The 121,896-nt window shown below is 43.1% G+C and overlaps 2 protein-coding genes across 7 annotated transcripts in view; one reads left to right on the top strand and one right to left on the bottom strand.

The window, feature by feature from the left end:
- Positions 1-1,127: 1,127 nt before the first annotated feature.
- On the top strand, positions 1,128-83,504 carry MTMR1 (myotubularin related protein 1). Of its 6 annotated transcripts, none has more exons than XM_088478839.1 (17): positions 1,128-1,550; positions 8,521-8,626; positions 11,466-11,489; positions 20,437-20,487; positions 27,904-27,979; positions 30,539-30,633; positions 32,350-32,457; positions 34,782-34,883; positions 39,527-39,610; positions 47,510-47,659; positions 48,676-48,864; positions 54,518-54,703; positions 63,382-63,588; positions 63,913-64,005; positions 76,128-76,241; positions 77,238-77,414; positions 82,532-83,504. In XM_088478839.1, the coding sequence occupies exons 1-17, from the start codon at positions 1,402-1,404 to the stop codon at positions 82,694-82,696; spliced, it is 2,076 nt and encodes a 691-aa protein (XP_088334965.1). In that variant the 5' UTR covers positions 1,128-1,401; the 3' UTR covers positions 82,697-83,504. The 6 variants fall into 6 exon arrangements, with proteins under 6 accessions (XP_088334965.1, XP_088334964.1, XP_088334967.1 ...); XM_088478838.1 differs by having other exon boundaries at positions 20,437-20,490; XM_088478841.1 differs by lacking the exon at positions 11,466-11,489.
- Positions 83,505-115,498: 31,994 nt separating this feature from the next.
- CD99L2 (CD99 molecule like 2) overlaps positions 115,499-121,896 on the bottom strand; it is an 89,197-nt gene continuing 82,799 nt past the window's right edge. The window contains exon 11 of the mRNA XM_088478853.1: positions 115,499-121,896. This exon is cut by the window's right edge and continues 1,158 nt beyond it. The gene's annotated coding sequence lies outside the window, so the exon portion shown is untranslated.

Genomic DNA, 121,896 nt, shown 5'->3' with positions numbered 1-121,896 from the left:
CCTGCCCTGTGTGTGTATGGCTGTGTTACACACTGATAGCCCTGCCCTGTGTATGTTTATGTGTGTGTAGATGTGTTATACACTGACAGCCCTGCACTGTGTTTATGTGTGTGTAGGTGTGTTATACACTGGCAGCCGAGCCCTTCCCTGTGTGTGTGACTGTGTGTATGCTGCATGGACAGCCCTGGCCTCTGTGTCCGGGATGTAGTCAGAATACCGGACGCCGAGATGCCGGCCATCGGAATCCAGACAGTGGAAGCCTGACCCGGGACTAAACATAGGCGTCGAAATCCTGACGCTGATCTTTAGCCCCACGCCAAAATCTCAACAGCTGGCATCTCAAATGAAGGTAAGCATGGACAGGTTAGTTGATAGCTGCGGGGGGGTGGGGGGTTATATTTAGGCACCCCTGAGGGGACTTAGAGTACCCCAACCCCCAGGGAGGGCTATACACCACCGAGGGGGGTTAGGCACCCCCTCCCAGGAGGGTTAGGTTAAGGGTGCAGGAAGGGAGGTATAGGGTTACGCATCACCAGGGGGAGGTTAGGGTTAGGCACTAGGGGGAGGTTAGGCACCACTAAGGGAGGGTTCAGGTTAGGGGGGTGGGGGAAGAGGGGTAGGGATGGTATACTTACCACCCCTGTTGGGATCTTCAGTTATCGGGATGCTGCTGTCTGTATTTGAACCGGCGGCTATTGAGCCACCGGTATTTCATACCGATTCCCTGTGTACGTAGGTGTGTTATACACTGAAATCCCTGCCCTGTGTGTGTAGTACTGTCAGCCTTGCCTTATGTGTGTAGCACTAACAGTCCTACCTGTGTGTGTTACACACTGACAGCCCTGCCATGTGTGTGTGTGTGTGTGTGTGTGTGTGTGTGTGTGTGTGTGTGTTATACACTGACAGTACTGCCCCTGTAAGTGTGTCACTGTGTATATGTGTGATGCACTAACAGCCTTCTCTGTGTGTTATACACTAATAGCACTGTCCTTTATGTGTGTGTGATGCACTGATAGTTCTGCCCTGTGTGTGAGAGAGACTGTGTGCATGATGCACTGCCCTGTATATGTTACACACTGCTAGCCCTGCCCTGTGCGTGTGTGACTGTATGTATAATGCACTAAGCTGTGTGTGTGTATGTGTATGATGCAGTGTCAGCACTACCCTGTATGTGTTTGCGTGTGTGTTACACACTGACAGCCCTGCCCTATGTGTGTACAGCGGTGCATGCCGGTCCTCGCAGGGTGACAGGGGGGGTACGTCAGCGTCTCTCTCTCCCCCGCAAGTCCCAGCAGGAAGCCGGCAGGAAAAGAGGCCTCCAATCCGGCCCTTCCTGAGCGATAAGCGGCTCAGCTGCATCCTGAGCATCCGGGGAGGAGGTGGAGGAGGAAGGGACGAGTTATGGACAAGCTGACTGGGCCGGAGACAGCGGTTGCAGGGGGAGTAGGCGGCGGCACCGCTGGAGCATCTGCTGCTAGGAAACCGCCCCGACCCTCCGCGCCCCCCTCACTGCCCAGCTCCCGCCAGCCCAGCGTGGAGACTCTGGACAGGTACAGCCGGCTCCCGTGTCACTACAGCCCCGGGGGAGGCAAGCCTAGCACTGGTGTAGAGTGTAAGCTCTGTGGGCCACTGATGATAATCACACAGGCCTTTGTGTAAGGGGTGCCACAGGCCGTGTTGTGCAGGGAGACAGTAGTGTATGTAACAGCATGTGGGACATTGTGGCTGCAGCATGTTGCTGATATTTCCTGTGATGTGTTACTGTATGCTGTAGGTCAGACGTGGCTCTCTAGATGTTTGGGAACTACGAGTGTGGCTGGCAGGGCTTGCTGGGACTTATAGTTTCACAACAGCTGGAGATCCACAGGTTACTCACACCTATATAAAGTTTATCTCTTTGGGAAGGACAGTTATCAGTGACTGGATAAATCCAAAATAGAATGTAACAATTATATTATTATGTAAGTTATGTGCTTGGCAGAGTTGTGTTGTTTATTATTATTATTACTAGTTTGCAATGCAGATTACACTATCAATGGTCTAACACACAAACAATAAGCACAGGACTCAGTATCCACAGAGGGCAATTTAAAGTATGATTTTTGGACTGTGTGATGTAACTGGAGCAAACAGAGAAAATCCACATGGACAAACAAACTTTGCACAGCTAGCACAGAATAATAGTCATAATAATAATAATAATAATAATAATAATAATAGAACCCATGGTCCCAATGCTGTGGGACATGGATACTAATCACCCAATATTCATGTATTTCTCCTTATGCGATAGAATAGACTCCATGCCTGCCAGTATAATGTTTGGGGGTAGCTCTGCTCCCAGCTAAGCAGAATTGTTTTGAGTTTGAACTTGCATTTGACAGCCTGCACAATTAATAATGCCCACTGTAACTGCTGACATGCTTACAGGTGCCCACAGACATAGCGATGTGATCACAATCCCACGATGTGTACGATTTCCCCTGAACTCTTCCCCAGCAGTCGTTGTCACGATTTGGAGTAAAAAATGTCCAATCTGACTTGAGATCTATCGTGCATCCAGTGCATTGTGTCCCTGATTAGCAAATCTGCTCTACAGCACGGCAGATCTGAAGATGCGATGTACGACGAGCGGGGACGCGCATTGGCATCGTGATCGTGAGTAGAAACTCACGATTTGGGCATGTTTTACACGATTTGTCTTCACGATTCGTCGAAATCGGGTAAAAAAACCTGTCTGTGGGCAGGTTCAGAATTATAGTTGTTAGTGGGGGTATGCAGAAAAGCATTACTAACTAAATGTTACTGAAAATGGGCTATTCGGCACAGGGTGACCCAAAAAGATGTTTTGTATTTAGAAAAGACATACAGTACTTCACAGACTTAAATGAGTCCCAAATACACAAAACTCCAAGTAGCTATATCAAACAGACAACTGTGTGATATACAGACAGAAAGTTAAACTGTGGACTAACCCAGCGGGTAATTTTTACTGAAGCTATAAACAGTCCATTATCAAAAGAACATTTTCAAACTTAACAATTATAGTGAAAGCAGTAATCTGCAGAGATGATGTCCTGTATCTTCTAAACCTTCTTGTAGTCTAGCCACCGGTCACACTTCTCAAAATAGTCTATCTATTGGACCCACAAAACACTATTTTTATGTCTTTATGTAATCTGCTCTAGTGATTTCACTGATTATGTTCCTATATTGTCACAGTTCACATTGCTTATGTCTACTTGTTTTAATTGTTCTATAACTAAGGGGGGAAATTAGCATTTATGGTATGGCAGGACATGCCGAACTTGCACCTATGTGATCCTAGTTTAAATATGTTCGTCTTTTTAATGCTTCCTGTCTGCTTTTTTTTCTTCATTTTGTGGTTTTGACATCTCACAAGCTTTACAGCAATATGAGATAATATTGTAGTCACACATTTGGCCTTCCTATTTTATCATCTGATAGCTATTTATCATATGTAAACTAAACAATATATTGGGCAACATATACTGTACTATACATTCTAGGGATATTAGAAGTCACCATGCACTTCTGTGCCTTTTATACTGATCACAGAAATTAGTAATAATTGCTAATAATTTTAGTAATTTGTTAGACAGTGTCTGTGTTCCTTTTAATACACAGGTTTTTATAATGAATACTTAGGGGTCTATGTACTAATAATTGCGGAACTGCCACGATTATTATTATGTATCTAACTCACGGGATATTTTCATTTTTAATAATAATATGCCCGCTATGTACAAAGAGGAACTCGCAATGACAGCGATAGCGGTAAGTGTGTTATAACCCCATAAAATTGTGAAGTGAAAGACTTCTCCGGGGGAAGCTGACACTGCTCATTCGCACAGTGATTCAGACCCGGTCGCTAAGCTGCAAATGCTCGTTATGGGCGATTATCGTAAATCTGCTCATGCATATACGTCAAAGTACGCATGCGCGAACCAGTCAATGCGGCCGGGAAACGTGCACCCGTAGTACACAGACTGGCCGCTACTTTGAGTGACCGCGCCTTTTGTGGGTGGTGACAGGGGAACATGCTTGTGAACGGGGGAGAGGATGTGCGAACGCAGGCGTGTCTGAGCATCAAAACGGAGTTTAATGGGTGTGCATAATTAGCAAAGTAGCGTCATGAACACGTCACTTGGTTGTATTTTAGCCGGAACTGACCGCAGTGCTTGCGGTGGGGTAGGGGCTACCTCAAGTCTTGCGTGCAGCTCCGATGGGTCTCGATGTTCCCGATTAATCATTCACTTCCTGGAGATGACGTGTGCTAAGAGAGAAAGGTGGGCGGCTTTATACTCCTGCGTACACTCACTGCCGTCGCTATCTAAGACATAGAGGGCGTCCTTAAGCCAGACAGTGCGATCGCGGGATTTACATACCCGGCACCTTTTGGCAGCAAGTGAGCGCAGCTTAGCGACCAGGTCTGAATCAGGCCCAGTGTCAACTTCTGGAGCCGGCCAGGGGCTGCAGGGGAGAGATCAAAAGGTCTCTCTCCTGCCCCTGGAGCCTCCATAGCCTTACAGTAGTTTACACCATCTGAAGATGGTGTAAACTACCGGGACTAAGCTCTGAAAAGCTTCGCTTTTTGGAGTTTAGTACATAGGGGTCAGATCATAGGCCCTGATTCAGAGCCGGACGCTCTGACAGAGCGCTCACTCTGAATCAGGGCTGGCCTTCTTGTTTTTTAGAGCGGCCTCCTGGCCGCTCGCATAGCTGTGTGTGACCACCCACAGCTATAGCGAGCGGCCAGGAAGATGGTCGCGATGGTCAAGACCATCGCAACCATTTGGCTTGCAACAAGACCCTTGCGGTAGGGTCTCTTTGCCGCAAGCCCCAGAGAGATTTCGTCTCTCACAGAGCCGAAATCTCTCCCACTGACAGCACTGGTGATGTCACTGGGGCCGCCCCCAAACGGAGGCGTTCACATGGGAACGCCTCCGTTCGGGCAGCCACTTCCCCCGGCCCGCCCACCAAAGGGGGCGTGCTGTCACTCAACATTGACAGCATGCCCCCTTTGGTACGAGACCCCGGAGCGACGATTTGCCCGTCGCTCTCCGGGTCTCGCGCATGCGCACGAAGGAGCCGGCTCCGTCGTGCGCATGCGCACTGGGCCACCATCGACCTGCTTGCGAGCGCATAGCGCTCGCGAGCGGGTCTGAATCAGGCCCATAGTCCCCATTGATAATGCTGGGGACTGCAATCTGCAGCACTGATTAGCACTTTGCCAGAGATTGCATTGTGCTTTTAGTACATAGCTACACTACATAAAATTACTTTTATGTAACAAACAGATTGATACATAGGCCCCTTATACCCCTTTTCCACTGCCCAAAATACCCGGGTTATTGCCGTGTCAACCCGTCTAGCGGCTAAGTGGAAAAGGCTCCTAGGAAAAAATCCTGCATCTCTTCCCGGATCTCAAACAGGGTTTGACACAGGTAAACCCCTGGTCAAGCTCAGTGAAAACGGGTTATCTGGGTCTTCCGACCCGGGACTCGTTTACAGCATGCTGTTTGGGTGCTATTCGGAAGCTGTCTGTGACAGCTGTCACTGGGGAGGGAGAGATTACAGTCTCCCCGTATGGTCCGGACTGTTCTGGTCTTTATCCCATCCCTGCTTCATACGGTGAGGCTGTAATCTCGGAATGGGTATGAAATCCCGGCAGTCGGGATGCCTGCTGTCAATATACCAACAGCAGCATCCTGATGCTCAGGATCCCGACAAGGGACGGGTAAGTATAGTAATCCTCCCCCCTTCTCCCCCTAACCCTCTGTTCCTACATTCTAACACTAACCCTCCCCCCACGCCATCCTAACCCTCCCCGTTAGTGTCCAAACCTAACCCCCCCCCCATGGTGCCTAAACCTAACCCTCCCCCTTAGTGCCTAAACCTAACCCCCCCCCAGTGGTCCCTAACCCGCTCTTTGAATGCTAAACCTAACCCTTCCCCACGGATAAGACCTAACAAGTCCACTATACTTACGTTCGGCATCCCGGCTGTTGGGATCCTGGCGTCAGCATGTCATCTGTCTCTATTCCGGCGCTGGGCTTCTGGCCGTATAGTGGCATTCTTCAGCCGGAATGCCGCATCTCTCCCTGATGGTCTTCCCGGTGACAGCTGTGACATCAGTCTCCTGAAAGGACACTCTTTTGACTTTGATAAAAGATGCATTATATGGATTAATCACTGTCATGTTTAAGTGTAATATTGTGGCTCTCAATAAGGTAGTTTTCTGCATCCTTAGTAGTGGCCATCTATATTTTATCATCCTCTCTGTCTGCTTCATTATTTGGCATAGTAGACTTTTTTTTGTTTTTACCATGTTTTCTCAGCATTTCCCATTATCTCATGCGGCTATGGGATCTCGTAATTCTGACATTATAATTCCTTCCTTTACGTCTTTTCTTTCAAAACATTGCCTGAGAACCGAGCACAATTGAACATGAAATACTTCTTTCTCAGATCCCTCTTGGATTGCCCTTGCCTAAGGAAACTTTTTGTATTTCAATTGGTCCTCTGTTTGTTTAAGCAATTAAAGATGTTACACTGGCCAACCACACTTTCACCACATAAAGAGTAAACTATCTTCCTTAAAATGTTTGTTGAGCTGCTAAAGTTTTCCATGAGCTAGTAAATCTGGGCTTACAAACCGAGGGAACTTTGGCAAGAACTTTGGACCTCATCAAAAGGAAAATGTTATGATGTAACATATAGATAAAATAAGACACACAAATTGATTGGAAGGTCATGGAATTTGTAATTGAAATGTGCTGTCTACTGATAAAAGTAAAACGTGTATTAAAGAAAATGGTAATAGTTAATGGAAAATTACTGAAGAGATTTAGGATTCCTTTAGGAATCAAGTAGGATATTGTGGGCGGCTAGATTACATACATTGTACCCACACAAACCTTCATGTCAAAATTTCTAGATCGCACCATAATTATTTGTTTGTAATGAAAAGGGTATACAATCTTTAGATCTACAAGAAAAAAGTAGACACCACAAGTTAGACAGGCAATAGGTCGACAGGGTCAATAGGTAGACACACTAAAGGTTGACAGATACAAATGGTCGACATGGATAAAAGGTGGACACAAAAACAGGGTTGCATAAAAATCGGATTTAAAAAAAAATAAATTAAAAAAGTCGTATTTATTTGATTTAAATAAGATTTTTTTGGATTTAAATAGGATTTTTTTATTAACATTTTTTTTTTTTAAAGTAAACGGTTTAATTTTAGATGTTTACACCTTGTTTTAGTAATGCAAGAAGATTTTTTGAGGTAAAAACAGTAACAAAATTAACACAGAAATAGAATAAATTCACACTAAACAGTTGCATCAAGAAGTTCAATTAGGCTCTGAATTTCACTCAAATCAGTTGTCGAGTCAAACATGTACATGTCTTTGTCCACGTCCTCATGTTTGTCCTCAAAAGGTTCTGTAGCATGCAACCAGTTTAGCTGCTTTTTAATTTCCTAATCTATTGTGTGTTTTGGATTGTATAAAACCATACATTGAAAAAATCCTTTCAATTCCTGCACTTGATGAAACTACGGTGAACATCTGTTTTAGAAGATTTACTACAGAAGTGTCTAACTGAAGTTGAGCTGCGTAGGACATCCACCAGGCTAGAGGAGACACTTGGCGTAAAGTGTCCACTTTAAACATGTATGGTGCAAATGGATTCATGGATGCACGAAAGTTGATGATGACCAGCATAATTTGATGATTATTGGCATGAGCAAACTCTATAGCAGTCTCAATTTCAGCAGGACTAAGATTTTTTTCCCTGTACCTAGGATCAAGTAGATTAGCCAGCAAGTGGGCATCTGTGAGTGCAATTTTAACTCTTGCCTTTGCCATCTTTACTACATTGCTGTGGTGTCCAATCTCTTCAAGATCATCTAACCGCTTCTTCCACACTTGTACGACCTCACTGATTGTGCAGTTGCATCTTTGTGCACGATACAGGGCTACAGCTACATCATTTGATTTAAATCGTGCAACCCTGCACAAAAATGGTCGACACATGGTTTTTTTTTTAAATTATTGTTAGGGTTCGGCACTTACCGGAGGGTTAGACACTAGAAGAGATGGTTAGGGTCAGACACCTACCCCGACGGTTAGGGTTAGGCACCAAGGGGAGGGTTAGGGTGAAGATTAGGGCTAGAATAAAAAAAAACACGTGACGAACATTTTTTGTGTCGACCATTTGTACCTGTCGACCTATTGCTTGTCTAACTTGTGATGTCTATCTAAACATTTTCTACCTTTTTACTGTAGACCTTTTGATCCACACCCATGAAAAGTCTGAGAGCTAACAGCTCACGTCATAGGCCTAGGGGGACATTTATGAAGGCCTCTTCTCTGCATAAAGTTGCAACCAAGACCAACCATCCAAGGGCAGAGTAATGGCTCCTCTATCAGCGGAGTCTGTTTTCCAGAGCTGGAAGGGAATCACCTGTGTGTTTGTCTTCTCTTGCAGCCCCACTGGCTTACATGTTGAATGGTGCAAGCAGCTGATTGCAGCCACAATATCCAGTCAGATTTCTGGTTCTGTGGGCACGGAAAATGTTTCCCGAGATTACAGGGTAAGTGGTACTGTGGTGGAAAGATGTTTTGTAGCAATTGTTAGGTGAACCTGGGAAAACGTTATGGTTGTTAGTCTGCGAAATTAATTAGAATCGCAATGGGGGGAATACAATTGGAAGCGAGGGGATGTAGCTCCTGGGATGAGTGCCAGGAGCTATTCAATAGACTACATTGCACCCGGCACTTATGTTGGGAGATGCAGTTTACCATGACTAATGCCTGGGGCTTATTCACAGTAAACTGCATTTTCCAACTTAAATAAAGGGTGCAATGCTACCGCACGCGACAAGCCCAGAGGCTATAGTTGGCATGGATTTCGCATCTCAGGAGGGTGTGAGCAGAAATCCGCTAATGCTGAGATTACAGCGCAGGCAATTGAATAGTTCTGGGCACTCATCTGAGGAGCTATAGCCCCTCGCTTGAATTCCCCCCAAAGTTTACATATATTTAGAGTGTTCAGTTTATTTTTATTCAACAGATTCTAGAATCTGAAAATAGAGCTTTGTGAAATATACTACTATAGAAATTGTATAGTAGTAACATGGCAAAACCTATTTCTGGATATGTTCAGTATTTTCCGAATAGCTATGATTTGTGGTTGGTGTTAGGCAGTACAGTGCTTCCAGCTGCAGACTGAAGAGAAATCAGAGCATGATAATGTGTTCTGTGACTGACTGCTGCTGCTGCTGACATAGGGAAATGTTATTAATATAGGAAACACGTCAGTGAGTGACGTTACACTGATAGGTTTTCATTCTGATGAGCGAGAATATAACGCTATATAAATCCCTTTGGTGTCAGTACTACGTAATGTCCTAATTGGTGAGTTGTAATGACAGAGCTCACAATTTATAGATTGAATACATAAGTTACCTCCATCATTGCACAGCTGTTGATATCATACTCCTCTCTAATTAAATGTTGCTATAGGACAGGTGTACATTCTATGGAAGTGCACTGATTCAGAAGTAAGAAGTATTATTGTTTATGTGGCATATTACACAGTGCTTTACAGCCACTAATTGGTAGCAGCAATGCTAACCAATCTGTCACATTCTCATACCTCCCAACGTGACCCTCTCCAGGAGGGACACAATGCTCTGGTCCTGGACTTCCCTTGTAAGAGGCAGAGCTGCTGCGCAGTCCAAAATTCAAATAGGGAAGCCACACCAACTGTCATTTCACACGCTGCCAAACACCACTGGCTGGGACTCACTGGCAGTTGGTGTGACTCCCCTATTTGAATATTGGACTGTGCTGCAGCCCCACCTCTGGAGCCGCCACCAATCTTAACTTACCAGGGAAGTCCAGGACCAGAGCATTGTGTCCCTCCTGGAAAGGGTCATGTTGGGAGGTATGCATTCTAGCTGTAATTAATAACAAATAACACTCTCTCTCCTTACTGACTTTGGGCCTGAACCAGAGGTGCACGGAAATTCCATCATGACTGCGATTCCGTACACAGCGGTTCTGCGAAAATATGCAAATGCCGCAGCCGCCGGATTTGTACAAAGACACCCAAGGTCGCACCATTGATCCTCTAAGCAATCCTGTAGTTGCTCAGAATGTCCGTTGGAAGTCAGCCGTTGGAGCCATTGTAACTGCGTACATGGTCTCGTGACACGTATGTGTTTGACTCTAAAACCCCCCCCTCACCCCCCAGAATTACCTCCCACAAGCGATCATTGACTGTCAATCACTCTGCGTCCACATCCTCAGTACGACCACAGTCCGTAATCCATCGGGATATATGAGCAGTGTGACTCCTATGCATGCGCAGTACAAAAATAATCGCTCAACCCCGCAAACATCGGCATTGCGTCCATCTTGGAATCAGGCCCATTGTCCCTCCAGTGCTTTGTCCCAACTAATGCAGTAAGAGCCACAGACACGGGGCCATTCAGACCCGCTCGCAAGCGGGTCGATGTTGGGCGCATGCGCGAGACCCGGCGAGCGACGAGGAATACGTCGCTCGGGGTCTCGCACCAAAGGGGGCGTGCTGTCGATGGTGACTGACAGCATGCCCCCTTTGGTGGGCGTGCCGGGGGCGTGGCTGCCAAACGGAGGCGTTCCCATGAGCCGGCCCCACTGACATCAGTAATGATGTCAGTGGGAGTGATTTTGGCTCTGATAGAACCTAAATCACTCCTGGGCTTGCGGCAGCGAGACCCTTCCGCAGGGTCTCGTCGCAAGCCCGATGGTCGCGATGGTCTTGACCATCGCGACCATCTTTTTGGCCGCTCGCATATGCTGTGGGTGGTCACCCACAGCTATGCGAGCTGCCAGGAGGCCGCTCCATTTTCAGGTAGGAGGGCACTGATTCAGAGCGAGCGCTCTGGTCAGAGCGTCCGGCTCTGAATCAGGCCCATAATCCGATTAAAGCAAAAGGACTCCCTACTGTACTTGTGACTTAAAATGGTCATCAGATACATTTCCCCCACACCTTCTATTTAGCCTTGCACCATTTCTTCTTATCACATTTTATGTATATATATATTCCAAGTACTTTAAAAATACAGTTTAATGTATTAATTTATGTTTACATTTTAAGGATAGCTAGATGCTAACTCATAGTTCCACAACCTGGATAAAGGGTCATATAAAGAAACACATCAGTGACTTTATTGTTTATTCATATAGCACCCCCATATTACACAGTGCTGTACAGAAAATACATAATTCCCATCCATCCCTGCCACCACTGGCGCTCCTAATGTCCTAATATATACAGGACCGGTGCATTACTTATAGTGTTCTAAAGAAAAGGACCGAGTTGTTTATTTAATGGAAGCCATTAAGTAAATGTTTTATCTTTGACATTATTGTGCATTTTAACAGGTTTACAAGAGGCCCAACATAAGGGTAAGCTATGTCTGGTGTTCAGCAAGTCCGGCCTCTTGCCTTACTTGTCCACTGTGCCTTGTGTTGAAAATCCTTATCTGGTAATTTGAGTATCAAAATCTCTGTCTGTAGTAAAAAGGTTTATGATGTGTGCCTGCACATTTAATCCTAAAATTCAATACAGTATTTAAATTGGACCAAATTCAAATAATTACAGATATGTTTATGTCCCCTCTTAGAGATTTTGATATTCACCCTCCAGTGTGTCTTCTCTTTGTGACGTGAAAATACATGGCAGGTTTTTCCAGCCTGTGTTTTGCTTACTATGATTGTGCTTTATTTGGTTGTTTTGTCGTTTGAGAGGATTTGCATTCATGTTTATCTCTACATTGGCTGTCCAGGATGAATATCTTTCTGTGACATTTGTTGGACAGTTTGTGGCGTATACAGTCTGTGTTTTACGCTTGTCTGTAGAGTGATCTAAAATGTGGATTATCATGACACTAGTGTGGGGCATGATATGCTTGTTAAGTTGATGTTGATTTTAAATTGTACCCTTCAGCCACATTCAGCAGTTGCAGTAATTTCCATATTCAAGACAATCAAACCTCTAAGAACTATATTGAGACTTTAGGATCTGTGTGTCTTATGCCTAATGGTGCGTACACACTGGGCGATAAAGTGGACGACTGAACGATAACGATATCGTTATCGTTCAGTCGTCCACTTTATCGTCCATTTTTAACACCAAAAAGATGAACGATGACGACGACGCGCGTTCCCTTGGGTCGTTCGTCATCATCGTTCATCGGGCTGACATGCAGGCCAACCTGACGATCTCGTCAGGTTGCTGCATGTCAGGGAATGGGGGAGAGAGCCCGGCGCTGAACGATATCGTTAATGATATCGTTCAGCGGCTGTGCTCAATGTCATGAACGACATTGAGCACAGCCTGCCGGGGACAACACTACACGATATCGCTCAGGGAGCATATCGTGTAGTGTGTACCCACCATTAGTCATGACAATAGTTCCTATTAGTAGGTTGAATATTGATTTATCCTACTAATTGTTTGTTCCACAGTGTGTGTGGAAATTGGGTACACTTTAAAGATTAGGGATGGGCTGATCCCCCCCTAAATGGAGCTGTCTATTAATGATTGAGATTAAACCAACAGTTTTTTTGTTTCGTTTTTACGTGTAACACACACTTGTGAGACTAAGGTTAGGGTTAGGTTAAATTATCAAAAGTTTAAACTAATATTCCATAATTACGAATTTCCTGTTTAGTGTAACCATGTTCAATGGATATTTCTCAACGAGCTCTGTCATTCAGGGCCGGATTATGGTTTGTGGGGGCCCCAGGGCAGCTAAGTGTGAAGTCCCCCTTTAAGCCACATGGAGCTTACCCGCCCCCCCCTTCCTTACCCCAAGCCATACGGAGCCCACTGCTCCATCCCCGCCCCAGCGCATATTACTCACCTAACCTTCCGGCAAAGCTGCTCCCTAGTCCCCTGATCAGCATCATGGGGTGATGTTGTGATGCCTATGAGGGGACTCGGAAGCCGCTCTGCGCTGTATGCAGCAGCTCTGACTGTGCTGCTGCAGGCAGTAGTCACGCAGAGCTGTAGCTGCTGATTCCCCACCGAGAACAGCACACCTGTTCTCAGCAGGGTCACACTGACCCTGTGTGGGGGCCCCAGGGTGACCGCCCCCCCCCCCCCTTAATCCAGCCCTGCTGTCATTTAGATATCACTTGGTTTAGATGGAACATAAGTATACTTGTATACTAATTATGTTGCATATGGGGATTATAAAAAATTGGGTTTAATTTTATGAAGGACAGTATGTAGGAAAAGAGGCGGAAGATTTGCACCTATGTTGAATCAGGAAATGCACTTTGTATCAAAATGATCATCTTGTTTAAGATTTTATATTACTTTGTTTTTTAACTAAACAGTGCTGATACCACTGGGTGAAGCTATTATTTACAAATTGAAGGATATTTCCCCTCCATAATTACCACTAGAGAGCGCTGTGTAGTGCAATTGTTCCCACACTGCACAGTTTGACAGATCTTCTATGCCCGCAGACTGCAGAGATGTATAGCTGGTCCCTGGACCTGTAAATACAAGACATTTGTTAAAATCCTTTTGGATGCAGGGCAGCCATAAATATAGTATAGAAAATACTGAGACTGTGGCTAAATTGTAGCCGTGGACTCATTCGTGACAGTTCTCCCAGACGGGAAGATCTGTGAGACAGGTTTTCAGATTGTGAACAAATAAACTGCATACAGTAGCTCTCTGGTGGTTATGGAGACAAAACATTCCCTTTAATTTGTAAATAATAGCTCCACAAAGTGCTCTCGGCCGGTATTAAAGCTAAATGACTTGAAAATATCTACAAATCCATCCGATTGTCATGGTACAAGGCTTATTCCTGTTTGGTTAAAAATAGGTGTTCTGTAAATGATGATAAATAATATGTAAATGTATTTGAAGACTTATTGTTGCTTCACTGCTCCATTAAAAAGGCTATATAAAGTGAATGTGTTACCTGCAGCTATGATGCTTTGCTTTACTGTTGATCTCTTGCACCAGGTATAGGTCTGGTGCGAGCGTGTGCTGACCATGATGACAGCTATTAGAAAACGCGTGTGGATGGGGGTGGTCTGTATAGATGCGTACAGGCAAATATCCGCATTTAGGGCCTGATTCACTACGGAATGCAACTGTGAATGCAATGGTGATTACGCACGCAGTTCAACTGCAATAGCATGCTTAATTCATTGCGATCGCAATGCCGCTGCTGCACTACGTAAGGACCCCAACTTTTCCTTACACACACCCATAATGTTTAGCAAGACTGTGAAACCATCGGTACAATCGAGTACCATCGCAGCCTCACACAAGCCCTGACCTTACTCAGAAATTGCTAACTTCCACACAAGCTATGAGGCCTCAGGCTGCATAGGGCATCGCAGTGGATAATTTATGCACGCCACTGCAACGGCGTTGAGACGCACTGGCGTGCCTGCATTCGGCCGACCACCCCCCGTTACCACCGACAAATGGCACTTCCTGTCAGTCGCTCTGCTCTGGGTCCGCAGTCTGCCGGTTCGCCCTCTGCAATCCATATGCATGCACAGTACGCAACCATCGGCCAATTGTGTGCGTATTAGTAACTGCGTTCCTTGCTGAATCAGGCCCTTAGTTCCCAGCAAGCAAAACGAATATTCTTGCGGTCAACTTGCTTGCAGTTTTGAATCAACCCTTAATCTCTAATTTTTTATATGTGATCTGCAGACAATGGGCCTGATTCAGACCCACTCGCAAGCGGCTGTCCGCTCGCAAGTGGGTCGATGTTGTGCTCTGCGCATGCGCACGACGGCGGGAGCTCCGTCGTGCGCATGCGCCAGACGCGGCGAGCGAAGGACTTTCCTTCGCTCGTTGTGTCTGATCAAAGGGGGCGTGCTGTCGATGTTGATTGACAGCATGCCCCCTTTGTTGGGCGTGCCGGGGGCGTGCCTCCCTGACGGGGGCGTTCCCACGGGAATGCCTCCCGTCAGAAGCCGACCCACTGACATCACTAGTGATGTCAGTGGGAGTGATTTTGGCTCTGATAGAGCCAAAATCACTCCGGGGCTTGCGGTTGAAAACCTCAACCGCAGGCTCCGGCTCGCAGTTTCGATGGTCGCGATGGTCACGACCATCGCCGCCATCAAACTGCACGCTAGTATAGGCTGTGGGTGGTGACCCACAGCTATACGAGCGTCCAGGAGGACGCTCCATTTTTATGGAGGGCGGCCCTCATTCAGAGCGTGCGCTCTGCTCAGAGCGTACGGCTCTGAATGAGGGCCAATGTTTTGTGTAAACTATTTGAATAAAGTTGTGGTTTGTTACTGGTGTGTAAGAGTGACAACTTCATGTATCTGTTACTTGGGGCAGTCTGCTCAATATCATTGGATGGCCCAATTCACATTGCGGCTCCGACACGGGTTATTCCAAGGTCGGCCCGTTTACACTGCACATGGTTGCAGTGTTAAGTTGTCTGCCGGTACTTGGAGATGACATAATCTCCAAGCGCCGGTGAGTAGACTGTTCCTATGCTGTAAACAAGACCCGGGTCACCCGTTTTAAATTGCCCTATAACCCGTGTACAACTGTGCTTGCTACCCGGGTTTGATTGCCAAGTCACTGGACCCGTGTTATTTTCCGAGATCCTTTTACACGGAACGGCAACCCAGGTTGACACGGCAATAACCCGGGTTGTTTGGCCAATGTAAAAGGCGTATAAGTATACACTGTGTTCCTGCTACTTTAGTGTCTGCCTTCGGTGGCTGACAACACAGCATCATCACTCTGCACTGAGCTGACTGGTGCTCGGTTGAACTTCCTCTTGTGTGTTATTTTGTATGCCAAACTAGTCTGTCAGCTTTAACTTGTCTGTCTGTAATGTTGCTCAGCATATTAGTCGTAGGTGTTGCTTTCCTTCCTTGATATCTCTTAAAGGGGATATCCATGTAGCGATATTTGCAGGCGATTGCACGATAACGAAGTAGTTATCGTTATCGCTTGCAAATCGTGCATGTATCAGGCACTTTTAGGTCGGAAAGACCAGCAATGCGCGCGCCCACTGGTCGTTTCTGACATCTATCATCGCTTGTCAGGGCCGGCCCTAGCCCAAATTTTTTGGTAAGCGAGTATATTTTTTGGCGCCCCTTTTACAGTTCCCCCTGTGCAGTGTCCCTTATATAGTGCCCTCAGTAGTGGTCCCCCCTGTGCAGTGCCCTCAGTAGTAAGCCCTATATATAGTGCCCCCAGTAGTTTGTACCCCCTATGCAGTGCCCCCCATATAGTGCCCCCAGTAGTAGTCCTCCCCCCCCATGCAGTGCCCCCAATAGTGGTACCCCTTTTTTTTTTTTTTTTTTTTTTTTTTTTTAGTTAATTGAAGGTTTCTGTTTTTACAAGATGTGTGAGGGCTGATCTCCATGTATCATCTGAATAATAGATTCTAAGTATAAAAATGTAGCAACCAATCTTGTTTGATACTATGGGCGGTACTTTTCACAGGCGAAAACTTTTCGGACCCATTGCACGAATTTGCCGCTTAACGCATGTTTGCGCACTCCCGTTTATTGTGCAATCCAATTTACAAAACCGGCAATAACACATTTGCGTGATAATTCTTGCAGGGATGACAGGTGAAAAGTACAGGTGAAAATGGGGAAATCAGCCTGCACCCCAATAAAGGTAAACTAATTTTGGGTAACAGTATACAAGTCTTTTATTGGCCATAATCAAAGGGTTTGGAGTTCTTAAATAGTGACAAATGGCTGTTATATGCATTTTTCTATAACAGTAAAAAAAAAAGATAGAAATATTTTTTTTTTGGCAAAGGTAATGCTTTAGTTAAATTAGGGGTACATAAAATGGGGGTAAGTATATTTTTGAGTAATTTTAGGGCACTTTTCAAATTTTTCTAAAAATACACCTGCTGCAATGCAATGTTTACAACACCAGCCCCATCCATACAGCCCCCCAAAATACCTGACCCACTACTTTGAATCCATTTTCCTGCACTTTTTACTTTTTCACCCCAAAAATTACATGTCATTATTGGCCCAAATAAGCTAATTAACAAAATATTTTTGTCTAATTAGTCATTAAGGGGGGGTGTCCCAGGGGTTCTGCACAAAGTCATGACATTTTAGACCAAAAATGGGGATTTTGCACAACTTTTCACTTACTCGGAGATGGTGAAAACTTTTCGTAGAAAAATGGGTTATTGCGGCTAATTGGATACCGCCCCAAAAAGGAGAATGGGCACCATACACGGTGCAATTATGCACCTTGCGATGCGACGGCCGATCCGATGGCCGACATATCGGGCGGTCCCCACACACGGGGCGATATGCCGGCACCCCCCTCCCCCACCCGCATCGTGCTGCTTGGTATAGTACATTGCTCCCACAGATCATCTGAACATGCAGAAAGATCTGGAGGAACGATGAACGATCCCACGGGAGCGCGCACTGGCCGATATCATACCCACACACAGAACAATACAGCAGCGATATCGTTCCAATCCGTCGGATCGGCTGCTATATCGCACCGTGTATGGGGGCCTTAAGTCTTATTTGTCTCAATTTGTGTGTGTATATGTCTGTGTCGCTCTCGCTCTCTCTCTCTCGCTCTCTTTTTCAGAGAGAATCCGGCACTCAGGTATGTCCACAACCCAGTCAGGTGCCTTTCCTATAGTAAATGTATCCAAAGGAAAGTGGATGGCACTCTGGCATATATCAACCCAAAAAAACCCGCTAGTGACACAGCTCTTGTGGTCGACGTTTCGGAGTTCTACTCCTTTATCAAGACATACAAAAAGACAATACAAACACAAACCTTGTATTACTTCACCCCGTGTTCACGCGTCTCTCTCAGTTCAGCCCATGTCGGAGACCGGATGACGTCACCAAGTGCGCATAGCGCCGACGTCCCGACCATCTCACAGGGGCGTGGTTAAAAAAGTGTATACCTTCACCATGACAACAGGGTAAACGGACCAAGTACTGGATGACAAACTGAAAAAAAACAATACTGGATGTAATACATCCAAACTTACGAATCAAATATCATATTGGAGACATAACGGGTCATAGTCAGAACAAAAGGAAAAATTATAGTACTTTGAAAATACACATACTGCAGCAATACATATCTTTATAATTTTACCAGCAGAATGGATAGAATCCTGAATGACCATTTAACAACTGTGAACATGCCCATACCGAACCTCTCTGTAAATGAAAATAAAGCTTTAAAAGATTTGGGTAACTATAAAGATGTGGTCATTCGCCCACGCCCCTGTGAGATGGTTGGGACGTTGGCACTATGCGCACTTGGTGACGTCATCCGGTCTCCGACGTGGGCTGAACTGAGAGAGACGCGTGAACACGGGGTGAAATAATATAAGCTTTGTGTTCGTATTGTCTTTTTGTATGTCTTGATAAAGGAGTAGAACTCCGAAACGTCGACCACAAGGGCTGTGTCACTAGCGGTTTTTTGGGGTATATATATGCCAGAGTGCCATCCACTTTGCTTTGGATATATATATATATATAATGTGCATGCGGCACTCTGGACTTAACAAATTACACCACAGGCTGGATAGCTTTAAAGACGTTTCAGTTTATCACTGTCTTCAGAGTCCAGAGTGCTGTGTATTTTCATTCTTTATATGCAGCTGCTCCTAACTATCTCTTTACACTGCACTTTTCTTACTATGCTGGTGCCCTGGGGCGGCTTGGCTTTGGCAGTTTTGGGGGGTCCTGCGCTCTGGATTTGAACCCTAGTATGTTAGGGACCTACCCGAAAGAGGTTACCTGGATATGGTGGGTGGGCCCATAACCTTGGCCATGATTATGCTAAAAACCTCTATTGATTGCAAAATTTTATTGCATTTATATATATTTAGGGATTCTACACTTAATTGAAATATTATTACTTTAACTAAACAGAACACCAAAGTCTTATTATTAAATGCTTGCATTTGTATATTCTCTTATATAAACATTTCAGCTAATTTAATCAAACTGCCTAAGTCTATGTTGTTTTGTCAGCCCTCTCTGGGGAGGAAAATAAATGGATTTCCACCTTTTTATTGGAGGACCGGTCCATATTATTCAGTCCATATTATTGCTGTTCTGTTGCCATTTGTTATATTTACTCTGAAATATATGAACAATGAAAGCTTTGTTTTGAGAGAGAGAGATTTTTTATTTTATAATATATATATTTTTCAAGCTAGTGTTCTTTATATACTCCACTGTATGTGCTAATACTTTTACAGTGTACGGTGTAATCACTTTGGGAGGAATTCAGTTGTTTTTTGGGGCAATTCAATTGTTCTGAACTGGCACGAATGCCGCTGGCGCCCACATTTCTTCTCGCAGCCTCTGAAGCGTTGCACCCATTAGTTTAAACGGGTTTAACCACAGTGCGTGTCTAAACCTGGTGCATTTGGGCGCAACAAGCACGATAATTTATGGGTGCCCAAGACAAGTGAATAGTTCTGTCGGGAACCCGTTAATTATCATTGCCCAAAAAGAAATTGAATTGCCCCGTTTATGCCACCATAACCATCTTCCTATATAATCTTACAAGATGTAGCAGGTCTGTTTTATGCCATCGTTACTGTAATTCTTGTTTTCGCTTATGGTTTTAAGCTGGCATCATAAAGAGGCAATATTTACGTTATATGATCGTATGCCCTTCAAAAACATTTATTATGCTGCAAATTGAACTGTGAGATTTGGTTGGTTTTTCCTTTTTTATATGTTGGTTACAGTGGTTAGAGATCTATAAACAGACTAGGGGTTCATCCTTCTTATTGTTATGGTCCTTGTCAGGAAATTATTTTGGTGCCCACCGTGAACTGCACCACTGAAGGGACTTTGCTGCACCAAGTAGACATTTATTTTCTTTCTCTCCTGTGCTGTTTTATAAAAGCAGCTCATGTAAAATGATATAAAGAGTGTACCGCTCTCCGATTATCTGGAAACTGTATATCCCATGATGCTTTGCCTGCAGCTGTTAGAATTATGGAAGTTGTAGGATGACGATTACAGGGTGCAAATGAGTGCAACAAAAAATCCTTAGCTGTGTTTTTAAGAAATAATGTCTTATATCTGGTGGTGGAGGAAACAGAGTTCTTTGAATGGTGTTTTTAAATAGTTGATATATTTTTGGCTTTAATTGTTTTTAACCTGTTTGCTTCTTTTACTTGTGCTTTGCCAATTGCATGCAATGCTTTGTACAGAACATAACATGATTTCTCTCTTTCCACTTATGGTCTAGTCTCTCTTGTCTTAACGTCTGTATGACCTGTCCCTTTACCTGTTGTTGTCTGCATGATTATTTCTCTCTTGTTGCCTCTGTTCTATCCATTGCTGCATCGTGCATACATAGGAGGTTCAAGACGAGCCCAATGGCTATCATTCAGAGACGGAGGTCGAACAGGTGGCAAGTTCTACCCCTTTTATTTTATATCCATGTAGTGCATGCCTGTAGGACTTAGACTTGTGTTAGTTGAACCCATCTTTTTATCTGTCCATGTAACTATCCTGTCCTGCACTGTGATTACTTTCCAGAAATGCACACTATGTCGTTTAATCCCGTTTGCACAGCATTTTACAAACACAAGGATTATTATGTATGTAATTAAGCAAAAATGTTATTCGCTAGTATTTTGGCAATGGAACACATGCTACACATTTGAAATAAAACATGTTGTTATATAAGAGTAACGCAAGGGGCTTGTACATCTGGTATATTTGTCTTAACTGATTTGCCAGTATATTGAATTACTTTGATATGAAATATTTACATTTTGCTGTAAGTGTAAGTGAAAATTCAATGCACTTATGATTGGTATTCCAGCAATTTACGTATATATGCTGACTGTGTCAGCACGCATTAGCAAATAAATGTAGATGCAAACAGCACAGAGCTTTTTATATTTCAGTAGTCCCTTTATTTCATTGGAAGTGTAGAGACCCAAGTTCCTGAATTGGAAAATACATAACAAATCTGAGCTGGTTCCCACTAAAACAGGGACAACAATTGTGATGTCCCCCTTCTTAAGTGGAATCTATTACCATACTGGCTAGAGTCTCCTTCCAGCTCCCAGAGGCTATGGCTAGTGGTGCCATAGATATGGTTCCTCTGGGTGGGTCCCAATGTAATTGGAATATGATCCCTAAAACTCCTGTCCAATATACAAATATGGTTACTTCATTTGTAAAGATAAAGTAAAATAATCCCCAATACTAATGTTCAGCACTTTTTTACACCACCAGAATCCTATACTAATTAGTTCTTCTTTTAAGCCAGTGATGTGGTATATAGTTTGAAGGGCCTTAAATTGTAAACCAAAATAGAAAGACAGACTTAATCATCTTCTCTTAATGCAGAGAGTAATCCTCTGAAAAATGTCCGGGGCTTACGGAATTTTTCATCCGGGTCCCGTTCACTGCATACGGAGAGCCGGCGCTTGGAGATGAGATCATCTCCAAGCGCCGGCTCAGCAGTGATGGCGGTGACGTCATCGACCTGGCATTAGAGCCGGGTCAGGCTGCCAGTCTGAAAGGGGTCTCAGGCGAGTCGCACCCTGAATCGACGCGTGCACAAATCCTCGGTGCGACCTGCCAAATGCAATGTGAAAGGGGTAATTTAATAGCCCAGGGCTTCCCTTAACCTTTCGGTCAACTAATAGTAGTTTCCCATGCTATCTACAATATGATTGTAGGAGACTCTACCAAGGCTCCCTGCTTTAGCCACACTTCACTAGAGGTGTTTTTGTTTTTAGAAGCATATGCATTGCTTTGTACTACATTACAAACAAAAGTCAGACACAGCGTTTGAATTACACCCTAAGGGATGAATGTGTAATGTACGTATTTGTCTGTAGGACTTTCTCTAGTTTCAGTGATGATCATAGTCTGTCTGTAGAGCTCATCATTTATGCTCATCTGAGCTCTTTTGTAAATTTTAAATAACATGATTATTTTGGGGTGTGCTGTCATGTTGCCAGTCTGTGCTGAGGTCTGGTCTGGGAATTGCTGAAAATATGACCAAGAAGTCAGAGTTCATAATAGTATTACAGAGGGATAACCTAAATCAATGTCCAGTGTACAGTACATCGTGTCCTTGTGCTTTGGTAATTAAATGAAGTTCATTTTTTATATGATTGATCTTAATGAGGTGTACAATTGGTTATTTTAGCTATCCATTATTTCAACTTTTCATGTTTTATTCATTAACATGTAATCACTATTATTATTATTATTATTATTATTATCATCGTCATCATCCTTTATATGGTGCCACAAGAGGTCCGTAGCACTTTAGAGTACAGAAACAGTGTGAACAAAACAAGAAAGAAGTGACTTGTAGTGCAGAACACTGCAGGACATGGACAAGGTTTATAATCACTTTTCTGTATCAGCAGCTATAATACCCAAATAAGCAACAGGCCACAGAACCCGAGGGTTTGGTGTCGTTGTTGGCAGTGGGGTGGAGATGATAGTATAAGTGAGGGAAAGCACATGAGGGAAGAGGGCCCTGCTTGTGATAGCTTACTGTCTAAAGGGTAGGGGCAGACAGATAGGGGTGACACAGAGGGAAGAGACATGGAGCAGTAGGTTAAGATAAGAGATGGAAGGGAGCAGCACGGGCTTGTAGGAGAAGCGAAGGTAGATGTAGTATGTTTGGACATGAAGATGAGCAACATTGACAGGTTGGAGTGGAGAGTGGTGGAAGACAGGAAGGTTAGAAAAGAGGAGGTTACAGTAGTTTAGTCTAGAGACAGCCAGTTAGTGGATGAGGGTCTTAGAGGCTTCCATTGTGAGAGAGGCTCTCTCTGTTCCTGGAGATATTTCTGAGATGTAAACGGCAGGACTTCGAAAGGTACCAAATGTGTATTTTTTTTAGGAGAGAGGAGTCAAGAATAACTCCAGGACAGTTCACATGCGGACTAGAGAAGATGGTGGTGTGGTCAGTAGATAATGAAATTGTGGGAAGTGAGGTTATTCGGGGGGGTGGGAAGATTATTAACTAATTAGACATGTTAAGAATAAGAAAGCGCTGGGAGATGCAGGTGGTAATAGTAGAGAGCTGACTAGAGACACGAGTGAGAGAGGGAAAGGTCTGGGAGGAGAGGTAGATCTGAGTCTCATCAACATAGAGATGATATTGGAGACCAAAAGAGCTGATAAGCTCACCTAAAGAGGATGTATAGAGGGGAGAATAGGAGAGGTCCAAGAGCAAAACCTTGGGGGACACCTACTGGTAGAGGAACTGGGGGAGAAATGGAGCCATGAGAAGAGTCAGAGAAAGAATGATCAGAGAGGTAAGCGGACAGCCAGAAGAAGGCAGTACCACGCAGACCGAAAGAGTGAAGGATTCTCAGGAGGAGAAGGTGGTCCAAAGTGTAAAAAGCAGCAGAGAGTAGCGGCCCTTAGATTTGGCAGCAATGGGTTCATTGCTGACTATAGTGCAGCAGTTTCAGTGGAGAGGACAGAAGTCAGATGGAAATGGGTCAAGCAGCGAGTGGGAGGAAAAAGGCAGTAAAGCAGTTGTAGACAATACGCTCAAGGAGTTTGGAGAAAAAAAGGAAGTAGGGAGATTGGGTGGTAATTCGAGAGTGTCAGGATCAAAGGTACGGTTTTTAAGAATGACGGTGAAAAGGACATGTTTGAATTCAGAAGGGACAGTGGGCCTGATTCAGGGATGTATGCTAACCCGATGATTAGTGCACATCTCCAATGTTTGGGGGTCTGCGCTTGCGTAAGACCCACTCTACGCATGTGCAGAACGGATACTGCGATCTTGCACACAGTTCTCCCAAACCTCTGACTGACAGGCAGAAGCATTTGGGGGTGGTGTGGGGACCGCCTGCGTGGCCCCTGTTTTCTGGGAGTGCCGAGGCCAGGGTCTGCGTCCATGGACGCAGACTTCCTGGCCTTGCAAGCAGCTGGAGCTGGCCAGTCTGCATAAGCTGAGGCTTATTCAGCTGGCTGATGCAAGGGAAAGTCACGACCATCGGTCGCCATGGTGATCCCAGGCTGCGGCGACCTCTGTTGCAGCATTGGGATCTCAGATGATGACCAGAGGCGCAGATCGCAGATGCTGACGGGAGGCGCCTCTTCTCTTCAGATGCCTCCTGCAGCATTAGCATTTTAGATGGACGGTATTGCATAGGCGCTTGTGTGCAACTGTGCAATGCTGTCCATCTCTGAATCAGGCCCAGTATCTGATGAGAGGGAGAGTTTGAACAGATGGGCAAGATGGGAACAGGCTACAGGAAAGAGGCAGTGTAGGAGGCATGGGTGGATAGGGTAAAGGGGGGAGGTGGTGGGGGTACCAGATTAGGGCCATGACTTCATCTCCTCATACTGGGGAGAATGAAGTCAGAGTTGTTAAAATAGATGGGGAGAGGCAGGCTGGAAAAAAAGGGGATGGTGTAACAAGGGTCTGGTGGGATGTGGGTTTTAGAGGTGAAGTGGGTGGTGAAGTCATGGGCAGAAAGTGAGGAGAGAAGGCAAAGGAGGGAGTTGAGCGAAGAGATGAGAGGGGTCGGAAAACTGGGAGGAGATAAGACCGTTTAACGAGAGAAAGGGCAGCAGTGTAGGGCAAGAGGATAAATTTGAAATGGCGAAGTCTGCATTGGAGCGAGATTTCCTCCACTTTGTGAATAGTTTTGCTGGTACAGATGTGTCCTCACTTGTCTTTGCTGCAGTTGTGCCAAGCGACTAGGACGTACCAGGAGACTGCACTAATTCATTTGATATGTGACACTTGTATATCTGTGTGTGACTGAGTCTCTGAATTAGTATAAATTGCTACGATGCAGTGGCTGCAGCTTTTTTCTATGCCAAGTTCAATTTATAGACTCGGTCGCACACAGATCTACAAGTGTCGAATGTCAAATGAATCAGCCCAGTTTCCTGGTGCGTCCTAGTCACATCACATGCGACTTAGATGTATTTTCAGTAGAATAAAGACCGCTAATGCTAGTAGAGTTGCATGGAATCTGGTGGCCCACTCACATCAGACATATCACGTTGCATGGTGTATTGAGGCTAGATGAGCAAGGACACATTTGTATATGGTACATTTGGAATGCCAAGGTATTACATAGCATTTGCTGGTACAATGTTTTCTTTTGTACTTTTGAATCAGCTGACTACAGCTTTCTCCTCCAAAAATGATCACTGAATATGGTTTATAGATTCTGAATTATTTATAACACAAACTGGGTTGTTTAGTTTTTTTTTGTACACAGTTTGCTGTAATTTGATTGTGCCTTATCCTGCTGTAACTGACCCTGTACCTTACTTATGGGAGAACTCGCTGCTATGCTGAGCGGCCTGTTCATCACAGTCTGTCTCCTGCACGTTACCAAGGTGGTAACCACCACCTTCTTCCTTTGCAGGTAACAGGCAGGGGTGCAGGCACCTGTAAGGTGATGTACAGTGATCCACCTTGTCTGGTGCTAATTACAGGGAATCTCTTTGGGCTCAATGGTGGTTAAAATAAAAAAAATAAAAATACATCTATAATATAATCTCCTACAGCATAATGAACAAAAACAATTTTAATTACTACTATTCCTGCCCTATTATACTAAGCCTGTGTAATTCTCCTGGAAATAAGTGTCATAAAGTGACGGCCTTCCTTCATCATTCATAATCTGGATGTAGTCAGCATCCTGGCAGACGGGATCCGACAGTCTACCAGCGTCAGAATCCAGACTCCAGAATCCCTACCGCTGGCCTCCCGAAGGTAAGTATCGGGGAGGGTTAGGGTTAGGCACTAGGGCGAGGGTTAGGTTTAGGCACTAAGGGTGGAGGGTTAGGTTTAGGCACTAAGGGTGGAGGGTTATGGTTAGGGTGCGGGGAGGGGGTGGTTAGGTTCAGGCACCAGGGAGAGAGGGTCAGGTGTAGGGAATTTACCTTCCAGTGTCGGGATTGTGACTGTCGGGATGCTGCTGTCTGTATTCTGACAGCCGAGATCCCATACCCAACCCTCCTAATCAAGCCAGCCCTTCAATATTTGCCAGTTATCTAGTGTTCCTTGCAAACTAAGACTTTATGCGCACATGTATGTTGTACCTATGTGCGGAAGATGTGTACCATGATGTGAGGATAGGAGATTTGAAATGATATGCTTTAGATTTTGGCGGCCAATAACTGTGCTAAACCATGTACAGAATTCATCTATTAGGTGGCCGTTTACCCAAGGGAACTTGATATGAATTGTCGTATTAATGCCAGTGTAATTTTGTGTGAAACCAGCTATGGGAAGGCTTGTATAAAGGGGAGTTTGGGTTTTTTTGGCAGCCTCTTCAGTTCTGAAAAATAAACTAATATTGACATTCACTTGTGTGGACTTAATATGTTATATCTCCAGCAACTAGTGTTGTTTGGTCTGGTCTTGAAGTGGTTAATAAGCAGCAATATAATTTTCATTTTTATATTTTTTTTAAATGTGTCATTGTAAATATTTATATGTTCTGCTTTATATTATGTTAAAGTTGACTGAAATAAAGAGAATTGTACCAATCTGTTTAGTTTGTCCTGACTTAATCTACATCTTCATTGCTAGTCATTCATTATCTAGCTTTATTAGCCTGTTGTAAATAAGCTTTGCCTGCTAAGCGATAGTCATTAATGTGAGATTTTCTAAATTATTTTCTAACTTTATTTGAAACCCAATTCAATTTTATTTTAAAGGCAAACTACAGTAATGTTTTTTTGTTAATATTGGACGTAATAATTTGCTTGTAAGAAACCTAGATTGTTCTAATTCTATAGAGAATGTTAGACTTCAGTGCCACTGACTTTGCAGCCTCAAACCCCAACATCCAACCGTAGAGGCAGTCGTTTATTTCTTGACCTGTCTTCTACAGACCATCTCAGTGGGAGGGAATGGTGCTCTGATGGAAATATATATATATACTTGGTCTTTGAGAAAAGATACCTTAATGGAAACCTTATGGGCCCCATACATCAGAGATGGATTGCCGCGATCCCGTGATGCTGCAACCCAGGATCGCAGAAATACAACATGTTGGATTTCTCGCGATTTGATGATCACTATCAAAATAATGTTCGCAGTTGTCAAATCGCGGACATTTAACATGTCAAATGTCTGTGATCCGGCGACTGATTGCAGAACATCGATGGTGGGCGATCGGAAATTTCCGATCGCAGCCCTGCATCGCGGCGATCCGTCGCAGATGTATGGGCACCTTAAATTAAACTTGTGTACACTATGTAAAGCACACTGCAATATTAAGAACGTTAGTTAATAAATCTCACTTTAATGATTTTGTTTTGTTTCGTGTTTTATTTTTTTTTTTAATGGGCGGCTTCATTCAGGCTACAATTCCAAGAGAACTGTTGGTTTACTTTCCTGTACTGTTCCCTTATATGAAATGGGTACATTGATTTATGCACCTAATAAGCCTAACCTCCTGGGGCATTTGTTAGAAATGCAAATGTATGCATTGCAAACTTGGTAGGCAAATGACAGACTATAAGAAATGTGTTACAGAGCAATGCATAAGTGTCAAAGTATGGCAGCAACTAATGTCTGTCATGAATACTTGGTCTTAACACTGGTAACATTTTTGCAAAAAAACATTGTGAAATATTGATTATACGTGAGATTATGCTTGTGGCAAGAGATGATGTAGACTGAATGGAGCCCACCATGTTTGTTGTTATTACTGCCTTATTCACTATTCACTAGTGGACAGATACCCTCAGTGGAGAGCTGAAGTACTTCTGGTACCCGAGAGAGGCTCTGAGAGCATGCCATTGGAGTACACATGGGAGGTGACTCCATTTATTGCTTTATTTATTTTGCCAGGCTCTGAGAGATGGGAACAAGCAGGCACAGATGGAAGAGGCACCACTGTTTCCTGGAGAGTCTATCAAGGCCATTGGTGAGTGGTAAAATACATATTGTATATGATGAAACCGAATTGTTCTCACGTTGTATCTTTATATGTGATGTGAATAGTATGATGTAGACACTCAGGGCCTGATTCAGAGCCGCTCGTAAGCGGCTGCTCGTTCGCTCCGAACGATGTTCGCACATCTGCGCATGCATATGGGTCGTAATTAGGGATGTGCAGGCTCGGATAGGTTCGAGTTTGCACGTGGAGTTCGGATTTTTCCCTCCAAAAAAACGGAACTCAGAACGAGGCAAAACGTCATCTTACATGGACAAACATCATCATTCCTGGTCTTTTGTCCAGGAATGATGATGTTCGTCCATGTAAGATGACGTTTTGCCTCGTTCTGAGTTCCGTTTTTTTGGAGGGAAAAATCCGAACTCCACGTGCAAACTCGAACCTATCCGAGCCTGCACATCCCTAGTCGTAATGCGCATGCGCCAACCAGTCAGTGTGGTCGGAAAACGTGTGTTCGCAAAATTGCGTGTGTCTGCTAATTTAAGTGACCGGATGAGGCGTTTGTGGGTGGTAACAGGGGAAGGTGCTTGAAAACGGGGAGTGGAGATCCGAACGCAGGCGTGCCAAACGGTCAAAACGGGCGTTTTAAGGGTGTGCATAATTAACAAAGCAGCGCCATCGACCACATCACTTGGTTGTTTCTTAGCCTGAACTGTTCGCATGATTGCGGTAGGAAAATCCAACCACAAGCACTGCGAGCAGTTCAGACGCCTTTCGATGTACTCGATTAATCTAATAAATAGCGGAGATGACGTATGATGCGAACGGCCAGGGGGTGTCTTTACAAAATAGCGAGCGCATGTTTCATTCGCTCGCTCAGACATAGAGGCGTCAACAGACCGCAAAGAGCGAGCGCTCAATTTAAATAGCCAGACCCTTTTTCTGAACGAGCGAGCGCAAATAGCGTCCGGCTCTGAATCAGGCCCTCAGTATGTGAGTATGTGTACAATGAGTGTGTCAACCACACAATGCTGGCGTTAAAATCCTGACACAGGTTTAATGCTCCTTTCCACATTTTACCCACTTTTATATATTCCGCTTATACTTGGTTACCATGGTATCTTTGCGATCCCTTAGTACACCCGGACTCTGCTGATATCTTTATTACACTATACCCCTTTCTTTTTACTATTCTTCCCCCCACCCTCTTTTTACTTTATTATTTTTCAGTTTTTAAAGGAATAATAAAAAATAAAACAGGGCGGGGGGGCCACCTCTTAGATTATCAATCTCCACACTATTTCAGGTGGTCTTTTTATAATATATTAGCATATTCTTTGGTAATGTTTTTTATATGTTAATATGTTTATTTTCTATATTTGCCGACAATTTTATGTATGATCTGACTACCCATCATTGCCATGTTATCTTACTGTTATGCTGTACAACACATATGTATCTTTTTGGTTGGTTACCCTCAATAAAAACTTTTTGTTTTCAAAAACATGCCGCTTATAACACCCACACGGGTAAAATACTGTAAGGCATCAGTAGCTCAGGTAGATGATGGGGAATAAGTAGTGCGGTTGGACCACGGAGAATCCATAGCGCGGTTGGGGGATGGCATGGAGTATTTGTAACGTGGTCGGGGGATGGCATGGAGAATTTGTAACGTGGTTGGATGATAGACATGAGGTTATTGCCTGAATAAGAGTACCACCTGTCCCCACTGACATCTGATGGCTGCTCATTAGAGGTTTATCAACAGTCTCTTTGGGCTCATGGTACAATTTGTAGGTCTAAATGGCTTAATTTCGTGCCAAAATCATAGCGTGTCTGGGCACCTTTAAAGGTGGATCAAGTGAGAGGATCAATGCCCATTATGTCCATGCACATAGGTGGTCATTCAACTCTTTGGGCTAAACAGCCAGCTCTCTTCTGGTTGACAAAATATCCAGGCCAATAGTGGTCATCTGCTGACTGGATATATCCACCTATCCAATTATGATTTTTTATCTGATATGTATTGAGCATTATGGTTGCTTTGTTACGAGGCCAGTTCCCTCATGTTGGTTGTGATAGGTCACTGTGTTTGGCCAGCTAAAGTAATCTGTAAGCTTTCTGGGTGCTTTGCCTTGATGCATTGTGCTACTACTTGGAACTAAGGGCCCCATATATCAATCAGAGAGCGATGCAGCCCCTATTACCGACAATGGGGAACCGGCAGAAGCCTTTCCGGCTTCAACAAAGCCTTCCAGGAACTGCCAAGAGCCCGCCGGGTTTTTATGTCATGCGCATGACACCGAAACCAGCCGCTGGCAGCGATACGCTGCCGGCAACAGACCTAAAGATGCTGAGGAGGGTGATCGTCGCTGGACCTCGCCGGACCTAAATTAAATATGCAGCTGGTATTAAGAATAGTTGATAAATTGGGCCCTAAATCTTAGAGAGATTTGGCTAATTTGAAAACAATAATTTCTATTTTGTACACCCCATAGTCTCTGATACAGCTTAGTGGGGGGTGGAATATATATTTGGTAAACCATGATGATTGTTTTTCTAAAAATAAATATGTATTTATTTCCTTAGCTAAGGATATTCTGTATATCTGTCCATTTTGGGGAGCAGTCAGTGGAACATTGACAGTGACAGACTTCAAAATGTACTTCAAAAATGTGGACAGGGTGAGTTATAACTGTTTATATCATGTATATGTAACAAATGCAGTGATGCAGACTGGATACTATGTTGTTTTGTGTTTTATAAAACTATTTTATTGACTAAAGCTGCATACACACGTAAATATTATCTGGCCAACTAGTTGATTGGTTGGAATGAAAATCTGGTAACGTATGGAAGTAAATGACAATCAGCAATTTGCTCCCAAACGCCGGAAAGTGGACAAAAACTGTTGTTTGAACAAATTGTTTAGATCAAACCTTTAACAAACTTGTCTGACGCCCATTTTCATCTGTTTTCTGGCATTTAGGAGCAAATTGCTGATCATCATATACTCCCATACATTACCAGATTTTCATTCCAACCAATCAACTAGTTGGATGGTTGGACAGAAAATCTTTACGTGTGTATGCAGCTTTAGAAATCGGTGTTGCCTTATGGTGCCAATTACCATTAGTCACCTCTGTGTTTTCTCCGCCAGCTCCTCTCATGTAAAGATGCTCAGTCTAACCCATGGGTATTGAACATTCGGCCCTTCTGCTGCTGTGGAACTACCTATTCTAGTTTGCCCTACCACAATTTTGCTACTAGGGTATGCTAAAACTGTGGCAAGGTATGCAAGTGATGTGTATTTCCACAGCAGCTGGAGGGCCGCATGTTGAAATGAGCTTTGAAGGGGCTGCATGTTCTGTCACTCATTCCCTCTCACCATGTGTCCTAATTCTGATACATTAGTCAGTCTTAATGATAAGGGGAATAAGGCTTGACCAGCTAAAGCTTCTGATATACTCTGCATTCTGTAAGAGTATCATTTTTACTGTAACATTGTTGTAATAGTATCCTGTTCACTGGAGAGGCTCCACTTTATGGCTACAGTGATTAAATAGTATAAGTATGTAAGTTAGCAGATAAATGCCTGCTTTTTGCCAAGATACAGTTTATTTAAATGAATGTTTGAGCATTCCAATCAGTTTGCACAAATTTGCACCCACAGTGTCCCTCTGTCCTTCCTATGTTTTCAATAACAATTTAGATGGATAAACTTCATTTCGTATAAAGGAGCCATTAGCTCTACAATCTTCCTACAGAATCTACTTTGTCTGTGTGTTTCCAGGTATAAAGAACCAAATGCAGTAGAGGCTGTGTTCCTGTTGGGTAACAGGTTGCTTCCATAATATAATAGCTTGTGACACTTGGTTATCTCACTTGATCACTTCTGCTGATATGTTACTACGGACTTATGTCTTTCTTTCATTCAATGTAACTTTTTTTTTTAACTCGCTTAGATAAAGGGTGTGCCTACTTGAAAGTTACAGGGCCACACATGCGTCTCCGGAAGTGTATTGGGTTGTCCATCAATGCCCTTGTTGGATGGACATTTAAAAGGCCTGCACTTGTGTCACATGACCTGTCATAACAAACTGTTCCAGCAGGTGGCAATGCTGGTTTCCTAGTCTTCAATAGACAACATACTGTATTCTAAAGAGGTGCAGTAATTAAACAAAACGCTAAACCAGCCTGTTTCTCTTATTTGTCTAGTGAAGTTTCGAAAAGACAAGCTCCTTTTTTTCTTTGCGCTATTTTTTTAATACATGTTGCCCATTATTTTTAACCAATAGTATATAAAACTCACTAATTAGAGGGGTTTTTTTTATCTTTCTTAAAAGTACACTATTGAGCAGTAACCATATTTTTCTGCTTAATTTTATTTTTGTTCTCAGGACCCTCCGTTCATCTTAGATGTCCCCCTGGGTGTAATCAGCAGAGTGGAGAAAATCGGAGTACAGAGCCAAGGAAATAATTCTTGTGGCATAGAAGTTGTTTGCAAGGTACTTTGAGATATTTGTATAATTAAAGTGTTTTTTTTTTTTTTTGTCCGTTCAAGTGGATCCATTTGGTACAGCATACTTAGCACCATAATGATAATAAGATACACTTTTTGTCTTTGTGTCGCTGTTACATTTTCTTTGCCTTTCTATGCCCTATATCTGCTGACATTTGTTTTGGGCTAAACCCCCTCTCCCAAAAATGCCAGTAAAACCGCATGTCTAATGCATACACAAAGCTCCCTCTATGATATGTAATACAGAAGAGAGGGTCACTTATGCGGATGGCATGCACAATCTCTGCAGTACTATTCCTCAATGTTCTAATTGTATCATTGTCATTTCCAGATCACTCAGCTTGCTGGAAGCCATGCATGGCAGGTTATATAATTAGCACAAGGGTATAAGGGAATAATATATTATTATGTATGTAAATTAGAGCTTTCCTGACAACCAAGGAAATGTGCAGTTCACTTTTTTTATTTTAACATAATAGTAATAACATTTACAGCAGTATATTTTCACATTTATTCTGTGTAAAGACACTACGGCATTGTGTGTAATACATTTGGAAGGCACAGCACTTGTTAGATGCATTCTGTACAACACTGAACATTGTAATCATTCTGCTGACAATTTCTGCTGGCCAGGGAATTGATGCTGGAATAACTTCATGTTAAAATGTATATGTATAAATATGTGTGTGCGTTAGCCATACTGGCTTTTCTTTTCTCCTAACTTATTAGTCCCTATCAGCTTCTTACTCACTATGGTCCAGCACAGCATTGAGTATTTTTGAGAACGGCCCGTAACCTGTCCATTCGTGTGATTGAGAAAATATGGTCAGGCCTGCATGTGACAGTGGCACGTTCATGACGCGGGGAGGTGAATGGAAGCCATTTGGGAGATTACAGTGGAAAGAACATAGACCCACAACTGCACAAAATAGTGATGTGAGACTCCTTTGGGAAGATTGTGGTATTAAGCGGAACTTTGGGCCTGATTCAGCAGCGCACGTAATTGCAACTACATACGCAGATTGGCTGATTGCTCAGCACTGCGCATGCATATGCACTACGCTGCAATCTCACTGCGATTATGTGCACACACACGAATCCATCGCAGAGTGAGTGACAGGCTGTCAGCGTTTGAGGGTGGTGACAGGGTAGTGGTTGGAGAAACACAGGCGTGTCTGTCTGTTTTGAACGCCAATGCATGGATGTGCATAAAATAGCCACTGCGATTTGCATACACAGCCTGAGTACTCACTGCGTGCTACAAGACTTGTAGTTTCCGCGACTGCTCAGAGCTGCTGTAATGTGTGACGGGCCGATGTGATTAGTTGGTACCGATGTACACGCAGGACTGTGAGGTTGTACGGATGTGAGAACGCAGCAGTGGGCGTCTCTATGCTGGCTGAGCCGTGGCAGGCATTAGCTGTGGCAGGCATTAGCTTATTTTCGCAGCTGCATTGCATGTAATTACACAGCTGCGATCACAATTGCCATCCATGCTGAATCAGGCCCTCTGTATAAAGTTCATACATCCAGCTTTTTTGTTGGGTTGTTGCTGAAAATACAAGAGGTTATGTCAAATTGTGTCACTTCTTTTTGCAATAGTAAGTAAGCTGTAGGCTTTTGCTATAGTCACATTTTTTCGTCTTCATCATCAATTTGATCATTGTTTGACTACATGCATTTGTGACTTTCCCTGAAAGCAGTTCTTATTTACACACTAGAAGGTAAGAATTGTAAAGGTACTCTGAAAACAATAACTTTGATGGACAAGTAGTTAAGCTCTCATACACTAACCAGGATGATGCAGGCTCAAATGGAAGGGACAATCAGATTTGCAGGAGGAAAGGGAGGGTGGCGGGGTGCACGGTTCCAGGGGAGAGGAACACTGTTTAGTGTGAAATAGAGTGGGAGAGATGGTGGAAAGGAAATCTAACTAAGATCATCAAATGGTGAAATCCTCACAAGGTCAGCTCCTCTGTTAGTATAGCCATTTGTGTACAAGATGGGGTTGCAATAACTCAATGGCTGGGCTTTGGATTACAACCATCTCATGGTGATGGACTAGGTATATACAAGCACTTTGAGTAAAAGTATGTGGGGCCGTCTAGAACAGTTAAGGATGGAGTTTGTTAAATATTTAGGATTTATCCTCTAATAAAACTCCCTGTTTGAAAAAATAATTTGTAAACCGTGAAATTTGTTAACTTTCATTGCATTTGGAGTTACTACTGTTTAACTGATGACTGTTCACTTCAGCCCCAGAATGTACTGTACTGCTGGTAACACAATCCCTTGTTTATATCTTGGAAGGATATGAGGAACATGCGGCTGGCATACAAGCAGGAAGAACAGAGCAAACTGGAAATATTTGAGAATCTTATAAAACATGCGTTTCCTGTTTCTAACGGGATGGTAAGTAGTGTCACTGACCCCAATAATATATATGTATCGAGGTCCTAAAATAACAGGGGTTACACTCTGGAAATGCTGTTTTGGAGGAGTGTTAATATTGCATTATCTGCACACTGGCTCTCACCCCACTTACAGCTCATATGGAGTAATCTGTATATTCACGCAAATGCATGATATGGTACATCAGTTTTTAGTCTGTTGCTATATAGGCACCTTTTATATTGTGTTCAACTTTCAGTTGTGGGAAGGAATAAATATTGTGGGATACACACACAATAATGGGCTAATAACCCATGAGACATGCAGTTGAGGACAATTTAGTGTGGTTCTGCAATGTAATACTTTAAATGCAAGATTGTTTGTCTGGTGTTCCAGTGTCCATCCTGTTCTGCTGAGCACTGCTGCAGCCCTTCTCTGCTGGCTAGAGGGGGTTTCCAAATGTGGCAGCATTGACCCAGTCCCCCTGGGTGGTAAAGATAAAACCAGTCCTTTTTTTTTAAATTTACTTCAGGTACCATTTGAATAAATGCCTCGTCCCTAAGCATACCCCTGACCATCAGCTGTAATCAATACTCCAAACTGTGCACAAAACCAACCTTAATCCAAAACCATGAAGGGCTTTCTGAGTTCCCTTTCAAAACTGTCTCCCACCCCACAAACTAACCACCTGTATGGATTCAGTACACAGCTAGTTCACAGAGAGAAATAGCTCCCAGATACCCCCTCCTCATTATGGATTCTTTTGCAGGATATGCTATATGGGGCAGGTCCTAATGAGCCGCTTTATTTTTTGTATATATATTTTTTTAGCCTATTGGTTGAATAACCATGTACATGTGTAGTCACTGTGCTTTTGTATGGCTTTGATCTCTTAGGTATTGCTTTTCATTGTCTTTTTTTCTCTGCTCATTCGTTTATTATTATTTCTCCCACTACCATGTTCAATATAAAGGATGCAAGTAATAAATGTAACTTCATGTGTTATAATAACTGAAGCTTTATTTTTGGGAGATGTATATTATGGACCCACACAATGCATGCGAGACGTGGCTATTAAATAACGTGACTGTACTTGTAAAAAAGAAACCATACTGCTTGAGTTAAAATGGAGTGGGTGAACATGGACCTTGGACTATCCTAGAAACGGTTTTGCAAGTTTCGCCCCTCTTGCACAGATAATATGCTGTCACACAGCGTTCAAAGAAGTTGTTTTCCCGTGCATCATGAAAATGCTTAGTTCAAAAGTAGAGCAACATGTTCACTTAAAATGTTTTAGTTAAATTGAACAAAACTCCCACCGAATCTTTCCGTATGCTAACCGAGGCTTACGGGGGAAGATTGTAGGCCACGTGCATGTGTGTTTATGTAGCACACAAGATTTAGTGACTGTCATGAGGATGTCGAAGGTGATAAATGTCCGGGGAGGGCTTGCACATCAAAAACAAATGAAAATGTGAAAAAAAATTGAGAAAAGCGTTCGAGTTGACCGTCAACTCAACGTCCAAATGATGAATCAAAATTACAAAAATGTTCTAGCAACTTTGCTGAGAATAATCAGAAGAAAGAGGCCAGAGTTGTGGAAAAATGGTTTAATCCTCCAGAGAAACACATTGCTGTGCTAGAACACCCTCCATCCTCTCCAGGCCTAGCACCGTGTGACTTCTTTCTTTTCCCTAAAGTCAAGTCTACACTCAAGGGAACCCGTTTTGCATAAGTTACTGCGGTAAAAAAGAAAACGATGGAGCTGTTAACAATGCAGCGCTGTGTGGATGCAGAAGGGGAGTGCATAGAAGGGGAACAGATTTAAAATGTACTTAATATAATTAAACAAATTATAGCATCAGTCTCGTTATTTAATAGCCACACCTCATACAGATCTGCCCAGCTACACTGCTGTCCATACTGCAGTGAATCACGCTACGCGTGGTGCGAGACGGACTCCCACGATCGGAGAAGCACATTAGTGTCTCCATAGGATATAATGGGAGACGCACTCCCGCGAGCGGGAATGCGCTTTCGCGCCTCCATAGGCTTGAATGGAGAAGCACTCCCACGTTTGGGGACGCGCCACAGCGTAGCATGATTCGCAGGCACATTTGTGCCGCGATCAGCCACAATGAATGTGGGCGCATCTCTATGCTGTTTTGACGTATTTTGTTATGGGAAACACATTGTGCATCTCAGTGGTGGTGTCTGCTGAGGGTGTAAATTTAGCATCTTCTGATGGGAGAAGCTGATGCTTAGACAAATTAGGGCTTGGTCCACTCATGCTGCTTGTATCACCCATATGCAGAGATTAGATATATTTAAATGATACAAGGGTTGGAGACGCTGCATTTATGAGGCATTCTGTGGTTTGCAGTTTTTCCCTGTAAGATACATTTTTTTTTAATATATGAGTGTTCAGAAGGTGTCAGGGAGTCCCTATACTTGCAGTGGGATGACTGTTAATTGTAATATCCTATAGCACATTTGGTGCTGGCAATTGGATTTACACTTGCACTGAAATAGGAACAGTCTTTCCCATTAAAGAACTGAAAATCTCTGCCACCTCTGAGTTCCTGAAGATCAGGGCTCGTCCTTTACTAGGGACGCATTTTGCACCTTTTTGTAGCACTTCTTTGGGAAAGGGCATTTGTAGATGCACAATGCAATACAAAATATCAAACATAATAAAGACATGATGTTCCCTCCCCTGAATGGGGATGCAGGCAGGAAGCCGACAGTCGAAATGCCGACCACCGACTTCCCAACTGTCAAATCCCGGCAAGGTACTAATGACAGGCATCGAAATCATGACGCCTGTCATTAGACCTGCGCCGGGAGCCTGACGCCCGGCATACTGAACGAAGGTAAGCCAGGTGCGAACAGCCGTGGGGAGGGAGGGTTAGGTTTTAGCTGCACCTGGGGGGACTTAGGGTTTAGCACTAAGGAGGGAGGTTAGGGTTAGGCACCCCTAAAGGAGGGTTAGGGGGGGGAGTAGGGTTAGTAAATAGTTACCTTTGGAGCTTTGGGAGCTTCACTACTGCCGGTCTTCCGGCGTCGGGATTGGAACCGCCGGACATAGGTCCGGCGGAACTTCATACTGATCCCTTCATTGCTCGCAGTGTGGCGGTATGCAACGGTATGGCATACCGGCACTTCCAGCACTGAACAATTTATTTATTTCAACTTGCAGGGACAGGGGGAGTGCCTGCGTCCGCTACTGTCAGTCAGCAACACACACTGCTCACAGGCTGTCTCAGGAGGACAGCCCCTAAAGCCAGCCGCATAGACATAACTTTGTTCCAACTCCGGGTCAGACCCGGAACTTAGGTGGAAAAGGGGTATAAGTCAGAGTTGTGAAATCTGGGGTGGGTGGAAAATCATGAAAGTCCTGCATCACTGGGAAATAATTGTGTATTTCTAAATTGTTATAATCTATTTGTGTGGTTATTGTGCACACTGCGTGACTGTCATGTTCCGATGCAGATAGGCTAACATTTGGATGCTCCCCTGGTTAGCTCACAATAAAACCAACTTGTTTTTATTTATTTTTTTTTCATATAATTTTCTTGGCTGATTTTACCATCCAAAAACAAACATTATACTGTGAGTAATTTAATAGTCTCATCTTGCACTTTAGTTACTTGGTAAAGCATATCTGGTAACACTGATCATAAATTCCATTTTAGAGTTTACAGATTTAAAGTACTGTAGACAGGATGATGTGTAATTCTTACACTTGGCTGTACTGTTATTGCTGAAATGAGGTTTTTCTTGGCTATATAACTTAAACTAAAAACCTTGGTCCTGCTCCGGTGATTTTTCAACACAGTTTCAAGTCGTTACAACTGCTCACATCCCTGTCACACCACACATTGCACCAGGGTTAATCCCGGGTTGACCCCTTTCACACTGCACTTGTGTCTGTCGTTCCAAGTGTGTGAGCCATTAGAAGTGGCTCACAAAGATGACTAATGAGAAGTAGGTGGTGACTGCTCTTAAGCTGCCAATGAGATCCTTTTCCTGCAACCCGGGTCACCCTTTCACACCGCAGCCAACCTGGATCGAAATAAACCTGGTCAAGACCAGGGCGGAGATCCTGGAGCACACAATAGTGTTGACTATTTCACTGACACACGACCTTGGTTGCTTCGGCAATAAGCTGGGTCCAAGGTGCGGTGTGAAAGGGCTATTACTGTTACAGGATAGTCTGATTTATTTCTTTTTGTTCACGTTTAATTGAGATAAGGCGTTGGTTACCAAATTCATGAATTTATCTGTCTCAGCCTTTACCTTTACACATATTTAGGGCACGCTCTGATCTACTAGTAATGTGTACTGTGGTACAGAATCTGCTCTCCTGTGTTATGTAGGAAGTCATTCTATTGTCAGACTGCTACTCCTTTGTGTGCCAGCTCTGTGAGTGTAATATACAATTCTCCCCTAACCCGTAATCATTACCAGTGTAGCAGCCAGTATAGAATCCTCTAATGCTTGACAGGCAACTGAATCATTGTATTCGACAGACTAGATTTCTACCAGCCTGTTCTCATGTCAGTGTTTTGTTCCTTCAGCATGAACATGTCTTGCAATATATTTTATCAGTTGACGGCATATATTTTATTAAATATAACGTTGTTCTTTTTATTTTCTTCCAGCCCCTGTTTGCATTTAGTTATAAAGAAAAATTCTCTGTGAATGGCTGGAAAGTATATGATCCTACAGCGGAATACAAAAGACAGGTACAGTGTGTCCTTATCAGAATACTGTGGGGTTTTTTGTTTTTTTTATACAGTGGAAACCACTCAGTCTCTATAGCACTAAAGCTGATTGAGGGTTTGGAATTAAAAAGAATATTGTTGTTTTTTTATTATTATATTTAGCCATTTTCCACACACAGGGACTGATTTGTAGTTGGATGCAATGTTGATGTCCGACACAGTTGAGCAATTTTATTGTGCTATGCATGTATGCAGAGTGTGTGTACACAGAGTCTCAGTACCGATTGAGGTGCACATTCTCCGTAATGTCTTGAATACGTCACTGAGGTGGTTGGGAACTCTTATGCATAATCGCTCACATTGGAGGCCATACTCTGACGGGCAGTCTGCATCTAGCGTGGGGCTGGTACAAGTTGTAACCGATCGTTGCTTCTACAGATGCACCAAGCCGCAATGAAGCATCTAAACATGCTTAAAGTGTTCGTCTCAGATCTTGCACAGGTAGACACCTGGCTGTACACCAGGGGAAGGGCTTGTAGCATTATTTGCATAAAGTCGCCGAAGCAATACCGACAAAAGACCAGGCACGGATGCCGTAGTGTCTGACTCTTAATCAGACCCACACTGCACTGTGTAATAATAAATCTAAAAAAAAAAAATTGTTTCATGGTAACACAGGGCATTGTGTGTGGAAATTGTTTTCTCTCCTAAATAGAATTGTACCATAGCCAATCTGCCAAAACAACCAAGAACGTGAGACTTGAAGGTGTACCATCTTTAGTCCTTTATATCATTAGACAAATCTTGTTCACGAAAAATAAATATCAGGTCTGACTGCTCGGCAAAACAAGTGCACTGGTGCAGCTGACACCTACATACCTTACTCGCTTGTTGTTGTTTTTTTTTTTTTTTTTTCAATTTAATTTATTTTAGATACCTAAACTATTTTAGTTTTTTTATTCAGTTTTCTTGTGTATTCTTTTATCAAAACCTAGCAAGGGTGTCGTACCAAGGGTGGGTACACATTGGACCATTGTGTATCGTAGACGACCCGTCACCCAATCTAACGATATAGCGGTTGACCGTACACACACTGCACCATGTGGCATTCAACCGGCCGATATACTGTATATCGTTCACCTGCTCCACTCACCTGCATGTCGTTGTCACCTGGGTCATTCCATCTGATGTGCAGCGTGTCGGGCGTACACATTAGGCGATATGGATGATATGTAATCCGCAGAATTGTCCGACATATCGTTTAATGTGTACCCTGCCTTAAAAGTGAGAGTGCCCTCTCTCTAGCCTTGCCTTTCAGCTAAAAAGTAGATTGCTCTTTATGGTTTTAGCTGCAAAATATGTGTCCATACCAGAATTTAGTGTAGATTTAGTAAATTGAAGGCAAAGATAGTCACACCATAAGAGCACTTTTTATTATTTATTGGTCTATATATTCATTTAATTATTGAATGCAAATTTGATTAATTGTTAGTAAAAGGTTATGTCAATGCAAACAAAACCATACATATTTAAGCCCCTCTCACACAAAATATCTGCAGAGTTATGTAAGAGAACCCTAACAATAGGGAAGCAACACATTGATATGACAGCTGGATCCTTATTTTATGCGTAGCACAGCCATCCATTTGGGGTTCGGTTGTCATTTCTACCAGTGCATCAGATCCTGAGGCTTCTTTACAGCTACCTAGCAGAGGTCCCCAGGACCAGAGAGCACAGCTGACAACTACATGTAGCTGCACTAGTTTTGTAGAAAACTCATTCATTGAGTAGACACTCAATGTAATAGATAGATAGATTTTATATATATATATATATATATATATATATATATATAATAAACAGACTGGCCTAAGCGACATCCGCAATCGTGGAAACTACTGAAATACACAGTTGGTTTCTACTGCTACCAGAAGACAGGTGCTGTGCATTCCATTCAGTAGCTTCCAGCTTGCGTTCCAGCGCAGCCTGGAAGCGCTCTATACTAAAGCCAATTTGACCTCCGCATTATCCTCCCACAGTAACTGGGCAAATTAAAATGAATTCCTTATTTCATACCTAAACCCTTATTAGGGGATATAACGGTGGGCTCTGGGGAAATCCTTATAACACAATTAGAATCCATTAAAAACATAAATGGCAAAAGCAGACAACAGATAAGTACTTATATGAATACCCCCACCAACGCAACAGAATACATATGTTGAAATATATGCAATTACAAAAAAAAACATGTTACTGGGCATCTGAGATGTAAAAATATATTTTTTTTAATTTCATTTTTTTTTATTTTGCTAAAGAAAAAATCTTAAAAATAAAAAACTAAATTATCCAAAGAAATTCCGTCAGAGGATGCTGCGTATGCCCTCAAAGTGTATTATGAGAGCTTTTTGTGAGCAAAACATAATAGAATCCAACTGTCCACCTACAAAAAAATGCTTGAAAAAATTATATTCATTTAGCCCCTTTGGGGCTACCATATCTAGCATGTCAATCCAGCTAGATTGTCGTTTCAGCAGCAACAAATCACGGTCACTACCCCTCTTTGACGGAGATCTGATGACCCATTAGTAAAAAATGGGCCGCCACTGGTTTATTCGTAGAGCCTTTTTCATACGCCAACCTTATATCAGGCCTATGTTGGGGTCATACGCTGACGGAAAGTTCTTATAGTCTTCCCCACCTACATCAGTCCACATGGGCATATTAGGAAATACACGACGTGGTTCATCTGACAGATCATACGGTGCCGCAATATTATACGCTTTCCATTATGTGGGTGCGGGAAGGAGCTTCCAACCATCAACGCTCTGCATATTGTGTAGCCAAGGCACCGGTAGCAACCATTCTGCCCAGAAAGCCAATTACTTTCCTGTGTTCTCTCTGTTTGCACATTCGTTCTGTAAATGAGATCTTTAAAATTTTCCCCTCTTCGTATGCTTAGCAAGGGCTGCTTCCTTTCAACCTTACTCAGGCTTGTATAAAATTTTTAAAGTGACACTAGCGCTTGAGGTTAAAATAATAGTAAATATTTAATGAATATAAAAACAAAACAAAAGCAGAATTTCCCACAAACTTAAGGGAAAATGAATTAAAATCAAATAGAATCAAATAGCAGCAAAAAAACAAAGTATACAGTACATAAAGATATAGCAGCAAAGATAAATGTCACTGTATAGGCTCCTTGAAGATAAAATATGCACTGAATAACTGAAACAAGGTAGTTCATGAAGCTCCAGTTCCATAGAAAATACAATGCGTACCGTAAAAAGTAGGTGAGTGTCTATTAAGGTGGGGAAACAGGGGGTCCGGATAGCACCCTGGTCCAGACACTCACAGGCTTGAATAGATGTGATCCTGCAGACTAGCGCCAATGCGTTTCGAGTTGGAAGCTCTTTATCAAGGCTGCACAGAAGTGTGGTGTTGCGGTGGGCTGATCTCTGGTCTGGTTCCTGTGTTGATGAGTGCCTGATGCCGGGACTCGTGTGCACCATGAGTACCCAGAAGTGATGTATAACGTACGTTTCATCCTCTGCTGGGCTTGATCACGTACAGACTTTTTTTTTGCGCTAAGAGACCCACCTTCTTACCTTATTATCTTACTCAGGCTTGTGTCCGTTCGCAGAAGTGGCCAATATTTTTTTTTTTTACGAATTTCTGGACAGACCGCAACCTAGTGTCACATTTAACACTAAATATGAGTCTATCTGATTGACCTGAAGCTGCAGTCCCGAACCTGTCACCCTTAAACAGGTCATGTGCCCTAGTGAGGCATTTTTCAATAGTTCCATGGTTATAACCACTTTCAAGGAACCTCTTCTTAATCTCGTCTATCTTAATTTCACCACCCAGATACCCTTAAAAGCATTTTAACTGTGTCACAATGTGAGTGTCCTCAGGAACAACTCAGAAGTTGACTTGGCTGAAATTCAGATAGACGAGGTATATTAGTCCCAAATCATCTGCACTTACATTGCAATAATGTCCAGCAGCTGGGGCGCACCACACTGGGAAATCCAAATTCATTGGTCCAGGAATATAAAATCAATAAAAAAGAGGGCACTCGCCAGTTCCACTTGTGAAGAGGTATATGTGTGTGTATGTATGTATGTATGTATGTATATATATATATATATATCCAATCGCATGTTGCATGAACAAATGACTGTTGTGCTTGTAGAGAGTACAAACACTGTATCTATTTCTATAATTGAAATTAATGGCCATACTTCATATTAAACATGAATATGCATATATGTGAGAGTAATTGATGTACTGTGCAAAATAAATGTGTTTCCAGGTAATTACACTTCTACCACCCTATCTATATCTGCTATTGATTACTTGGCTTGTGTATACAGCTAGCAACACATTTGTTAACCTCTTAATGATTAATTTTCAGTGTCGTTCTTATTTAGATCATGTCCCCTGAGAACTTATTGATCAGGTATATTATAGAGCTGCTGTATCTGCTTCAAGATATGTTAACTTAATTACCTTTAACAAATGTATATCAACTATTATTTATGGACACTGATGAAGTCTTAGGGAAAATGGGCAGAATATCTACAATGAGGTATCATTGGATCGTAATGTAGCTTGTAGACCTATACATATTAAGATAACTTATGCCCCATCTTTACTTAAATCAGTAATTCACGGCTAAGTACAGGTAGCTTCCAAATGTTTCCCTCTAATTCTATTCATCCTTAAGAGGATGGTTTACTTATACTGCAGGTGCATGAAGCATCATTCTAGAGTAATATCTGCCTGTTTAAATGGAGAGTGAGTGTAGCAGGGATAAAGGAAGGATAATGTAGTAAGTTGTAGTGTTGACAAACAGTGCAGGAGATTATACATAATAAGATAAATTGTGTGCCAGCCAAGCTCTCAAACTGACAAGTAAGCATTGAATGTGGAATACAACAATCCAATTGGAATGCTCATTACAAAATATGTAAATACATTAACAAAACATTACTTCAGTGTGTCCTATTTTTGTACTGTTTAAATCAGAAATTGAAGCCTATATGCTGCCCATCACTGTAATCAGGGCCGGACTGGGACTAAAAATAGGCCCTGGCATTTAAAGAACATACAGGCCCACATTGGCGTCAGCGTCTGGTTCCTGGCATAGACTCCTCCGCTTCGTATTCCTGACTCCTCCCACTTCTTATGCTGCCCATCCACTAGAAGACAGGCAAAAGACTGCACGATTACGACATTGTAATCGTGCAGTCGTTTGTCAGTCTGTGCTGTGCCTACACTGAACGTTCAGTCATTCAGTGTAGGCACATGAATCATCTGCTAACATGCTCAACCTGACATTATCATCAGGTTGTCCAGCATGTTTGCCCGATGATAGATGTCTAAAATGATCAGCGGGAGCGTGCATCGCTGGTCGTTTTAGACATTTTAGTGAACGATTTGCAAACGATTAATGAACAATTGAATGATAACGATATAGTTATCGTTCAATCACTCAAATTTAATCGCCTAGTGGATGGGCAGCATTAGTCTATGCTCTTACACATATAATTAATATTAGAACAACATACAAGTATACATCATTCTCTGTATTAAAATACACACAACAGAGCTCATCCTGCAGAGGATTCAAACGTGTGTCTACTGCGGGGGGGGGGGCTACTACTGGGAACACTACAAGGGGGGCTACTACTGGGAACACTACAAGGGTGGGCTACTACTGAGGGCACTACAAGGGGGGATTACTACTGGGGGCACTACAAGGGGGTATTACTACTGGGGGCACTACAAGGGGGATTACTACTGGGGGCACTACAAGGGGGGGACCACTACTGGGGGCACTATATAAAGGGCAATACTGGGGGTACTGCATAGGGGGTGGGAACTACAACTGGGGTCACTGTTTAAAGGGCACTGCATAAAGGGTACCACTATTGGGGGGCACTGCATGGGGGGACTACTGCTAGGGGCACTATATAAGGGGCTTACTACTGGGGACACAAGGGGCACTGCACAGGGGGGACCACTACCGGGAGCACTGTAAAAGGGGCACTGCATAAGGGGGCGCCAAAAAATATACTCGCTTACCAAAAAATTTGGGCTAGGGCCGGCCCTGCGGTCAATCTGCCGATAATGACAGATTGACCATGTTCGGGGATGAGGGAGGGTGCCCACACTGAACGACCTATCGTTCGGTGTAGGCACTGCAGGGGATGGGGAATGACGGTACGATTACGATGTCGTAATCGTACTGTCTTTCCCTTGTCGCCTAGTGGATGTGTGGCTTTACAGCAAAGCATTTCTAATAGGGATGGGTGTAATTAAAAAAAAAATCCATTATTGTTCAGCCTTCAGTGGACCATAACCTAATGTGTGATTACCTCCTCTATAGCTGAGGACCTGAAAATCTGCAAGTAAAGTCACGTACTCACTGGAAGATATGAACAATAATAACGTTATCGTTCATCGGCTTCAATATCGTCCAGTGTGTATGCAAGATATCGTTAACGATGCGCACTCCTACAGATCATTAACGATGTCTTTCATCGCCCAGACATGCAGGGCAACTTGACGATATTGTCAGGTTGTGCATGTTTGGGGATGAGGGAAGCTACCCTCACTGAACGATATCGTTAAGTGTGTGTGCTCAATGTCGTTAACGACATTGAGCCCAGCAGTGGAGGGGAAACACTGGACGATATCGCTCATGGAGCATATCATCCAGTGTGTATGCGGTCTTACACTCTTTATAAAATGCAGAAGCATCATGCAAAGTGAACACAATTTTTATTTTTACAAGTAATTAAGATAATAATTAATAATAGACAAATTTAGAATGTGTAAGGTAAATATAACAATATATTTAGCTGTGTCTACCCCCTTGCAAGTGCTTACTTGTGTGTGTGTGTGTGTATGTATTTATTTATATATATAGATAGATAGATAGATATACACACATATAGTATATATACATATACTGTGTGTGTATGTGTATATATATATATATATATATATATATTTTAGGTAAATATACACAAACACAGATACACACATACATATATATATATATATCCCACAGCACGGCATACTATAGCGCAGACGAAAAGGAAGCAGTTAACAATACTGATGTTAAGAATACTGATGCCGTGACAAAGGTTCAACAAGAACCGAAACGTCGGCAAATTAATTTGGTATGCCTAATAAAACTGATTAATATTGCAACTGCTAATTAGGTCTTGAGAGTGTGTCCGTCTCATCAAGTGATGACAACATAACACTAATATATATATATATATATATATATATATATATATATATATATATATAAAAACCAACAGACAGCAAGCAGTGGCACTCGGAGTCGTTCAGCGATTAGTAAAGTAGTATTTACTGTGAAATGGTCACATTACCATATACCAACGATTCGGGACACACAATCCCTTTGTCAAGGTGAGTAAACAAGGTGAGTTGTCATATATATATATACACACACACACACACATGAGTAAGCACTTGCAAGGGGGTTCCAACCTCATCACCTACCTGCAGGTTGGTGCTTCTATGATCATCGGACAGGGATGTTCCTGTGATCATGGGGAAGCGCTGGTGTGATCAGGAGGGGGGGCACCCGCGGGGGGGGGCTGTTATAGTTGCGGGGGGAGGGGGGCACCCGTGTGGGGGGGTGCCTCTTGCCTTTTTTTTACATTTGCACTATGTGGCGGCGGCCATTTTGGGGGGGATTTTTCTGTGTGGTGTGGAGGGAAACATACTCGCCGGGCATGTCAGCAGCCGGACCGGCCCATCTTGGCATCGGCCCTTCTGGCATTTGCCAGAACTGCCAGATGGCCAGTCCGGCCCTGACTGTAATAATGTAATCCATTGTGTGTATTCAGTATTTTTGTTGCTTCCATTTAGGGTTTGCCCAATGAGAGCTGGAAGATCACTAAAATCAATAGTACCTACGAGCTGTGTGATACTTACCCAGCGGTCTTTGTTATACCTACGAGTGTGGTGGATGATGATGTGGCCAGAGTCGCAGCTTTTAGAGCCAAAGGACGTATTCCGGTAAGACCTCAACCCACTGATTATATTCTGCTGTTTCCGAAACTGAGGGGTATTCAATATGGGAGCGAAAAGTCCGTGCTGGACTTTTCGCTCCACATCGGAGATTTTCCAGGGATAAAGTATCGGGCGCACGCCCGCTTTATCCCCGTATTCAATTTAAAAGCTACGAAAACGGGAACCTGCGTAGTGGGATCTGTGAATAAATACGAAATTTTCCTGGAATAAATTGTAGGACCCCCTTAAAACTGTAAAAACATGGGGGATCACTATGGGTAATCCCGTTTTAGCCTGCAAATGAAAGTCGGGGATTGAAATAGCGGCTGCAGGTGTTTTCTTCCCGATATTGAAGAAGTGTTGCAGAAGAGCACTTAGGTTATTTTTTTTTTATTTTTTTTAGTGGTCCCATCAAATTTGGGGTACATGAAAATGTGTACTAGCATATTTTTAAGTCCCTAAAGTCTTTATTTAAAAATTCTGCAAATATGCACCTACCGCTAATAGCCTATTCTAGAATACACCTGCCACATATTTTCAGAATAGCCCTGAACCTATTTCCCTATTTTTAAACACTTTTTTTTCCCATTTTTTTTTTTTTTCATCCCAAATTTAAAATAATTTTTTTTGGGGTGTCCCTATTTTTTTAAAAAAACTTTTTTTGACAGTTTATTTTAAAATTACATTCCCAAAAAGCCTGCACCCCTAAACCCCAATTCTGCACTTTTTTTCGCCACCTATTCAGTGGTGAAAAGTTATCCCCGTTTTTTTTTTCGAAACTGCGAAAAGTCTTTGAAATTGAATTCGGTGTAAAACCAAAACCAGCTCCATATTGAATACCCCTGACTGTAAAGTATGAAAAGAAACTTGACAATGATTTATTAACGTGCAAGATCAGAACCTCTGCTAGATCGTAATTACACTTTATTGGTTCTTTATCCTTTATGGAAGGCGACTGAAGAAGTGAATTGCATGTGGAAACCTAGCAGTAGTGAATGTGATGACTATGCTTTTGTTTGCAGGTTCTTTCATGGATCCACCCAGAAAGCCAGGCCACAATAACTCGCTGCAGCCAGCCCTTAGTTGGGCCCAATGACAAGCGATGTAAAGAGGATGAGAAGTATTTACAGACTATAATGGATGCAAACGCTCAGTCACACAAACTTATTATCTTCGATGCCAGGCAGAATAGTGTTGCTGACACTAACAAGGTAACTACAGCGGTCTGTTTGTGCTCCTTAATGCGGATATTATAAACTTCTGCTAAATTCATTAGTATAGTTCAAAATGCCTTTTGTCCTCGCGTTAGCATGTGCAGTGGTGGATAGGAGTTGCTGATAATCCCCCAAACTTTGTGTTCATAATCTAAACCCAGAAAATGTAGCATTTTTATGTCCATGAGTTACTATGTAAGTGACTGGTTTTATGAGGATTACTTTATCACTGTTTTTGTTTTATTAAGTACATCTTTTCCCTCGATCACACGGCTTAGGAGGGGAAATTGGTATAAGCATTCTACTACTAATTATCTAGAAAAGGAGATGTTTCCCATAGCAACAAATTGATTGTCCTTTTTCTCGTACCAGTTATACAGTGAAAACAAATGTTTGGTAGTTATGGGTAGTCTTTGTATTCTGCTGTTTGTTCCAAACCTGGGATTCCACGTCACAGTACTGAGGATAACTCGCAAATATATATTGTAGAGGGAAGGGCTGGGGTTAATTTAAAATGATAGTGTCATTTACAGTAGGGTAAGAATTAGATTGCTGTACACATTGGCTGTCAGCTAGAAGAAAGTCTCTGTGTTACTGACTGGAAACTGGAATAGAGTCCCATCTTCCACTTCAGTCCAGCTCCATCCAGCAATGCCATATGCATATTACACAACCTCTGTTGTATCATGTCAGTCATTCACTGGGCTATTTGTATAGCACTCATGATTTATGCAGTTAATAATATATTAACACTTTTATATAAACAATTATTGAAAAATATTATATTTATGGTGTACTGTATATGAGAAGACCATTTGTAACATTGTTTCGTAAAAACAATACTTTACCAAGTACCAAATGAATTAACATAAGTGTGTACAGCTATTAATAATTGACATGTACAGACAGATTATACTCGAACATGTAATAATTGTCACATTGGTTTTATAAAAAATGATTAACCGAAGAAACCCAAATGTCAAAATGACACAAATCCTATGTGAATAATAGAACCGATAATAAATATTCGAATCCATACATAAAAAATAAAGAATATGAAAATAAGTTACACTTTGATTATAAATAATTCTGTTTCAGTATTGGCATGAGGCATTGGCATCTTTTATAATGGGTGCAAGGTGTGCGGTGCACATGGGTCCCTGGGTCCAGGGGGGCCCACACCGCACACCCTGCACCCATAATTAAAATGATACTTATAATTATACTTACCTCTCCACAGATTCCCAAAGTGCAGAGCAGCAAACACTCACCGGGAAAATGGCGGTGCCCATTTTCCTAGTGATCTGAGCATTCGTAGAAAAGATATCCATGGGAAAGTAGGAGCGGGCGCCATTTTCAGGGAGACCCGTGCATGCGCAGTGGATTCTGGCATGAAGCCAGACTCTACAGGGTTCAGTGCCGCTGACAGAGAGGAGGGGGCCCAAACGGAGGCTGCACACGGGCCCCCTCCTCTCTTAAAACGCCCCTGGTATAAGGTTAAACCTTTCATTAAATCCATGAGGATATTATTGGGAAAATAGCCAGGTCTGGAGAGAGTCCGGGATACTCAGGGATTTTCTTAATCCTGATCTTGTTGAAATTCTCCCAGCTGACAATCTAAGTAGTCAATTCAGTTACATGCAAATGAGATTGCACGTTCCGGGGCAAAGTGCGGGCAATGTGCAGTGCGCACATCTCCTATACATACAGTTAGCTAACATCATCCATTATCCTGCCCATTTTCACATTGACACATCATCAGTATTGACTCCACATCGCATCTAATTGAATTGCTCCCTCGGTCTACTTTTTGCCTTAAACTGGGTAAACATTAGATGATGCGTACCCAAAGCATCATCGCTGACGATGTGACCCGGGATGTAGCAAATGCATACACACTTGCCGATGCCGTGTCTGATGGTGGGGAGGGACATGTCCGTGCTGCATTCTGCAGCATGACATTGTTAGCGACATCCCCTGTCGCCCCTGTAGTAGGGCAGACTGGCAATGTCGCTAATGACCCACGAGAGCGCGCATATTATGGGTACACACTAGACAATGTACCCGATATGTCGCTCCGATACGTGGGATCGGACAACATATCGTCTAGTGTGTACCCAGTATTACTGTAATTGATGCTATAAACTGTTATTATGTAAAAAAAAAAAAAACATTTTATTAACCCCATTACATTTCTCTGTATACACATTTCCTACACCCTTGTTTTTCATAAATGTTCCCTAATATAGCTTTTAGTGCATCCTAGGTAAACTTGTTGACTATAAAAGAAAACCAAGTGTAATCCTAGGTCTAGTGCTGTTAAATAGTCACAGAATTTAGAAAATCGGACAAACTATCCAGCAGCATAGATACCGTGGTTCCCAACAGACCATTCCAAGAGTGATGAATGGAGAACTATAATATTGTGCATAGTATGCTTTCCTCCTAGTGAAGGTGAAAAGACCAGTGAAACCATTTGAGCTCCTACTGCCATTTGCATTGCTGGTGTGTGAAGTACCTATTATGTGAATACTATAATACTGTGCTTTCTAGGCTGTTTCACTGGCTCTGCTACCTTATAATGTCACGGGAGTGTCAGTGAAATGAGTGCATACATAGACACAGCCGCTGACATAGGAGGTCATAGTCAGATGGAGAAACTGCACCTGCTATATGGCTGGTGTGACCGATGGTGGCATCTTAGGACGTACCAATCGGTATTACTGAAAGTGGGCATCTCGGTCCTTGCACATTCAGCCACAATGAGGTACACAAGGGAAGGAATTTGTAACACCATTTGCATAAATGTACTCTGCTGCTTCCACCTCTGTATCAGGCCACAGTGTCTAACTAAGTTACAAGATATGTGTCTGCTCTTATGTTTGCTTAATCTACAGAACTAACATGAGCTCTGACTTCTCTGCAGCATATGTATATAATGGTATACAGGACAAAAATGCAGTCATAGGCAAACGCAGGGGGGTTTCCGGTTGCCTGAAAACTGCCCAGCCCATACCATGATCACCACAATAGAAATAGAATATAATACTAAAGTTGCATGTTTTTAAGATCCCCTCAATGTCTCATGTGATATGGCACCACTTGATGATCTTTTAAAATGTGTCAGCCAGTAATGCATACCCTTGTGCACCAACTGGGAGATCTGAAAAACATGCACTGTTAGGGGGTGCACTGATATAGACCATCTATAGGGTCAATTATTAATACTGTATAATAATACACTATCCAGAACATAAGGAGATCAATCTGTACATATATGTCCAGGGCACTGCAAGGTTCTTGTGCTGCTCCCCGTCACTCCCAAACTTGCTCAAATGATCTGGAATGTAGCCCACATCTGAGATAAAAACATTCAGCTCAAGCAGGATGGCCTTACTTCCACATATAATGGCATACTGTGATTGCTAGTCCTGTATGTGTCAGAATTATTCCATACACTATACCTCGTATGACATACAGTCAGGTGCATAAATATTGGGACATTGACAGAATTTTCATATTTTGGCCTCTATTCACCACCACAATGGCTTTGAAATGAAACAAACAAGATGTGATTTAACTGCAGACTTTCAGATTTAATTTGGGTAATTACATCCAAATCAGGTGAGCGGTGTAGGAATTACAACTGTTTCTATATGTGCCTCCCACTTTTTAAGGGGCCAAAAGTAATGGGACTATCAACTCAAAAGCTATTTCATGGACAGGTGTGGGCTATTCTCTCGTTATTTCATTATCAATTAAGCAGGTAAAAGGTCTGGAGTTGATTCTAGGTGTGACATTTGCATTTGGAATCAGTTGCTGTCGACTCTCAATATAAGAGCCAAAGAGCTGTCACTATCAGTGAAGCAAGCCATCATTAGGCTGAAAAATCAAAACAAACCCATCAGAGAGATAGCAAAAACATTAGGTGTGGCCAAATCAACTGTTTGGAACATTCTTAAAAAGAAAGAACGCACCGGAGGGCTCAGCAACACCAAAAGACCCGTAAGACCACGGAAAACAACTGTGGTGGATGACAGAAGAATTATTTCCCTGGTGAAGAAAAAACCCTTCACAACAGTTGGCCAAATCAAGAACACTCTCCAGGAGGTAGGTGTATATGTGTTAAAGTCAACAATCAAGAGAAGACTTTGCAAGAGTGAATATAGAGGGTTCACCACAAGATGTAGACCATTGGTGAGCCTCAAAAACAGGAAGACCAGATTAGAGTTTGCCAAACAACATCTAAAAAAGCCATTACAGTTCTGGAACAACATTTGCAACAAATGGTGGGTACACACTACACGATATGCTCCCTGAGCGATATCGTGTAGTGTTGTCCCCGGCAGGCTGCGCTCAATGTCGTTCATGACATTGAGCACAGCCGCTGAACGATATCATTAACGATATTGTTCAGCGCCGGGCTCTCTCCCCCATTCCCTGACATGCAGCAACCTGACGAGATCGTCAGGTTGGCCTGCATGTCAGCCCGATGAAAGATAATGACGAACGACCCGCGGGAACGCGCGTCGTCGTTATCGTTCATCTTTTTGGGGTTAAAAATGGACGATAAAGTGGACGACTGAACGATAACGATATCGTTCACTCATCCACTTTATCGTCCAGTGTGTACGCACCTAAAGTATTAAAAAGTGAAAGTTAGATTTAGGATTGTTTAGTTTGTCCCATTACTTTTGGCCCCTTAAAAAGTGGGAGGCACATATAGAAACCGTTGTAATTCCTACACCGTTCACCTGATTTGGATGTAATTACCCTCAAATTAAATCTGAAAATCTGCAGTTAAAGCACATCTTGTTTGTTTCATTTCAAAGCCATTGTAGTGGTGAATAGAGGCCAAAATTTGAAAATTCTGTCAATATCCCAATATTTATGCACCTGACTGTATATTATAGCTTGTTAAGTGCGTACGATGCCCTGTTCATGGACTGGCCACACTTGCTTTAAAATCAAGCATTTGGAAATCCCCCCCCCTCTAGAAATACTGCGTTTGCCACTGGCAGGAGCACACTTTCTACAATAATGTGTAGACTTAATGCCCATCTACCATGACAAGGTGACTTTATCAGATGGTTATTCACTGTACCATGGCAGATGGCTTTCACAGTCTGGGGAAAATGTGCACTAAGAGCCTCTATTATATAGAGATCTTACTGCGTGTAATACACAAATGTCTCTAATTGTGATTAGTTTTTGTTTGTGTCATGAATTGGTCTGTTTACAAAAACCCTGATTGCCTTGTCATAGTGATGCTTATTAGGGGGAGCAATAGTCCACTTATAGATCCTGCACTGTAACTGCCATTCTCAGGGTCTACACTCAGGAAAGAACAGTAGTTACTGATGTTAGTGCTGTAGAATCGGTGGCAATGTTTAAATGGCCTTTTAGTATAAATGCACAGTCTGTAAGAAATGTGCAATGTAAATATTGTGTTCCAAGCAATTAATGTTTCTAGAAGCATAAAAGAAATATTTAGATTAATAAAATTACAGCATTTCACTTCGTTACCCAAGGCAACTTGCATTCATACATCTTACAGGCTTTTGTATAGGTGTTATCAGATTATTCATTGCAAGACATTTCCCAGCCCTGACATGATTCAGTGTTTATTATTGTGCTTTGTGTACTGCAGGCAAAAGGAGGGGGATATGAAAGTGAGACTGCTTACCCTAATGCAGAGCTCATTTTCCTGGAGATACACAACATCCACGTGATGCGGGAGTCCCTGCGCAAGCTGAAGGAGATAGTTTATCCGGCCATTGATGAGGCACGCTGGTTGACAAATATCGATGGAACACACTGGCTTGAATATATACGGGTAACTTTCACATACAGCTTTTCATGTGAACAATGTAAATGAGCTTCAAGCACTTGATTATCAGTGGTTCTGATGAGGACAGTGGGGCTGATTCAGAGACTGACGCGAAGGCGCTTATGCACGCAATCGAGTGATTATTTGCCATCGCGCATGCATGTAAGCCGCAGTGTGCGTGTGTAGCGAACGCAGACGCACATAGGATCCACCGCAGACTCAGTGACAGGGTGTCAGCATTGGGGGGTGGTGACGGGGTGGGGTGATCAGAGAAATGCAGGCGTGTCTGACCGTTTAAACGCCGTTACATGGGTGCGCATAAATTAGCCACTGCAAGTGCATACACAGCTCTGCATGTCTAAAGGTATTAGCGATATTCACGCAGGTATGTATCATCGCACGCAGGTAAGAAGGCAGCAGTGGGCGTCTTTATGTTTGGGCGATCTTTGCTAACATTAGCAAATTTTTGCAGCTGCGTTGCGTACGAAATTGTACCTGTGATCGCATTAGCGTCATTCTCTGAGCCAGGCCCAGTGTCATAATCTGGTTTCCTTGTAAATCTGTTGCATGCAGTGGTGGTGGCCATTTTGTGGGCTTGACCTATATATAGATAAAGATGCATACACATGGTACGATATCTATTAACGATATCGTTCAACGATATATTCATATCGTTCCTTTTATGCAGTGAACGACCAACGATGCGCGTTCCGGCATGGACGATAACGATATCTATGATCGTCCGTACATGCAGGCCAACTTGCACGATATTGTCAACTTTGCCTGTTCAGAGATGTGGCAGGATGACTTCACTGAAATATATCTTATCAGTCCTTGGTGGTACAGATCGTACTGTGTGTATGCAGCTTAACTCTAGTATACTTGCCTTTGGGATGCCAACCACGGTATCTTTATCCCTCCAGGATTGCGGGGTCGGCTTCCTGTTGGGCGTCGGTATACCGACGTCAGGCATCCCGTCCGCTGTCATCTTAACCGCATCCCCAGTGCAGCCTGCCAATAGATTTGCAGGGAATTAGAACCTCTATTATGTCTCTTCCTGATTTCATAATATCCGTCAACAGCAGCTGTCCTTATTATAAAGGTTGTTATACTGTGGTTTATGTAGAGGAGGTCATAGCAAAGTTAGAGAGCAGGAGAGATCCAACACCGACCTGAAGGTCCCAGCTTTATATGAGGTCTGGAACCCTGTTAATTATGAATGGTGATGGTCCCAGGAGGTGAACCCCCACCAAGTCCTATTTCTAGGGAAGTGGGAGATGGAGGCATAGTCCTAGTTTAAGTGGAAACACCTTTTTAATGTTTTATGTATTTTATTTCAGTTGGCTGTTCACAAAGTACATTTCAAGCACATATTTGAGCCGATAAAGTAAACTAATTCAAAATAAACAATAGAACACACTTTTCTCTACATTTACAAAAGGGTTGGGTACGGGATGACTACACTTATGCACCAGCTAGGTGGTCTGGAAAAAGTAAACTGTTAGGGGATCTTGAGGACCAGATTGGCCACCCTTGTGTTAAAGTATTTCGAGCTCCTCAGTGCCCAATGTGGCCGTAGGCGAGAGCCTTAATGTTCTAATGGACTATCCGGCTCTACATCTATTCTGAAATAAATACTAGAACTGCCCTTTGCTTCATTTTGGGTAATCTTCATGATTTCTTACTTAAACTTTCCATTTCTCCTTAATATTGTGATCATATTATCCTGGGATGTGGGTGAAAGGAGCTCTGTTACTATGTTGGGTTGCTGCTGTGTTAAGTACGGCAATCAGAAAACATAATGTAGATCTAATTAATGGATGCATTTCTCTTGGTGTTTAGGGATATATTGTAAAAGCACATGCCTAATATACAGATGTGTCCTTGCTCATCTAGCCTTAATACGCCGCGCAGATCGACACGCCTGGCGTGAATGAACCACCAGGTTTGGTGCAGCTCTGCTAGCGTCAGGCGTCCTTTTTTTTTTTTTTTTTTTTTTATTCGTCTGAATGCGTTTTTTTTTCTTTTTTTTTTTTAATGGATTTTTGAAAAATGCGTTTAAGTCGTAGTATGATGTGACTAGGATGCACAGGGAGACTGTGCTGATTAACTTGTTATGCTACAATTGTAGTATTGGTTTTTTGATGGTTATCGTGCTGTCCAATTAGCCGCGGTCTGAAGTCTTTCATAGCAATTATCGCAAATTAGTTTTCACCATCTCTGAGTAGGTGAAAAGTTGTGCAAAATCCCCATTTTTAGTCTAAAGTATCGAGATTTGGTGCAGAACCCCTGGGACACCCCCCTTAATGACTAATTGGGCACAAATACTTTTTAATTAGCTTATTTGGGCCAATAATTACATCATTTTTGGGATGAAAAAGTCAAAAGTGCAGGAAAATTGATTCAAAGTAGTGGGTTAGGTATTTTAGGTGGCTTTGTCAAGGGGGCTGGTTTAAACATTGTGTTGCAGCAGGTGTATTTTTTAAAAGTGCTCAAAAATATACTTGCCCCCATTTTATGTACCCCTAATTTAACTACAGCGTTACCTTTGGCCAAAATTTTTTTATTTCTTATCTTTTTTCTTCGGGGTCCATAGGGTCCACAGAAAATACCTTGGGGTATGTGGTTGGAGTGATCCAGGCACGAAACGGTTAACAAGCTCTCAGCTCCCGGGATGCACTGGTTCCTCCTCCATATATACCCCGCCCCTGCCTACAGGTAGTTCGTTTTTTGTTTGGTGCGAGAAGGCACCTTACTACCGTGGGACTGCGGAAGCAGTCCCAAATGAGTTTTTTTTTTTCTGAGCAGTGGCGCGTGCTGACTGAGGGGAGAACCTAAAGCAGCTATGCGTCCGGATAGACGCCCATGTCACAGCTCCGTCTTCCCCTGTCGGCGCCGCAACACCAGAGACGGAACTGGTGATTTTGGCGGGCTTAGACGGCCCAGGACTGCAAGCGGAAACATTGGGGATGCAGGTAAGGTGGTTCCCCGCGGCCGCTAACGCGAGGAACCATGTGGCAGTCCGTGTTTCCGGCGGTGGAGACTCGTCTGGGACGCTGTTGTGAGGAGCCGTGTTCAAACTGTCTCCAACACTAGACCACCGGGACATGAGGGATCCTGACAGCCAGGGGCTTGATGGCAGCGGCCATGTTAATGTGCCAGGTGGATCCATACAGCAATGGGGAGGTAAGCTTTCTCCTGGCGGACCCTCCCCCGACCCAGATGCTGGTTCAGGTTTTGAGATATATATTTTTTGATATATATATATATATATCAGTTGTATATCTGTGTGCATTGCATGTGACTTATGAAATCTGCTATGTGTTATGCTGCCTTTTTTTATTTCTGAATAACTGTCAGTCATAGCCTATCACTGCTGTTTCTCCTCATTAACCCTCTACTACAGGTGTGTGGGATATATTGGGTGTGAAACATTCACATTTATAATCAGACTTTGTATAACTTTAGAGATATTATGGTCAAAGAAACTGAAAGACAGGTGGCTGCTGCCCCTGTGCTGGTGTCATGTATGACCTGCAAAGTGGGGTTATCCCCACAGGACTACATACAAGATGAATTATGTGGTCACTGTTTTAAAGAGTCACCACATCAGTCAAACCTACCAGCTTCTGGACAGGAACCTCCTTGGGTTGCCTTCTCCCAGATCATGGCGCAGGTTGCAGACAGGTTGGCCGTCCCTGGACTGGCCCCATTGATGGGATACCCTCAGCAGCTGCACCCTACTATGTTTATGCCACCTATGCATCCTTCCTGGGTGGACATGTATGCTCACTCGTGTCAGAATGTGGCTTCGTCCTCAGCAGCTTTCCAGCAACCGCGGCAAGCAGATAGGCCAGTACAGCCAAAAACCAGAAGGCGGTCGGCATCACGTTATCCAGCCCTCAGATTCTGGTGCATCTTCTGATGAGTGTGGGAATATGCTTGTCTCCTCTCAGGAGTCTATCTCGGGAGAGGAAGACCGTTTTCCAACAGCAGATGTCCCCTACCTGATTAGGGCGGTCAAAGTTGTTTTAAACCTAGACGATGAGGAGTTGGTACAAAGAAAGGCTCCAGTATTCAAACACCAGAAAATTGTGAAAGCTGAATTTCCTAAATCTGAGCACCTTTCGGAACTTATGGTGGAAGCATGGAGTTCTCCGGATTGGAAATTCCATATTACAAGAAAGGTTGAGGCCTTATACCCCTTTCCATTGGATGAGTGCACCAAATGGGAAGTTCTGCCGTCAGTAGACGTGCATGTGGCACATCTGGTTAGGAGTGCCACATTGCCCATACCATCTGCATCCTCTCTTAAATGTTCCACAGATAGGAGACTTGAAGCCTGTCTCAAGGCAGTCTTTTCTCTATCAGGAGCTGTTACTCGCCTGGCCATGGCTGCGGCCTGGGTTTCCAAAGCCATTGAGGAATGGATGATGGCACTGGAAAATACTCTTCCAGAAGCTTCCAAGGAACTGCTGACAATTATCTCCTATGTTAAGGAGGCAGCGTCCTATTTGGGAGAGGCAGCATTGGATGCTGGTATATTATCCTCTAAAGCATCAGCTGTCTCAGTTGTGGCTCGGAGAGCCCTTTGGTTAAGAGACTAGAAAGCAGATGCAGGGTCTAAGGAATCCCTTCCATTTACAGGAGGGATATTGTTTGACACAGAATTAGACAAGATTGTTGCTACGGTGGCAGCCTCTAAAATGGCTGGTCTACCTTCAGCATCTTCAATCTTCCTCTAGAACCAGTTCTCACAGGAAGCCGCAGTCTAAGAAGTCCTGGCCAAACAGACGTCCAGCTCCCAGGTCTGAGGATAAACCTGCAATCTGATGGGACGGACCACCCCCTGATGGATCCCAGGGTAGGAGGCCGACTTCTTCAGTTTTCAGACACCTGGCACCTCACAACAACAGATGCCTGGGTTCGGGAGGTGGTCTCCCAGGGGTACGCCCTCCTGCTGTTGTCAGGGGTAATAATCCCAGTTCCAGTGAATCAACTAGGAAAGGGATACTATTCCAACCTCTTCTTGATTCAGAAACCCAATGGGTCTCACCAGCCTATTCTAAACCTGAAGGGGCTCAACACATTTATCCGGGTGCCCAGGTTTCATATGGAAACACTTCGGTCGATTGTGTTGGCAATGGAACCGGGGGATTTCATGGTGTCGTTTTAGATATTCAGGTTGCATATCTTCATGTATCAATTACACCGTCTCACTGCAGCACTGCAAACCGCAGGAACCGTGGGTAACATTTCCAATTTCAGGCACTGACTATTGGTTTATCAACAGCCTCTCGGGTGTTTACCAAAATCACGGCAGTAATGACGGCCTGCCTCAGGCGCCAGGGAGTGAGGATACTGCCATACCTGGATGATCTCCTACTATTGGCACAATCGCCACAGATTGGCATCATCTCAGACTGACAATTGCCTGTTTACACAGACCTGGATGGGTCATACATTGGAAGAAGTCATCGCTTCTGCCAGTACATCAGATGGTGCATTTAGAGGCGCGCTTGGATTCTCTGGCACAGAGGATATATCTGCCAGAAGACAAGATCGCGGCCCTTCAGCTGCGGATAAGCAGGCTTCTTCACAGCCGGTCAGTATCTATTCATGCAGCAATGCCTGTTCTGGGATCCATGGTGTCCACCTTTGACACGGTGGAATATGCGCAGTTCCACTCCAGACCATTGCAGCGGTTAAATCTCTTGCATTGGAATGGGGAGTACCACTCACTAAAGTCACAGACGATCCATCTCTCGCCAGTAGTGTGACTGTCCTTGTCATGGTGGTTACAGACGTTCTGTCTCAACAAGGGTCGCCCATTCTGTTTTCCAGATTGGGTACTCCTTTAGACCGATGCCAGCCTCCGCAGATGTGGCGCAGTGACAGGTCGACACACATTTCAAGGAAAATGGACGACCAGGGAAAGTCTCCTGTCCATAAATGTCCTGGAACTAAGGGCAGTATTCAGAGCGCTTGTTCAAGCACAGGAAATACTAAGGGGCAGGCCTGTCCAGGTACAATCCAACAACGCCACCGCAGTAGCCTACCTCAATCATCAGGGAGGCACGCGGAGCCAGGCTGCCATGGCGGAAGTATCAAACATTCTGGTCTGGGCAGAATGTCACCGTTCAGCAATCTCGGCAGTGTTCATATCAGGAGTCCTCAATTGGGAAGCGGACTTCCTAAGTCGGCAGGATATACACGCCGTAGAGTGGGCTCTTCATCCACATGTATTTCAGACGCTATTGGTTCACCCGACCTACAGAGTCTCTCCATAGACACTCCGTGGCCTCTTCCTCTAAGGCTGGACCTGTTAATACAGGGGCCCTGCCAGTATCCAGATCTTTCTCGTCTGTCTTTGATGGCGTGGCTCTTGAGACCTCCGTCTTAAAAGTACAAAGTTTTTCCAGTTCTATAATTCAGACAATGCTGAGGGAAAGGAAACCTTCCTCTGCCTGCATTTATTACAGAATTTGGCGCTCGTATTTTTAATGGTGTGAACTTAGAAAATGTGACCCTAATGAGTGCTTTCTTTTCTTCAGGCTGGTTTAGATCGGGGTCTCCGTCTGGTCACCCTGAGGGTTCAGGCATCTGCACTTTCAGTTTTGTTTCAGCGAAGGATCGTACCATAGCCTGATGTTAGAATATTTTTTTCAGTGTTTTCTGAGGGTTTAGACTCCCTTTGTCCCCCCCGTAGTGGGATTTGACATTGGTTCTCAGAGCTCTACAGGCTCCCCTATTCGAACCCCTGAAATCAGTAGACCTAAGGTGGTTGACAGCGAAGACAGTTTTTCTTCTGGCTATTGCTTCTGCCCGTAGGGTCTATGATTTGGCAGACCTTTCTTTTCGCTCTCCTTTTTTGATATTTCATCAGGATAGAGCTGTTCTTTGTACTAGGGTGGGGTACCTTCCTAAGGTGGTATCTGGTTTCATGTAAATGAAGAAATTATGGTTCCTGCTTTGCAAGCTTCAGGCCTCTCGGCAGGTGAAGCATCACTGGATGTTGTCCGTACACTACGTATCTATGTAGATTGCACCAACTCCATTAGAAAGTCAGATTCTCTATTTGTGTTGTATGGCTGTCATAAGCGAAGCTGGCTAGCTAACAAACAGACTTTGGCCAGATGGTTGCGTATGACAATTTCTCAAGCGTACATACATGCTGGTCTTGTTGTTCCAAACACTGCAACAGCACATTCCACTCGATCTGTGGAACCATCGTGGGCGGTTCGCTATGGTGCCTCTGCTGAACAGATATGCAAGGCAGCCACGTGGTGTTCCATCCACACCTTTGTCAAATTTTACGCATTTGACACATTTGCCTCTCAGGATGTTTCCTTTGGGCGTAGGATCCTCCTTTCTACTGAAACACTGCTTTGGGACATCCCCAAGGTATTTTCTGTAGGCCCTATGGATCCCGAAGAAGAAAATAAGAGTTATCGTATAACATACCTTTGTTGACACACTTTTTTTTTCGAGGTCCATAGGGTCCGCAGAGCACCCACCCTAACGCACCTGGTGTTATTGGGTAATCTTTTCTTTTGTATTTTCCATGATTCCCTCTTCTTAAGAGAGAGTGTTTCTGGAGTACAAGGGTCCTTCCTTTTCATCTTTTTTTCCTTCTCCTGCTTGGGCTCGATAACAAACTAACTGCCTGTAGCCAGGGGCGGGATATATATGGAGGAGGTCCCAGTGCATCCTGCGAGCTGGGAGCTTGTTAACTGTTTGGTGCCTGGATCACTCCAACCACATACCCCAAGGTATTTTCTGTGGAACCTATGGACCACTATGTTATACCATAAGTCTAATTTTTACTGTTATAGAAAAATGCTTAGAACAGCCATTTGTCACTATTTAAGAACTCAAAACCCTTTGATTATGGCCAATAAAAGACTTCTATACTATTACCCAATATTAGTTTACCTTTTTTGGGGGTACAGGCTGATTTCCCCATTTTCACCTGTACTTTTCGCCTGACAACCCTGTAAAAATTATTGTGCGAATGTGTTACCGCCGGTTTTGTAATTGGTTTGCATGATAAACGGGAGCGCGCATAGCAGCAAATTTATGCGATGGGTCCGAAGAGTTGTCGCCGGTGAAAACTTAGCGTTATCGCGGCTAATTGGACACCCCCCCGAGTCTGTAAACGGAACTTGTAAATGGAACTTGGCGTGGAAATAAACTGCAGCCTCTACATTGTATGCTGATTCAGAGAGTCCGTTTCACACAGATATACGTGTCACATATCAAATTAATCAGCACAGTCTCCCAGTACAGCTGCTTGGCTGCTATTCCATGCCTGGCAGAGGATGCCGGTGGTAATCACGCTGGTTATCCACAATACTTGAGATTTACAATTTTATAAATTGTAATGATGCACCAAAATTTTGGATTCTGTTAAGAATTCAGATAATTATTAAGGGTTCTTACCAAGATTCAGGCTCCACTAAATTTGGATGATTTTACCACCTGCATCTGAATCCTGATTTCCCTTATCTTTTAGTGGGCATGGCACAAGACCAATCTAAGCATTTAAGCCCCTTCATCGTAATGTTAAAATTAAATTATGGAATGGATAGTTTGTTGTTCGGCATATTATTTCCTAAACCGATTTACCTGGTGTATCCCCAATAAATGTCTCCACGAACGCACAGTCTTTGTTGTTTTTCTAGATGCTCTTGGCTGGTTCTGTGAGGATTGCAGACAAGATTGAATCAAGCAAGACCTCGGTGGTGGTACACTGCAGTGACGGCTGGGACCGGACAGCACAACTAACTTCTTTGGCCATGCTAATGTTGGATAGCTATTACCGGACTATCAAAGGATTTGAGGTTCTAATTGAGAAGGAGTGGATAAGCTTTGGCCATAGGTTTGCAGTGGTAAGTGTGTGACACCTGGTCTAGACAAGTGTGGTGTGTGTCACTGGCATACGATGTTTATAGGGGCTGCTGGATTACTCACTAGCATGGTGCAAATTTGACAGAAGTTCAGTATTTCATAGCAATAATGTTTAGCTTTCGTTAAAAGCTAGTCAGATAATACAAATTTTGGAATAACTACGGTGCTAAGGGTTTCTGTATTGCTATGCTATGTGACACATGTTCATAAGTCGGCCTCTGTGACTGAAAGTATTGTCTTCCTTGTGGTAGTTAGAAGTGTCAGTATACAAGTTAGAATGCATGACTTCTTTATCATCTTTACAGAGAGTGGGCCATGGAGATGACAATCACGCAGATGCTGATCGCTCCCCAATTTTCCTTCAGTTCATTGACTGTGTATGGCAAATGACAAATCAGGTAACGGTGTTTTATGGTATTTTCGCTAATGGCTGCTTAGCATGTCTAATGTGAGTAGGTGTCACCACTGAAAAAAAAGAAAAAATCTAAATATACCAGGTGATAATGCTGGGCATACACTATACAATTATCTGTCAGATATCTGTCCAATCTGGCTGATTGGAATGAAAATCTGGTAATGTATGGGAGCAAATGACAATTGTATATTTGTTCACAAACACTGGAAAACAGACAAAAATGGACATTCAGTCAAATTGGTTAAATAGAACATATGTAACCGTTTTTGTCTGTTTTCCAGTGTTTAAAACCATATAATCGACTGTCATTTGCTCCCATACATTATCAGATTTTCATTCCAACCAGCCAGATTGGACAGATATCTGACAGATAATTGTATAGTGTATGCACAGGATAAGATGTGTATCTGTCCAACCAATTATACATTTATATGAAGCACTTGCATACACACTTAAAACCTGCTGCTCTCTTCAGAAATGGGGTGCTGGTTCCCCACAAAAACTCAAACACAAACCCAAAAAGAAGGGAGCACTGGATTAAGAGAATATCATTTTAATAAAAAAAAAAAAAAAAAAATCTATATATCTCAGTATAAACATCATTCAATATATGTGCACAAAACCAGGTTCATGAAAATTGCAGAGAAAGCAATATTAGTTATTATATTGTCACTGTAAACTGATTAATAGATGCAGGCAGTCACATAAAAGCAGTCTGTAGCTATAGTTAATAGCACCCAACAGATCTTGGATTAGTAAGAGCAATGTATATTCCTTTCATTGATTACTACTCGTGGAGGTGTTTGTGTGCAGGGCATTCAATATCAAGCCACACAAAACGGCAGTCAAGCGAAGTCGGGATGTAGTCAGCATGCCTCCACACGGCATGCCGACGGACTATATCCTGACTCCAGAATACTGATCGCCGGCATGCCGAAGGTAAGTATCGTGGGGGTTAGGCACTAGGGGGTGGTTGAGCACTAAGGGTGGAGAGTTAGGGTTAGGTTCAGGCACTAGTGGCGGAGGTTAGGGTAAGGCACCAAAGAGGGAGGGTTAGGGCGGGGAGAGGGTGACGGTTACCACCAAGTGTCAATATGTTAACCCTGTCGGGATTCTGACCGATGGGATCCCGACTGTCAGCATTACATACCCATCCCTCAAAGTCATTGCAGCAGGTTAGTAAATTAATATGTTCTGACAATTCTCCCATCGTATTTAAAAAATTCTTGGTTACCGGACAATGCACCCGCTGTCCCTGGTCAGCGGTGGCCAGCCGCAATAGCGGGGGACTGTGTTGGTGGACTGGGCTTAGTGTCCTGGTCACTGGAGTGCTGCTGGCGTGGGGGGGTGATATGTGTTCCCACAGATGGTGCGCGGCAAGCTTGTATTATATGCAGCTGGCTACGTCCTGTTGGTCTGTCAGAGCTGACAGAGCTGTGTTCCAGTGCTGCAATGTGGGGGTGGCGTGGCTGCTCAGTGTCTCCGTGCTCTGGTATGAGTCACAATCATCTGACTCGTTTCTCGACCTATCATGTGGGTCGTTTAATCAGAGGTCACCACTGACCAGTTCTCATATATTAGTACCATAAAACCGAGATAAAAAAAAATATTTTATTGTCAGAGTTTCAGTGAAGGTATATATATTATATCTAGTCCAGGTTCTGCTGAATCAACCACTTCCAACTTTGTCAGTGCAATGTGTGGCCTGGAGGTTTTTTAACTTTTATTTTGGCATCAAACAATGGACCTGATTCAGCAGTGCATGCTAGTGCATTGCTGAGCGCAGATTCCCGATAGTCTGGATTCTGCGCAGGTGTCTGACACATACTGCGCATGTGCAGAACTGACCTTCAATCCCGCATGCATACTGGTAGCAGACAGTCATTGATTGACAGTCTGCTGCCGTTTGTGGGCGGGGAAGGGGCAGCGATGGCCTCCGTTTCCCGAAACGGAGAATGATGCTCACAGACCTATCAGTTAGTCCCTTCAGCACAGCCGATGCTGATATATCTGAAACATATTTTGTGTATGGGTGACCTGCCAACCGCCCATATACTTGCTGCAGGGATCGCTGACGCGGGCAAATTAAATGCCCACTCTGTTGTCATGTCAGCCCAGAGATATCGAGCAGGCCAATTTGTTAGTTGTGTATAGTTTACCAATCGGTCTATCTGATGGCGATCCATCGTCTAAATGTGTACCCAGCATTAGAATAACAGTAGCTTTTACTGAGCACAAAGAAAGCGGTTACTCACTCTGTCCATTGCTTGTCCATTTTGCTACCCTGTTTAGAGAATGGAAAGTTCCTATTAGCAATGTAAAGGGGGCTGCAGTATCCTATCATTGTCTTATTTCTTCCATGTTTCTATCTTGCCATGTTACCTGAAGTCAGACCTTGTTACTATTACAGTACAGTGGTCCATGCCCAGAATATAGGAAATTATGCCCAATGGCAAAGGGGCGTGATGGCACCAGGATGGTGTTCCAGCGTCGGGATTAAGATAGGCGTCCGTATTTCGACGCCTATCTTAAGTCCCTTGTCGGGATTCCGATGTTGCGGCCGCCTGTCTCATAATTACATCCCGTTCCGATTTGTGTTGGTGTTTTGTTATTTATATACATATAGAATATATGTTTTAATTAGGGGTGAGCGGGTTCGGATTTCTGAAATCCGAACCGATCCGAGGCCGATCCGAGTCAGGCTCGACTTTTCCCGCCTGACTCGGATCTGAAATCAAGGCAAAACGTCATCATCCCGCCTTCCGGGTCTCGCGGGTTTTGGATCCTATATAAGGTACCCGCGTCGGCGCCATTTTCTCACTCTGCTGTGGACAGTGAAGAGGGAGGGTGGGAGTTATGGCTGGCTGGGCTGTGTAGTGTAGTGCAGAGTAGTGTTGTGCTGTGCTGTGCTGTGCTGCTGTTGTCCATAGGGGCTGTGTCCACTACTTCAAAGTCCATAGGGGCTGGCTGGACTGTGTTGTGCAGTCAGTTGTCCATAGGGGCTGTGTCCACTCCAAAGTCCTGTGCAGTGTCCCAGTCCTAAAGGGGTGCTGTAGTGTTGTCCAGGGGGTGCTCCCCCCAAGTGCTAAAAAAAAAAATATTTTTTCTGTGTTTGTGAATTGTGTGCGCAGTAGCCGCACGTGCATCAACAAAGTAGTGCCAAGCGTGCGCCTGTGTCATAAGTAAAGGGCCGGCTGGCTTGACCGTTAAAGGGTGCTGTAACCCCCAAAGTACACTACAAACCAAATAAAAAAATATTTTCTGTGTTTGTGAATTGTGGGCCTGATTCAGACCCACTCGCGAGTGGCTGTCCGCTCGCAAGTGGGTCGATGGTGTGCACTGCGCATGTGCACGACGGAGGGAGCACCGTCGTGCGCATGCGCGAGACGCGACGAGCGAAGGACTTTCCTTCGCTCGTTGTGTCTGATCAAAGGGGGCGTGCTGTCGATGTTGATTGACAGCACGCCCCCTTTGGTGGGCGTGCCGGGAGCGTGCCTGCCAGACAGCGGCGTTCCCAAGGGAACGCCTACCGTCAGAAGCCGGCCCCACTGACATCACTAGTGATGTCAGTGGGAGTGATTTTGGCTCTGATAGAGCCAAAATCACTCCTGGCCTTGCGGTTGAGAAACTCAACCGCAGGCTGCTGCTCGCACTGGCGATGGTCGCGATGGTCAAGACCATCGCGACCATCATCCTGCACGCTCGTATATGCTGTGGGTGGTGACCCACAGCTATACGAGCGTCCAGGAGGACGCTCCATAATAATGGAGGTGGGCCCTGATTCAGAGCGAGCGCTCTGGTCAGAGCGTCCGGCTCTGAATCAGGGCCAGTGTGCGCAGTAGCCGCACGTGCATCAACAAAGGAGCAGCGCCAAGCGTGCGCCTGTGTCATAAGTAAAGGGCCGGCTGGCTTGACCGTTAAAGGGTGCTGTAACCCCCAAAGTACACTCCAAATCAAATAAAAAAATATTTTCTGTGTTTGTGAATTGTGTGCGCAGTAGCCGCACGTGCATCAACAAAGTAGTGCCAAGCGTGCGCCTGTGTCATAAGTAAAGGGCCAGCTGGCTTGACCGTTAAAGGGTGCTGTAACCCCCAAAGTACACTCCAAACAAAATAAAAAAATATTTTCTGTTTGTGAATTGTGTGCGCAGTAGCCGCACGTGCATCAACAAAGGAGCAGCGCCAAGCGTGCGCCTGTGTCCCATAAGTAAAGAGCCGGCTGGCTCATTTCTTAAAGGGTGCTGTAACCCACAAAGTGCACTACTCTCCAGCAAAAATAAAAAAATATTTTCTGTGTTTGTGTGCGCCTTAGCCGCACGTATATATCAAATCGATAAAACATAAATGGAGGACCAAACTTTCTCCGATAAAAATAAAATAGAGAAAGATCAAGAACCACTTCCTCCTAGTGCTGAAGCTGCTGCCACTAGTCATGACATAGACGATAACATGCCATCAACGTCGTCTGCCAAGGCCGATGCCCAATGTCATAGTAGAAGCCACATACAATCCCAAATGACAAAGTTCAGGAAAATGACCTTAAAAAAAACATTTAAATCATCTGAAGAGAAATGTAAACTTGCCAATATGCCATTTATGACACGGAGTGGCAAGGAACGGCTAAGGTCTTTCCCTATTACTAGTGTGTGTCATACTAGTATGACTAGTATGTTCATGACTAGTGGTTCAGCTTCACATGACGATGGAAGCCCTCCTCCCGCTAAAAAAATCAAACGAGTTAAGCTGGCAAAAGCACAGCAAAGAACTGTGCGTTCTAAGAAGATATCACAAATCCCCAAGGAGAGTCCAAGTGTGGTGGCGGTTGCGATGCCTGACCTTCCCAGCACTGGACGGGAAGAGGTGGCTCTTTCCACCATTTGCACGCCCCCTGCAAGTGCTGAAAGGAGCACCCACAGTCCACTTGCTGATATGCAAATTGAAGATGTCACTGTTGAAGTACAACAGGATGAGGATACTGGTGTAGCTGGCGCTGAGGAGGAAGTTGGCGAGGAGGATTCTGATGGTGATGTGGTTTGTTTAAATCAGGCTCCGGGGGAGACAGTTGTTGTCCGTGGGATGAAAAAGCCCATCATGGTCATGCCTGGGCAGAAGACCAAACATTCCACCTCTTTGGTCTGGCAATATTTCTATCCAAATCCGGACAACAACTGTCTTGCCATATGTACCATATGTAAAGGTGGAATAAGTAGGGGTAGGGACGTTAACCACCTAGGAACATCCTCCCTTATACGGCACCTGCAGCGCGTTCATAATAAGTTACTGTCAAGTTCAGAAACTTTGGCTAAGACCGTAAGCAGTCTAAATCCCGTTGTCCTGTTGTATCCAAGCGCCTGCAAACCACACCGTCAACTCCCTCCTCGTCAATTTCCTCCTTAGTCAGGATCGGAAGTAGTCCTGCAGGCCATGTCACTGGCATGACTGACTCTCCTATCCGGGATTCCTCCGGAGGATCCTGCATTGCTACGCCTACTGCTGCCGCTGCTGCTGTTGCTGCTGCTGGGAGTCGTTCATCATCCCAGAGAGGAAGTAGGAACACCACTACTTTTACTAAACAATTGGCCCTCCAACAGTCCTTAGCGAGGAGGATGAAGTACGACAGCAGTCATCCTGAAGCAAAACGTATAACTGAGGCCTTGACTGCTATGTTGGTGTTAGACGTGCGTCCGGTATCCGCCATTGGTGCAGTGGGATTTAGACAATTGATGGAGGTAGTGTGTCCTCGGTTCCAAATACCATCTAGATTCCACTTCACTAGGCAGGCGATACCGAGACTGTACAGAAATGTCAGAAAAAGTGTCCTCCGTGTCCTGAAAAATGCGGTTGTACCCAATGTCCACTTAACCACGGACATGTGGACAAGTGGAACAGGGCAGACTAAGGACTATATGACTGTGACAGCCCACTGGGTAGATGTATCACCTTACGCAGCAACAGCAGCAGCATCTCAGAAACGCCAGCTCGTTCCAAGGCAGGCTACGCTGTGTATCACCGGTTTCAGTAAGAGGCACACCGCCGACAACCTCTTAGAGAAACTGAGGGAAATCATCGCCCAGTGGCTTACCCCACTTAGACTCTCCTGGGGATTTGTGATATCTGACAATGCCACCAATATTGTGCGGGCATTACATCTGGGCAAATTCCAGCACGTCCCATGTTTTGCTCACACAATAAAGTTGGTGGTGCAGAATTTTCTGAAAAGCGACAGGGGCGTGCAGGAGACGCTTTGGGTGGCCCGAAAAATTTCTGGCCACTTTCGCCATTCAGCGACTGCGTGCCGAAGACTGGAGCGCCAGCAAACACTCTTGAACCTGCCCCGCCATCACCTGAAGCAAGAGGTTGTGACGCGGTGGAACTCAACCCTCTATATGCTTCAGAGGATGGAGGAGCAGCAAAAGGCCATTCAAGCCTATACATCCACCTATGACATAGGCAAAGGAGGGGGTTTGCACCTGACTCAAGCGCAGTGGAGAATGTTTTCCGTGTTGTGCAAGGTTCTCTAGCCCTTCGAACTTGCCACACGTGAAGTCAGTTCAGACACTGCCAGCTTGAGTCAGGTCATTCCCCTCATCAGGCTTTTGCAGAAGCAGCTGGAGAAAGTGAAGGAGGAGCTAAGACGGAGCGATTCCGCTCGGCATGTGGGACTTGTGGATGAAGCCCTTCATTCGCTTTGCCAGGATTCCAGGGTGGTCAATCTGTTGAAATCAGACCACTACATTTTGGCCACCGTGCTCGATCCTAGGTTTAAAGCCTATGTGGTGTCTCTCTTTCCGGCCGACACAAGCCTGCAGAGGTGCAAAGACCTGCTGGTGAACACACTGTCCGCTGAAGCGGAACGTGACACGTCAACAGCTCCTTCTTCATTTTCTCCTGCAACTGGGGCTGCCAGGAAAAAACTTCGCTATCCTAAGTAACCCGCTGGCGGTGATGCAGGGCAGGCAGGACCAAGTTTGGACATCTGGTCCGGACTGAAGGACCTGGCAACAATTTCTGACATGTCTACTGTCACTACATATGATAAGGTCACCATTGACAGAATGGTGGAGGATTACATCGGTGACAGCATCCAAGTGGGAGGTTGCTTCCACAAAATGTGGAGAAGATGATGTTCATAAAAATGAATTATCAACTCTTCCAGGGAGACCAGCCTCCAGAACGTACAGAGGGACCTGTGGTGGTGGATTCTAGTGGGGACGAGTTAATACTCTGTGAGGATGAGGATGTACACAACACTGAAGAGGGTGAGGAATCGGTGGATGAGGAGGATGAGGACGACATCTTGCCTCCGTAGAGCCAGTTTGTGCAGGGACAGATTAATTGCCAGCTTGTTTTGTGGGGGCCCAAACGAACCAATCATTTCAGCCACAGTCGTGTGGCAGACCCTGGCGCTGAAATGATTGGTTTGTTAAAGTGTGCATGTCCTGTTTATACAACATAAGGGTGGGTGGGAGGGCCCAAGGACAATTCCATCTTGCACCTCTTTTTTTTCTTTGCATTATGTACAGTTTGGGGCCTAGTTTTTCAAACTGCCATCCTGTCTGCCACTGCAGTATCACTCCTAGATGGGTCACGTGTTTGTGCCGCCCACTCGTGTCGCTTAGCATAGTCATCCAGCTACCTCGGTGCAACCTTTTGGACATAAAAACACTATTGTGAGGTGTTCAGAATAGACTGGAAATTAGTGGAAATTAAGGTTATTGAGGTTAATAATAGCATAGGAACAGAAAAACCCACTAATTCTGTGATTTTAGCTGTTTTTATGCTTTTTAAAAAAAAAATACAGATCCAAAACACAAAACCCAGAACCCAAAACACGGAAGGGTGGTTTTGGCAAAACCAATCCAGATCCAAAACACGAAGAAAGATCCAAAACCAAAACCAAAACACAAAACACGAAAAGTGGCCGGTGCACACCTCTACTTTTAATACTGTTCTGTACTTTCATCATAGAACTTGTCAGCACAAAGAGAGCCATTTAGCTATTGACAAACATCATGCAATTGATCAGCTCTACGACAAACAGGATTGGAATCCTAATGATTTTAGTGAGCTATTGGAGCAATATGTAGTGATAGTTACTTCCATTACTGTATTAGTAGCGACCTCCAGCACGTGGCACATGTTTGGTTTTGACATCCAGCATTACACACTTGCCAGATGGCATTGTATTTCTTGCACCCACCTAGTAATAATACTACATGCCGTTCACTGTGACTGTAGTGGTATGGGTCCTCCAGCATATATGTTGTCACTGTAGTAGTGGTACAGACCTTGTTTATATTGCTGCAATATGATTGGGATCCATAATAACTATAGAGAAAATAAGGTCATATAAGTTCCTTTGTATTTCAAATTGAGTCTGATGGGGTAGCTAGATGTCATTACCATATATAAGCTGGGTTCCTTGTACTGGACAGAACAGTGAAAATAGCCTTATGCTAGTGATTTAGTTATTGCAAAACCCATTATAACATGTAAGATGACCAGCTCCTGCAGCCTTCAGATGCCCAATGAATTACAGATGTGTCCTCATACATTTAGTCTCCTTAAACAGCCCTTCTAATCGCACCATGCTGTGCAGAAGCAGCTTCTGCTGATTAAAATGATATGAAGCATGCCTATGTTCTGCGGGTGTATCTACATGCGAAACGCTACGTTGCGTTACAGTGTTACAGCCGCTTACACTGTAACGTAGCGTTTCACATGCAGATACACCCACAGACGCATGCTGCACATAATTTTAATCCGCAGAAGCTGCTTGTGCTATCTATTCGCATCACTGTGTGAATAAGACGCATTTGAAGGTAAAAAGTCACACGAAAGACGCTTGGTGCTACCTAGTCACGCCAGAGCATGGTTTGAGTAGAAGGGCTGTTTAACGTACAAGGAGGTTAGATGTATGCTGGAAGAAGGCGCTTCGTATGCCGAAACACGTTGGAAACATCCACAACTCTCATCCACCTCATCCCCAACCTGGACCTAGAGACACCAGTATCCGGAACCGAGGCCACCCATGACAGTCCACGTCACCACCTCCTCTACTGCAGTACACATCTCTGCTGCACCAAAACTCACACTCACCGGTCCAGGCAGCCGGCAGCACCTTCTGCGACCGGCACCCTGCCCTGGACTGGCATCGAGGTTGAGTCTCAGACATTACACCCCTCAACCGGCGCCACACATGCTCGGTACGCGACACAGCAGACACACCCCCACAGAGGAGGGGCACATATCCCCTCAGCCCAGCCGAAGCTCCCAAGCAGATGGAACACACCATCGGGCCCAGGGAGGGTGCAAGCATCACACCTACCACGCAGAAGTCTCTTACATATGGACACCCGAGACCCCACAGGCTCATATGGTGTACCTACATACCGAGGCAGCCTACTACCCCTTTACAGACAAGCATTCTGCATCACCTGAGTTCCAACCATCGAAACAGCAGATTACTCCAGGAAGAAGAGTATTCACTACTTACCTGCTAACATCTCAGCCGCAGCATCAGCTACGCAGACATCAAACGGTAGGTAAGAAATTAAGGAATTTAAGAACTTTAATGCACCACCATGCAGGACGCCGCCCACAATAAGACTCTGAAACGAACATTTCATTGACTGTTGCAGTACTTGTACACTTTCCGAAGGCTCACAAGACTGTAGACCAAAGGTCCAGCAGGGAAGATGTGCCGGTCAAGAACCGCACGGCAAGGAGCCCCCTGAAAGGGTCCACCTACCTTCCCACCAGAGTTTGATCTATCCTACACCTTCCCCATCCCACATCCCTACCCCCCCTCCTCTCCCCCATTTCCAGGACATTATCGGTTGTTTATTGTGCCTTCTCAATAAACAACTCGGCCCCCTCCCCATTGTTTGTCATCTATCATTCTTTGCATTTCATTTATACGCAAGATTCACCTACACAACCACCACACCCACCCCCCCAAAATCCCCGCCACAGGTAGAGCGCTCCCGACCTCAAACTATCATGCTGAATATCTTTATAATCAGCAGAAGCTGCTTGTGCTATTTATTCACATCGCTGTTTAAATAAGACACACTGGAAGGTAAAAAGTCACACGAAAGACGCTGGGCGCTACAGTGGCACACAGACCTCCCGCGTTGTGTGGCGCGACTTGTAACGCATGTGGACACATCTGTAGGAAGGGGAGAATAAATGTAGGTCTCTGTCCAGGGAGACATTCAGACAGCTGTGTAATGGGCACAGGGTGAGACCTCTTGCACAGTGTGTGACACAGGCCAATATTGAGCCGTCATCCCTGTATTTTGTTTTTACCATGTAGTTTGCATCTTGTTAGAGCCAGTAACAGGAAGAGCTCCATTCAGTACTGAGATACTGTAATGCTTGGCACAGAGGCCCTGATTCAGAGCCGGACGCTCTGACAGAGCGCTCGCTCTGGATCAGGGCCGTCCTTCTTGATTTTTAGAGCGGCCTCCTGGCCGCTCGTTTAGCTGTGGGTGACCACCCACACCTATAGCGAGCGGCCAGGAAGATGGTCGCGATGGTCAAGACCATCGGGCTTGCGACGAGACCCTTGTGGTAGGGTCTCTTTGCCGCAAGCCCTAGAGTGCTTTTGGCTCAAACAGAGCCGAAAGCACTCCCACTGACATCACTTGTGATGTCAGTGGGGCCGGCCCCAGACGGTAGGCGTTCACTCAACATCGACAGCACGCCCCCTTTGGTACGAGACCCGGAGCGACGGTTTGTCCATCACTATCCGGGTCTCGCGCATGCGCACGACGGAGCCGACTCCGTCGTGCGCACTGGGCCACCATCGGCACGCTTGCGAGCGCTCGTGAGCCGGTCTGAATCAGGCCCAGAGCCTACTTGTCTCCCAGAGGAAGACCCTGAGGGGTAGAAACACATTGGAGAACACACCCAAATGTACCAGATCTGTATCAATCTATCCAAAGACCCAGACTTGCTGTTTCATACACAGAGTCCACACACTGCAGCGCATACCAAGCCTGCACTGTAACGGACCCAAGTCACGTGACACAGCCCTCATCACCTGATGCGGAAGTAGCAGCACGACGAAGACGGAGCAGGATCCGAACAGCCACACAGCCCGGGAACGCCAACCAGGTTGCGCGCACGAGAGGACAGGTCTAGGAGGGATCCAGCCACGACAGGCAGCGTGTGGAAGGTGGGGTATCTGTAGTGGAGGGGTAAGCCAGGTTGAGACCAGCGGAGGTCGCAGACCGGCTCTCACCTCCCCTGAGACAGCAGCGTCAAGCTGCACGCTAGGACCCCGGAGTCTCCTCTTTCACTAGAGGACACTCGGGTCCAGGCACAGCCCAGACCTATTAGTCCAGACACCGAGCCCCAGTGGTCTCCTACCTGATTCGAAGACCACCCGGGCACCACTACATATAGCTATACAGTGACTATCAGCACAGACAAATGCGGGACGCCGCGTTGTCTACAGAGACAGATTGATTCCAACACACACCCCTCACTTACCCATTGGGCAGCAAGTAACTCTACAGGCTCCACTCATCCTCCCCACCCCAGGTGGAGGAACAGCAGAGCCTTTACTCTTTTACATTTATGCATGCTTTTATATGTGTCAATATCAATAAATCATACACGTTATTGATATTATACCATACCTGTCATACATTTATTTCTTCTATAGGGATTGTGCGCTGAATATATTATTGATTTTGTCTGATATCACTAGGAGGCTAGACACCCCACTCATTCAGCAGCACATCCACCTCACAGTTGGAACACCAGTGTTTATTCTGTTGTGTGTTGGGACAGAAGCAAACACATTATGGCTAAATAGCTGTGCCCTCCCCTCTAGCAGAGCTGTGATATATTGATGAAACATTGGGAGGGCTGTTGCCATAGTATTAGACCTGTGTGGCCTTTCCACAAATCTGAGCCTAGGCAAGCCTGTTCTATATTTGTGCACAGTTGATGAGTTATTATACAAGAACAATACTGGGATGTGGCTGATAATGGTATATATCTCCTTGCTTGCAATTAGAGACCTGTTGTATGCATTCATTACAAATGGGAAACATTAAATACAATGTTATTATTTGTTGTGTTTCTGCTTTAGTTCCCTGCAGCGTTTGAGTTTAATGAGCTGTTCCTCATCACCATACTGGACCACCTGTACAGCTGTCTGTTTGGCACATTTTTTTACAATAGCGAGCAGCAGCGAGGGCAAGAGGTATGTATCACTCGCAAAGGGTAACCTGCCTTCTGGTGGGCCTGCAATGATCACTCACACACTGACAGTCCTGCCCGATGAGGCTCATTGTACAGAACAATTCTGTGGGGCAGACGTGCTTTAGGTGTCTAGTAGTGTGGATAATACAGTATTATATGTATGGCAATACAAAGTACCGAGTCAGCATTAGAATCTGGCCAGGTTTGTCTGCTATCAGTAAATTTACGGTTAGTCGCTAAAAAGGTGGCACATTTTTACCCGTCATCAGTCAGTAAAGTGATTCCTGCGGATGACCTTACTATAATGTACACAAGATTTACACTAAACATTGCGTAATCGTGTAGGGTGGTGCCACCCCCTGTCCCCACTTTATTGCAGTCCTAATTCTAAATTTTTAACTCTCAATCATTTTTATATAACATGATGATAATGTGGGAGTTAAAAATCATAGCTGTCGATTGGGAATCCTGAGCCTGACCAGCTATATCACAGGTTACATTTTATAGGGCTCAGATCATGTTTTACAGGTAGCCCTGACTGAGCTAGTGATTGACTCACCTTAGCGCTCATCTAATCATCTGTATGCTGTAATGTACATACAGATTGCCTTGTTTACCACAAGGTGGAGCTAAAGTATTTAGTTGTGATTTTCAGCACGGATACAGACTCATTATTATTCTTAACATCGTTCCTATTCATAATGTTTCCAGAATATCAGATGTTCAGTACAGGCCTACGTTTACTGCGTATAGCTTCACTGCAATACATTCCTTCTTGCAGTCACAAGGACTCGTTGTGTATTCTGTTTGATGCTTATTAGAGGAAAGGCATTGTAATATACCATTCTGTGCATATAACCCCATTACTGCTGGAGACAGCTGTGTAGCCGTGTGCAATAATAAAGACATGTATTAATAATTCTTATGTCTTATGATATTTCAATGTGAGGTAAAATAGTATTACACTAATTGTTGTCATTTGTGCTTTCTAATCTAGGAAGTGCAAACAAAAACCATCTCTTTGTGGTCCTACATAAATAGCCATGTGGATGAATTTACCAACCCTTTTTATGTCAATTATGAGCACCATGTGCTATATCCAGTTGCCAGTCTCAGCCACTTGGAGCTCTGGGTGAATTATTACATTAGATGGAATCCTCGGACCAGACCTCAGGTTGGTAACTGTGTTCTTTGTTCTGTATACCTTTCATTTAAACACAGTTGGCTATTGGGTGAGTTAATTGGCTCTGAAACCTATACATAGACCAAGATTCACCAAGTGTGATTGCTTTTATTGATCTTAGACTGGTGGTTTAAAGGGCACAAGTACTTAGAACACATCTATTACTAGAGAATGTGCTTTTAAATTCATGCACAGCAAGTATTAGGGATAGAGCTTGGGGAACTGTTCAAGATGAATTGTGTATTTTCAGAAGGTTCATTTACTTTCAGTGTACTATGTAATTATATATGTTGTGTGTTTTCTTATTCTGAAATCAGCAGCTGAGTTGTTCCCCGTGTTTAGCACTTCCTCCTCACTTCCTGTATTTTAGTGCTGCAAGGAAAATAACATAAAATAATAAGATAAATCTCTTTTTATACCTTTTATAAGAAAAAATAGTAAAGATGTGCATCTTTATAAAAGGAATAGATAGTATTTAGGTAGAATTCTATTTACATTAACCATCTCTCTGTAAAGCTGCATACACATGGTACGATCTGTACCACCGACGACTTGAAATATATCTTTCAATGAGATCTTTCAGTGAAGTCATACTGCCTAATCTAACAGGCAGAGTTGACGATATCGTGCAAGTTGGCCTGCATGTACAGACGATCATAGATACCGCTATCTTTCATGTGGGAACGCGCGTCGTTGGTCATTGACTGCATAAAAATTAACGATGTATCATTGAACGTTATTGTTCATAGATATCGTACCGTGTGTACGCACCTTTACACATTCATTATACACATGTGTTATACAGTTTCATGGCCTTATTAAACATTCTTAAATATGTTCTTTATAACATTTGGCAGTAATTTGTTTTGCAGAGCAAGAAGTGTCTAACTTTTTTTTAACAGTGATTTTTATTATTTTATTCTTCAACACAAAGTAAATTCTATGTGTCAGGGAATATATTTATTCTATAGGCATTATTTGAGGTGAAAATTGCAATGATAGGTTAAAAAATAGAATCGTATTCTACCCAGTTTAGTGGTTACAATACTGTATGTGTACATTTTGGAAATGGTATGTCATTTTTACTTTTTTATACACACACATGTTTTAACGTCAGCGCTAATAGTTACTATGTAAAGTATACAGAGCAGTTATTGCTTGATCTATTAGTCATGCAGGTAGAAGAGCCCGGAACTAGCCCCTTGCAGGACCACCCTCTGGTTGGGAATATCATAGTGCATTACCATGATGACATCACTCAGTATTTCCCGGTGACCATGCCTATTGTTTGCTGCACATAGTGTTCTGTATATAAGTGATCAGTGAGCCGGGAAATGAGTGACATATGCACCTCCATCACTTCTTTATTGCACTCAATATTATATATCTGCTATTATTGATAAACATCCTGTTAGAAGAAAAGGTTAAAACTACACAGCTAATTTGCATTTTGGTGTATACAATAAAGGACTCCAGTCCCACAAACGAAAAAATCAAAAATGTTGCCTTGGCATAATAATGGGGGAATAAATGGTTTGAGTAGGCAGTGGAAGGAGGGCTAAAATTGTATGTGAGAAATAGAAAGATGTGTGGATGAACAGATAAACCAACAGTTTTATAAGTATTTATCTCTTCCCAATATATGTGTGTATATGTCACAGTGTAGTGTGCTGGGGAGACAGATCTGGTTACGGTTACGGATCTTCTCCTTGGGAAAATCACAAATAGCCATTCAATGGGTGATGCCTCTTTCTTTATATATTTTATTTTCATGGTGAAGATTTTCTAAGCACAGTTGGTGTAATGGGTAGCATTACTGCCTCACAGCACTGAGGTCTTGGGTTTGATTCCCTAACAGCCCTATAGCCAAATATTCTCTGTAAAGCACTGAGGTATATGTGTGCATTGTATAAATAACTGGTAATAAATAAATAACCTTTTCATTAAATAAATAAAATAACCATGCACCATAAATCTGCTGGAGAACCGACACAAGTGTCAGGGCCTTGTAGCTTTGGGGGGTGGCGGGTTAGACAGGATGTGTCTCTGTAGCATTGGGGATGTGATTGGCTGGATCTTCACCATGTGGTGAACAGGATGCGCTCCCCCTATTGTTATAAGTAATAATACCTCGTACTTTTCTTTTTGAATGTGAAGAATGAAAATTAGAGTGTGAGATTACAGTTATATAGTGAAAAGCATTAGTGAATCAGCCTGATATGACACCGCTTAGCACTATATACAAAGTGTAATAATATGACCACGCTACATGTGGATCATTATACTTCAGCTGTACTGTTTAGGTAAAAGATAAGCTAGTAAAAATGTACAATTACCACACAATGATTAGCATGGAGTGTCTGTAGATTACTGCAGAGAAATACTGATTTTTAGTTTTCCCATTGTAAAACATATTCCTGATTTCCTAATGGTTAACTAGTGCAATTCTCTACAAATACATGTAATTGCCTGGCTGTCTGATATAAGCCCAGTCAGATAGCATTCTTTTTATTCTGATGAAGAAAAAGTAAAAAGAGTAAGTGACCCACAGGGGGAAAAAAAAGAATAATTTTGAGTCTTGACAGAAATGTGTTTTTGCAGATAAATGAGAATAAATGGCTGCATGGTGTGGCTGCGATCACACCGCGGCATTAAAACGCATTGCTTTTTTCTATCAAGACTCCCCGTTGCAATAAGAGAGAGGGGGAAAAAAAAAGAAACCGACTCATTCAGCAAGAACAAATAGATTCATCACTTAACAGTTTTCAAGGTAATGTGCGTCCTTGAGTGAATAATGCTCAGTGCATTATACAGCCAGACACACATTTTGTAATAGGAGTAGCCTTTTGTGCACAAGACCTTGTTAAACATTTCTGCCACCCCCAGCCTCCAGATTCTACACACGAATCCTTTGTAGCAAATCAGACAAAACCAACCTTTTCTAGATTGGCTGCTGTTTATGCAAATACCTTTTTTTTTTTTTTTTTCACACAAAGCATCTTGATAGACCCCCGCCCTGAAAAAAGCATTACATGTCAGCATTTGTGTTTCTCCCATATGTCTATGGTCTACGTTTAAAGCTGCTAACGTTCCACCTCCCCCCAGCCAAAGGCCCTGGGGCATGCTTCTCTTCTGTCTGTTACACAGGACTGGTATATAACTAAAGATCACCATCTTTAAATGATGTTAGAAACTGGGGAGGAGGTGATGGCTGTACTGATTGCGGCTTGTTATTGGTCCTTCTACTCAGCTTTCCCTCCTTCCACATCCCATACAGTTCTCAACTAGAGCTTTGAGGTATGGGATGGGGGCACATTGGTAAAATACTGACCTTGGAGGAAGTGAAGCTTAGAACCGTTACATGTATTTTGTACATGTTCTGGTTTCTGGTAGGTGCGTTAGGTACAGCAGGTATATTTATATTGATGTGGGGATTGTAGCAGATGTCTCCCATTGTGAATAAAGCAGGATTTAGTGAGCTTATGATTTTTTGAAGGGGTTACATTTGGTAAATACGAAACTGAAAAACTAATAGTGCCACCTTAATACAAATAGTGTACATAGTCTGTGAGCATGTCTTATTTCTCTCTGAGCACATTCGTTTAGGTTTGGGCTGCATGTAAAGTGAAGGTTAGTGCAATGTGTTTGTTGAATGAAAAGTGAGAACCAGTTCTACACAACTGATGCTAGCATCATATCATGTCCTCCCTCGTCTGTCTCTAAACTCTGCTCACCTACTTTAGTATATAGATCTCTTTTCTTGGACACATTCGTACCTCCCTGAGCTGTCATGTCTACCTGTTACCTGCACCTAATCACAACACACACTTCCCATCCACACAGGCCTCCAACCCCACTATACAGTGACACACGTGTACTGTAGGCTTTTCAGGGAACATAGATTCATGTGCACCCATGGTATAATCCATTAGCAACCAATCTAATGTTCATCTTCATTTTCTGAATTGTTTGAGAGAATGATCGATAAATTCTATTTGCTACATTTTACAGCAAGTTGTTTATTTTGTATTTTCTTTTTTTAGCAAACTAATTTTGAGCAATCCCCTTATTTCCTAGTACTCTCCTATTAGGGAACTCCTTTAAGCACATTGTGCCAGGTTATTTAACAAGTCTATAGAGTTTGGAGACAATAGACAATTGAATGTCTAGTACAATCCTATACAGGATGAGTCTCCCATATCCAAAATGCTTGGGACCAGGGGTATTTTGGATATTGGAATATTTCGTATTTTGGAATAATTGCATACCATAATGAGATATCTTGGGAATTGAACCCAACTCTAAACACAGAATGTATTTATATTTTACATACACCTTATACACACAGCATTTTCAATAATATTGTGGCTCAAACAAAGTTTGTCCACATACATTAAATTAATTTGTTTCATATACACCTTATACACACATCCTGCATGTAATTTTAAACAATATTTTTAATCCATTTTGTGCCTTAAACAAAGTTTTTGTACACTGGACCATCAAAAAGCAAAGGTTTCACTATCTCAGTCATGCTAAAAAAAAATTCAGAATTTCTGAATATTACGTATTTCGAAATATTTGGATATTGGAGACTAAACCTGTACTTGCTTTTTATGCCTTATGTCTGTCCCTTCTTATGTTACTGTACAAGCCACATTCACTGGTCACTGTATCTGTAAAGTAATGCTGTCTGATATTACTTTGTCACTCTACCCGCAGGTAAACATTTTATTATTTTCTGTTATACTTCTTTCAAGATGAGTTACGATGGCCAAACACTGTGTGATGCTGTCATCTCAGCCCGGTCTGACCACACACAGCACCACCAAATTAGTTACATCTAGGTGTTATGTAGCCCAACAATAATGCAAGCAAACCTATACATGTTTAACTAGCCAATCAGATGTTCCAGCCCTGAGCTATATAAAATCTAACTGGACGGAACTGTTGTTGATGGTTGTTTGGGGCACATAAAAGTAGCATCCCAGTACTTTTTTTTTTAGGTGAAATTGGCCATATTTGCCAACTGCATCACACCATCTATGGCCATTAATGATCATAAAGTGAAAATTTAGAAAAACTGTTTTGCTGTTTTTTATACGTAGATGCCAATACATCAGAACCTTAAGGACCTCTTGGCTATTCGAGTAGAGCTACAGAAGAAGTTGGAGGAACTCCAGCGTGAAGCAACAACCAGATCCGTCTCCTCCTCTTCTGACCGAGGATCTTCCCCTTCACACTCTGCCACTCCTGTACACACTGCTGTCTGACCGAGAATTTTTCCCTTCACACTCTGCCACTCCTGTACACACTGCTGTCTGAAGGGCAGGATGGACTGAGACACACAATGTGACAGACATTTTGGCATACTCTGCTATTTCCTATGTACCAGAAGATCTCCTCTGACACATTTCAGGCTCCAATGCGTCGAAACAATGTTTCAGGATTTTGCGTCTTTCCTTCTGCTGGAGATGGCAACGTGTAGCCCCAACTGCAAGCAATTCAGAGAGGAAGAAACTTTTTTTTTTTTCTTTTAAATATTGCATGCTGGAAGCCATTCCATTTTCCCTCAAGATACATAGGATTTGTAAATTTCATTGTTACTGTTCATTATTGTTTACAGACATCGCACCTTTATTAGCTGTTACAGTGGAATGTGTTATCCAGTGCAGTTTAAGCTTTAGAGAACTTCTTTTTTTAGTCTCATCTGTTTTTTATATATTTTTTTTTTCTTTAAAGTTTTTATTTTATTTTTTTTGAGAGATAGATCAAGTTGACATAACTATTTGCAGTTGGATGCAGTAGTGTAACTTTATATTACTGCTGGAAGGACTTTGTGTATGAAAGGGTCCAGTCCTGGAAGAGATTGTGTGAGTTTTTTATTTCTTTATATGAAAGGACAATGTAAGTTAAATTCCACGTTGCACCTATTTAAAAACAAATGCAATTCACCTGAAGCCATGTAAAGCTTATTGAACAATTAAGTGAAGAAAAGTAACCATGTGTAAGTTATCTTATTGCACCTAAATATGTATTTGTATAGTGTTTTTACCTCAGAAAATAAGAATTTTACCCTGTCGTTGGTGTTTTACTTGTTGAACATTCAGTCCATAACTATTAATATGAAGGTGCTTCAATAGGTAAGGTAACAAGACCTCTTGCATGTAAAGTTCTCTATTTCATTCTGATTTCCCACCAGGCCAGAGCAGATAGACATAGTTTCCCCTTACTGCAATTAGACTGTACCTCATGTCCATCATACTGTCCCAACATCAGTTGTAAGATGGCAGGGCTTGCAGAAACATGGTCAAACATTGAGGTGCATAGTGTGATCAAATTCCTGCATCTTAAGTGCACATCAACAGCTGAAATTCATTGCCAACTTTTCGAGGTGTGCGGTGATAATGTCATATCAAAACGACCTGGGTTGCTGCAAACAGGCTTCATTTTTCTGCACGATAATGCCAGGCCGCACTCAGGCATCCGCAGAAGTGAGTTGTTAAGGCGCTACCATTGGGCAGTACTGGACCATCCTCTCTACGAGATGTAGTCAGAATACTGGCGCCTGGGACGCTGTCTGACGGAATCCCGGTGTCGAAATCCCGACTTAGGACTAAAGATAGGTGTCTAAATCCTGATGCACATCTTTAGCCCGACAGACTGCTTCCCGAACAAAGGATAGCGGGGACTGGGTTAGCGTTAGCTGTGGGGCAAGGGGGGGGGGAGGGTTAGGCACCCCCCTGGGGTGACTTAGGGTTAGGTTCAGGCACCACTGGGGGGACGTTAGGGTTAGGCACCCCCCGGGAGGGTTAAGTTTAGGGTGTGGGAAGGGGTGCTTAGGTTTAGACATCCCCTGGAGGACTTAGGGTTAGGCACCACCCCAGAGTTTCAGGCTTAGCGGGGGAGAGGGGTAGGGATAGGGTACTTACCTTAGCCGTCGGGATTCTGCTTGTCCGGGCTTCCAGCGTTGGCATTTCACCCGGCCGCTATTCAGCCGCCAGGATTTCATACCCAACCCCTCTCTACATCCCTGACCCCAAGTGATTTCCATTTCCTTATACCATTGAGGAAGCACCTTGGTGGAAGGCGATTCGCAACAGACTGTGAAGCAAGCCATCGTGTCCTGGCTTCAGGTGTTAGACATTGATTTCTTTTGTGACGGGATATATGCCTTGGTGTACAGTTGGAACAAACGCTTAGACAAGTATGGGGACTATGTGGAAAAATAATATGTACCAAGGCCATACTATTTGTACGTATATGTACGAGTTGAATACATTTAAGCAATGAGAGGTCTGCTTACCTTATTTATTGAACAACCCTCGTATTGACCATGACAATAAACAAGGGAATTATCATCATTTATTTGTAAGGCACCACACAGATTCAGTAGCATTGTACAGGCAAAATACAGGTAACAGTGAAAATAGACATCACTAATCTGTACAGTATATCACTATGACAGAACATTGGAACAACACAAAGCAAATGACCAGCAATGTAGGTAGGACGCGGATGGGGTGATGGTCTGGGGACTCACAATATACAGACAGGTATGAGACGGTGAGTCTTAGGTAATGGAACGCAGTTCAGCACTCAATGAGACTGGACCCAATGAAGGCCGAACACCCAGATCCAGAGTCTCTGAAGGGTACAAGAATCACGGATAGTGCAGAGGATGAGCTTATATGCTGAGAGGATGGGTGAAGTGAGGAGAAGAAAAAGGTCAGGGGATAAGAGAAGATGTATTCAGTAGGAGGGATGGTATGCCTTGGTGATCAGGTATGTTCTGAGTGAATGTTTGAAGACATGAATTGTCATTGGTGCATTTGTTTCCTGATTTGCTTCAATTGATGCCACACTAATAATTTAGTTTTCACATCGGCGACTCAAATTATTTTGTACTATCACTTGTGGCGTCATCTCTGCTACACCTTTCAAAACACGTATAGAGGTGAGGGAGGGGAATGTCAAATGTGTCACTACGGGGTGAGGGAAGGGAATGTGATACTACAAAGGTGAGAGAGGAAAATGTGTTACTACAGTGATCGCAAAATACGCACTATAGCGCGTTTTTACGCACTACAGGTAGTTGCGCACCCGATTTTAAAAACTGAGTGGTTCCTACGTGTTGTGTGCAGCAGCCAATCACCGCCGGCGGCGTCTTCTCAACCAATAGCCGCCGGCGTCTCATCAAACAGCCCCCGCCGTGCGGCGTATCCTCTCCCAATCTTTGGCTACAGCAGTAAAGTCTGACCTGTCAGTCAGACACCGGCCGACCAACCACGCTCCAACCTGGGACTGTCAAGCCTCACCCACTGTTCAGCTCTCCCTCCCCAATCACAGCCAGCCTTTCCCCTCCTCCTTTCTCCCTTCCTTGCGCAACTTTGACCCACCTCCTGCAAAGCCGAGAAAGATGAGCGTCTGAGCAAGAATGGCTCACATCAGGCACACTGAAAGTATCCATCACCAGGGCTGAGCTGGAGACCGGAGTTATTTTTAATTTTACTTTAAGCTGCTATCTGAGGCTCCGCCCATTAACCCCCCTCTGCCTGGCTGCCACCATCTGCTGGCCCTCTGTCCGGCCAGATGTGCAGGGGGTTAAATCTCTGACATAATACTAATAAGCCTAGCAGCACAGTGGAAGGTTTTACAAGCTCCTCCTCCTAAGCCGCGCATGATGTCACATAGGTGCTGCAGCCAGGGCTGGTCCCCCACACGGAGGATGCACAAAATAGCCTTACACTCCACAGAGAACAGGGCACTGATGCGCTTCCTTGATGCAGCAGCTGCACCCAATACTGCCCTAACTGCTATCTACCCCTATCCCCCTCCTTGCCCCCTAGCACTGTCACAACTGCTGTCTGCGGTTACCCCTCCCTACCCCTGGCACTGCATGCCCTTACTCTCCTCTACCCCAACTTTTCCCTGCCTTTACCTCCAGCTCTACCGCTTTTTGCCCTTAACCCCCTCTACACCAACTGCAACCTGCCCGCAACACTGTCCCATCTGTTGCCTACCCTCACCCCCCATAATACAGTGCATCCGTAAAGTATTCACGACGCTTCACTTTGTTGTGTTACAGCCTTATTCCAAAATGGAATAAATTATTTTTGTCCTCAAAATTCTACACACAATACCCCATAATGACAACGTGTAAAAAGTTTTTTTGAGATTTTTGTAAATTTAATTTAAAAAAAAAACTAAGAAATCACATGTACATAAGTATTCACAGCCTTTGCCATGAAGCTCAAAATTGAGCTCAGGTGCATCCTTTTCCACTGTTCATCCTTGAGATGTTCCTACAGCTTAATTGGAGTCCACCTGTGGTAAATTCAGTTGATTGGACTTGATTTTGAAAGGTATACACCTGTCTATATAAGGTCCCACACTTGACAGTGCATGTCAGAGCACAAACCAAGCATGAAGTCCAAGGAATTGTCTGCAGACCTCCGAGACAGGATTGTCTCAAGGCACAAATCTGGGGAAGGGTACAGAAAAATATCTGCTGCTTTGAAGGTCCCAATGAGCACAGTGACCTCCATTATCCGTAAATGGAAGAAGTTCTGAACCACCAGGACTCTTCCTAGAGTTGGCCGGCCGTCTAAACTGAGCGATCGGGGGAGAAGGGCTCTAGTCACGGAGGTGACCAAGAACCCGATGGTCACACTGTCAGAGCTACAGCATTCCTCTGTGGAGAGAGGAGAACCTTCCAGAAGGACAACCATCTCTGCAGCAATCCACCAATCAGGCCTGTATATTAGAGTGGCCAGACGGAAGCCACTCCTTAGTAAAAAGCACATGGCAGCCCACCTGGAGTTTGCCAAAATGCACCTGAAGGACTCTCTGGTCTGATGAGACAAAGATTGAACTCTTTTGCGTGAATGCCAGGCGTTATGTTTGGAGCAAACCAGGCACCGCTCATCACCAGGCCAATACCATCCCTACAGTGAAGCATGGTGGTGGCAGCATCATGCTGTGGGGATGTTTTTCAGCGGCAGGAACTGGGAGACTAGTCAGGATAGAGGGAAAGATTAATGCAGCAATGTACAGAGACATCCTGGATGAAAATCTGCCCAAGAGATCTCTTGACCTCAGACTGGGGTGACGGTTCATCTTTCAGCAGGACAACGACCCTAAGCACACAGCCAAGATATCAAAGGAGTGGCTTCAGGACAACTCTGTGAATGTCCTTGAGTGGCCCAGACTTAAATCCAATTGAACATCTCTGGAGAGATCTGAAAATGGCTGTGCACCGACGCTTCCCATCCAACCTGATGGAGCTTGAGAGGTGCTGCAAAGAGGAATGGGTGAAACTGCCCAAAGATAGGTGTGCCAAGCTTGTGGCATCACATTCAAAAATACTTGAGGCTGTAATTGCTGCCAAAGGTGCCTCAACAAAGTATTGAGCAAAGATTGTGAATACTTATGTATGTGTGATTTCTTAGTTTTGTTTTTTATTTTTTATTACATTTGCAAAAATCGCAAAAAAACTTTTTACACGTTGTCATTATGGGGTATTGTGTTTAGAATTTTGAGGACAAAACTGAATTTATTCAATTTTGGAATATGTGGAAAAAGTGAAGCATTGTGAATACTTTCTGAATGCACTGTATGTGATGGGACCCAGAAACTGTGAAGTAGGACCCCAATTTATTAAAATGAGGGGTCCCTGGGACCCACAATTTTTTTTCGCTCAGCGCAATCACTACAGTCACAGAAAAAAAAAATATTGCACCAAGCTGCTGCAGAGGATTTGGCCATGGTGCAGAAAAAGCAAAACATCTGAAACTGAAGCTTGGAAAAAAGTAAGTCACAAAAAAGCCTTGTGCTGTGTGAGTGGCTGGTTGCTGCAGGGGCAAGGGCTGCAATCTTATTGGCTCTCTGAAATAGTGAGAGCCAATCAGAGCTAGCAATATGCCCTGTTGCATAGCAGCAGCCTAGAGAGGGGAGGAATGAGCACTGTCAAGTCTGAGGCAGACAGAGACAGCCTCCAATGACAGCCATGAAGATGCAGACACAGCCAGGAAGGAGCCAGGGGAGGCATAGCTATCAGGAATTAAAAAAAAAAAAAAAAACACCATTGGAATATCATTGAATGATTTCCATTTGATGGTGGCACCGCCACCATCAAATCATAAAAACACTACCATCAGAACAAAAACATTGATGGTTATGCTGAACCTGCAGGTAGACTCCGCCCACCACTCCATCATGAAGTGCTCCCTCCTGCTCAGCCAAATGCAATTTGTGAACAGGTGGCGTCTGCCATGAAAGTCAGTGCTGTTCTCGGATAGGGGCACCACGGCAAGGACGCTATACAGGAAGATCAGGAAATACAGGGCACATTGTGCAAAGAGGACATTTCTTATCGCCATGTTCGGCAGCTGGGAGTGGGGCATATTGAGACTGTTGAAATATGCATAGGTGCCCCAGCCCCGAAGGGGATGCGGTTAAAATCCCAGCACCGGCACTGGAATCCCGATCGCCAACTGAATACCGACATGACTGGGCATGCCGACGCCGGTATGCGGCATCCTGATCGTAAGGTAAGTATCAGTCGTGGGGGGGTTAGGTTTAGGGGCCCTAGGGGGACTTAGCGATAGGCTGCGGGATTAGGGTGGTTAGGGTTAGGCACTAAGGGGAAAGGTTAGTGTTGGGCACTAAGGGGGGATGGTTAGGTTTAGGCACTTCCCGGGAGAGTTAGGGTGCGGGGTAGGGAAGGTTAGTATAAGGGTGCAGGAAAGGAGGGTTAGGGGTTAAATAGGACAGAGGAACAGTACCCGCCGTTCCCCTGTCGGGATTTGAACCATTGGGATGCTGGTACTGACAGCCGGCATCTCGTCTATCAGTATTTCATAAAATGAAGCATGCGGATAAAGGTGGGTGAACCGCGCTCACTGATGTGCGTACGCCTCTCCATCGCTCTGCTATCAGGCATGCAAGGATAATGAGCAGCAGGTGGCTAGGCACTTCCGTGATAATAAACATACCATAGCCACCATTTATTATAAAATGATTGCGTTCATTCTAGAGGATCCCAGAGAGGATGACAGAGCCTAGGCTTTATATAAAGCCAAAGCTCAGTGGATTTATAGGCTGAATGCGGTCCAACCACGAGGTCTGAATGAGAATCTCTCCCTTACATGCTTCTTATAAGCAAATTGGCAGTTTCTCCTTTATTAGCATCTCATCTTCTGTATACGTATTTGTTTACATATTTAGCCTAGTTGTTTTGTCAACCCCTGATATTACATGATATGTTTTACTTATCTTTGTTGTTATAGCTTAATAATACCTATTGGTATATCCTACAGATCTTATTCTGTTCTTATTGTATCGGTGAAGGTTTCTGTACACTTATCACCATAGCAACGGGTCCCGGCTGCCTGCGTCACTTCCGCTAAGAGGTGCGGGCTGCTGACATCAGATGAGTTCCAGGTCCGACGAGCACAGACACCGTGGTGTATGAAATGTATAAAGGTAAGATAACGTTGCTGTTTTTTGTATTCCTGATGAATGTATAATAACCAAAACATAGAATTGCATATTGAGCTTTTGTCCTTCTTTTGAGGAATCCATGAGTGCCGCCATACCGCCTGTCTCACATCTGACTTACTTTGGATTGCGCCCGGTGAGTTGTTGTATGCATATACTGTGTATATATATATATATATATATATATATAGTGTGTGTGTGTGTGTAACCCTGGTTGAGGGTTAAAAGAAATATTGTATTAATGACAATATTGAGGTAGAATGTAAAATATATATTTATTGTATATACAAGTTGTGAGGTAAAACTATATATACAGATATGTTTATTTATCTATTGTTTATTGAGGTGACTTGTGTATAAATGAATGTACATTTATATAACTTGTGTATAATATGTATTAATACCCTCTTGAGCTCAAAATATGCTTCCGTATATGGGATACACATGCACTGTACAAAAAGGGACGGAGTGATATGTCTGGGAGTGGTTTGGCTCCGGTTATAGTGAGGTATATAACAGCTGTCAGCAGCAGTTGAGGGTTAGTTAGGAGTTCCCTTCCTAGAGTGCTCAAACCACCACCACCACCCCTCCCGTGCCCTGCCAGGCACAGGGGGGTGGAGCAGGAGAGGGAGCATGTCATAGCAGGAGCTGTGATGCTAGTGACAGCTGCATGACACCCAGAAGATGTGCCATAGTGGAGCTGTCCCAGGTTATAAGCTCAGGAAAGATAGCAGCATAGAAGTTAATTGTCAAGACAAAAGACGGTCCTTGTCTTCATGTCATGGCAGGTAGCAGAGCAAGGACAGCGGTGGTCTGGAGTTCATTGAGCAGCGATAAAGGGGTTAGACGGACTGCAGCATACCAAGAACCCACCACACAGCAGGCATTGAAAGAATCTCCATAACAGGATATTGATATATATATATATATATATATATATATATATATATATATATATATATATAGATATATATAGATATATATAGATATATATATATGTAGTAATTAAGAAAATAGTTGGAAGTACAAGTTTCTTACAACAAGACTTTAGAGGGAAGAAGCAGCTAATAGCATAAAGTGACTTACTGAGAGCATATTTAGCAGTTGGGGAATCCAGAGACTATACTAATTTACATAAATCCATATTATGGCTTCTTGTATAGTATACACCTCCAAATCGGCTATATATATTCCAGGCCTTGAGACCCTCCCCCTAGCCTAACCCTAACCCTCCCGGGGGGGTTAGGATTAGGCTAGGGGGAGGGAGGGTTAGGGTTAGGCAGCGGGGAAGGAGGGGGTTAGGGTTAGGCACTTAAAGGGGAGATTAGGGGGGATTTCATACCGATTCCCATAGAAACCGCTGGATGTCCGTTATAAACACTTCTGGAGATAAGTGAGAACTGGACTCAAATTATACAAGGTTATTTAGGAAAATGAACCAAACATAGTAACGGTTAGCTTTCATGAAATAATATGTTGCAAAGTTATGTTCAGAGTTAAAATAGTGTAATGACATTTATTTGTGTGTGTACCAATGTATTGCACTAGTAATTGTGAATATGCATGCAAATGTTATGTTGGTGAACTGACTTATAATTGAAAAAATACTTTGCTGTTAATAGTTGGCATTTATCAATGATAAAGCTGTTATTTCCTGTAATTGATGGAGTGTATTTTCCTTGCGGAGTGACACGGAAGCAAAGGTGGGAAGGACCAGAAAATAACCTACATCAACACAATACACTAGGGTTTTCTCAAGTAGGCCCATGAATACTACCAATACTTGGGTGGAGGCACTGCTAACAAAAAGAAGTACACCACTTAACATGAGTTTAAGGGTGGGTAAAAAAGATTACATAGGTGTTAGTAACCTGGTGTCCCCTTAGAGAGTAAAGGGGGGTTACACACACACACACACACACACACACACACACATATATATATATATATATATATATATATATATATATATATATATATATATTATATTATATAGTCAGGTGCATAAATATTGGGACATTGACAGAATTTTCATATTTGGGCCTCTATTCACCACCACAATGGCTTTGAAATGAAACAAACAAGATGTGCTTTAACTTCAGACTTTCAGATTTAATTTGAGGGTAATTACATCCAAATCAGGTGAATGGTGTAGGAATTACAACGGTTTCTATATGTGCCTCCCACTTTTTAAGGGGCCAAAAGTAATGGGACTATCAACTCAAAAGCTATTTCATGGACAGGGGTGGGCTATTACCACGTTATTTCATTATCAATTAAGCAGGTAAAAAGTCTGGAGTTGATTCTAGGTGTGACATTTGCATTTGGAATCAGTTGCTGTCGACTCTCAATATGAGATCCAAAGAGCTGTCACTATCAGTGAAGCAAGCCATCATTAGGCTGAAAAATCAAAACAAACCCATCAGAGAGATAGCAAAAACATTAGGTGTGGCCAAATCAACTGTTTGGAACATTCTTAAAAAGAAAGAATGCACCGGAGAGCTCAGCAACACCAAAAGACCCGTAAGACCACAGAAAACAACTGTGGTGGATGACAGAAGAATTATTTCCCTGGTGAAGAAAAACCCCTTCACAACAGTTGGCCAAATCAAGAACACTCTCCAGGAGGTAGGTGTATATGTGTCAAAGTCAACACTCAAGAGAAGACTTCACAAGAGTGAATATAGAGGGTTCACCAAAAGATGTAAACCATTGGTGAGCCTCAAAAACAGGAAGACCAGATTAGAGTTTGCCAAGCAACATCTAAAAAAACCATTACAGTTCTGGAACAACATCCTATGGACAGATGAGACAAAGATCAACTTATACCAGAGTGATGGGAAGAGAAGAGTATGGAGAAGGAAAGGAACTGCTCATGATCCAAAACATACCACCTCATCAGTGAAGCATGGTGGTGGTAGTGTCATGGCGTGGGCATGTATGGCTGCCAATGGAACTGGTTCCCTTGTATTTATTGATGATGTGACTGCTGACAAAAGCAGCAGAATGAATTCTGAAGTGTTTCGGGCAATATTATATGCTCATATTCAGTCAAATGCTTCAGAACTCATTGGATGGCGCTTCACAGTGCAGATGGACAATGAACCGAAGCATTCTGCAAAAGCAACCAAAGAGTTTTTTAAGGCTAAAAAGTGGAATGTTATGCAATGGCCAAGTCAATCCCCTGACCTGAATCCGATTGAGCATGCATTTCACTTGATGAAGACAAAACTGAAGGGAAAATGCCCCAAGAACAAGCAGGAACTGAAGACATTTGCAGTAGAGGCCTGGCAGAGCATCACCAGGGATGAAACCCAGCGTCTGGTGATGTTTATGCATTCCAGACTTCAGTCTGTAATTGCCTGCAAAGGATTTGCAACAAAGTATTAAAAAGTGAAAGTTAGATTTAGGATTGTTTAGTTTGTCCCATTACTTTTGGCCCCTTAAAAAGTGGGAGGCACATATAGAAACCATTGTAATTCCTACACCGTTCACCTGATTTGGATGTAATTACCCTCAAATTAAATCTGAAAGTCTGCAGTTATAGCACATATTGTTTGTTTCATTTCAAAGCCATTGTGGTGGTGAATAGAGGCCAAAATATGAAAATTCTGTCAATGTCCCAATATTTATGCACCTGACTGTGTGTGTGTGTGTGTGTGTGTGTGTATATATATATATATATATATATATATATATATATATATATATAATATATACACAATTGGCTTTGATCCACAGCACTCAAACATCTGAACAGCACATCTTAAAGCCCCATTCTGCTTTGAAATCTTTGCCTGGGAGAGACCTTGCTGATGCAGTATAACTTGTCTTATTACTGCTCAGTCTTGCCAAGGTGTGTGACCTGTGACATGAAACTGTCTTCCACAACCTCACCTTTGTAGCATAGTTTGGCTGTTCCTCAATAAGTTTAAAGGGGTCTATTTACTAAGCTTTGTTAGGAGATAAAGTGAACTGAGGTAAGGTACCAGCCAATCCGCTCCTAACTACCATGTCACAGGCTATGTTTGAAAAATGGCAGTTAGGAGCTGATTGGCTGGTTCCTTATCTCCTTTTACTTTATCTCCTAACACAGCTTAGTAAATAGACCCCTAAGTCTCCTACACATCTGTTTCTATTTCAGTTAATAACGGTGTTTCAACCTACATATGAAAATGATGATCATTATTACCTGATTGGTTAATCATACACCTGACTATAAACCTACAAAATCCCTGACTGTGTCCAAGTGTACCTAGAAGAATTGATGCTGTTTTGAAGGCAAAAGGTAGTCAGACCAAATATTGACTTGATTAACATTTCTCTTCTGTTCATTCACTTTGCATTTAGTTAATTGATAAAAATAAACTATTAACACTTCTATTTTTTAAAGCATTCTTACTTTGCAGCATTTTTTCCACATCTGCCTAAAACTTTTGCACAGTACTGTACGTATGTTTATATGTATGTATTAGGGTGGTCCACTTTAACATTCTCAAAAACAAAGACGCTTGAATCATGCCTCCACATAGACTATTTTTGTCCATTATAATGTAGTAACTTGTGTACCAAATTTTAACTTTGTACATTGTAGTTTAGTGGTAGCCCAGAAGTTTACTTTCTGGAAGCTGACACAAATGGAGATTATGCTTTCAAATGTCTTCTCATGCATAGTCTGCTCTACTGGAGGCCCAGAAGTTGGAATTTTCAACTGCTTTCAGAAAGAATAGAGAAGTATTGATAAAAATGTTTATAGTGCAGTGGATATTGCCCTCTTCCAAGATCCTGTATTAAACAGAGTACGTCTGGAAATGTTAGACTATTTACTAAATGCACTGGAAAGACAACAACCAAGAGACGATTAGTGAGAGCTTTTGCATTTATCTCTTTAGTTTCTTGGTGGTGGAAATAGCAGGGAAACATTTTGAGCTCCTGGTCCTATTTACCACGCTCGATGGATGGGTAAAGGTATTTACGCTCTGAAAGTATGTCTTTCTAAATCAGTTCCAGTTAACACCTAGAGAACCAAACAACATGATAAATTTGGCTTTGTTTGCAAGTCTGGTTTATGTAAAGTATTGGAATGAAGCTATCTGAGGACGCAGATCTAAGTCTAGAAAAGTTCAATGTAGAGTGACCCCTAAATATTTGTTTGGAAAATGTTTTTGGTGTACTACCCATTTATGTACTAAGGAATAAAAATAACCTTGTGGAGAAAGAAAATTTTAATGTTTTATTTTTTGGACCACCCTAGTATGCGTGTGTGTATATATGTATGTATGTATGTGTATATATATTTATATATAATTTATTTCACACAGACAGAGATGTGGTTGTAGTTGGTACCCTTACAGCTTATTGAAACAAAGCTTCATTCCTCCTGAAAAATTCTGAACTTTAAAGCTATTGTCTCATGTACAATTGCCTTTAGTATGTCATAGAATAAAGTACAGAAACTCTGAAAATTTTGCTTATTCTCCGAAGTTATTCTAAAATGGCCTGGACAGATTTGTTAGTACCCTTAGAAAAGATAATAAATATAATATTCCAAACTAATTGCTTTTGTAAATGAGCACCACACGTGTCTTCAATATGCAGTTAATATTCCGACCGTGGGGATTCCTGCGCTCAGAATGCCGGCGCCGGAATCTCGACACTTGTCAGAATCCTGGCATCGGCATCCCGACCGCCGGAATCCCAAAGATAAGTAGCAGGGTTGGGGGAAGGGTTAGGCGTTAGGGGGTGGGTTAGGTTTAGGGTGCAGGGAGGGAGTGGTTAGGTTTAGGCACTAGGGGGGGAGGTTAGGGTCAGGCACCAGGGAGGGTTAGGCTAGGAAGAAGGGGAGGCTTAGAGTACAGACCGACAAGTGTCTGTATTCTAACCCTGTCGGGATTCTGATAGCCGGGATCCCGTACGTCTTCAATCTTCTAATCTGTCATTCAGCTTTTTTACATGAAGAAAAGTAGCTGTATGGTATTCTCATGTGCTCCACACCGAACATGGACCAGAGACAGCAAAGGAGAAAGTTGTCTGTGGAGATCAGAAAGAAAATGATAGACAAGCATGTTAAAGGTACAGACTATAAGACCATCTACAAGCAGCCAGATGCTCCTGTGACTACAGTTGTAAATATTAAGAACTTTGAAGTCCATGGGACTGAAGCCGACCTCCCTGGATGTTATCCAAGATTAAACAGAAGGATAGTGAGAATGTTAGAAAAAGAGCCAAGGAAAACTCCAAAGTAATACAAGCTGAACTCCAAAGTCAAAGTACATAAGTGTCTGATTTGCACCATTCTACGCTTTGTGCACAACAGTGGGCTCCGTGGAAGAAGCCCCAGTAGGGATCTACTTTTGAAAAACAACATAAAAAGCTGGACTATGATTTGCTAAAATGCTATTGATGAGCCACAATGCTGCTGGGAGAATGTCTTTTGGACAGATGAGTCAAAACTGGAGCTCTTTGACAAGTCACATCAGCTGTATGTTCACAGTCAAAAAATGAAGCTTTCAAAGAAAAGACCACCATACCTACTGTAACACATGGAGTGTTATGCTTTGGGGCTGCTTTGCTGCATCTGTCATGGGGCACCTTGAATCTGTGCAGGGCACAATGAAATCTCAGCACTATCAAAGCATTCTGGATCAAGACATACTGCTGAGTGTCAGAAAGCTCTGTCTCAGTCACAGTACATTGGTCCTCCCACAAGATACTGACCCAAAACATACAGGTAAAAGCACCCAAAAAAGCATAAGAACAAAACATTGGGCTATTCTGAAGTGGCCATCTTTAAGTCCTGATCTAAATCCTATCGCTCCTCTATGTAAAGAGCTGAAACAAGCAGTCTTGAGAAGGCACCCTTTAAACCTGAGATAGCTGGAGCAGTTTGCTCAAGAAAAGTGGGCCCAACTACCTGCTGAAGGTGCAGAAGTCTCATTAAGAGCCACAGAAATCGCTTGATTATTTATTTATATATATATATATATATATATATATATATATATATATATATATATATATATATATACACACACACACACACAGGTGCATAAATATTGGGACGTTGACAGAATTTTCATATTTTGGCCTCTATTCACCACCACAATGGCTTTGAAATGAAACAAACAAGATGTGCTTTAACTGCAGACTTTCAGATTTAATTTGAGGGTAATTACATCCAAATCAGGTGAACGGTGTAGGAGTTAGAACGGTTTCTATATGTGCCTCCCACTTTTTAAGGGGCCAAAAGTGATGGGACTATCAACTCAAAAGCTATTTCATGGCCAGGTGTGGGCTATTCCCTCGTTATTTCATTATCAATTAAGCAGGTAAAAGGTCTGGAGTTGATTCTAGGTGTGACATTTGCATTTGGAATCAACTGCTGTCGACTCTCAATATGAGATCCAAAGAGCTGTCACTATCAGTGAAGCAAGCCATCATTAGGCTGAAAAATCAAAACAAACCCATCAGAGAGATAGCAAAAACATTAGGTGTGGCCAAATCAACTGTTTGGAACATTCTTAAAAAGAATGAATGCACTGGAGAGCTCAGCAACACCAAAAGACGCGGAAGACCATGGAAAACAACTGTGGTGGATGACAGAAGAATTATTTCCCTGGTGAAGAAAAACCCTTTCACAACAGTTGGCCAAATCAAGAACACTCCAGGAGGTAGGTGTATATGTGTCAAAGTCAACAATAAAGAGAAGACTTCACAAGAGTGAATATAGAGGGTTCACCACAAGATGTAAACCATTGGTGAGCCTCAAAAACAGGAAGACCAGATTAGAGTTTGCCAAACAACATCTAAAAAAGACATTACAGTTCTGGAACAACATCCTATTGACAGACGAGACAAAGATCAACTTATACCAGAGTGATGGGAAGAGAAGAGTATGGAGAAGGAAAGGAACTGCTCATGATCCAAAACATACCACCTCATCAGTGAAGCATGGTGGTGGTAGTGTCATGGCGTGGGCATGTATGGCTGCCAATGGAACTGGTTCCCTTGTAATTACTGATAATGTGACTGCTGACAAAAGCAGCAGAATGAATTCTGAAGAGTTTCGGGCAATATTATATGCTCATATTCAATCAAATGCTTCAGAACTCATTGGACGGCACTTCACAGTGCAGATGGACAATGACCCGAAGCATACTGCAAAAAGCAACCAAAGAGTTTTTTAAGGCTAAAAAGTGGAATGTTATGCAATGGCCAAGTCAATCCCCTGACCTGAATCCGATTGAGCATGCATTTCACTTGATGAAGACAAAACCGAAGGGAAAATGCCCAAAGAACAAGCAGGAACTGAAGACATTTGCAGTAGAGGCCTGGCAGAGCATCACCAGGGATGAAACACAGCGTCTGCTGATGTCTATGCATACCAAACTTAAGGCTGTAATTGCCTGCAAAGGATTTGCAACAAAGTATTAAAAAGTGAAAGTTAGATTTAGGATTGTTTAGTTTGTCCCATTACTTTTGGCCCCTTAAAAAGTGGGAGGCACATATAGAAACCGTTGTAATTCCTACACCGTTCACCTGATTTGGATGTAATTACCCTCATATTAAATCTGAAAGTCTGCAGTTAAAGCACATCTTGTTTGTTTCATTTCAAAGCCATTGTGGTGGTGAATAGAGGCCAAAATATGAAAATGCTGTCAATGTCCCAATATTTATGCACCTGACTGTATATGTATATATATATATATATATATATATATATATATATATATATATATATAATATAATATATTTTCCATAAACATAGGCGGCAACACAGAGGCTTACAATCCAAAGACCCTCACCAGAGGGATTTATTCACTACAAAGTGTGAGTCAACGTTTCGGGGCTGTTGTTGTCCTGAGGAAGGGGTGCCTGCCCCGAAACGTTGACTCACAGTTTGCAGTGAATAAATCCCTCTGGTGAGGGTCTATGGATTCTAAGCCTCTGTGTGCCGCCTATGTTTATGGATTATATGGAATAGGGGTACTTACCCCACGAGGAAGGCACCAGAGCAAGTTGGGCTAGGTGCCCTGGGTTATCAGAGTGCCGGAGGAACACATGCTGTGTGGGTATGTATGTGTGTGTGTTTATTACAAAAGTATATTTTAAATAGATATATAATATAAAATTCCACAAGTAAATACTTTGTAGTTCTAGCTGCTGCATGAGTCTACCTTTCCAAAATTGCCAACAAAAAAGTTCAGTATTCCTGCGCACTGGAGTATATGTGGCAGGGTATGCAGCACTTAGATGTGAGGGTGCCAATCCCTCTTCGGGTGAATACAATATACACAAAGTATCTAGTGTGCTCCCCCTAGTATGGTGCTAGTGATATCTAATAATACCCCTATCAATATGATCTGATTGGTTGATGATCCTATGGTATGAGGTGAACACAGTAAGTGTGATTCCTAGTGATGCAATATTGTGATCTTATATAATACAATGATGGAGATGGTGGGTAAATATTTATCATTTAATATAGTAAAAATGGTACACATATATAATAAGATAATGTTGCTGATCACAGGAGACCAGCTGTTGAGGACCGAAGAAGGAGAGGAAGGCGCAGCAGCCACGCGGCTCACCCCCCATCGGCAACACCGCAAATCTGCTGCACCAACCAGGGAACTACACTCCAGGTCGACGCCCAGCGGACCACCAGGACTAGGTGTGCCGCTTGCTGCGTCCCTGGAGAGAAACCCGGACAACTCCAGACGGCCTTAACAGAGACTCCAGAATCCAGGTACCCCGCACCTGTGTATCACCACACAGTGCGATCATCCCTTGCATACCAATTCCCCAATTTTTCCCCTGTATAACAAGTGACTGAGTAGGATCAACACAGGTTGGGAACCCACCTGTTGACCTCACATAAGTTTGAACTTGGAATAAGGACTGTGTATCAATCATCCTCTACAGTAGTGCTAGACCTGCATCTAAGCTCGCTCACTGTTTATTACCTTGATCAGCAACATTATCTTATTCTATACTTGTACCAATTTTGCTATATTAAATGATAAATATTTATCCACCATCTCCATCCTTGTATTGTATTATATAAGATCACAATATTGCATCACTAGGAATCACACTTTCCAAAATTGCAACCAGCAGGATTCTACGTGTAGGTATTTAGTAAATAAAGCTGTGTTTGAAAATAATGGATTTATTTATTTTTGTGAATTTGTCATCTATTTAAACACATGCAATAATTTTTTATTTGATACAATTTGGATGAGACCTGGCTTTTAGATGCCTCCCATCTGCGGAAGAAAAATAAGGTTTTCCATAGATGGGAGAGAGCACAATGTGCTCTATCTCCCCTATACTGGCCTGTTCATAATTGGGGGCACTCTTTTTTGAAAGAAGTTAGTCCCCTCTTTCAAACAATGTGCCCCCTTAATAGTTAGTCTGGTGACCAACAGTCAATGACTAAAAGAATACACAAAAAATATATTTTCCATAGTGCAGGGTGATATTGTTTGGTGATAAACAGACAATAATGGCTAAGGGGGCATAATGTTTTACATAGAAGATTGTCTATTTGAAACCATAGTTCCACATGTGTGTTTGTGCCCGTATGGGGGAGATGGGGCATGTTTGGGGTAACATGTTCTAAGTAACATTGGGAATATCTTATTATCTGGTAATCAGACAAATACCTGATTCTATGATGTTTTGTGCAATATAGTAATTTTTGCCTTTTGATCACATTTATGGAGGCAATCTTTCCAATGAACGTGCTCCATCTTTGTAGGTGCCAGGGTTGAGGAAATAAAGTGGCTTAAAATCCCAACCCCCATACCTTAATTTCTTTCTTTATAATTTACAAAACTGACCATAGCGACATCATACCCCAAAAGCCCCTTCGAAGCAGATGACTTCCACAATGAAGGATGTTAATTTGGAATTTCTGCAATTCCTGCAGGTCTCTTTCTGCTATCCTTGCTGCATGTCTATTTACGCTGGTCACTTAAGGGAAGTAGAGAACTTCTGGAAGTTATGAAACACAAAACAATTAAGATTTCCACCAAAGCACATGGGTTTATAGAGCAAGATGGTTTTTGTGTTGGAGGAAACGCTTACAATGGCTATAAGGAGAAGTTAGTCGGAGTGAGAGCGTCTTTGCTCTGTATAGAGCTGCACAAATACAATTTTTCATTCTGCAAGGGGAGAATATGGAATATGATGAAGTTGTGGAAAAGTGGCTCTCCTCTTACAATCTATTACTGTTACCTGGGCATCATAAGTTAATATTTATTGATTAGAGGTGTTTCAAGTGCAAAAAAATAAAAATAAATGCTACCATCAAATTTGACTTTATCGCTCCAAGATCCACCAATACCGTATCACGTGTTTCATACTTGGCTTCACCAGCTCATATAATTGTGTCCCTGGAAAATATTCCAAAGTGTTGGCTACTTTGAGTCAAGTTAATTAAACTATGACAATGTACTCTTTGCAGACCCACAAGATTTGTCACATGTTCCTATTGAATTTATATGTTCCATTCTTATATAAATAGTTGCCTCTGGTGTGGTTAGGCAATAGGTGCGATGTAAAACGGTTATTATATTTATAGACTGTCCAATTCCACGGGGCAATTTTTCTCAACCTTAATCCCCAAATTTCCCAACAGGCCATGTTTTGAGGATTTCCGTCTGTGGAAACAGGTGAAATAGCCTTGGAGAGAGATTAAAAACGCCGTCAAAACACAGGCAATGGCACTGCATCTCTCACCCCTTGCGGCCAGCTCAAAGCCCGAATTCGTGTAATTTTGCTCGGAGCGCCATGGAGCTGCAGGACTTTTATGCGAATTAGGGCTGCCGTCAAGTGCGTCCATTGTTACAATGACTCACACCCGCAAGTACATCGCGTATTACCGACAGGTAAGTATTTTAGTATTTATTAACCTAACACCCCCCCCCCTCTAACCCTAACCCTCCCTTAGGGGTGCCTAACCCTAACTTTCCCCCCAAGTGCCTAACCCTAACCCCCCCTGTAGGTGCCTAAACCTAACCCCCCTTCCCCCGCAGCCTAAACCTAAGTATCCCGGGGGGTGCCTAACCCTTACCTCCCCCAGGGGGGCTGCCTAACCCCCCCCATTCCCCTAACCCTAAATCCTCCCCGGGAGCCCCTAACCCCAATCCCCCCCGCGGCTGTCCGAGCCCGGGATTACCTTCGATCGGGATGTCGGGCTCCCAGCATAGGTAAAGTGACAGGCGTCGGGATTTCAATGCCTGTCATTAGACCCTTACCGGGATTAGACCGTTGGGATGCCGACGGTCGGAATTTAGACAGTCGGCATCCCGGCTGCATACTTCTGGCACAGGATATTGATGTGATAACCGTTACCATACAACTTGAGTTTCCAATAATGTGCAGATTGTAAGTTTGCGAGCAAGGCCCTCCTACCTATATATCTGTCTGTTATTACCCAGTTTTGTTCTGTTAATGCTTACAATTGTAAAGCACAACGGAATATGCTGCGCTATATACGAAACTGTTAATAAATAAAATATTGTGTATTACTGATTTGGAATAATTGGGTAATTTTACTTGTGTAAAGCATGCCTGGACAACCTTCAGCACAGACTAATTAGTGAATTGCCCTCACATAATACTATTGAGCACCAGGACAGACTGTTGTTCACTGTTAACTTGCCTGTTTCTGCTTGTACACTATTCATACCTCATTTGTGTATGATCATCACTGTTAGCCACATATTTTCCCTTTATTGCAGTCTTGCAGGAGCTTTAGAAAGTAGTTTGTCTGCTACAACTAACCTCTATAACGGGTGTATTTTGTTCAGTATTAAAGGGACACTCCCTAACACCATAATAATAGGTCTACCTTGAAAAACTGCATATTTTAATTGTCTCCAGTCATTTTATTCAATCATATTTTTAGCTTTGCAGAATTGATGTTGCTTAGTAACATGTAAGGTCAATGTTTGCAATTGAAGGCTGGTATATTTTTGCTTTTTATAACAATATTTAGTTATACAATTAAATTTAATATACATTATTGTTGAAGAAAATTATATATACTGTGTGTGTGTGTATATATATATATATATATATATATATATATATATATATATATATATATATATATAATATATATTACTCTTCATGTTTACCAAACTAATCCAGGTGATTTATCTATGAAATTGCATATACATCTTGCAGAGCAAAATAACTCATATTGTTCAAACTTTGTTTTAGGGTCATTGGCCACTAGGTGATCCTGCTTACGTAATTTTTACATGCAAAATACTGTAGCAGTTTTACTTGTAAGGAGAAGTTTTAATGCATCGAATGAGTAACAATGAGTAATGGGTGTTAGTCTTTTGCAATAGCCACAGACTAGAACATTTGGGAGAGATTTGTGCATAGAAAATAATTAATTGCAAATCTTTTATTTATTTTTTCAGAATTTTTCAGGGTCTTGATATAGGGAGCTGTGATGCACCAGAAAACATGTATTTATGTAAATCACTTGTTAGACTAATTCTAATGTGGAAATTCTAATTGTAAAATATGCAATGTGATATCAAATACACATGGGGAGTATATACAGTATGTAATTACAATAAAACATGTGTTGGATCCTATACCACAGATTTGTTTTATATATGGTGAATTAGTGCATCAAAGGGGAAGCAGCTGAGAACCGGGATACAGGTGCTCACAATCCCGAAACCAGTCAGAATCCTGGCGCTGGCATCCCGACAGTAAGTAGTGGGGTTAGGGTTAGGCACTAGGTGGAAGGGACAGGGGGAGGGTTAAGATACTTACAGACAGGTGTCTGTATCCTAACCCTGTTGGGATGCTGGCATCAGGTTTCTTACCGCCGGGACCCCGAGCACCGGTACCCCATACCCAACCCCATCATAGTTACAATGAAATCACATATTGTGAGTTTTTTTTTTTATCTTGTTTCTTCTTTTATCGTAGCCTCACACTTGTCTCTTATCTGCTGTATTCATTGTATCAGTCAACTAGAAGACTAGTTGAATTTATTTCCAGGGAGCTGCTTACACTTTTATAATAGGTTATTTATATTGCATCCCATTTACTGCGCAAAATGATATTTTTAATTAAAAACAAAAAGTGGTAAGTCATTTTAAGGAATCAGCCATTTTAACTAATATTTGAAAATGGACCTTTTTAATCTATGAACTGGGGACATTGTTACATAAGTCCGATACAGATCTGGAGATGTATTGCATGTTAGGCAATAAAAGCGTATTGTTACATGCATTCAGAGCTGGCCGTATCGTACTCATCCGTGCAGTTGTGAAAGCAGCAGCCATATCCATTTGCAATCAAACAGATCTCTGCCAACGCTGAATTGCCGCCCAGTTACTCATCCACTATGTGGCTAAGGTGCGTGCTATTCTGAATCGCCTGTAGTTACCCACATGTGCGCAAGCTTAGCTACAGAGGATGCGCAGTGAGAAAAATCTCAAGACTCGTCTGCACAAAGGATTGGCGTACAACCCTGAATAAGCCCTAAAGTCTGGTTGGACAACTGTATAGTGTGGTTGGAAAGGAACATCTTCATGATGCACTGATTCCTGCAGAATTGATGCATTTCAATGAATGTTCAGCCCACAAAATTGTGTTCATTGTATAGAGAAGATTGTTGTTGTTCGTGCACAGAATGCACTGACTTTTTTTTGTTTTGTTGTTGTTGGGGTTAACGGTACCTACACACTCTTATAATTTTTTTTGTTGTTTGTTAAAAAGAATGTAACTGGCAATAACAATGTAGCTCTGCAGGTATTTGTATCTGCTATTGTTTGTACGTTCTGTGGCTTTGCGTGACCTATTTTGGCTCAGAACAAGTAAATCACTAAGGCGTCTATGTACTAAGCCTTGGAGAGAGAGAGAGATAAAGAACCAATCAATCAGCTCCTATCACTTTACAAGTTTGAATAATGACAGGTGCTAATTGGTTTGGAACTTTATCTCCGTCCACTTTATCTTTCTCCAAGGCTTAGCATATAGACCCCTTTGACAACCGCAATATAGTTATTAGTTTTATATAGTACAAAAGGAGATGCAATCAAGAAGTCCACAATAACCATGTCGACACCAGAAGGTCAGCAATCATGACGACGACATACACTTGGAAAATGTTGGTAATTTTTAACGTTTGGAGTACACTTAGGGTCAGGGTTACAGTTAGGGATAGACACAATGGGGCTGATGTATTAATCGCAGCACTGCCGCGATTATTAATGTTCCATCCCGCCAGGAATATTTACATTTTTAATGAAAATATCCCTGCTATGTACCAAGGGGCACTCGCAAGGACAGTGGTTGTGGTAACCCCTGTCCTTGTGAGTTATATCCCTGGAATTTTGGAGTCCTTCACAGAAGTGAAAGACTTCTCTGGGGGAAGCTGACACTGCACATGCGCACAGCATCAGCTTCCGGTACTGTCCAGGGGCTGCGGGGAGAGATCGAAAGATCTCTCTCCTTCCCCCAGAGTCTGCATAGATAAACAGTAGTTAACACCATGTGAAGATGGTGTAAACTACGAGGGCTAAACTCTGCAAAGCTTTGCTTTTTGGAGTTTAGTACATAGGGATCAGATTATAGTCCTTATTGATAATCAGAGCCGTAACTAGACATTTTGGTGCCCTGTGCCAGAAAGAGCATTGGTGCCCCCCTCATTTTCAAAGGGACATAATGCACCCAAAAAAGGGCCATGGGCTCATAGGGAAGGGCCATGGAAGAGATAGGAGAGGCCAGGAGATGCTGGGGATGAAATAAGAGGAAGCTACAAGCAAGAATGATAATAAACAGAAATTTGACAGGCCCAAACAGCGCCCCCTGACCTGTGGTGCCCTGTGCGATGGCACCGGCCGCACTACCCTAGCTACGGCCCTGCTGACAATAATAATGGAGACTGCAATCTGAAGTGCTAATTAGCACTTTGCCGGAGATTTCAGTGAAACCTCCTGCATTGTGCTATTAGTACATAGGATCGATACATAAAAATATGAAGAAACTGCAGTAAAAAATGGTTTGATACATAGGCCCCAATAAACTGTGTCGACATTCTGATGCTGTTAACAGTACATCAGCGACAAATTACGACATGAATATTGACATCATATACCGAACCCTACAGAACGAATGCTTTATAAACTGTATGTGCTGATGACATGATTTCAGTGTCACTAGTAGAACTTCTGAAATACAAGGAATATTACACCCATGCTGTAAATTATTGGTGGCATAGTCCCATTGAGGTTTGGTTCTCGGCCTACGCCCTTCTGCTTTTTGTATTGTCCTAAACCTCCCTTGACTCACACATGCCTACTATTCACACTTCACATCCGCGAGATCATGAGAGGAAGCTTCTTATATATATATATATATATATATATATAAAAAATAAACTCTGTGTGTGTATGTATATATATATATATACAAAAAAATAAACTCTGTGTATGTATGTATATATATATATATATGTGTATGTATATATATATATATATATTAATTAGGGATGTGCAGGCTCGGATAGGTTCGAGTTTGCACGTGGAGTTCGGATTTTTCCCTCCAAAAAAACGGAACTCAGAAAGAGGCAAAACGTCATCTTGCATGGACGAACATCATCATTCCTGGACTTTTGTCCAGGAATGATGATGTTTGTCCATGCAAGGTCCAGTCGCTGCCACTCTCTCCAGTCCTGGAACAGCCCTGCCACCCCTGCCCCTTCCAGGCTCCTGCTGCTAAGGACTGATGGTGGCTGTTGGAGGCGGAGCCATGAGGTGTACCTCACGTGCTCCGCAATGCCCCATGGGAGGAGCTGCTGCTGCTCGACATGCACGGCAGACCTCCCTCGGCCATTTCACTACTGAATGAGCTTCTGCACAAGCACAAAAGCTCATTCATGACCGCTACCCGTTTGGAGCTAAGCTCTGATCGCGGTAGCGGGCGGGGGGAGGGGACCGGCCCAGCGGGAACTTTCCCGGTGGCCCAATCCGCCCCTGCATACACGGATCTCCCCTCTGCTGATATTTGCTGCATATACACTACAAGTAACACTCCTTCTATACCTTCAGTCAGTGATCTACACTGCAGGCTCCAGGCTTGTGCACGGCTGTTCTGATAGACAAATCCTGCTGCAGTGCAGCTTCACCAGCTCTCTCCTACATCTAGAGCTGGTGAGTTACTGCATAATTATTGTGTATTATCACTGCAGCCATTGGAATCACGCTGTATTTGGCAGTGACACCTGGATAACAGTGGCACAAAGGGATAGTTACCCCTTCATCATCATACGGGACAAATCAGATTTGTCATGGCCCTTCCGCATTAGGCCACGCTAATTTTTCGGACATGAGTCTTATGTCCCTTCTTGAAAAATGAGTGGGCGCCAATGGTCTTTCTGGCACAGGGCACAAAAAGTCTAGTTACGGCTCTGGCACACAGTTTCGGAGCACTAGCAGTGTGTAAACATACTATATAAGCTACACAAACATTTGTACATTAAGCTTAGTATCAGCCCCTCTGTGATCATCACACTAGGACCCTACACACCTTACAGAACAGATTGCTTGTTCAGGAATTATCCCCCTCATTAGGGAGTCTCTCAGATATTCCATGAGAGGGGGAAACCTTATCCCATATATAAACACATCCCCTATTCTTTATCAGTCAGTGTAGACTTTCTCTTTTAATAATCTGTTTTACGTACTGTGGTGTATTTCACTGAGCTACTAAACCGCTCCTTTTATATCTCCTATACTGTACACACATATATAAAACAAAAGAGAAATGTATGCAGGTTTATTCCCTCTAGGCTGATGAAACTTTTCTTACTGGGCTTTTATCTGCCTGACTTATGATTACATCAGAATAATTATAAGATAACACAGAGAAAGCAGCAATTAGTGTTCCTCCGCACACTGAAGGGGTCGTGTACCAGCACTGTAGTTAAAGGGAACCAGACCATTATTTATTTATTTATTTCATCACAATTTAGTTTCCCTTTGGTCTTGTCTTGCATTTGATTTACTATGCTGAAGACAAATTGCTGAAAAATCGCTTTTAATGGCTTGAATACAAGCCCCCATCCTAGTGAGCAGGAAAACTCTTCTATTAGTTACAAGTGATTGTACTCTCAGCCTTCGGTAATTATCTAAATATCTGCATACAATTAGTCTCCTGTTACTTGTCCATATCTAAGTTGAGAGACGCATAATTTGTTTTTGCTGGTCTTATTATTTTTTTCTCACCAGAAAAGTGTTAATCATAAATAACCTTTTAAACATATATTTATATTGATAGCAGCACTTCATAAACATGGATCATTTATAATATGCTCTTCTATTTCTAACACTCTATTAGCATGGGATGCAATCAGGAAACCGGCTGACGTGATCCCGACAGCCGGCTTCCTGACTGCTTTATAACGGCGTGGGTTAAATGACAGGTGTTTATATCTAGACGCCTGTCATTTTCCCGACGCTGGGAGACAGGCGCCCGGCATCACGATTGAAGGGATGCCAGGCGCCGTGAGCGGGAGGGTTAGGTTTAGCGCACCCCCCTCCGGGGGACTTAGGTTTAGGCAGCGGGGAATGGGGGGGTTAGGGTTAGGCACTTGGGGAGGGTTAGGGGGGTTAGGTTAGTTATTACTTACCTCAGGATGATCGGGATCTCTTCCTCTGTCGGGCTGCTGCATACCGATTCCCTATTAGCCGCAATAATGTTTACTTATCCTTTAGGTATCCTTTGCACTAATATAAATGTAAAACAAAATAAATCTATTGGAGGAATTTACTAAAGAGTTACATTTTTATGATGGTCATAAAACTGCCGCACGTCGTCTGCGATTTTACCATCCGTGCCGCAGGATTTACTATCCAACAGCATGGAGGGTGAAAATCCAAACTGCTGGTGATTTGCGCCAATTTCAACCCCTTAATCCCATACGGTGTCGTTATCGTTCAATCATTTAAAATATCGCATAGTGGATATGCAATTTTACCATGTAAAAAAAACAAAAAAAACAAAACCGCAATGTCTAATATGGCGCTTGGTACAAAGGCAATTTTCCAGAAGTTTCGGCCCTTGTAAATAAAATTTCAACAAAACCTGCCGTTTCCATAAACTGCACATTAGTAAGTCCCCACCGTGTGCTGCTTTTTACTGCACATGGAAGATAGACTGACAGGTTATTGTGACATATAGGATTTCCCTGGTTTTAAAGAAAAAAAAGTCAGAAGATTACCATGATGTGTGACAATGAACTTCAATGGCAATCCTGTGCTGTATTTCAGTTCCCATAAAGCTCAGCATGCATTTGGGGTCAATCCATTTAGGTGCAAGATCCTTGCACCTGCAAGTAAGTTTGGCTGTATGCCGCATTTACGGTACCTCCGGACACGCTAATTTCTGTACGCAGCCCCATAGGGCAAAGAGGTGCGAGTCCGGGATGAGATCAGGCTGTGAGGGGGGTGAATTGGCATGCTGTTACTGGCGGTTCTATGCCATTCTTCCAACAGCATTTTGCCCCCTTCGCTCCTAATTGGATTGACCCCTATGTACTGTAACTTCATTTACTTGCTTAAAATAGATCCTTGCTTGGGTGCACAATTGGGTAGATATTTTTAGTGGAGAACAATAAGGAAAAAATAAGATGGCTGAATGCTCTACAGATCACCCAGAGTATAATGCTAACGTGCCACCTACTGTGTAAAATGATACAAAGTGCCTACACACAGCTTGTTTTCTTGTCTGATGTAAGCTAAACAAAACGATCTTTTCAGGAGTATAATCACTAATCGTTTGTCAACTGTCAGTATTGGAAAGCAATAGTAACGCTGTTTGTGAGGACAGACTGAACATGATATATGCACATTTTAAGTATATCAAAATTATGGGATATAGTCTGTTGAAATAACTGCGTCGGAATCCCAACCCGGGACTAAACATCCCGCCAGATGGCATCCCGATCGAAGGTAAGCAGGGCGCCCTGGGCTGTTAGCCGTGGGGAGGGGGGTGTTGGCATTAGGCGCCAAGGGGGGGGGGGGGGGGGGGATTTAGGGACCGAGGGTGGAGGGTTGGTATACTTATCCAACCCCTGCAGGGATATTTACCCAAACCCAAAATTATAATATTTGAAGGGCTTCTGACCAGAACATTATAGGTGTGGAGCAAACTCTCCCTCATTGTCAGGGAGACTGCCTGAAATTGTAGCAATCTCCCTGATTGCACCCCCATTATGAAGCTGTTTATATTTTCTGAGAAGTATCAGTGTGTTTTCGTCAACAAGTAGATCTTACTGACTGCATTTGGGCTCATTTTCATTTGGATGTAAGCCAGTTTTAGAAATGTATGTGAATAGTTACAATAAAAAAAAGTATATACAAAATGCTGCATAGTAATTTATAATTGTGTTATATCAATAAAATTAAATATAATGATGACTAGTGTGCAGTGAGCAGTTGTCAAGTGTGCTGTGAAGTCATGGTATGCAGTCGGGAAACCGGCTTCCTTAATAGCGGCTTCCCGGCTGCTTTATCCCAGCGTGGGATAAATGACTGGCGTCCATATCTAGACGCCTGTCATTTACCCGACGGCGGGAGCCCGGCGCCCGGCATCCCGATCGAAGGGATGCCGGGCGCCGCGGGGGAGGGTTAGGTTTAGGGCACCTGGGGGGGAGGGATTAGGGTTAGGCACCCCAAGGAGGGTTATACTTACCTTAGGGACGATCGGGATTTCTAGCGCTGTCAGGTTTCCGCTGCTGGGCTCTGCTGATCTGTCGGGCTGCCGCTGCCAGGAATCGAACTGCCGGCCATGCGGCAGCCGGGATTCCATACCGATTCTGAAGTCATAGTTGACTTTACTTGTACTGCTGGCCAGAGCAGTGTTGGGCTCTTTTGGGAGGCTCGGGTCATGACCTATGGAGACGCAGCAGCATGACATAGGTCACACATGCCGTGTTGTAGGGAACAATGTGTGTGTTTGTTTTATTTCTGTGGGGCCATTGTGTTTTATTTTTTTTATGTGAGGGCCAATGTCTGTTCTTTTTCCTGTGCGAGATCAATTTGAGAGTGTTTTTTCTAGGGGTGTGCAACTGCCACATTTTGTGTTTTGGATCTGGATCTTTCTTCATGTTTTGGATCTGGAACGGTTTTGCCAAAACCACCCTTCTGGGTTTTGGTTTTGGATCTGTATATTTTTGGAAAAAAGCATAAAAACAGCTAAAATCACAGAATTTTTTTTTTGTTCCTACGCTATTATTAACCTCAATAACATTAATTTCTACTCATTTCCAGTCTATTCTGAACACCTCACAATATTGTTTTTAGGCCAAAAGGTTGTACCGAGGTAGCTGGATGACTATGCTAAGCGACACAAGTGGGCGGCACACAGGGCAGCCCCTGTAAAAATTATTTGACTGAAGTAAATCACCCCTTTTTATTAGGAGTGAATATACACAGGGCACAGGGCAGCATACCCCTACACCACACAGGACAGCCCCAGTAAAAATTATTTGGATGAAGGGCAGCGTACCCCTACACCACAGGACAGCCCCTGTAAAAATGATTTTTATTTTTGGGCAGCAGCCCCTTGCCAGACAGGAGCACAGCATCCCTGTGCCGATGACAGGTGTAGCTAACACGCACACAGAAAAAAAAAATATATATATATATATTTTTTTTCACACTGGGGGTGGGTGAAGAGAGCACCCCTGAAGGACAGAGCACCCCCTGGACAACACATCACTACAGCCAGCCTGCCCCTATGTTCAGCGTCAGCAACAGCTCCCTCTTCACAGTAGCCAGCCAGCCAGCCCAGTATGTAATGTGTAGAATATACTGTAAGTACTTTATTATAAGTTTGTTTACACAGTGACACAACAGTAGCCAACAGCTCCCAGCAATCAAAAACCTGCGAGAATCCGACAGCCGGATGACTACGTTTTCCTCGTTCCGGGAACAGAGTCTGGCGGGAAAACCCGAGCCGGACTCTGTTCCCTACTCGGATTGGGGGGGTTCCCTAGTTTTTTCCCATTGGGGTCAATGTGTGTGGTTTTTTTCCCATTGGGGCTGATGGTGTGCCTTAGCAATTTTAAAATCTTGTTCGATGTGCTGTGAGTTGAAAAAGGTTGAAAATCACTGTCCTAATGAGCAGTACTTTAGGTGTAAAATTGGACAGTGTGCATTTTACGATTTACCCCATGTGCATTTTTGTGTACACGTACAAAATAAAATAAATGTGTACATGATGCACAAGCATTCTGCACTTTCAGAAATGACCCTTATGGTGCATACATACGGTCAGATCTGTCAGATGAACGATTGAACGATTTTACCAACGAGTTGAACGATTTCAGACAGTATTAAAATGAATGAAATCGTCAAATCTGACTGCGAACACAGACTGTCAGATATCGTTTTCCGACATGCAGGAACGCGCATCGTTGCAGGCCCACGTCAGATTTTCAGATATGAACTATTAAAATCGTTATCGTTCATATCTGACATCAAATCTTACTGTGTGTATGCACCATTACTTACTGTCAGTCTTCCAATGCTATCCTGTTACTATGGTGATGTCATTTTCAATTTATTACTGGCAGAGTAAAACATATAAATAGCTCTTTAAAATGATCGGTATGCACTCAAGACAGGGCCTGCATTTGGGCAGGACAGGGCGGAGACAATTGCTCTGGGCCCCCATGTTTATAAAAAATAAAAAATAAATTCCCCCAGACATGGTGCATCCAACCTAAAATGGCTGCCACTAGTTTATGTGTGCTGAGAGTGAGGTTAATGATAGACAGGGTTATGAGGACTGCAGAAGACTGGAAGAAGCACTTATGGACTGATGAACGGAATGTGAAATCCGTGCTTCATCATGTAAGGTTTTTATAGGTGAAAAGATGGTCCTTGTTATGTGGGGATTATTTACAAAGGGGCATCTTGTAAAAGCCCGAAATTTTAAAGCCAATGCTTTTAATAGCAAAGCACCCCATATTTTGTTATTCTAAGCATTGCCCTTTTACCTTTTGGGATTAAACATGGTGAGAGTGGCATCTTTTACAAGCCACCTGTTAGGGCCGCAGATTGGCCGATTGCAGCGCATACACATTCACAGTGCTGAACGATCGCACTGCAATTACATCGCAGAGTGAGTGACAGGCAATGAGTGTTTGGGGGGGGGGGGGGGGGGTGTGGGTGACAGGGGAGTGGTTGGAGAAGCACACGCGTGTCTGTCCATTTGAACGCTGTTGCATGGGTGTGCATAAATTAGCCACTGTGATTGCATAGACAGCTTGTGTGCGACGAGACTTGCAGATTCTGCGGCTGGTCAGACCTGCTATAATTGTGCATGATGGGCCGATCTGCTTCGATGTTACCGATGTATACGTAGGAGTGTGAGGTAGTACGAATGTGAGAAAGCAGTAGTGGGCATCTATATGCTGGCTGAACTGTGGCAGGCCTTACCATATTTTCGCAGCTGCATTGCATGCGATTTTGCAGTTGAGATCCATACTGAATCAAGTCCTTAGTAAATAAACCCACACATGCAGGAGGTACTGTGATGTCTGGGGCCCTTGCAGAATCCTGAGTCAGTGTATTATGCTAGCTTGTCAGATTTCTTTTTTTTTTATCGGGACGAGAAACTGGGCTATTTTTCAGCAAATTGCCTGCTCCAATATCTGTGCTACAAATGATGCAATTTTTCCATAGAAGCTAGCGATATTTCACCACACCGATCTTGCATATGTCCACCCACAAGGAGGATAACATAGTGACAGGAGAACATAGGGAATATATGGGAAGATTATTGAGACTGCACACACTGCTCTATATCGGGAATTTGAGGCCGAACTTTTTGTTCTTGACCGACAGATCAGATAATGGAAGGAATGCGGTTGTGGATGTTTTCTTTCAGTTTTATCGGTGAATCGTTCATACACACTATACAATAAAACTGCCCGATTATTCGCAAATCGCACCAATAATTGTATAGTGTGTAAGTAGCTTTACAGTGATTTTTTTTTTCCCCTCTGTTTATTATTCTTTAACTTCAGATTATCTTGAGCCATTAAACTATGTAAATTGAAATAAAACTGGAAAAATGATGGTGTTCTAAAACGTTTGATTGTTAGTGTACTTATTTATATAGCGCACACTATTCCGCAGTGCTTTACACTCTGGCTGGTACTTTATCTCTTTCCATTTTCTCTCTCCAAGCTTTTGGTAAATCTACCCCAATCTGCTCCTAAATTTCATTGCGATGGCTGGCTTCCCGACTGCTTTATCCCGGCGAGAGTTAAATGACAGGCGTCTAAATCTAGATGCCTGTCATTTTACCGACGCCGGGAGACCGGCGCCCGGCATCCCGATCGCAGTGATGCCGGGTGCCGCTGCAAACAGCAACAGGTTAAGTTTAAGTCTCCTGGGGGGGGAACTTAGGGTTAGGCACCTGCCCTGGGGGACTTAGGTTTAGGTGGCGGGGAAGGAGGGGTTAGTTTTAGATACTTAGAGGGGGGATTAGGGTTAGGAACCCCTAAGGAGGGTTAGGGTGGGGAGGTTAGGTTAGTTAATACTTACCTTAGGATGATCTGGATTTTCAGCCATGTCGGCCATTCATACAGATTCCCACAATCCACTTTCTCTTTCCAAGCTTTGATAAATCTCCCCCAATGTTTGTCATTCACTTCAGTCCAGGGTCGGGCAGGCCTGCAGGGATCCGGTAAATCCCCAGTGGGCACCTCTGCTTTAGAGCTCCACCCACAATCATCAGGCCTTTGGCCATACTACTGCACATGGGTCACCTTTCGATTACTACAGCTGCTGCTGTGTGCTGGTAATGCTGAGGAGGGAGCAGGCATGGTCTGCTCAGCTGTGCTCCGTTTGGCTGAGTGATGCATCACACACCGTCACTCAGCAAATCAGAGCATAGCCATGCCCTCATCCTACACTGCTCTGCTGTGAATGGAAAAAAGCTTGCTGGGAGCGATGGAGCTGTGTGGCTGCTCTACGTCTGTGTGGTATACTGGAATAGCTCTAACAAGGGGTGAGTGCAATATTCTGCAGGTATACTGGGGTGAGGGCAATGGCCTGCAGTCATACTGGCATCAGTACAATGTCCTTCAGCCCTGGGAGTAATGTCCTACAGTCATACTGGTAATAGTGTAATGTCATGTAGGCTAAGAGTAATGTCCTGCAGTGTTACTTGTTTTGCTGTGCTCTGTGTGCTGCTGGTATCCATGCGATGTTCTGCAGTAAAGAAAAGGACCAGATAGGCACTGCCTAAAAGCAGCTAGTTAAATGGGAGTGTGTCAAGCTCCAAAACCACATAAAAACACATGATAAATGAACAGCGCTAATACTCACTATCAGATGCAATATGATTCACATTAAAGGAGACAATTGTAGTATCAAGTTAGTCCTAAAGATGTCACTTTATTTTCATAAGATAATTGTAAGTAAATACATCTAATAGTAAACTCATTAAGTGGATATTCAAATCAATTCAATATCTGCAATTGTAAACCAAAAACAAATATATCCTCATACGGCTTGGTTTAAAAAATGGACATGTTTATTGCTGCATAACAATCAGGACAAGTTCATCCCAAAAAGATGCAAGTGTGATTCTGTCCAATAGGTAAAACAATATAGATAAAATGGCAGTTAATGCAAAGTGACTGTTCAGATAATTAAAACATCTCACATGGTGCATAACAGCACATATACAGTATTTATGGAGTAGAATTCAGAGCGATCGGGTTAATATCCAGCACAGTGTGTATACTTGCAGAGTTCTGCAATACTTTTCCAAAAAGGTTTTCTGTATTGAATACTTGTGATATGCTGGTATTAATGTCCTGCAGTACAGTTCTTATGATATAATACATCATACAGCATATTACATGTATGAATTACTACATGTATAATGTGTTACATATGGTTTATTATATTCAAAATATACTAGAGAGGACATTATTTTTTTTATATATTCTATTAATGGGGACACATTATATTCAAAAACCAAAGGGTGCACATATAATTGGTAATATGTGCTGCGTTATTACTATTATTCTACTGAAAGGGGTACATATTTTAGTAGACTAAAAGGGGTTACATATTATTCTATGAAAGCAGCCACAGATTATTGCTATTAGACTATACAGGGCATAGATAAATTAAGTGGCCACGGGAATATGAGGCTGCATAATATTATGTAGTGTCCTTTGTGGAAGGGCCACACCCCACCAGTTGATAGCCACACCTACACAATGGCAGGTCACACCCCTTCAGTGGGCCCCTGCTGTTGAATTTTAGTGATAGGCCCTTAATGCCCCAGTAACACAGCTTCAGTCCCTGCCCCCACTTTACAATCTATATTCCCTACCACGTTTACACACTTGTATATAGATTATATGTGGCCAGCATCACCATCGTGCACACTTGCAAAGTCCATTCTTTTCATCTATGCCAGCAGAGTTGTCTTAGTGGTTTCCACAATTGCCTCAGGTCATTTTATTTATTACTAGTTATTTATATAGGGCACATATATTCCGCAGAGCTTTACAGAGAATATTTGCCCATTCATGTCAGTCAATTTAACAAGAATATCACTCATTGATATCACTCTTTACTCATTTTTTAATGGTGCTGTGACCAATCAGTTCCTGTCATTTTTCAAACGCCTGATGGCTAAATGGTGCTCCAACCAATCAGCTTCTAAGATTAGTAACGAGTGATAACAGTATCACTCATTGATAAATGTGGGCTTTTGTTTGAAGGTTGCTTGAGTGGAGGCCTCCTAAACTGTCCACGAAAGTGAATTCAGGGAATTTGGAGCTGTAAAACTAAAAGCACAACCTCCAAATGAAGTATGGGAAATTCTAGATACTACTCTTAGCCCTTCATTTGTAGCTAAAAGTAAGCCAGTGGAAGTATAAGGTATCGGAAGCTGCTTCAAGTACATTGGACCCTGGATGCTGCTTTTTGTACCAGCTACAAGTGGTTTAATTATTTTGCTGGGAGCTACCGGGAAAGTACAACTTAGTATATGAGTATAGTAACCTCTTCTGAGGGCATGAAGTGCTTGGTCCTGGCTCTGTTCCTCAGGTGAAAAGATGCTTATTGCTAATATGTTTTATTTACCTGGAGTATGTGTCTATTTTGTCCTTATTTCCTCCTAGAGCTCTTACGGTAATCTAATTAGTACCACATGGGGCTTACCTGCTTGTGATTAGCATGATATAATTAGGATATGGGCCAGCTGCAGAGAACCACATACATAAAGCACAGGCAGGATATCAGCAAGTTTTGTGAATTGTCTATGTTAAATCCAATTAAGCAGTGAAATAGTCTGCAGTGTGACTAAACCAAATGGCCTTGGTGTCCCTTTGCCTCAGGTGTCTCTTCACTTCAAATAACACCAGCACAAGGCAGAACATTTAGAATTATTTTATTCAGTGAGCATCACAATTAATTTCCTCCACCTCTGACTGTATATAGGTGTTCAACATCCTAGACAGAAGCAGTTTTACAAAACTCTCATTAATTGCATTTGGTGACCTGCTCCTTGCATGACAGAAGCAGACGATTCATTCTGTAACTACACATCCATATCAATTCTTTAAGTTAATGTTCTTGTTGAGCATCAGATTTGCACGTACATACTACAAATTAGTTGTATATTCTTGCATCCATTAGTCAGCCAGTGTAAGTAATAAAACATGCTAGTTTAAAAATTCTATATGTGAAACTTGAATTAGCTCTAAAAAGAGAAATGAGATTCGAGGTCATGATGAACCACTGCAAAGACAGTTCTCATTCACAGCTGCCTTATGTCCGTGTAACACAGCAAGCTCCCAACATGAGACTGTAATAAAAGAAAATCATACAGTATTCTCTTAAAGGGAGACTCAAATTGTGTATATTTTTTTTTTAATTAAAAGGATGCTCAGTAAAACGTCTTTTTCTTTTTTTCTTTGCCATTACTAAAGTGTCTATATTAATAATCGCTGTACTGCTGCAATTATTAAGTACTAGCTTAAACCTGGGCAATGCCGGGTACTTAAATCTTCAAGTTATTAAGTTTTATTGGGATAGATGTATGATAGCGGCACTGAACGTGCCGCTATACCACTTCCTGCTTCGCCTCTTTACCGAGGCGAAGCAGGAAGCACTACCGATGAGATGTAAGAACATCTCATTGGCCGGAGAGGGGGAGCGTTAACTCCCCCCTCCGGCTCTGCCCGCTAGAGACAGCAGCGCATCAGCCTAGTGCTGATGAGCTGTGTCTGTTGCGGCCGGCTCCACTGAGCATGCGCGGGATCTTGCAAGTATCGAGAGATCCCCGCGTGCAGCCTGGAGCCGGCAGCAGCGCTGTCCCTGCTGTGGGGATAGGCTAGTGCCAGGCTGTAGCTGTTGATAACGACAGCTACAGCCGGCCGAACAGTCATGCGGTATGACCGTTCGTACATGGCCCTGCCACGCGGCGCTGCTATATTGTAGATAGCACCGATAATGACGGGCGCATAGCACCCCTGTCATTTACCGCCAAGACCCCCGATCATACATCGGGGAGAAGCATATAACGTGCGCTGATAGCACTTCTAGGCTTCATACATCTACCCCAGTATGTGATATCGTCCATATCCATCCAGTGGAAGGCCCAGAACAGGCTTCCTGGGTCAAAGTTCTGACCGATGCACTCTGCCATGAGGTCCGACCAGGACCTCATGGCAACTCTGTTAGGCATCCAAGACTAATTGCAGCCCCCCTGTGCAGTTTTCATCCAAATCCATCCAGTGGAATGCCCAGAACAGGCCTCCTGGGTCAAAGTTCTGCCCAGCGTATACCAATGGGAGGTCCGATCGGGACCATAACCCCTCCCTATAACCTGGCCAGAATCCAACTGGACCAACTGGCATTGGTTTCAGCACAATTGGTGTAGGGGTGTCCGAATGCATAACCAGTCAAACAAACCAATGAATTTTATATATAAGATCAGTACATAGCAGGGATATTTTCATTAAAAATTAAAATACCCGCAGCAAGAAAAAGGTAGACTCTCAGGTACAGCAGTTGCAGTAACCAATGTTTCTGCGAGTTACATCTGCGGCATCTTGTAGAAGTCTCACATTTGTGTTTGGTACATTGTAGTCCCCATTGATAATGGGGACTGCGATCTGCAGTGTTAAGTGGCACTCTTCTGGAGATATATGTGAAATCTCCTGCCTTGTGTTCTTAGTACATAGCAATAAACCATAAAATTATGCAAAAACTGCTGTTTATACACAATTTTATGATTTAAAAAAAAAAACTTAACAGGCCCCTAATTCCACTGTCAGACACAAGCTGGGTCTTTTTCCCAGGTTTTTGAACACTGGTTGGACCAAAGTAACTGCTCCTACACACACTGCAGCTTGAACCGGGGTTATTCCTGAGTCGACCACTTTCACACTGAACTCGGGAGAGCCCTGCCAAATGTGTGTTCATTAGCAGTGGACGTTTTGTTACAGGCTCACAACAACGAGTCAGGAAAAGTGTGTGTCAGTGCTCCTGACCCACCAATGAGATACTTTTACTGTCTGTAACCCAGGTTGAAAAACCCGGGTCGCACCCTTTCAGACAGCAGGCAACCCAGGAATAACCCTGGCAGCAACCAAGGTCGATGTCCCGGGAATTTCAACCCGGGTTGATCCTTTCACACAGAGAAAGGACCCAGCAAGTTACCGGGTCCTTTTCAGTCTGAAAGGGGGTATAAGCGAGACATCAAGTGCAACAGAGACTGTACCCAGCTGATCCAGTAATTCCACATCTATAAACCAGAGCAAGAAATATTACATCATTCACTGTAGACTAGAATTCCCTTTGCCATATGTTAGGCTGCACCTCCCTATACCGTCAATAAGTACATTCAAAAAGCTTGATAAGACAATAGAATGATCTACAATCCCAAATGATTACATTTTATTAAATTAAAAACTGCAATGCATTTCAAGCACATACTATGTAATTTCTAGAAAAGTGAAAAATGAGGGAAAATTACTAATATTAGAAGCTATAAAGTGGAGGCTTCACTGTATTAGATTGTACCTTTTAATATTATTTTTAAAATGGTCTTATGCTGGACCATGCTGTTATTTGCTTATGTAAATTTACAAAGAGGAGAGAAGTACAAAGGTCCAATGTAAGAAGGGAAATATGGGAGGTACATGTCTATTCTTTCCCATATTTGCCTTCAGCTCGCCATGGGTTGGCTGGGGAGAAATTGGCATCTGCCTGGTAATGGTATTAATCATTGTTTTGTGTCCTGTTGTTCTACTCTCTCCTCCCTGCATAGATACAAGACGTTCAGCTGGCACAAAGGCCTGTAAGCGAGGTTGGAAGGTAACTGCTACCAGGCTACATGTGTAGTCATCTTACCAGGATATAATAGATGTGCGAGAGACACACATGCATTGGTGCATGATAAGAATTCTCTGACTATATGGCAGCAAAACCGTGGCTTGTGAAAACATTGACCATATGCTGTAATAGGATGCAGCGCACACTATGCTCGCTTAGTGTGCGCTGCATCCTATTACAGCACACACTATGCTCGCTTTTAGTGACAGTTGCATGCGCAAACCAGTAGCTATTTGTATGAACCGCTCTGTCTAGTGCCATTAGGGAGTGCGCTCTTAAACAGATCACGGTGTTCTTGCAAATTTGTATGTTATGCATAATGTATAATCAGAACCAATTACCTGCCATGTACAGTGCAACTATAACTGGATTCCGTAAATTAATGTACCATAGCCCAATGCCGCTACAATAACTGTATCAGATGACTCCCTCCCATGATCAGAGAGACTACATAACAGTGTGTAAAATTAGAGACTATTCTAGATGAAGAGTGTCTGGGGAGGAGCCATGGCTCCTATATTTGGTGTTGTTTATGGCACCCAGTATTACACAATGTTTTATTTGGATTTGCGAATGTTTAAACAGGGTTGAGTAGGAATATGCCTCTTAAGAACTTCTGGACTGTCCTGAGTTTTGCTATTATTTCACATGACCAAAATAGCGATAAAAGACTCAAATTATATTATACCCCAAACAGCAATAAGATTGATGCTTTTGTATTAGCAATTCTCCTATTAATAAACCCAAAAAATAAGGTTTTACATCAGTTTAAAATCTGAATGATCCAATGGCAATGATCAAGGCACCAACATTTAGGTAAAGCCATCACCAAAATGGCAAGCCAAACCATTTGAGAGATGTTTTTGCAGTTTATGGTTGCTTTGAAAACCAATGATTGACAGCTTGATTGCCAAAAACTGTACATAAGGACTACTACTAGCTGTATGTGATGTTAGCAAGAGGGGGTCCAAAGGATATAGTGGTTATAAAGCAGCTCTATCACATTCAGTCATGTAATGTTTACACCAACATTTGATCTAAAGCTGGGTACATACGTAAAGATTTTCGGTGCATCCATTAAGCTAGTTGATTGGTTGGAATGAAAATCTGGTAAGGTATGAGTAAATGACAATCCGCAATTTGTTCCCAAACACCGGAAAATGGTCAAAAACTGTTGTTTGAACAAATTGTTTAGATCAAACATTTAACAAACTTGTCTGACGACCATTTCCATCTGTTTTCTGGCATTTAGGAGCAAATTGCTGATCATCATTTACTCCCATATGTTACCAGATTTTCATTCCAACCAATCAACTAGTTGGATGGTTGGACAGAAAATCTTTGTGTGTGTATGCAGCTTAAGAAGGATCAAGCAGCAGAACCCAACATGCAGTGGGGTATCACTGGTACATTAATATGTGCAGTATTTATCTCACATATGCAGGAGCAGTGAGCAAATTTAACAATTAACCAGGCTAATATAAAACACCATCAATGTGCAAAAAAGGTATTGCTAGAGAAAAGTCTCTTTGGATTGCCATTATTTT

This window comes from Taudactylus pleione, unplaced genomic scaffold (genome assembly GCF_031769625.1).
Source record: "Taudactylus pleione unplaced genomic scaffold, aTauple2 ptg000222l, whole genome shotgun sequence".
NCBI lineage: Eukaryota > Metazoa > Chordata > Amphibia > Anura > Myobatrachidae > Taudactylus > Taudactylus pleione.
Note: the sequence above shows the minus strand (reverse complement) of the source record. Positions and strands in the feature narration are given on the sequence as shown.

Bases quoted from the DNA above. Each gene is read 5' to 3' on its own strand.
- MTMR1 (XM_088478838.1), top strand. From the start codon at position 1,402: ATGGACAAGCTGACTGGGCCGGAGACAGCGGTTGCAGGGGGAGTAGGC. The intron at 8,627-11,465 runs GTAAGTGGTACT...GCATTTTAACAG, and splicing joins ATGTTTCCCGAGATTACAGG to GTTTACAAGAGGCCCAACAT. The intron at 27,980-30,538 runs GTGAGTGGTAAA...TTATTTCCTTAG, and splicing joins AGAGTCTATCAAGGCCATTG to CTAAGGATATTCTGTATATC.